At 53.5% G+C, this 122917-nt stretch overlaps 3 protein-coding genes and 1 pseudogene across 10 annotated transcripts; 1 reads left to right on the top strand and 3 right to left on the bottom strand.

Annotated features, from left to right (window-relative positions):
- Positions 1–10333: 10333 nt before the first annotated feature.
- Positions 10334–11206, bottom strand: LOC133100967 (succinate dehydrogenase [ubiquinone] cytochrome b small subunit, mitochondrial-like; annotated as a pseudogene).
- Positions 11207–16028: 4822 nt separating this feature from the next.
- Positions 16029–25531, top strand: MAFF (MAF bZIP transcription factor F). The gene is made up of 3 exons (XM_061205855.1): positions 16029–16246; positions 23059–23124; positions 23706–25531. The coding sequence occupies exons 2-3, from the start codon at positions 23089–23091 to the stop codon at positions 24162–24164; spliced, it is 495 nt and encodes a 164-aa protein (XP_061061838.1). The 5' UTR covers positions 16029–16246; positions 23059–23088; the 3' UTR covers positions 24165–25531.
- Positions 25532–28163: 2632 nt separating this feature from the next.
- TMEM184B (transmembrane protein 184B) lies at positions 28164–76650 on the bottom strand. Of its 5 annotated transcripts, none has more exons than XM_061205115.1 (10): positions 76540–76650; positions 59887–60049; positions 51277–51526; positions 49590–49755; positions 37903–37993; positions 37308–37383; positions 34448–34539; positions 33414–33583; positions 32749–32943; positions 28164–29665 (listed from the first exon to the last, which is right to left on the bottom strand). In XM_061205115.1, the coding sequence occupies exons 3-10, from the start codon at positions 51466–51468 to the stop codon at positions 29424–29426; spliced, it is 1224 nt and encodes a 407-aa protein (XP_061061098.1). In that variant the 5' UTR covers positions 51469–51526; positions 59887–60049; positions 76540–76650; the 3' UTR covers positions 28164–29423. The 5 variants fall into 5 exon arrangements, with proteins under 5 accessions (XP_061061098.1, XP_061061097.1, XP_061061096.1 ...); XM_061205114.1 differs by lacking the exon at positions 76540–76650 and adding an exon at positions 62435–62482; XM_061205113.1 differs by lacking the exon at positions 59887–60049.
- Positions 76651–89489: 12839 nt separating this feature from the next.
- CSNK1E (casein kinase 1 epsilon) lies at positions 89490–113900 on the bottom strand. 4 transcript variants are annotated; one of them, XM_061205966.1, is made up of 11 exons: positions 113682–113900; positions 110133–110220; positions 101636–101746; positions 101347–101495; positions 99801–100029; positions 98593–98763; positions 97133–97281; positions 92802–92994; positions 92563–92702; positions 91899–91964; positions 89490–91004 (listed from the first exon to the last, which is right to left on the bottom strand). In XM_061205966.1, exons 2-10 carry the CDS (start codon positions 110206–110208, stop codon positions 91932–91934), a joined length of 1251 nt encoding a protein of 416 aa, XP_061061949.1. In that variant the 5' UTR covers positions 110209–110220; positions 113682–113900; the 3' UTR covers positions 89490–91004; positions 91899–91931. The 4 variants fall into 4 exon arrangements, with proteins under 4 accessions (XP_061061949.1, XP_061061950.1, XP_061061951.1 ...); XM_061205967.1 differs by having other exon boundaries at positions 89491–90841; XM_061205968.1 differs by lacking the exons at positions 89490–91004; positions 91899–91964; positions 92563–92702; positions 92802–92994 and adding exons at positions 94617–96332; positions 96431–96534.
- Positions 113901–122917: the final 9017 nt, after the last annotated feature.

The raw sequence follows: 122917 nt of genomic DNA, 5'->3' as shown, positions 1-122917 counted from the left end.
AGAGGCCTGAAGTCTGAACCTGACTTTTACTACGGCTCGTAAAGACAAAAACAAAACCAACAAAGATGTGTTAGGGCATAACACGCAGGAACCTGCTTTGATTTTGCCGGGTACCTCCAAGCTAAGGTTGCCAGATTTAGCAAATCAAAATACGGGATTAAATTTCGATTTCAGCTGACCAACCAATGATTTTTTAGTATAAGCAAAAAATACTTAGTTATGGTAAAAAAAAATTATTCCTTGGTTTCTGGCAGCCCTTCCCCAAGCCGATCTCAGGAAATATTTCAGCACTTTTAGTAGAAACTTGGGCAAATGACTTGGTCTCTGTGAACTCCTCATCTGAGAGTGAGCACAGTAATACTTCACAGGGTTGTTATGATGACTGGAGATAAATTAGTCCCCCTGCCTGCACATAGTGGGATTTCAATAAATGACAGTTGTGGGACTTCCTTGGTGGTTGGTCCAGTGGTTAAGACTCAGCTCTCCCTATGCAGGGGGCCTGGGTTGCATCCCTGATCAGGGATCTAGATCTCACATGCCGCAACTAAGAGTTCGCATGCCGCAACTAAGAGTTCGCATGCTGCAACTAAAGATCTCGCGTGCTGCAACAAAGATCCCGTGTGCCACAACAAAGACCGGAGACAGGCAAATAAATAAATAAAAATACTAAAACATAAATGACAGTTGTTATCATTAGTAATGCTGAGAATGCGTTAAATAGAAGGGAGGAGGCTGGGTTTTAGTCACAAATCTGCTCCTGACTGAACAGATCATGTCCCCTGTCCAGCCTGCCAGGCTTGGTTGGACACATTTTCTTCCCCCTAATCATTCCCCAACCCTAGACCTAGATAAATTATCCAGACTGCTCTCTGTTGTCATGGGAAGGGTAGTTTCTGTTTGTTATTCCTGTGAATAGAAGAATATTTCTGCCTGTCTGTCCCAAGATATTAGTGCCCAGGCTGGGGGCAGCCAATGTAACTGGGGCAAGATTTAGTTAAGAATCTAGACAAGTTAATAAAACTAACCACAGTAACTACTATTTGTACAGAGCTTTGCCAGTTACAAAGTAACTTGACTTCACATCCACCATCTGGGGATTGTAGTTACTCTTGTTCATATTTTACGGGTGAAGAAACTGTTCCTTTAAACTAAGATTAAAATTTTGTTCGGAGTTTCAGCTTTGAGTTGAGAGAATGGGAAGAAGACTCAGAATTCTCAGTGAAATGTATCTTGCCCTCCGCACCCCAAACAATTAAGGTTAGGGTGATGGTTATCAGGGAATTTGCAAAAGGTCGGGTATTCCACCCACTGCTGAGCAATCTGACCTGGGAAACCTCAGAGGTTCAACAAGATGAGTCCCGTTCTTCAGCAAATACTCTCCAGTATTCAAGGTGAGTCTACAAGGCAGGTTTGGCAACACAGACACACAACTGAATCTGAAATGCAGAAAAGGCCAAGGAAGAGAGATCAATCATCTGGATCAATGTTTAGAAACACTAAAAGATCCATAGAGGAAATTAATAAAATAGAGTAGAAAGAAAGTAATAAATAGAAGAAAATAATACAATAGACTCAAGGCCTGATGAAGTTGAGTGCCCCTCCCTTGGGTGTTTCTGGTGAAAACTATTAAATGAGTGGGTAAAGCAAGAGATGAAGAATCCGGAGTTAGTAGGTAGCACTGAATGAGCAAGCAGTGGAAAGGGAGGGGGCAAGTAAGCACCGGGAAGGTACTCCTTTCAGTTTCTGCTGGATTTTGCTTTGGAGCAGTTCAAGTCAAAGAGCTTCTCTTGAGGGGCTGTGCTAGACCCTGCAGCTACAATCATCCCAGAGCCCAAAGTCGACCCAAGTCCCCTCCTCAAAGAGACAGATGGAAATTAACGAACATGCTCGTGGTGAATTTTACACTTTTACCTTGTTTGATCCTCACGACAATCCTGAGAAGTAGTACTATTATCTCCACCTTATAGATGGAGAAACCAAGATTCTGTCAGGGGAAATGATTCACAGAGTCACATGTCAATGAGAGGCAGAACCAGAATCAAGACCTGTCTTGACTTTTCTTTCCCTACACTGCAGGAGGACCTACTATGTGTCAAGCAGTGTTCTTGGTGCTGAGGAAACCACAGCGAAGAAAATAGACAAAATCCTTGCCCTAACAGTGTTCACAGTCTTGTTGGGAAAGACGGACAATAACCAAGACAGAGAGGTCAGACATAGAGTGTGTTTTGCTAAAGTCTTTGGGTGAAGTGTCATGATATTACCATCTTACTTTCAAAAAACCTAGTGTGTTGAATCTGGGGTTGTGTACATGAGTGCCTTTGTACTCATCCTTCCATTTTCTGTGTGTTTGAACATTTTTATAATTAAAAAGTTGGGAAAAAATACAGCATGTTAGAAGGTGATAAATGCTATGGGGTAAAAGCAGGGAGGGGAGACAGGGGAGGATTGCAGCTTTAAAAGAGTGGCCCGGGGGACTTCCCTGGTGCTCCAGTGAGTAGGACTCCACGCTCCCAATGCAGGGGGCCCGGGTTCCATCCCTGGTCTGGGAACTAGATCCTGCATGCATGCCACAGTGAAGAGTCCTCATGCCACAACTAAAGATCCCACGTGCTGCAACAAAGACCCGGCACAGCCAAAATAAATAAAATTAAAAAAAAAAAAAAAAAAAAGAGTGGTCAGGGAAGGCCTGATTGAGAAGGGAGACTTTTTTTTTTTAACATCTTTATTGGAGTATAATTGCTTTACAATGGTGTGTTAGTTTCTGCTTTATAACAAAGTGAATCAGCTCTACATATACATATATCCGCATATCTCCTCGAGAAGGGAGACATTCAAATAAAAACCTGAGGGAGACGAGGGAGCCAGCCCTGTGATAACCCAGGAAAGTGTTCCAAATGGAGGGAACAGCAAGAGCAAAGGCCCTGAGACAGGAGTCTCCTTGACCTGTTTCAAGAAAAACAAAGAGGCTATTAAGGCTGGAGTAGAGTGAGAGGGAGTGTAGTTGGCAATGAGGCTGAAGGGAAATCAGGGCCTGTAGGACACTGTGGACAGTTTTTAAACTTTAGCTTTCACTCTGAGGGAAATGGGGAGCCACGGGAAATTTTTGAGTACAGGAGTGACCTGTCAGACTTACATTTTAGCAAACTGTGTCTGTTCTGTAGGAATAGACTGTGAGGGCAAGGCAGAGGCTGGGAGACCAGTGAGGAGGCTCTTGCAGCAACCCAGGTGAGAGACGATGGTGTGACCACCATCCCATTTAATCATCACAACTGTAGAATCATTACAATCAGGGTTTGTATTATGATAAAATGCGTAAGGTACAGAGGGCTTTGCGAGAAGGCATGGTTGAACTCTGTCTTCTGGGAAGATTTGTGAGATGACTCTTGAACAGGGGTGGGCAAACTATCCCACCTGCCACCTGTTCCAGGAAATAAAATTTTATTGGAACACAGCACCATTCGCTTATGTATGAATATGCTTTCTACAGTGGCAGAGTTGAGTCATCATGACAGAAACTGTATGGCCCACAAAGCCTGAAATATTTCTATTTGGACCTTTACAGAAAAAAAAAAAAATTTACCAACCCTTGATCTTAAGTTGGGTTTCAAAGGTTGAATAGGAGTTTGCCAGCTGGATTAGGAAAGTAAGAAAGACAGGTGGAAAGAGCCATATGGGCAAAGGTCAACATCATGAGATTGTGTGGATCGTTTGGGGAACGGCAAGATGTCAAGTGTTGCTGGAACCTGGTACGTGAACAGGTAAATGGGCAGGTGAGCCCCAGAGGCAAGGCACGAAGGGTCACGAGTGCCAGGCTGAGGATGAGGGCCTTGCCCTGCAGGCAATGGGAGCCCCGGAATGGTCACAGGCAGGGAATTGACTAGAAAAAAAAATTATTCTGCTGCAGTGGAAGAGGTGACTGAAGGGCACAGAGGCCACAAGGCAGCTGTGTAATGATTACACTAATGAGGTGGCTCTGATTTGAGGAGGGGGCCATCGGGGCTTGTGCCCTCCTCAGGGAGGAAACAAGTTCAGGTGACCTTGAGTTGTGAGGCTGCAGCCACGTGTGCTCCCAGCCTAAGGGGGACAGCCAGTCCTGGCCAACAAAGGCAGGATTTCCCCACTTGGGGGGTCCCTCAGCCCAGCTCAGGGGCTCACAGGACAGACTGTGGGCTGAGGGGAGGCTGGTTCTCGGGGCCAGGGGGCCAGGGATGCTTGGCCAAGAAGCTGGCCTGAACCTGGGTCCTGAAGGACGGGGAGGGTTTGGAGAGGCTGCTGAGCAGGCGGCATTTCAGACAAAGATGCAGGCCATGTGCTGGTGATCGTGCAGGATATGGCTTCTCAGGATGGGGTCCAACGGTGGGTTCATGAGGGTCAGAGTGTGCAAAGCCTTCATCCCTTTCTTCTTTCTCCTGGGCTTCTCATCCTCACTTAAGTTTCTTCAGTCAGCAATTATGATTTATTCCCCACTGCGCCATGCAGCGTGCAGGATCTTCCCCGACCAGGGATTGAACCCGTGTCCCCTGCAGGGGAAGCGCGGAGTCTTAACCACTGTACCACCAGGGAAATCCTCAGCCAGCAATTATGAAGTGCCTACTACTGTCTGCATGGCCTCACTCCTGGTGGTGTGGGGTCGCACGAAAGATATCCATTCCTGTCCTTAAAGTTCACAATTGAATAAAAAGTTGCCTCAAATACAGAGATAATTGTTTGTTGTGAAAAAGCACTGGAATAAAGGCAAATACGGTCTTCCTGAAGAAATCATGAAATGACAGTGGATGATGTTCCAGACTCTGTCAGGCAGGATAGGCTAGGGAACGCTGCAGTAACGAACAACCCCACAGTCTCGTTGGCTTAACAGGAGTTAACATCTTTGTTCACACTGAACGTCTGATGTGGGAGGGTGGGGGTGGGGCGTTCTGTTTAATCAAAGTCACTCGGGAACCCAGGCTGAGGGGGCGCCTGCTCCACACGGGGCTGGGGATGCGGTGAATCAGGCCCTGGGTCTTAAAGCCGCCGCTCAGAAGTGACACGTGAGTCTTCTGCTCACATTTCACTGGCCGAAGCACATCACATGGCCATACCCAACCTCAGGGGAGCTGGGAAATGCAGTCCTACCAGGCGGCCAGAAGAAGAGGAACCAGGATAGTTGCAAATATCCCAAATAACTACACTGATTGACAAGGCAACGAGGTTCTGTTTTTGTTTGTGATGACAGAAACCTCCCTGCTTAATCAACTGTAAATCATATTCCCAGTCAGTCTTCAGCCTAAAGTTTTCTAAAATGTATATAAATTAATTTAATATGGCAATACCACCATAATTTTAGAGCTTTCTGGAAGAGAGGACTGAGTAAGAGGGACAGGGTTCTATGGGATTAAGAAGAAAGAGACCAGAATGAGTCAGGACTCTCTTGATGGTAAGCCACAGAAACCCGACTCAAATTAGCACAGGGAAACAGGCAAAAAGACTGGAAAGTAACCAGAGAATCTCCCAGAATCCAAGAAAGAGGTGACCAGCCAAATGCTGGAGGGACCTCACGGTGAGCCTTAAGCAGGCCCTCCACGGCCTCTGTCTTTCAGCACATCCATCTCACTCTCTTCTCTGGCTTCTTCTGCCCAGGAGTGAGGAACGTACCCCCTCACCACCTACAGCTCTCAGCACTGGGAATGGCCTGAGCTTCTTCCCTTAGTTCCTGGAAACGACTCTCACTGAGTCAGCTTGGGCTGTGTGCCCACCCTCGAGCTCATCAGCTCTGGCAGCTCCCACCCTAGCTGGGCATGCACAGAGTTATCAGGAGAAAAGAGGGTGCTGGGCACACAGCATCCTACAGAGGCCGTTTCAGCCCTCAAGGAGGTGATTCCAGGATAGAGAAGACCACCAGAGGCCAAGAGCAGAGAGGGGGTCTGAAGCCTTGGGTGATGACAGGGGCCAGGCACGTTGAGTGAGGTGGCAGGGAGAGGAGGTGAGGTCCCGAAGAAAGAACATGGGCAGAACCCAGTGGACAACCAAGCGTGTTTGAATTATCCTGGATAATCTACATTCTGTCCTGGTGGTCCTCGTTTATGCCCCAGGGGCTCCCGAAACTCTGCTGCAAATCACACGTTTGTGAGCAGGCTGAATCGAATAGTCTCTGGGACGCAGTAGTCATCAAGGGGAATGGCAGGGACTCCCTGAGGATCCTGCCATTGGTGGTCAGGCAGGGCACGGCAGACAGCCAGCGAGTGGACACAGCCTCCACTATCAGGGCAGAAGGACCTTCTAGGAAATTAACCATACCCTCTCCCTCCCTCCCTCCCTCCCTCCCCTGCCCAGCCTACCCCACTGCTCCAGCCTAGGACACGGCCCAGCCGCAGCGGAGCAAGGGCAACTCCTCCATTCATCCAGCAAATAGTTACCGTGCCACAACTGCATGACGGCCGGGGCTAGGCACTGGGGACACAAAAATGAAAAGATGTAGTCCTAGCCCTTAAAGAACTTGTGGATTCAGAGGAGAAGACAGCCACAAAAACACGGAACATGAACTCGGAGGGAAAAGTGCCATCGTGCAGGGGGCCATCCCTACCGTGAGGGCAGGAGCCTGGGTCCGCCCGGGGGTTATTCGGGAAGCTCGCTGAAGAACGTGACCTGTGCGCTGGCTATTGAAGGACAAGCTGCAACTGGGGAGGGAGTTTCCGGTCGAGGGGTCTACAAGAGCCAAAGCGTGGCGGTATGGAAGAGCCCAGAGGGAGGGGTGAGAGCTGGGCAGTCAGAGGAGGCAGAGGCCAGACCTAGAAGGTCTGTGGAGAGAGTCTCAACTTCGTTCTGAAGGCAGTGGGGAGCCATGGAAGTTTCTGAGCCCAGGAGTGTCCGGGTCCAATTTAGGTTTTAGAAAGCTCTCTCTACTTTCCCCCTGGAGGCTGGATTAGAAGGTGCTGGAGGCAGGGAGACCAGGCAGGAGGCCGTTGCCATGTCCAGGAGGAGAGATGCTGTGATTTGAACTGAGACCATGGCTGAGCAAAGAGAGAGAGCATGGAGGGAAGCTAAGGAGGCCACGGGGACTTGGTGACGGGTTAGCTGTGGGATTAAGGGACGGGGGTGAGGCAAGGATGGTGGCCTGGTTTCTCTCTAGGGTGACTGAGTGGAAGGTGGTGTCACCAGCCCGTCTGAGAAGTGTGTGGGGAGCGGGGATGCAGGCTGGGAGGGTGACGCTGAGTGGCGCTGTGACTGTGGTGGATTGGACATACCGGGAGGGGGGGAGGGATGGGGGGTAGGGCAGGGGGAAATCCACACCTACTGTGCAGCTGTTTAAGAAGATCTGGCCCCTGAGACACAGAGGCGAGCAGGTGAGAGATTAGGGAGTCATCAGCATCAGATGCCGCCTGGACTCTTGAGGGGGAATAAGATTCCCCTGGGAGAAGAGACGGGGGCAAAGGCCGAAGCTCTGAGCATCACTGATCACTGAGAGGTCAAGAGGAACCAGAGACGGAGACTGAAAAAGGAGGAGGGAAACCCACGTCTTGGAACCCAGGGGCCAGGGTGTATCAAAAGGAGGAGGGGAGGGAGCAACAAGGTCCAGGGCTGTCAAAGGGCAAGACAGATTAGGACGGAACATGGACCCCGGATTTAGCAACAGAGAGGTCGCGCGGACCTCAGCAAGAGTCCCTTCAGAGGACTGTGGGGACCGGAGCGAGGCTGGGAGGGGAGGGGGCAGGGAGGGCTCAGAGGCAGTGAGTGGAGACGACTCGAGCGTCTGGCCATAAAAGGGAAGAAAAGGCAAAGGTGGGGGGCGGGTGGAGGAGTGAAATGTAGAGGGGTGGGTGTTACAGATGGCAGCCGCTTGGGGAAATTTCGGGGCTGAGAGGACAGGAGCCGGAGGGTGAGTCTGAGGGTCTAGGAGAGAAGAGAGGGAGGTAGCTTTGGGGCCGGAGGAGGGACAGCTTGTGCCGGGACCGAGAGGGAGGGGATGAACAGTGCGGGGAGCTGAGGCCGGGCCTCGCAGGTGGGGGTGAGGACCAGGCCAGCGAGAATGGGGGTTGGAGAAGGGAGGCGGTGATCAAGGACCCCGAGGGCCTGGCTGTAACTGGAGGATGACTTCGCAGTGGAGTCTTGTTGCTGTGGGTGTCGTGTTCATGGTGGTAGTTTCTCTCCGAAGCCCAGAGCAGCTGGGGGCGTTGGGGGGGGGGGGCGGAAGAAGGGCAGCAGACAAACGAGGTGCCCAAGGTTATGGGTTTACAGGCTCGGGGCACGGAACGGAGTGGCAGATTTCCAAGTATACTGAAGCTGTCAGGAGGAAAAAGGTTTTAGAGGGAAAATATGATGGAGCAGTGGGAGGAAAAAGGGCATCTGTACAGTTCTAAGTCTCAGGGCCCTAAAGTGTCAGTTTGCAGAGTACATGAATAGACAATTCACAGAGAAGAAACTCAGCTGATGAACAAAAGTATGGGAATGTATCCAAGCCTATTCATATTCAGAGAAATGTAAATTTAAACAAGACCATGTTATTTGCCTAGAAGATTAGCAGAACTTAAAAAATGGGAACAGGGACCTCCCCGGTGGTCCAGTAGTTAAGAGTCCGAGCTTCCATTGCAGGGGGCATGGGTTCGATCCCTGGTTGGGGAACTAAGATCCCACATGCCATGCGGCGTGGCCATAAAAAAAAAAAAAAGGGGAACACCCAGGGCTGATGAAGTGGCAGTGAAACACTCATATTCACACAGAGGTCGTGAGGACCTTTATTCACTGGGGTGTCCTGAGCAAATGGCATTGCCTCTCCGAGCCTCAGTTTCCTCATCTGCACAGTGGGGACAAGAAAGACACTCATTTCACAGCGTTTTGTGAGATAAAAGGTTCACAAGGGAAGTGTCTCATAAACGGGACAACAGTAGTTACTACGATTGTCTGGATTTGTTCAAACTCATTTTTCTCCCTGCTGGACAATCTCTAGCCCAGACCCAGGACCCTTGCAGACAGCAGCCCAGTGCAGGGATACCCTCTGCCAGCCCCTCCCTAGTTTGCCTTATGCTTTAAGAGTAGGAAGGAAGAAGAGGGGGAGGAGGGTACAGGATTCCGCCACGGGAGGAATGGCCCACGTGACAGGGGACATCTCTCTCCAACAAAGCCCATGGCTATGCCTGGCCCTGGGCGGTGGGAGAGAGCGTGGCCCTTGAGTCAGACCACCTGAGTTCAAGTCCTCCTCTGCTGGGGACTAGCTGTGTGATATTGGGCAAGTTTCCTCACCTCTCAGAGTCTCAATTTCCTCACCTGCAACATCTAACTCCTAAGATGTGGGAAGAAGATTAAGGGCATCAGGCACACCACACCCGGCCACAGGCGGGTACTCCCTGGACAGCTAGTGAACCCATAAATCAGTCAGAACCTCAGCTTGCCTTATTTATTTACTTTTTATTATACAGCATTTGATTTTTAAAAAACTTTACCTTCATAGAGTATATTTTCACATTAGAGATTCCCACAGTGGGAAAACAACAACTTACTACTTATAATTTTATATTTGTGGACAGATTATTTTAGGACCAGTAAAACAAACACATTTGAGGATTAAAAGTCTCAGTTTAGAATCTGTAACAATTTGAAATATCTATAAAGGGACCTCTTCCCTACATGGAACTTCTCTATATTCAGAAACTCTCCAGGCTCTTCTTCCTAGGATTTAGAAATCAGTAATGTGAAATATCAGCATTTCTAATTTTCAAATTTCCCTAGGACACATAACCATTGGTAACTGGTATCAACTGAACAGAGGGGGGATGTTTGCAAAAACTAAACACTGCCTAATTTTCTGCAAAGTCTTTACTTACGAAATAACAGTCTTTCCCTTTCTCCATCATCCTAGGACAAATATAGATGCTTGATCGGATATTGAGAGTAATAAAGCTGAATTCCCTCTAAGAGTTTGATAAATTAAAAGGCAAAAGCTCATATATAATGTTTAGTTATACTGTGAGTCTTGTGAGAAGCTGAGAGACACCCCATTAACTCCCCAGCATACAGAACTCAGTCTGACAGCTTCTTGGATACAATTCCTCTCACATCTTTCCTCAAAGATTACATTCTAAAAATAACCAGGTGGGGACTTCCCTGGTGGTCCAGTGGTTAAGAATCCGCTTTCCAATGCAGGGGATCCCACATACTGTGGGGCAACTAAGCCCTCGCACCACAACTATTGATCCCATATGCCACAACTAGAGAGAAGCCCGCGCACCGCAAGGAAAGATCCCGCGTGCGCAACTAGGACCCGCCGCAGCCAAAAAGTAAATTAATTAATTAAATATTTTAAAAATTAAAAAAATTAAAAAAAATAACCAGGTGATTAAGAGAAGAGGTTTGTCTCACCAGTGGACTTATCTGTTATTTCCTTGTTATTGTGAGTTGAATGGCATGACGGAGCAAAGGCGAGGTGGTCTACAATCAGTTCTCAAGGTATTATGTCTAAAGGGTCAGAGATTCCACAGCATAGCCACAGCTTTGCAGATGCCCACATCATGATAGTTGAAATAACAAAGCCCACCCAGCAAAGGTGAAAGCCGAGGGCACCAAAAGGCCTGCCTTGACAGCTTTCTGCCATGCATCCCCTCGAATATACAGCTGGTCCAATGCCCCGGTGACTATGAAGAGTGAGGGCTGCCACCAGGAAGTAGTGCATCGCAGAGCAAGAATTCAAATAAGCAGCTGGCGGACTTCCCTGGTGGTCCAGTGGATAAGACTCCGCTCTCCCAATGCAGGGGGCCCGGGTTCTATCCCTGGTCCGGGAACTAGATCCCACATACATGCCGCAACTAAGAGTTCGCATGCCACAACTAAGGAGCCCGCCTGCCGCACCTAAGACCCAGTGCAACCAAATAAATAAATATTAAAAATGAAACAAACAAACAAAACACAAATAAGCAGCTGGAAGTAGGACCAGGAGCAAAACACTGACAATCCTCTCACCAATCCAGTGGAGAGATGCAGCCTTGGAAGCAGAATGGTGGTTGGGTGACAGGTGAATGTGCTGTATTCCACACCATCCTGGGGTAGGTCGGTCCTGGAGAAATGCCGAGACCTGAGCCAGTCTGACCACTGGGATTTAGAGGAACAGAGCTCGCCCTCCTCCGGCACTGCAGAGGACACTCAGCCTCCAGAGAGTCCCCATGTCGCTCCTGAAGGCTCAAGGTCATCCCCAGAACGTCAGCTTTAAAATGAGGATGATCGTTTCTGCACCACCGTTCCGCCTCACTGGGGAGGGCTATGGTAAGAAGGAAAAGTTGAATTTATAAAGATATTGAAATGTGATAAAAAGTACAGATAATTTTTTTTTCGGATGATTGGTTTGTTTAGCAGTGGGAGAAAAGATACACTATGGGAAAATATATACTATGCAAACAGGTCTTAGGCATTTAGCACTGTGCCTGGCTCAAAGGAAGCATCTCATAAACGTAATAGGAATAAGTATAGTCAGAAGTAATAAGCAGTAAGAAGAAACTGATACGGGCCATGCGGTGGGTGGAAGAACTGGGACAAGATAAGGTGCCTGAAGGTGCCGAAAGGGATGCCTCTGATTATCACTCCCATCTAGTAGAGGGCCCCACAGGAAATGTGGGACCCAGCCCAGCTGATGGAGCTGCCCTGCAGAGCGGGGCAGGGAAGGCCCCAGGGTCCAGGGACAGGCATTCATGGGGGCCTGGAAATCAAATCTCAGGGCAGGAAGGGCCTCCAGAGAACACTCAACGGGGGAACCTTGAAGCCAACCCTGGTCTCCTCCATAGCAGCCCAGCTTCTAGCTGTTTTACAAGGAGGGACATTCTGCAGAGTCAACTTCCATGTGAAGAAAGTTTACTGTGGTTTGAGATTGTTTAAAAACCACTGCCCTAATTCTACACTCTCACTCTGCAGGTGGAAAACTGAGGCTCGGAGCAAGAAATGCCCCACTCTGGGGTCAGCCAGGGGTGCGATCTGAGCTGCAGATCCTGGCTTGGGTCAAGCCTGGTTACTGAGCTGCTACTATTGGGCAAGGTGCCTACTGTGCACCAGGGTCCCACAGGGACCTGCTTGGGTGCTGTTTGGTGTTTTGGACCCTCGAGCAGGTGAACAGGGACTAGCTGGGCCGGTTAGAGGTCTGCCGGACTGTGCTGGCAGAGGGTGGCTCTATCCGTAGAAACTGGCAACAAGGCCACTCCCTGTTGACAGGAGGTGGGGTCTCTGGGCAGGGTGAGGTCTTCACTGGCTTCGAGTCACTCACCTGGGGAAGACGCAGGTTCTCAGAGGGAGTGTCCTAGGTGACTCATCTCTCTCTAAGCCAATATTTATTGATCTCATTCCATACTAGGCACTGTGCTCATGCTTCTAAGTGTGAACCCAAGAAATTGTTTCACAATCTATGAAGCAGGCGTTATTAGTAAACCCAGTTTACAAAGGAGGCAGGGAGTGGTTAAGTCACTCAGCTGGTGGTGGGTGAGGCTGGGATTTGAGCCCACCGGCTAACTTGAGAGCCCCTACTTAATTTTTCTTTTTTTTTTTTTTGGCCGGGCCGAGTGTCTTGCAGGATCTTAGTTCCCCCACCAGGGATTGAACTCAGGCCCTCAGTAGTGAAACCTTGGAGTCCTAACCACTGAACCGCCAGGGAATTCCTGAGAGCCCTTACCTTAAACTAACAAACAGGGACTTCCCTGGTGGTCCAGTCGTTAGGACTCCACACTTCCACTGCAGGTGGCACAGGTTCGATAGGGGAACTAAGATCCCGCATGCCGCGTGGCACGGCCAAAAAAAGAAAAAAAGAACCAAACAAACAAAAACCTACTTCTTTATTAAACCAAAAATTGCAGGAATGATAGAGAATTTCTATATGCGCTTCACCCAGATTCCCCAATTGTAAATATTTTATCACATTTTCTCAATAATCCGCTCTCTCTCAATGGTTTTGAACCATTTGAGAGTAAATTGCAGATAGATGCCCCTTACCTCTCAGCACTTCAGTGTGTGTTCCCTAAAATCAACGACATTCTCTTCCATGACCATAGGACAATAATCGAAATCAGGAAATTAACATCGATACGATACTATTATCTAGGCTTCAGACCTTATTCAGATTTTACCAATTATCTTAATAATGTCTTTCACGACAAAAGAAAATTCTGGATCACACGTTGCATTCAATCATCTCCTTTGGCTCCTTTAATCTGGAACAGTTCCCCTTTCTTTATCTTTCATGATCCTGTCATTTTTTCTAAGCATACAGTTCCAGTTATTTTATAGAACTTCTCTCAGTTTAGGTTTGTCTGATGTTTCCTCACGAGGAGAGTGATTGTATGAATTTTCGGCAGGAACACCACAGAAGTAATGCTGTCTCCTTCTCCATGAATCATTTAGGAGCTACACATGTCAATTTGTCCCATTCCTGGTGATATTAACTTTGGTCACTTGGTGAAGAAGGTACCTGCCAGGTTTCTCCACTGTAAAGTTAACGATCATTCTATTTGTAATTAATAATTGTCTATGGAGAAATACTTTGGACCCATGTAATATGTTCCTCATCAAATTTTTGTGTCCACTGGTGATTCTTTGAGGAATCTATTATTACTTTGTGGTCTTAATTGTCATTTTCTAATTCTGTCCTTCTTTTTACTTGAAGGAGGAGTTTTCTCATTTATTTATTCATATCAGTTTGGATTCTTCTCTTATTCAGTAGGTTATAATCCATGGTTACTGTTACTTCTTTTGATGTTCAAATTGTCCCAGATTTGGCCCTTAGGAACCCCCTTCAAGCCAGAGAGCTCCCACTTTTAAATATGACATTGCACCATGTCCCTTGACCTTGACCAGAAAGGGAGACACATCCGTGGGGAGCAGTCCCGGCTGGGTGGATACTGAAGCGCTGACCCCCTAATGCAGGCAGGCAGGGGATGGGAGAGGGTTTAGGCAGCCTGGTGTCCAGGGGTGTTGTGCAGACCCACTGGGGATTCATTCACTAGTTGAGCACCTACTATGGCCTCAGCTTTTGAAAAGCTCATTGAAAATGGAGGGTAAAGAAAACAATCGCAATTATGCAGTTTCTAAAACTGAGAACCTTTTACCCCAAGAGGTAACATGAGTGGCTCTCCTTGATATGTAAATATAAGGTAAGGGGAATTGTTTGAGTGCCAGACATAACTGCTGCAATATTTGGTCACTTGGGATGCTAGTGGGCCAATCTGCATATGAAACCCAAGGCCTTTGGGAGGTAAGGGATAGATGTCACAATCCCAGGTGGACAAAGGCCCAGAGGCAAGGAAGCATAGCAAGGGCTCTGAAATCAAATTACACTACATCAAAGGAAGAGGGAGCCTTGCTGGTGACCAGGGCTCCACACAAAGACCTCCTAGTTGGGGAGGTCCTAGGCCCTACTCAGTAAGATAAGGTAGGTGCTGTGATGTCAGATTCAAAAAAAAAAAAAAAAAAAAAGACATGGCTCTTGGAGTGACAGCAGGCACTTCAGGCAATGGAAACACCATGAGCAAAGAAAAGAAGGAACTGGGACACTCTCCATTTTGCCCCCAAAGCCGCCTCTTTTGGGTGGAGCTCCAGGCCCTGAATACATCCCTACATTTATGCTGGGCCCCACCCAGTTGGGCAGAGCCCCAAACGTCTGGATCAGGAATTAGTTAGGTCTGGATTCAAACTCCAGTTCTTATACTTCCTGGCTGGGTGACTTTGGAAAGTCACTTTACCTCTCTGAGCCTTCACTCATTTATTTCCTCAACATGTGTTTATTGAGGGCTTACTATGTACAGAGCACTGCTCTAGGTACAGGACGTGAAGTGGTCAGCAAGATAGACAAGGTTCTACCTTCATGAAACTTACATTCTGGTTGAAGACAGACACTGAATAATAAGCAAATACATAAGCAAGATAATACCCTATGGGAATATTAAGGTAATATAAAAACAAATTTCAGAGGTGGGGGCTCCTTTAGCCAGGGCTGTCAGGAAAGACCTCTCTGAGGCAGGGACATCTGAGCTGACCTGAAAGATGAGAAAGAGCCAGGCAGTGAACAGAAGAGGAAACAGCAAGTGCAAAGGACCTGTGGCAGGAATGAGCTTGGTGTGTTTGAGGAACAGTAAGAAGGGCAGTGTGGCTGAAGAGTAGTGGTGAGGGGAGAGAGACGGGAGGTGAGGCTGCAGCGCTGGGTAGAGGCCAGATGGCTTAGGGCCCTGTACGCCGAAGAGAGGAGTACAGTTTATATTCTAAATGCAAAGGGAAACCTTTGAGGGCGTTAAGCCAGAGGGTGGGAGAGTGTGAAACAATCTGATCTTTGTTTCGAGAACATTGGTGTGCGAAGAAAGCCTTTAGGGGCAAAGTGAGGAAGTTATCAGGAGCCCTCGGCCATTGTCCAGGTGAGTTGATGGTCCCTGGATCAGGTGGTAGGACTGGGGTTGGCCAGAAGTGGTCAGATGCAGGGTAGTGTTGGAGGTGGAGCCAGCCTGACTCATGAAGTGAAGAGGAAGGAGAAAGGGATGGAGCAAGGCTCCTAGGTCTGGGCTTGAACAGCTGACGTGGGAGAGACTGGAGGTGTGGGTTGCTGAGGTAGGGTTGATGCTCAGGAGTTGGATTTTGGCCGTGCAGGGTATGCAGGCCCCATCTGGTACCCACATGGAGGCGTTGAGTGGGCAGTTGGATACAGTCTGAAACTCAGAGAAGCTGTTCCCTCTGGAAATACAAATTTGGAGCTCCTGAGCCTACAGATGGCATTTAAAACCACGAGACTAGATGAGATCATCAAGGGAGAGAGTGTAGGTCGAAAGGAGGCGGCCCAGGACTGTCGACTGTAAAATGAGACAAATGACACCTTCATCCGGGCGGCTCTAGTGAGGTGTCACGTGAACGCCCCTAGCCAGCGCTCTAACTGGGATTGAAAATCCCGGGGGCGGGGCCTGGGTGTGGGAGGGGTCTTCCGGGGCGGAGTTGGCAGGGGGCGGGGCTGAGGAGCTGGGAGGACTCTCCGGGGCCGGGGGGCGGCCGGGGAGGTGACGTCACCGCATGACTGAGTTTTTATGAATGAAAGGAATCCTGTGAGTGAGTAATTCCGGGAAGCTCGCCTTACAACTCCGCGCGGCCCCCTGCGCTTCCCGCCCCACAACAAAACTCGGCGCGTCGCTCCCGGGAGCCGGGCTCGGAGCGACCCGCGGTCGGGACCGGAGGGGAGACTGACCAGGGCGCGAGCCGGGACAGCAGCTCGGAAGGCAGCGGGACTCGCGAGTGCCAGGGACGCCAGGCGAAGCAGGCCGAGAGGCGGGTGAGGGTCGCTGGTCCTGGACCGGGACGGGCGCGCGGGACCCGGAGGCGGCAGGGTCTCCGGGACCCGGAGGCGGCAGGGTCTCCGCACCCCGGGAACGTGCCTGGGGCAGGGCGCCGGCGCTCACTCAGTCGGTGCTCCCGTGGATCCCTCGCCAGGACGGCTGGTTTGGGGAGTTGGGGTGGGGGGGGAAGGGCAGAGGTCCGGCGGGGCCGAGACGCGGCCGAAGCAAGCTTGGAGGGGTGCGGGGGTTATGGGCCCCATTTCGGGGGCGCGGGCCGAGAGGCGGCGAAGCCGGGCAGGAAGGGGCAGCGCGGGCTGGCGAGCGTCAGCGTCCGCCCAGGCGGGGCCGGGAGCGGTGTGTGAAAGTACGTGACTCGGTGAGAACAGTCCCTGGACCGGTGCCCGCGGGCCGTGCGTGCGCGGTTTGTTTACGTCCGAGGGCGTGCGTGCGTGTGTGTTCCCTGGCCACCTTCCTGGTTATGCCGTCAGGTGCGTGCTTGCGCCGTGTACCTTGGGGAGTGTGAGTGTGTGTGTGTGTGTGTGTGTGTGTGTGTGTGTGTGTGTCCGCGCGCTCCCAGAAGGATAAGGACCCTGGCGCCTGTGTATCAGCGGAGCGTACCTCGGAGAGAGAGTGACCACAGGAATAAACACGGAATAGGGACGCAGCTAGAGAAGCGGCCCAGTCCATAGTCACAAGGGGTCCGGGAATTCTCTCCCGGGTTGTCTGCTCTCCACCAGCCGGCGGCGTTCAGGCCCTTGCTCTCCCCGGAGTTTCCCAGGACCGCAGCCATGTGACCCGCGGTGTTTGTCCCCCGCCCAGAGCCGGCGCCTTCAGCCACAGGGTGGGGCGAAATATCAAAGATCCCACCGGGCTCGTCTGCGCGACGAGGTGAGGGGGCCACCCCTGGCCCCAGCACCCTAGTAGGTCTGGCAACAAAGTAGGCTGGCGTCCAGGTCCTTGTCCCCAGGTTTTCTGGCTAGCTGGGGGAAGACAGACTCTCCCTTCAGGACTCTCCTTCATCCCCAGGGTTGCCCAACCCTTCAGTCTCAGGAGAAACAGGAAGGGCCAGAAAAACCCACGGCAAAAGTCGGAGGTAGGAAGGGATACCAGGCTTCCCCTGGCTGGTCTGGGTTCTAGAGGTTGTACCTGCTGGGTCAGGGAGGGTGAGAACCCAGGGTTGGGGTGGAGCTGGTTTCTGCCCTCCTGGTGGTTTCAGTTCACAGGTGGGACTAGTCAGACAGACCTATGGATGACCGGACCTGAGGAGATAGTTGAGGGCCTGGGCCAGGCATGGAAAACAAGCAGTGGGACTGCTGGTCTTGGTGCATGAGCGGTTAATGCGAGAGGGGTGGGGCCCCCAACCTCGCCCCGCCCCCTCCCCCATCAGCCCCCTGCTGAGGGAGGCTGAGGGGTGGGCTGGGGGTTAGGGAGTCCTTGGTCCTATTCTGCCCTCCCTGTCCTCCCACCCACAAGGCTACAGAATCATGGGGGTTGGGAGGAAGGCATTGAGCTTGATTAGATAACCATTTTTTAAAATAAATTTACTATTTATTTATTTTTGGCTGCATTGGGTCTTCGTTGCTGCATGCGAGCTGCAGCAAGCGGGGGCTGCTCTTCGTTGCCATGCGTGGGCTTCTCATTGCGGTGGCTTCTCTTGTTGTGGAGCACAGGCTCAAGGCGCACGGGCTCAGTAGTTGTGGCTCCCAGGCTCTAGAGTGCAGGCTCAGTAGTTGTGGTGCACGGGCTTAGTTGCTCCACGGTATGTGGGATCTTCCCGGACCAGGAATCAAACCCGTGTCCCCTGCATTGGCAGGCGGATTCTTAACCACTGAGCCACCAGGGAAGTCCGATCAGATAAACTTTTAACTTTGAATCTTTGAGCAGCTACCACAGCTGGGAACTTCCGTGTCCCCATCTGCAACAGGAACTAGGTAACATCCAAGGTGGTAGGATGGGGGTAGAATGGGAGAGATATGGCAGCTTGCACACACAGCCTAATTTCCAGGGGAACTGTGGGAGAGAAAGCAGAGCCGACCGCCCCAGGCTGAGGCCAAGGGTGTCCAGAAGTATGTGGGGTCCAAGTAAGGGAGGCGGCCGCCAGGAGCACAGGAATCAAGCAGGCCCATCCTCAAAGCTGGGCAAGAAACATCCCTGCGTAGGGCTAGGGACCAGGGGGGTGGGGGGCAAGAGGGAGTGGCTGGTTGACTCAGTCATAGATGGAAAGCTAGTACTGAGAGGTTTAACCTCCCATGGAACCACCCCTGGGCCTTCAGTAGGGCCCAGGACCCAATGTCGGCTCCCTTGGACTCTGTGCCTCCCTCAGTCCTAACTCTTTTAGGCTGCATTGCCATGGAGCCCATCAAGGCCTAGATGCTGGGGATAACATGGTGAACAAATCAGATCCAAAGCCTGCCCTCTGGGAGCTTACAGTCAAGGAAGGGAGACAAAGTTGAAGGAAGAGCCACTAACCTAAATGCAAAACCACAGCTGAGATGGGTGGTATGAGGGGGAAGTCACTGTGGTTAGAAAGTATATAACAGAGCTCTGACTTAGCCAGGGCAATCAAGGAAGGCTTCCCTGAGGAGGTGACCAGTCAGCCAGGTTGTCAGATCAAGTGATGATCATCTATGAATGCCTTGAGGGCAGGGGCTTTGATTCAACTTTGGGTCTAAGGAAGCCCAGCACTGAGCCTGGCACCTACAGGGTAGGTGCTTCTTGGGTGTTTGCTGATTGAATGAATGAATGAGCACTGGGTCAGTATTCTGGTAGAACTCCACACACCTAGAGAAAAAGGCCTGGGAACCCCAGGGAAGCAAGAAGCCTGGGCATGGGCTGTAGGATTCTTGAAGCAGTTTCCCCAAAGCGAGCAGATACTTCAGGGTCCAGGTGACATCCTCCCCCCACCCCCACGCCACACACACACCCCGTGTGACCCTCTGGGAAAAGTGCAGAGATGGTAGAGTTTACTGGGTGCTCATTCATTTGTTGTCAGCCTGAGGATCCTGGAAGAGAGTAGGGAGAGAACATAGTGGAGGCCCGAAGGGCTGGAAGGGAGGCTGGCATCCTAGGGTTTTGAAATGGGCCGAACATGATCAGGTTATAGGTTTGTGTCAGTAATGCTCCCTCTGACAGCTCTTGGGGGAGGATAGATGGTGGGGTCAGAGGTGGAGGCAGGCACGACTAGAGGCCAGTGAGGAGGTGGCTTTGGTCATGGTTCAGCTGAAAGAGGAAGTGGTCCCTGGCTATGCAAGTGGAGCAGAGGGAGGGTTGAGGCTGATAGTCTGAGTTTGTGTTCTCATGCCCCTGCCCCCAGGAAGCCTTCCCTGATTTCCTTTCCCTTCCTCCAGGGCCTCTACTCTGCTGGTGGTCTTGGAGCTCCATTCTGGGCCAGAATCTGACACTCTAAACTCTGAGACTGTCAGTGCTAGGAGGTACCTTAGGCTTGGTGGTTTGGCGTCTTGGGCCCAGAGAGAGGGAGTGGCGTACCTGAAGTCACACAGCGAGTGTGAGCAGGTGGTAGAACCTGAGCTGGACCCCCAGGCTCCTACTTTCCAGCTGGGTTCTCCCAGCTTTGCTCCCCTTCCAGCAGGGAGGAGGCTCCACCAGTGCTGGCTGCCAAGGCCCAGGAAAACACATTTTTTCCCTCTGTCCTCACAGAGGAAGCAAAATGGCTCAGCAGTCAGCGAGGAGCCCATGCCAGCGGGTGGGCCATCTACTAGGGGGCCGGGGATGTGGCTGCTGACTGGGCAGGGCAGCTGTCAATCCCCCAAGAGTAAGTTCATTCTCCATGCCTCCAAGGGAATGTTAGGAACCTGAAGACCGCTGAGGTCAGCTCTGCCGGCCTCAAGAAGAAAAAGGGAAGAAGCAGGGGTGGGGGCGTGGGGGAAGTGCGGTGGCTGGCAATGAAGAAAGAGCCCTGAGCTGGGGGTCGGGACTCCTGGGTTCCAGCCCACCACTGCCACCAAACAGCTGCCCGGTTGCTTCAGTTACAGAACAAGGAGGTTGGATCAGCTGCTGTCTCAGGTCCCAGGTCTACCGGACTGGCGGAGGCAGCCTGGTGGAGGACCCCGGCCCCTTGGCTGATAGCCCAGCAGCCTCTGGCCTGAAGTTGGAGGCTGAAAGCCTGAGGTTATCAGAAAGGTCCCCCTTCTTGTGACTTCCCCTGTGATTGCCTGACTTTGCTGAGCTAGGATATTCCTGCACAAACATAGGTGCCTCAGCTGACATCCAGCACGTGCTTGAGGCTGCTGAGGCTAGGACAGGAGGAGAAAGATGAAAGGAGGGAAGAACAGGTTCAAAGCTTCCCTAGGGCCCCAAAGTACTTAGAATCACAGCCAGCAGAGGGGGTGGGGCCTTCAGCCATTAGATAGAAGAGGGGATGGCCAACAGTTTCCTCTTGGGCCTAATCTGGAGGGCTGTGTTGACGAGGGTTCTGAGGTTGTGTCCAAGCTCAGTGGAAAACTGTGCTGTGCTGAGAAAGATTCAGGGGCTGTGTCCAACCTCAGTGGGAAAAAGTGCTGTGACTGATTACTGATGTCTGTGTTAGGAGTGGAGGGAGGGGTGATGGTGAGATAAACCAACCATCTGCCACTTCTGATCTTGTCTAAGCCTCTTGTATTTTACACGCTAATACTATGATGATTGTCCCCACTTTATAAGTGAGGAAGCCAAGGTCCAGGGAGGAAAAGTGACTTATCCGAGGGGACATGCCTCCCAAGTTCTGCATCAGCCATAGCACCCAGAGCTCAGCACCTAGCAGGCTCTTAGTTAACCTATGTCAGGAGAGGCTTCCCCTCTCCCATTAGGCTCTCCGTGTAGCCCAGACTGCCTGGGTGTCACCTAACACCCCAGCTCCCTGAACAGCTGGCCAGGGGGCCTGGATATCTGTATGTCATTTGCATATCCCTAGCAGACCCAATACAAATCCTGGCACATCAGAGCTGGGCAGCCTTGGAGACTGGCGAGTCCTCCGCTTCACAGGGGTGGGGAAACAGGGCCCAGAGAGGGTGCCCTGTAAGGGCCACACTGGGAGGAGACGCTTGGCTCAATGTGGCCTCAGTCCCAGGATCCACCCCCTGTTAGCTGTGTGACCCTGGACTACTCTATTGACATCTCTGGCCTCACAGGGTTGTTGGAAGAACTGGGGTGATGATGGTGTGAAAGGGATCAGGATTCAGTCCTGGGGCCTTTACAGGTGTTCAGAATTCCTCCTGATTTGGGGGGAGGCAGCCATTCACCTGCTGTGTGACTTCAGGCAAGAGATGCCCCTCTCTTGTCTCCACCTCCCCTCGGGTGAAGTGAGGAGGCAGGGGCCAGACAGTCTCTCAGGACCTTTCCTGTGTGACTCTGGCCAGCCAGGAGCTGCCAAATCAAAGCGAGGTCCCAGGAATTGCTACAGGCCCAACCCCTCCTGGACAGACTCAGCAATTCTAATAACCACCCAGGTGCTCACTGACCTCTCCAGTTTGTACCACTTAGTTCCACCAAAACCCTGCGAGGCAGGTATTGTTTGCATCCTACAGATGGGAAAGTGGAGACCCAGAGAGGTGGAGTGGCTTGCCCACGGTCACACAGCCTGGAGAAAAGAGAGATGGGACTCAAACCCAGGCTTTACCCTTAATCCCGTGTTCCTCTCCTTGTTTCCCATACCCCACCTGGGAGCCAGTCATGAGGCTAGAATCCCTTCTGCTCCCTTCCCATCCTCCTGGCGTCTGTGTACCATCCCTGCCATGCAGAAGCCAGGAGGCAGATGGAAAGGAGGAAGAATTGGAGGTAGGGCCAGGAAGTTTGTCTCTCGATGGTATTCAGCGGGGCTTGGGCTTGGCACTTGGTTCAGACTCTGACAAGCTGGGTGATGGACAGTGTCATAGACCCATCCACACTTCACCGGTGCCTGCTCCCTGCCAGCCCCTGTGCTGGCAGCCTCAGCACCCAAAGCTGCCTGGGCCTGGCTCTTGCCTGTGGAGCTCCCTGTCTGGTAGGGAGTCAAGGAAACAGACCATTACAACATAGGGGAGAACTGCTGGGGTGGGCGGTGTTGAACAAGTCCTAGGAGCCTGGGAGGGCTTCCTGGAGGAGGAGATGTCTACGTCCAGGGCAGAAGGCTGAATAGTAGGAGTCTGCCAGATGAAGTGGGGGTGGGGGGAGAAGTGTCACAAGGTTTGGGGTGGCCCAAACGCAAGAAAGCATAGGGTGAGAGGAAGTGAAAGCAATTCTGGGACTTCCCTAGTGGTGCAGTGGTTAAGACTCCGTGCTCCCAATGCAAGGGGCCCCGTTCGATCCCTGGTCATGGAACTAGATCCCACATGCATGCCACAACTAAGGAGCCCATGTGCCGCAACTAAGGAGCCTGCCTGCCACAACTAAGACCCAGCACAACCAAATGAATAAATTAAATAAATAAATATTTAAAAAAAAAATTCCTTGTGGCTGGAGTGCAGAATGGAGGCGGGCAGTAGTGGGAAGAGTCTGGGCTGCCTGTGAGTTAGTAAATGGGGTTATGTGATATGGCACAAGGAGTGGTTTAGCTGGATAGTTAGACCTCTTTGAAGAGGTGGCACTGAGCAGAGACCTAAATGATGAGGAGTCTATGGGGAGATAACAGGGAAGAGAACAGTAAAGAGAACAGCAAAGGCCCTGAGGCTGGAATGAACCACTCAGTGAGGCCACTGTGGCTGGACCACTGGGGCAGAGGAAAGTGGTATGAGATGAGTTCTAAGACAACAGGGGCCTTGAATGCCAAGGTAGTGTGTTTGGGTTTTATTCCAAGTGGGAAAAAAAACTGACCTTGGCCTCCTGTCTCCCCTAGGTCTCAGCCCAGAGGGCACCTTCTGCAAACATGTCTGTGGATCCCTTATCCAGCAAAGCCCTGAAGGTGAGAAGGCAGCCCTTATTGTCTCTGGTCCTCCTCTCCCTCCCTGCCCCCGCTGAGCTCCCATCCCAACTTCCCCTTCAGTTCCTGGAATCCCCAAGAGTGGCTCAGCAGGCATCAGGCATCAGGCATTCATGAAGCCACTGAAAGGGCTTAGGCTGTGTGCCTAGGCTGGCCATAGGCTGTGTGCCCCGAGGCAGGTCACTTCCCTCTCTGGACCTGCTTCCCCATCGGAACAACGTCCCCTGGGCTGTAGGACTTCAAAGGTGCTTTCCTGGGTTTCCCCAGCTGAGTCCAGGCCCCGTCGCTGGGTTAGAATCCGGGCTGAGCTCTGGGGTGGCTCCTTTTGTGTTCAGATCCCGGTTTGGCCCGGTTTCCCCTTTCGGGATTACTGCTCCCCTTCCGAGTCTTGGAGCAAGTCCAGCCACCACCTCAGTGCCCCTGGCGGTGAAGGGGGAACACTAGCGGTGGAGGGGGAGCCGTCCCCAGCACCTGCTGCGCGCCAGGTCCAGAGCTCTGGGCCCGCAGGTTGGAGTGTGACCCTGGGCCTCAGTTTCCCCATGCGCCCAACCTGCTGCCCGCAGATCAAGCGCGAGCTGAGCGAGAACACGCCGCACCTGTCCGACGAGGCGCTGATGGGGCTGTCGGTGCGCGAGCTGAACCGGCACCTGCGCGGGCTCTCAGCCGAGGAGGTGACGCGGCTCAAGCAGCGGCGCCGCACACTCAAGAACCGCGGCTACGCAGCCAGCTGCCGCGTGAAGCGCGTGTGCCAGAAAGAGGAGCTGCAGAAGCAGAAGTCGGAGCTGGAGCGCGAGGTGGACAAGCTGGCGCGCGAGAACGCCGCCATGCGCTTGGAGCTCGACGCGCTGCGCGGCAAGTGCGAGGCGCTGCAGGGCTTCGCCCGCTCCGTGGCCGCCGCCCGCGGGCCCGCCGCGCTGGTGGCTCCGGCCAGCGTCATCACCATCGTCAAGTCCGCCCCGAGCCCGGGCCCCGCCCCCGGACCTGGCCCCGCCCCCGGCCCCGCCCCCGCCGCCTGCTCCTAGTGGCCGCCGAGCCCCGCTCGCTCCGCCCACGCCCATTCGCCAAACCACAGCCCCTCCGACCCCAGCTGCCTTCCCTAAGTGCCTAAGCGCAGTCTCTGTTTCCAAGTGCCATTTCTCTGCAGCCACCAGCCCCCGTGATGAACACACACGTTCCCTCCCCAGAGCCTGTCTTCCTCCTGCGGCCCCTGCAACTGGGACCTAATGGCCCTGGGAGGGGCAACGGTGATGAGATAGGAGGTAGGGTGGGGTCGGGGTCTGGGGTTTCCTCTGGTAGAAAATTCAGCCTTCTTAGTTTGGGAGGAGGGGATACAGAGCGGATTAGAGAAGGGCCATCGAGGGGAAGACGGCCACCCCTCATTTTGTAACTGCTCAGCTTGTGCCATCAGCCCCTCCCCGCCCGCCAGGGATACAGGACTAGGCTTGGCCCGGTATGGGTCTTGTGGGGCTGTCTAGCTGGGGAGCTGATGCTCCCGCCTCCGCCTTGCACCCAGATGCCTGGCCTTCCAAAGCTGGAAGACTCATTAGAAATCACCTAGTGAAGCCCACTTAACAGAGGAGAAAACAGGCCTCTATCGGACGTGCCCAAGGCCACATATGCTTAGTGGTTGAGCTGGAACCCTGTCTTCCCACTGCTGCCCTGAAATTCCAGCCATGGTTGTCAGGGGGACAGCAGCCAGGGCCTGAACAGGTGGTGAAAGGGCCTCCGTGGCCTGGGAGATGGCTCTCTGTGAGTCAGGTGAAGAGAAGTAGAGGGAGAGAGAAGGTGATGCAGATGGAAGAGAGGGAAGGAGCTGGCCAGGCTCAACCCTGGGCTCTCCCTGCAGCCAGGGAGCTGGCCAGCCAAAGAGAAAGGGAACCAAGGAGGTGACCACTGTGGCGGTGGGGAGATGAGAAGACAGATCCTATGTTTCTGCAGCCGGGGTAGGGGTCCTTAAAGGGAAGGGTCCCACCTGTCCACCCTGTGGGATGGGGGCTGACCACTGCCATTGATCGCCATTCTCCTGGGAAGCCCGGCCCGAGCCTTCCCCCGCCCCCCCCCCCAACTATACAGCTGCTCCTCCCTGCTGTTTATTTATTGCACAAACCTAAGTTATTCTCCCCAGCCAGAGCCCAGCGCCCACTGCCTGGGAAAAGTGGTGTGTGGCCCTCAGCTGGACTTTATATTTTATATCTGCAAATAAATCACATTTTATCTTATATTTAGGAGAAGCCGGATGGCAAAAACAACCAAAAAATGTTTTTTAAAAAAAATTGCCCGGCCCCCGGAATTTATTTATTTTTCTGACTTACAGTAAGCGAGTTATCCGCATTCTGTATTTTGTAGACTTTCTGAATAAAGTCAAGTTCTCTTTTTCCACAGTTTATAAGTGTATGTCCTGGTCTATGGTTTTTTTTGGGGGGGGGGTTCTGAATGAGGGGCCCAAGAGGGGGTTCTGCTTTCAACCCCAGGCAGGCCCCTCAGCTGGGTAGGAAGGTTAGCCCCAATTTGCAGATGAAGGAATTGTGCCCCATCACTAGCTCTTGCACCCAGGCTTGGTGCGGGGGTGGGTGAGGTGGAGGTGGAACCGGGCAGGGCGGTGCCCAAACATCTGTCCTTCCATCTGGTTGCCTGGGGCCAAGGAGCTTCCCTGGGGAAGGCAAAGCCAGGAGGACAATGATATGGAGGGTTAAATTCCCTGGGCATCCCTTCAGCAAATAAACAGTCCCGCCCAGGGAGGAAAATTCCCCGATTGAAGAGTAATCTTTCCAGCCTTTCACGTTGAGGTCTGATTTTCTACAGCCAAGTAAAAAACATTCTCCTCGTGTTCCAGAAGGCACAGAGAATCAGGGAGAGAAGTGGCTTCCTCAACCCCCGCCTGCGGGCCTAAAGCACAACCCGGTGTCTCATCCTAGGCCCCAAACTCCCTGTAATTCAACCCACTCTGCTAGCCCTTCTGGGACACCCAGTGGGGTGTTCTGTGGTCTGTGGGTCAGGGAAATCGAGGTGTGTTTTTCTCTAGCTGTATGACCTTTGATGACTTATTTCGCTTCTTGCAGCCTCGGTTTACCCATCTGTACAACTAAAGTACTCTAAGGGCGTAGGTGTGACAAGCACTGGGAACCTGAGGGGCTGCAAGCTTTAACACGCAGAGTGAGTTTACCCCAGCACACCTGACGGTGGTGAGGAGGATTTCTGCGTGGCTGGGTATGGAGGGATGGCGGGGCTGGGAGAAGGATGCTCCTGTCGAAGGTGCAGGATCTGAAAGCTGGGCAAGGGCCAAACCACATGGTTTGGGTTGGTCCACAGGCCTTTCTCCCATCACAGGTTGGGGCCCAGGATCCTGATCTGGAGACGCTGAGCTCAGGCCTGCAGAAGGGGCAGCAGGAAGCTGTCAGGGGGACGAGTGGAGGTTGGCTGGGCTGGGAATTGCCCCCACCCACGCTGCATTCCTGAGCGCCCCCGTCAGCCAGGCCAGGCCCCAGGAAGGCATGCAGCGGTGGTAAGAAGGTGCCAGGTGTCTGGCGCGTGCCCACTGCCCCACAGGCCCTGCTCCAGGCCTCCTTGCCCCTGGGGGAAGGCGCCTCGGGTCCCAGGTGGAGGGTGGAGGGTGGAGGGTGGAGGGTGGAGGGTGGGCCCAGGGAGGCAAGAAGATAGGCTGGGAGGCATGAGGACCGCGGGAAATCTCTTCCAACCCCTGGGAGACACCTGCAGGAATGGGGCTGCCAGAGCACGGGCCCCCTCTACCTGGCTGACCACACTGGGTACGAGGTATCAACCCACTGCGCACGCCAGCCCTGTAGGGTGTTGAGGGTGGACCCCTAGTGACCAAGGCTGCCACCATGTCCCGCTGGCCGAGGGAGGGGGAGACACTTTGTAAAACAGGGGCCTGGACCCCAACTTCAGTCTCTGGCAATGGGAATCCCCCCATCACCTACACCACGAAGGAAGGGGGTTTCCTAGGACACCCTTGTCCACAACCACTAAACCCACCCCCAAACACATACAAGGGAGCCGAGAAAGAGGAAGGAAAAAGCCTTACCCACAGGCAGAGGAGATTTCAATACAATCTATATTATCTCATATATATATTTCTTTCTCACTGTATTTGCTCACTTCTGTCACGCATTTAAAATGTCACAGAGACCAAAATAGAGTGGCTTTCTGGTGGAACTCATGGCAGTCATACACGAGATACAAAACTAGGGGACTCTGTCTTCTCATACATCATACAATTAATTTTTCAAGTATTTTTTATGTACAAAGAGCTACTCTATTGGGGAAAAAAATTAACAAAAAAATAAAAAATAAAAAGACAAGGCAGAGTACACATCCTAGGAAGGAGGGGTGGAGTGGTCGGGCACGGTTCCCAGCCCCCATCCCCCCAGGGGCTGCTAGCTCCCTGCCACGGAGCCCCGCATCCACCATGCCAGCGGGCAGGTAGCAGGGTAGGCAAAGACCAGTGGGGCAGGGAGTCAGCAGCACACTTTGGCCTGGAAGGAGAATCAGAGAAACAAGATTCATGAGAGCAGATGGTGGGGGCGGATAGAGGTCCTCCTGGGACGGCCTGCACCGACCTGCTGCCTCCTGCATAGCCTGCCACCACTGGCCAGGCCCACCAGGGGCCCGAGAGCTGGCCTCCGGTACCAGACATGCAGGCCTCTGTGCCCCCCCCCACCTGCAGGGCTGGCTTGGTCACTGAAGGAGGCCGGGGAAGACTACTGTGATGAAACCCCCCCTCCAGACCTCGGTACAGTTCAGTCCAAGAGTGGCCAGAAGGAGAGATGCCACAGCGAAGTTCTGCTCCCACAGGACATGGCCCTTCTCCCCCACTCTGCCCCCTCCTCCGGGCTGTTGCAGCCCAAACCCATGTGCTCTCTGGGTTTCAAGTGACAGAACGCTCTGCCTGTATAAGCCCTGTATAAGCGTGCATTGTGTCCCATCACAAGGCTCTTCCGAAGACAGTGGCCAGTGTAAGCCTGGCCTGCCTGGGGGCTCTGGCCCCAGGAGGCTCCATGATATGGGCATGGAGGTGGGGGAGGGGGAGGGGACTGGTGGTCCTGGCCACCCCTGAGGCCTGTCCAAGGGCACTTGGCCCAGCACTGCAGGATCCTCTGAGCGCCAGCAGCTTAACAGGGGGCCCCCAGGGAGTGTCTGGGACAGGCTGAGGGCCTAGTGAGGGGGAGCTTTCATATGTGACTAAGGCACAGAAGAGATGGGCCTTGGGGCCAGACGAGGCAGGACACCAGGTCCTGTTTGGATACGGGGCCAGAGAGAGGAGTCCCCCATCTCCTGGCTCCCCGCCACATGCCCCATCCCTCCCTCCTCCCTCCCGGAGGACTGTGCTCCTCCGGAAGCTGGAAGCTGGTCTGAAATGCGGAGACCAGACCCTCCCCAGGAAACAGGAGGGAGCAGCCCCAGGGAGAGAGACCAGGATCCAGCAGAGGTGCTGACTGCTCAGCCTGGGAAGGAGGGGTGGCAACCCCTGACCCTTTGAGTAGCTGGGAAGCAAGGGCTCTACCCAAAATGCTCTCAAGAGGAAAGACCGCAAGTGGGAGGGCAGTGTGGGCGGCTGGCTGTCTTCAGCAGGCCAGGAGGAAGGGGCACGAGGCAGGCAGAAGGTGCAGCACAGAGAGGACACTCAGGAGCCCAGATGCACCTGAGCACCCTTCTGAGGTGGGACCCGTGGCTCTTGGTGTCTGGCTCTGATCCCTGCAGTGCGCCAGTTAGGCCTGGGTCAGGAGGAAGGTCCACAGAGAGCATCCGTGTTCTCCTCCCTCCTCCTGCCCAGGGGGAGGCTAATCTAGCATCAGACAAGGGGACAGGGGAGGGAGCAGGCGGGAGGGAGAGCCCGGGTCAGAGTATTGCACGGTGTTTGGGGAAGGGGCTGTACGTCTTGTGGGGGTGGGGCCGAGAAGGCTGCAGCCGCTGGTCCACAACACAAGCGTCTGGGCCTGGGCACGGCTGGTCCCAACATGCTGCCGCCAAAGGACGAGCCGCAGGGGCATGGGAGTCGCTCCCACTGTCCTCTGCCCGTCGTCCAGGCAGTAGAGCCTCGGCCTTGTATAAATATTCCTGAAGGCTCCTGGGTGAGCCTGGGCCATCCTCTGGGCAGACAGCATCTGGCTGTTCCTCTTGAAGCGATATATGTTTCTGGTCCAATAAATTAAAGGGCACTGCCGAAGCTGAGCCAGCCTGCCTCCCAGCCTGGACGTGAGGCTGGAGGAGGGGCACGCCCTGCCCTGGCCAAGGCCCCAGCCCTTCCCCGCCAGCAGCCGCACCTAGAACTCGTCGTCAGAGCTGAGCAGGAGCGTCTTCTCGTGGTCGCGGGCGCCAGTGAGGCTGTGGGAGCGCGAGAGGCCGTGCGCGCCCCCGCGCCAGGGGGGCCCGGGCTCCAGGGTGGACTGCTGCGTGTACTGCTGGTAGGCGGGCGAGAAGTTGTGGATGGCGTCCTGCACGATGTCGTGCGGGTTCATGGTCTCCTTGAGGCTGCTGGAGATGCTCTTCATGGGGGCGCAGCGGCCTACAGGGCAGGAGGTGGGGGTGAGGGGCCCAGGCAGCGGGGGGCAAGGCAGCCTGGACCCCTGCCCCTGGTCCCGGGACCGAACCCCCTGCCCCAAGGCTGTGTCATCTAACCAACCCCTCCTGGGACAGAGAATGGGGTCCCGGACGTGAGAAGGGCCAAGCAAAGAAATGGCTCCTTTGGCGGGGTGCAGAGTGGAGCGCACCCCCGGGGAGAAGGTAAGCAGCCACTTGGGAAGGCTGGCAGGTGGAAAGGGAGCTGGGGTGGAGACTGGCGTGCTGCAGGCGTGAGCCCGAGCGCCCTGGGGAGGCCAAGACGAGCTCCGCGCCAACTGAAGACAGGGAGTGGAGGGGAGGGGGCCCAGGCTCCACGGGCGCTGGCCCATGCCCCTCTCGCCTGCGGGTGCTCCCCTTCACTCTGGGGAGTGGACCAGGGACCCGCTCCATCAGGACAGGCCGACAGGGGCCTGGACCCACAACGGAGCAGACATCTTCGCTCTGACAGGGCAGGGGCCACCTGCCTTGAGGTGCTTCCTTGTAATTCCCTAACAAATCATCCCCAAGGGCTCTGTGGGGGCAGAAATGGCCCAGGCCCCCAAACCGAGATGGAAGGGGTGAGCCCGACTCTGGTCCCAGGTTTTCAGACTCAACCTTGCATGCTCTTTTCCCCTTCACGCTCTCTGTCATGGAACAGAACTAAACTCCCCAATTCCCCACTAACAAGCACCGTGCGTGCCCCCAGACCGGAGCAGGGCATGTTCCAGAACAACGAGACCAGGACGGAAACAGGAAAGCTCTACGGAGGGCAGCCCTTGGAGGCGAGTGCTCTGGGCTCTGCCGCCCAGGGGTGCCTGGGGGGGGAGGAGGCGGGGACACAGCGAAGGAGCTTGGGAGACACATGCTGGTGACAGGGACCAGGACTGACGTGCAGGACAGACGTGCAGACTGAGAGCAGAACCTACCGTAAGGGCCGTATGTCGGCACTGCCCGCGGCCAAACCCGGGGCAAAAGCGGGGCAGGGGCAGGGGGAGAGGAGCCAGAGAAACAGAGAAGACAAGAGACAGCTGAGTGAACACCTCGTGCCCACCACCGAGGCCGGCACCGCACCACGCACCCTGCCCGCCCCGCCCCAGGCCCTGCCGGCACCCAGGCAGCCCACTGCCCCCTGGGGGCCTGGGGGGCGTGTCCACCTAGGAGACTCCTCCTTCGGGGCTCACGCTTTCTTCTGGTGGCGGACAAAGAGTGGACCCCCAGAACGCTGGTCGGAGTTCCACCTCCGCACTAAAGTAGGGACCACCCACCCCACTTCTCCGCAGGCTTGGCTAGAACTGCTGAGCCTGTGCTGCATGCTTTACAAACCTCACAACACTCCACAGACGGGACATGGAGGAGGGGGCAGGTGACGTGTACTGACCACACCGCGGCTTTGCACCCAACCCTGAAGGGCCGAGAGGGGCCGGGCGCCGCAGTTAGTGGGTGGACAACCGGCCTGGGACCAGCACAGTGGTGGACAAAGGCTCGTAGCACCTTTCCCGGGCTGGGCTGGGCTGGGCTGGGCTGGGCCGGGCTGGGCCGGGCTGGGCTGGGCTGGCATCCCCGCTAGAGCTGGATGCCTGGCCACGCTGTTTCTGGCTGGAGCTGGATGTGTCTGGGGGCAGTCGACGGGAAGACAGCCCAGGCAACTGCGGAGAGCCCCTGCAGGGCCACTAGTGCAGAAGCACCAGCTTGAACCTTGTTAAACCTTAAGGGTGTAGAAAGGGTTCTTGGCCATGGCCTCAGACTCCTGGCATAAGGATGACTTTCCCAAGGGCAGAGGGTGTCAGGACCAGGTCGAAGGGACATCGCCCTCAACACTGGGAGGGTGTCAGCCAGATCCTTCCAACTGGGGGCCTGGTGGGAAGCAGGTGGGATGCCAGCCGGCAGCGGTGAGCCCTGGCCACTACTGCGCCCAGCACTAAGTGTAGAATCCAAACCGGAAAAAGTACCTAGAGTGCCCAGGCAGCAAGTGTCAGGTGCCCAAGAGTCGCGAGGCCTGGAGGGTGATTCAGTCCACATGCTTCCAGCAGCCTCGGGTATTTTAAGGCCTCTTCCCAACCAGTGAAAGAACATGGCAGGTAGGGTGAGAGGTGGGGGCCCGAGGAGCCCTGCACAGGCCAGGCCAGTGCTTCTACACTCTGCTCAGCACGCCGCTCCCCGGGGCCTGAGGTGGGCACAAGTGGTGGGCCTGGGCAAGTGGGTCCTGCTTTCAGCCCCACAGGCAGGAAGCTGGCAGCAGCCAAATCCCTGGGTGGATGTGTTAGACCAGGAGGCTTCCTCCTCCCCTGGCCCACCCCCCCCACACACACGGGGTGAGTCAGTTCAGGCATCCCGAGCCTCCTCTTCCTCCTCCCCCCTGAGCATCCCCTCTCTGCCCAGCAGCAGCCAGAGGTAGCCCCCAGCCCCTGCTTCTCCAGCCAGCAAGTTAGAATCGCCTGGGGATCTGTCAGCACATCCTGCCAGGCCCAAACCCAGGCCAATTATGCAGAATCTCCGAGGGTGGGGCCTGGACAGCAAGGACTTTTAAGACTCTCCAGGGCATCTTAATATACAACTGGGGTTGCCAACTGCCGTTCTAACAAAGCGAAGATTAGCAGGTGTAAAAAGAAAGCTGTTAAAAGCTATTACCATCTGAGTCTGTTTCTTAGAAGGGATCAGGTTAAAAAAAAAAAAAAAAAGAGCTTTAGAGACAAGGGAATTACAGGACAAAATGAATAACAGTGTTTGATGTCAGGAACCCTTAGGAACTTGTTTATTCTAGGGTCTCTGTCCTGACCTTCCCATGGGGATATTGTGCTATATCATCTCCATACTCCAGATCTGCTGCAAGAGACAGGTGGGTGTAGCTTCCAGGACCAGTCCCTGACCCTGACACCTCGTGACAGGGGACAGGGGAGCCTGGACCTCCGTGGCCCCTTTCCTACACCTGGGATCCCTGACCTGACCCATCAACACCTGAAGGACCCTGGGAGGCAGGAGGGGCCCTGGGGCGGGGCCGGGAAGCACCCTTCCTACTGGGGGGGTCGACTCCAGGACCCTGGCTCATACCTTGTGCGTCCAGCCTCTTGTCAGCATAGACCTTGTAGGTGAAGGCGTGCCGCAGGGCCAGAGCTGCAAAGAACATCTCCACACAGATGATGAAGTCCTGGTAGCCAGCAGCCACGGTGCCCTCACCCACCGACACGCGGGCCGAGTGGATCTTGGGGATGGCCCCGCACTTCTCCAGGATGGCCAGGAGCATGCCTGGAAGGGGAGGCGTGGAAGGGGAGGCATGGGCGTCTGGCCCCAGACTGGACCCCCTTCCCCATCTCCCTTCCTCCTTACAGCCCCCCAAATGCCACACTCCCCAGAGAGGTTGGAAGCACGGTCCACGGTTACTCCTGTTGGGCAGGGATGCTGACACAAGCCAAGGCCTCAGGGAAACCACACTCCCCAGGTCCTGGCTGGACACCACCTGCATTGGATCCCCCTGTCCAGGAAGCAGTCCCACCCAAGGTCATGGCTCCTGTGAAAGGCCCCTGAGGGCCCAGACGTCACACCCCACAGGTGCTCAGTGGACAGAGGTCCCTTTGAGCTCCAGGCCAGGATCGCCTAGGGACAGCCCCATGGCCTGGGCCCTCGGGGCACTGCGGACGGTGAGCAGGAGGAAGAGGACAAGGCTTAGGGGACAGGGAGGCACAGGCCAGCCTCACAGGGGCTGGGAGGAGGCTCACCTTGCCAGAAGGAGAGGAAGATGACAGACTTGACCATGAAGAACTTGAGGACGGGGCTGTAAGGGCTGAGCAGCTCCCGGGTGGCAAAGTAGAAGAGGAAGAGGGCGTAGAGGGCCAGGCTGACGGAGATGTTGTAGATGATGGTCACGTAGAGGTAGCCACTGGTGACGCTGCGGGAACGGGGAGCATCCTCTGGCTTGAACTGACCCTTCTGTGGGACAAGGGGCCTCCTTCCCCCCTTTGCCCTGCCCACATGCCACTCTGCACAGCTCTCAGCAATGCTCCCCGAGCCATCAAAGGGAGGGGACGGGTGATCAAAGCGGTCCAAACACTGGGGGGAGTGCGAGGGTGAGCAACTGCAGGACAGGCCAGCCCTGCCACCTGCAGCTCCGGTGCCCACGCTCCTGGTGGAGGACTCCAGGTGTCCTCGGGGGCGGGGCCTCAGACTGATGGTCAGAGGGACACGAAGCTCAGCTTTGCTCTTTGCGCTTGAGCCAAGTGACGTCCCCTGTGAGCCTCTGTTTGCTCACCGGCCCTTGGGGGCTGTCGTGTAGGGTACAGGGAGTATGTCTGAAGTACGTGCAAGCTCAGGGCCACGTGGGACACGTGGTCACTTTCACTAACCCCCTGAAGTCTTGTGTGTGCGTCAATTCACACAGGAGAGGAGACTCGAGACGGGACCCTCAGGGCTCTGGCCCTCTCGCCCCCTGCCCTGGGATGGTCACTGTCCCTTCTTGCTCCCCCCGGCCCCCACCCGGCACCACTCTGCAGCCTGAAGGTGACAGATGCTGAGCGCTCACTCTGGTGCCGGAGGCGGGGCCAAGTGCGATGGCACCACTGCCAGGCTCCGGCCTTGCAATTCAGGGGTGCAGCAGGCGGGAGGAAGGCCGGGGTCACGCTTGGCCTCCACTCAGAGGATGGACACGGGGGTGAGGCAATCTGAGGCCACCCCCTTCCCTCGGCCAGGGCATGAGCCTCGGGGCAGGGCCGCCCACTCCTCCCCACACGCGCCGTGGGGGGGACCCGCTGCTTACTCAAAGTCACCGTCTCGGTACTTGCCGAAGGCCTGGAGGACCACGGTGCTGACAGCCATGAGCGGCTTCACCACACAGAACTGCAGGGTGGCCTGTTGCAGAGAGAAGGTCAAGAGTCAAGGATAAGCACAGAAACCACAGAAGAAGCACCTCCTCTAGCCAGCTGGGCCTGGGCTGGATGCCAGGGGATGGGGGCGGCCCAACCTCCTGCCCCTGGGGGAACTGCTGTCAGGAGGGGAAGGCAGAATACACGAGACAGTAACAGGGCGATGCAGCTGCGGAGAAGACAGGAGGGTGTGAAGGAAGAATGGCGGAGACGCAGGAGACAGAGATTCCACCAGAGGAGGGGCCACCATGAACGTGCCAGGGACGGGGGGACGGGCAGAGGGAGCAGCTCACGCCAGGGGCATGAGCTCGGCCCAGGGGCAGAGAGCAGACAAGTGCAAGGGGTTAAGTGCTGGTGAGGGGCGGCAGCAGGGAGGTGGCCCCAGAGAGCAGAGGCAGGTGAGGGTCTCCTTGTCTACCCCGGGTCTGCCTCCCTGCCCCATGCTCTAGGCCTGGGTCCAGGGTTTATGTCAAGCTGGGGTCTTACTGGGGATGGAGATGACCCCACAGGAGCACAAAATAGGAAGCAGCCTGAAGCCCGAGGTCCGGAGTCCCGACATGTGTCTGAATTCTGGCCTTGCCAACTACCGCTGCAGAAGCCCGAGTGGGCGGTCACTCAGCCTCCGAGTGGCTGCTTGCGGTAGATGGCTGTAACCAGCCCCGTGTTGCGCGGTCGCTGTGCGGGGACTGGGGAACGAGACCGCACGGGGTGTCCTTGGAGGTCTCCCACTTCTGAGCACTCAGCAGAGGCATCTGCCACGGAGAGAATCCCTCAGCCAGGTTTCCACAAGTCCCTACAGAGGCACCAGTAAACGCCAGAGGTACCCTCGGTGCCCAAAAAATCACTAGAAGCACCATTCTCTTGAAACCAAATAAATCTAAGCCACAAGGCCCCTTCTGTGGAGATGGGAGTCATTTAACAAGGCTAAGCTAGTGTGGCTCCAAATGGGACAAGGACCCCGGAGCAGAGAAAGTAACCTGTGGAACCCAAAGTTTCTGTCCCGAAAGAGGCTCGAGTGAAGTTTGCAGGGGAGCCCGGGGCGGCCTGAGCCGTGTGGCTGCCAGGAGGAGAGGCGCGTGTGACGGAGGCTAGAGGGGCGATGCTGCTGTCAGCAAACCCCACAAAACTCCCCTGCCCCCCAGCCCTTAGATGACGCGGGACCAGCACGCTTTGGGGAAAGGGAGGGTCAGCAGCGTGTCCCAAGCGAGCCCTGCGAGCCTGCCGATAGGCTGGTGCTGCCCCGGGTCAGCTCACTTGGTGCTCACGACAGCCCCGTGACGTAAGTACTGTCATCATCCTCAGGGTACAGATGAGGAAACTGAGGCACAGAGAAGCTGAAGTGGCAGAAGAGGCAAACTCTCCAGGAGACTCAGACCCGGGAGCCGGCACTGATGACAAAGCTGCGGTGTCCTCTCTCACGTGGGAAAGGGGGGAGGAGGCTTCTTCAGTTCTTTCCTTTTACTACCTGACCCTGCCACTTCCAGGAGCAGCAGTGGAACATCAAAGCCCACAGGGCTGGGGAATAATTTGCAACAAGGCAACCCAGCTAGTGATCTGGGGTCAAAACTTCATACACAACATCATCATCAAAGAAGGCAGTGAGTCACAGCTAGGCCGGCACTGGTAAACAATGGCTCTGACAGGCCCCACCCTGAACCCAGGACAGTTTGAACTCCTTCCCTGCAGGTCCTGTGGGGAGGTTTTGAATTTAGAAACACCCTAGGGAAGGAGGATCTGGAAGCAGAACCGGAGACTGGGCCATCCAGGCAGTGCTTTGTGGGTGCGTCTGCACTGCGGGCATGGCCCCGCCCAAAGGGGAGCAGAAAGGCCAGTCCTCCCGCAGGTCATGGTGATGGGCCGTGGGTTTTATTTCCCCTCGTGATGACGCTGCACGATGCTGGACGGGCTGACAGGCCCTGTGGAGCCCCAGAGGAGACTAAATCGAGGTCATGCCAGCTGGGCGTGGCGCCTGACTCCCTCCCGAGCAAGGGACAGCGGGCTCTGAGCCAGGGCTGTGTTAAGGGCTTTCCCTCACCTGTTCCTCAAACCATCCCTTGAGGTAAGTATCATTAAGCTCATCTCACAGAAGAGGAAACCAAGGCTCAGAGAGGTTTCGTACTTTATCCAAGGTCACACAGTCATAGGAGAGGCTGGAATTCAAACTCAGATGGTCAGACACCCAGACCCCATGCACTTACGCACAACACCACGCTGCCTCCACCCAGGCCACTCGAGGCCACGGGGGTGCAGCTCTGGAAACTGGAAGCTGCTAGACTGCCTGCCAAGTGGGAAATGGGGGAAAGGACCAGAGGCTGCTCAGACCTGTTTTGTCCTGTTCTTTAATGCAGAAACCCTCCTGGCCTCTAGCCGCAGCTGATCAGAAGTTTTCAAACTGAGATTCTAGAATCGCCATGCACTTCCTCAGACACTCACACACCACAACTTGGTCAAAGTGAGCAAGAGTCTGGGACTACTTCCTGCCCAGGGCTGCATCAGGCACTCCTGGGACACCTGTTGCTGCCGCTCTGAGCACACCCCACCAATGCAGGTGCATCCCTAACAGCTCAGGGAGTGGGTGCTGGGGCTTGGGGTGCCTCACAGGAAATGGGAACCCTGCAGATGGGCCCTATGCTCTTTGTCACTATGTCAACCAGGGGCAGCACGGCCCCTGCAGCTGCTACTCCAGGGCACAGACCCAGGCTCCTGGTGCCTGGCCTGCAACTCTTGACCAGGGCAGTTGCTAGGGGTACCCACCTGCTTGCAGAACCGCAGAAATCCGATGGAGTAAGTCTTTCCCCAGAGGCAGCATGTGCCATACATACAGCTGGACCTGGAAGAGACAAGCAGAGAAGGGGTTGGTGAGCAAAGAGCCAGACTCAGGAAGGTAGGGCTGGGGGAGGCTGCCCTCACCCTCCTGCAGATCCAGACAAGCTGGGGTAGGGCGGGGTAGGGTGAGGACGGGGCTTGGATCCTGGGCAGTCTTTGAGCACAAGGCCAAGCACAGGGAGAGACGCAGGAGAGTATCTGCATATGCAGTAGGGTATGCAGGAGCGGGGCGACACTGACCTTGGGATAACAAACCAACTTAAAAGGCACCGAATGTAAAAACTACAAGAGGGAGAAACAGGCAAACACGAAAGGACAGGAAGAGAGAGAAGGAGAAAGAGCCAAACAGGCCCTCCCAAGAGTTCCAATGAATGGCCTCGCTCAGGAAGTGTGGGAGAGGCAGAGAGGTCAAGGTCACGGGCAGAGATGGTCTGTGTGACCGGCTGACGCCAGGAGAGCTCGGAGAACGTCAGGCCCAGGAAACAGGGTGGTGTGGGGGGCTCTGGGGGGACTTCATACTCACTCGATGGGCTTCCCTCTGATCTCTGACATGATGGAACTTTCCCCCCCAAGGTATTCATAGCACAGGCTCAGGAAATTATAGATGACCAAGGCTGTGAAAACAATGTCCAGAGAAAAACCACTCAAATCAACAGGATGGATAAACAGATGGTGGAATTCTAAACAGCAACGAAAGTGAAAGAACCACAGTCACAGGCAGCAACGGGGAGGGAACCTCAGGGACATAAGAATCCGCAGTGAATATTCCATTTGTAATCAAAATCAGTCACGGCTAAATCATGCTGTTCAGGGATGCGCACACACACTGCTGGTCACACCACAAAGAAAGGCAAGAAAGTGATTACCACCAAATCCAGGACCGTGTGGGGAGCTGTGGGAGGGGAGATCGGGACAGGATGCTGGGGGCTTGAGGAGCTGGCAGTGTGCGTGTTCTGGGTCTTGGCTTTACAGTTATTTATTAGCCTTATGCGCTTTTCTGTTTGTGTGTCACAGATCACAATTTTATGACAAAGCAACAGTAAAACTTTCTCCAGAGGGATCTCAGGAGGAATTCTCGGCAAGAATGAGATAGAAGCCCTTGCGCGTTCAACAGCGTGTAGCGGCATCTTAGTGAGCACAGCGTGATAAGCTGTAACAAAACCTATGAGAGGTGCACAAAATATAGTGCAAATGTCTTAGGAAGCTGGGCCAGCTCATCCTGAATCATGACACAGCTTGACGTCACCCACAAAGATCCAAAATTTACAGCAGCAACCTAGGGCACAGTAGAAGTATGTTGTAAATGCTGCAAATACAGCACTACGTTGTAATTGGTCTCCTGGTCAGAGGACTTCCGCGGGGTCAGCAAATGCAAGCTGCTGCCTGCAGGGTGCTAGAAGCACACGGAAGTGTCGGGAGCCAGGGAGACAGGCCGTGGAGAGGAGGACGAGGAGCACAGTGGAGGACGCCACGAAGGAGAGGATGCAGGAGGCAGATCAGGGACCTAGGGCAGGGGAACAGGAGGCGCGTCCAGCGCAGGAGTGAGGCCAAGGGGAGGGTCAAGGCGGGGTCAGGGGATAATAAGATCAAGGGAGAGGCACCAGCAGCCCTGCAGCCAGCGGGCTCCTTCTCATCTGACTGGCCAACCCCCGTGTAGCAGAAGGGCCTTCAAGGCCCCCAGGTGCAGCCCCCTGGCTCAGCTCAAGATCTCTCACCAGGTGGCTTGGTCCCTGCCCACCCCTCACACTTCCTTTCCAGCAACACTAGGTGCCCCCTTCCCCTCGGCAGGGTCTTGTGCCCTCCGTGTTTCTGCCCTTGCAGATCCTACTGCCTGGACGCCCTGCCCTCTGACCTCCTAGTACCGTCAACCCGTCAGACACCACCCACCATGAGAAGTCCCCGGCCACCATCATGGGGGCTCGTGCGTCCCCACCCACGGGAACCTACTGGTTTGCGGACAGACGCTGTGCCCCCGCCCCGCCCACCCCCGGAGTGTGATTACCGACTGGGAGCTTGCTTCTCCCTCTAGCGTGGGCCCAGCCCTCGGCATATACTAACCACACCACAAACGCTTGACTGCCTGAAATTGGAACACAGGAAATCCTGGCTGTACGGTTCGAGGTAGAAGCTGGCCTTCAGCAACGTGGGAAGGAATATATTTGAGGGCTGTATGCCCCTCAGTTGCTCTAACCTAGTAAGGTTTCGCATCTGGGGCTGGGGAACAGGGGCCCAAGTGGCACCCGGCATAAACATGACCCACAGCACCTGTCACCTGTGTTGGAACCGTCCCCCTAGAGACATGCAGCAGAGGGTTTGCAGTGTGACTCTGCTGGGAGCCTCTCTGCGGCTCAGTTTCCTCATCTGTTAAAATAGGGACAGAAAGAGCCCCTCCGGAGTTAGGAGGCAGTGGGATTTCAGTGAGTATGCAAAGTGCTCAGAAGAGTGGCCAGCACTCTCAGTGTTGGCTGTCACGGCCACTATTGTTTATCTGCCCGCCTTCCTCAGGGGCCTGCTGTCCCCTGACGGGGCTGAGGGCCCTGTGAGCTGCCTGTCCGACACGGAAGCAGCTCAGGATGTTTGGTGGCTGCAGGAATCTCCACTGACTGGGCTCCAGATCACTCTCCACTGACAGAAACTTTGGGGTATCTGAAGGCAGGGGGGTGAGGGGGCGGGGGGCATCAAGCCCAATCTGATGTCAGCCTGCTAATAACCTTTGTCCAAAACCATATAAGGCCAAGTAGAGTGGATGTGTCCATTCCAATCTGGGTCCAGCTGTATTGTGGTTGATGGTATTTTCCAAAGGCAGCCACATCCCATGACAATGACACTCCTCTCAGAAGATGGGGTCTTCTTCCCTCTTTTTGCATCTGGGTGAACTGGGGTGACCACAGCGGAAGCGAAGCTTGGTGACATCTGATGCTGGGGTTAGAAAAGGCCTCTTTCTTCTGGCTCATCCTCTCTTGAGATGCTTGCCCTTGGACCCAGCCACCAGGCGGTGAGGAAGCCCATGCCGGCCCACGTGGAGAGTCCACATGGAGAGGCTCGTGTGGGGGAGGAACTGAGGCCCGCAGCTGACATCAGCATCAACTGCCAGACACGTAAGTAAACCAGACATCAGATGATCCCTCCCCTGCCTTCAGGTCTCCAGCTGAGGCCCAGGTATCATGGAGCAGGATCAAACTGTCCCCAACATGCCCTGTCCAAATTCCTGACGTGCGGTATCCATGAACACGATAAATGGCTGTTTTACACTAGTCTGTTTTGGGGTAGTTATGTACACAGCTACAGTAAGTGGAATGTACATAAAACCACTTCCGGAGTTCCCAGGACACGCCGTGATCTCTCACGCCTCCCCTTGGTGGCACATCCCGATCTCTCTGCTAAATCCCAGAGGCAGCCCCAGCTCAGATGCCACCTCGTCCTTGGCGGCCTCCCCTGTCCTGTCGCCGTGCTCACATCACACCCCACAGTCTCTCTGCTGATCTGTCTGATCCCTCCAGGACAAGAGGCAGCATAAAGCAGCCAGAAAGCCATGGATCCTGGAGCCAGACTGCCTGGGTGCGAATCATGGTTCCACTTAGGAGCTGTGTGGTCTCAGGCAAGTTTCTTAAGTGCTCTGTGCCTCGGTTTCCTCATCTCTAAGCCGGGGATAACAACAGCTTCTTCCTGGTGAGGCTGCTGTGAGGACGGGCCTTCGGGGTGGGAGTGTGATGCCTTATCTATAAGGCTGTGCTCACAATGAGCAGTCCACAGTGTTACCCACTGTCTTCTGTAAACACTGTAAACACCTTGCAGGCAGGAACCGAGGCCCACCCACAACAACTACCAAAGGGCTTGACGCTTCCATACTCAATCAACACGGAAGGAATGAACGGATGGACACAGGCCACAGCTCCAGGTGAGGCTCAGAGAGGCGGGGCAGGCGGGTATGGCCAACACTCAGTCTTGCGCTCAAGGAGCTCACCCTGTCACAGCCTGGGAAGCTGCACCTTCCCCAGGTCCCCAAAGACAAAACCCTCAGGCGAGGCCACAGGGGCCCAAGGTTCATCAGCCCCTCTGTCCAGAACCACCAAGCTAGGCTGTCCTGCAATCCACTCCTGGGAAGAGCTTGGTGCCTGAGCTCACATCCTTTCCTGTGTCACAACACACGCGGCACGCTCCTGATTACGTGGTCCGCTGTCTGTCCATGTGCAGCTCTGCATTCAACTGGGCAGATCATCAAATTTCATCCATCTCTCTCAGTTCAGGACTTTTGACCTTTTCACAGTGCTATGGGGCCAGACAGTCTGGTCAAATACCAGTTTGCTGACGGTGTCTGTTAAAGAGTCGTTAGGGAGTCAATAATGCATCTCGGAGAAGGGAGACAAGACAGAATCTCCTCGAGATGACTCAACCAGCCCACACCAAGACCCACTGACCGTCTGGACAAATCAATGCCCTTCCGAGGAAATGATGGAGCCGTGCAAAATACCACCCCCCCCACCCCAGCAGGCGTGTTTAAACTGGACAACTCAACACACACCCCAGGAACAAACGCAGAGATATGCTGGTTCTGGACATCAGAAGAGCAAAAAAGATTATGAGTGGGGTTCTCGACCAGCAGCACTGTCGCCTGACCACGCTTCTGACCACAGCTCCACTTCTGGTCCCCTGGAGAGGCCCCAGACACACAAGTGACCAAGGGGCCCACAGGGAGCATCCAGCTTGAGGGAAGGGATGGGTTCCCACCCACCCCCCCCACCCCCCCCCCGGCCTCTCTCTCTCTCGCCCTGGAAAATCAGGTACCTGGAACTTTCAGCTCCATTCTAGATACCAAATCTTAAAGGAACTAGAGACAAATGCACACAATCAGGGGCAAAGGACCAGAATGAAGATGAAAGGAGGATGGTACTGGAGATGTGAGGCCTGGAGAAAAGACATTAGGGATCATTCTCTTCATGTAAGTGATGACCACCTTCATCCAGAGGGTCAGACAGGACCCACTCATCCCAGGGGCAGATCCTAGGACTTCAGCTTAGTATAAGAAACAATTTCTGGCAGGTAGTCTTCAGAGATGAAAGGTAGTGAGCTCCCTGCCAGTGGAAGCATGCCATCAGAGGCTAGGCAGCCTCTGAGCTGAGAGATTAAGGGGGTTCCAAGCAGCTAGGATTTTACGGGTCCCTTCCGACCCTGAGAGGCAAGGCTTTCTTTCCTCACTGGCAACTTCTCCCACCAAGAGCTGCCCGGACAGGAAGCTGCAGACCAAGAGATTACTCTCCACCCAGCCTCCCATCCAGCGTCCCCCGTGGCCTGACAACTGCAGCCACACAACCCTAAGGGGCCCGAGGGGCTTCAAGAGAGGACCTGCTAAGAAGCACACTCAGCCTGTCCCTGCCAGCTGCAGGGGACTGTCCTCATGAGTCCCCCACTGCAAGTGACACTGGCTACAGGTCACTGACTATCCCAAGTTCACCTCCTCCACATACCCGCAGCACCTAAAGCCGGCCGCAGGGCCTAGCCCTCTTCGCTGCACAGAAATACTTTGGTTATTTGGAAAGATATATTTCAGAGTAACTTGTGGATGAGCCCAGAAAACTTAATTTTGACCACTTTGGACAGAAATCTCCTCTGCTCAGTAAATAGGGGCACCCAAACATTCTTTCCCGGTTTTTCTGTGACTGGTGATCACCACTGACAACAACGGATGAGACGTGCTACAGCCAGGTGGGCGGGGTCCTCCCTAAGCACCTGTCCCCAGACTCTGAGCTGCTCCGATGGCACTTTGCTCTTCCTCTCTCACAGCTTTTCTGTCCTTTGCTGTTCCTGCTCATTGATGCTTCTTGCCACCCGAAACACTGATTCTGGTCCCTCTTTCTATTGGTTTCTTCTGGATGTCTGCCTTTATTCTGATTGGTTGAGCTCTTCTGATTCCTGGCTCTCTCAGAGCCATGGCCAGCAAGGGCCACTACCAGCCCGTGAGTCCTCCTGGCAGCACACTGGCCTCTGGGTCTTTTGTGGTCCTCAGCTGTATTCATCCAGGCTGTATGCTCCCTATCTGGGAAGATGTTTTACTTGGGCCAGATTCCAGGAAGCTAAATTTGTCCCAAATCTGAAACTGGGACAGATTTCAGAAAATGAAACATCATTCTTTGCTTCTTTCATGCAAGTAAAATCTCTTCCCTTAACAAGAGTTCACACTTTTGCAGGGGAGAAACTTGTCCTGTATTCCTTCACCAAGCCTGGCACAGAGCAATTCCTGGGCCTCAGAGACCCAGGGCTGAGTCCAGCCTCTGGCAATTACTCTCTGGGTAACTTGGGCAAGTTTCTTAGCCTACATGAATTTTTTTTTCACATTTGTAAAATGGGGATGATAATATATACCCCACCAGGTAACTGAGAGGTGAGAATGAGCTAACAGTAATGAAAAATACATGGTAAACTGTGACGTGCCACACGAACATTATTAAAAAAAAACAGTGCCGCACGAAACACCTGTGGAGGGCGTCTCCCTCGTCTGAGCTCTGGCCACCCACATGTGTCTGCCCACAGAGCTCCCCAGGCTGTCTCAGAGTCATCTTTAGGGGCTACCTCTCACCCCGACCACAATCAAACACTAAATGTAGGTAAGGGGGTTGGATTCTACCCCTCCACCACCTGCCTGCCCCCTACACCCTGGTGGCACATCCTTAGGCTCTGTGAATTCCAGGTAGTAGATGCAGAGCAGGGGCACCGTGGACAAGCATTCACTTCTCCCTGGAAAATGGAAACACTACCTCCAAATTCACAGGGTGTACCTCCACTCTCCCCTGAAATGCCCCTGAAGTGAGAACGAATCGGGGGAAAGGTACAAACCTTCAAGGACAAGGACATGGCACCAGAGGCAGCAAACAAGGGATGTTGACCAAAGCTCTGGAAGATGCGGCATGGTCACTAACCCCAGGGACAGGGGGGAGCCAGTGAGAACCCCAGGAACCCGAAGACTGGGCGCACCACGCAGCTCTGATGGCTGTGGGTAGGGGTGCAAACGGAAACACCGGCCTATAAGTCTCCACGTGGAGCTCTTGGCTTTATACTTTCAAGACAGGTTGTGATGGTTCTGTCCTCACAGAACTTGGCCCAGCTGAGGACAGCAATGCGAAGACTTGCGGAAAATATAGAGAGGAAGTCTAAATACCAAGGCGAGATGTCCAAGGCCTTTCCCTGGCTGCACCCATAGCTCAGCCCCTCAGCTCCTTCCTCCCAGGCAGGAGATGAGAACATTATTCTCTGGGGAAACAGGTCCAGAATCAAAGCCTTCATTTGGTGTCTGCCCCACCACCACATGAAAATGGAAGAGGAAACACCCCACGTCCTATCACCCAACTGGGAGGAGGCCCAGCAGTTTTAAGCCCCATTCTTAAATATAAAAAATAGCCAAGGACATGAGACATTGGAGGAAAGCTTCTTACCCAAAGGTCAAAGAGCAAAGCAAACAAACAGATGGAAGGAACTCAGGAGACAGAGATAATGCAGGGAACAGAAGAAAACTGTAATTAGCATCCCCAGAGAAAGAAGAACCAATACCAAGAACAAGGCTAGGAAAAAGAGAGCAGGGACGAGCTCCTGACATTTTACAACAATGATAAAGGAAATAAAACCTCAACAGAGGGACTTCCCTGGTGGCGCAGTGGTTAAGAATCCGCCTGCCAATGCAGAGGACATGGGTTTGATCCCTGGTCTGGGAAGACCCCACATGCCGTGGAGCAACTAAGCCCATGCGCCACAACTACTGAGCCTGCACTCTAGAGCCCACGAGCCACAACTACCGAGCCCGTGTGCCACAACTACTGAAGCCCACGTGCCTAGAACCCGTGCTCCGCAACAAGAGAAGCCACCGCAATGAGAAGCCCGCACATAACAACGAAGAGTAGCCCGCTGCTCGCCACAACTAGAGAAAGCCTGCGTGGAGCAACGAAGACCCAATGCAGCCAAAAAAAAAAAAAAAGAGAGAGAGAGAGAAACTTCAACAGAAAAGCTCAAAGGTAAAGATTAAAAAACAAAACAAAAAACAAACAAACAAACAAAAAACACCTCTTGAAAAGCAGAACAAAAAAGAGATGGAAAATCCCAGGAAACTGTAAAGGAAATTTGAGGCTCAATCCAGAAGTGCAACATTCTACTTAACAGGAATTCCAGAAAGGGATAATAAAGTGGAGGGGAAGAAATTATCAAAAAAACATTCAGGAAAATTTCCCAGAACCATAGGACAGGAGTTGTTTCCACACTGAACTGAAAGGGCCCATCACGTGCCCGGCACAATGAACATCCCACCTCTTGTGAGGTTTCAGAACAATGGGGATAAAGGCAAGATCCTAAAAGCCAGGGGGAAAAAAAAAAAAAAAAAAAAAGGTCACATACAATCATTAAGGATCAGAATCCAGCAGACTTTCCAAAAACAACACTGGAAGCTAAGAGAATGTGAAAAACATGCCTTCAAAATTCAGAGGGAAAATGATTTCCAATTTAGAATCATATTCCCACTGAACACCAATCGAATAAACAATATAATAACGATATTTGCAGATAATTTTCAGATTTCAAAAAACAAAACTCCCATGCAACTTTTTTTCTCAGGAAGCTCCTAGAAGATGTGCACGAACTAAAAAGAGAGCAAACGTCAAACATGGAAAAGATGGCATCCAGGGAGCAGGTGATTCAGGACAGGAGAGGCGACAGGATTCCCGGGATGACGGTGAAGGAAAGACCCAGGACAACAGCTGAGCAGTAAGAGGCCTCAAGGGCAACCAGTCCAGACGGGAGCAAGAAGGGCAGGGCCCCAGGAGGATCACCACCCGGAAACCCTAGAGCTAGGAGATGAGCTGATGTGTCTGGCGTCACTGACAGGAGGGCTTTTTTCACTCGACTGAAGCATTTGCAGAATAAAGTAATGATAGAGACACAGAAAACAGAGCAAACCAAAAAGCAAGACAAGTAGTATAACCAGAGGAAAAATGAAGTCCAACAAGGAAATGATGTCTTGGGACACTGTCAGGCTCAGCTTTGAACAACATTTACAGACATGAAATGATGTACACGCTGAACACAGACTAAGAAAAATCATGATATGATCACATTAAAAAGATGAAGGAAAGAAAACGTGTGTGTGTGTGTGTGTGTGTGTGTGTGTGTGTGTGTGTGTGTGTAGTTGGAGGTAACATACCTAAATCAAGACCTTCCACAGCAGGAAGTCACTAGGTAACACTACATAAAATTGAAAAATCAAGAAACAACAGTATAAGCATATTTTTAGGTTATTCTAGAAAAAGAAACCAGTTTAAAGAGTTTAAAGTAGGATGACTTTGGGAGTGAGGAGGAGTTGGGGCAGTTCTGTGTTTCAAACATGTGCATGTATTACCTTAATAAAAGTAAAATTTTAGTTGTTTTAATTTTGTTAAAAAGAAAAGCAAATGTCTCTGTGATGCCCAGCAGAGAGTCTGGCTCTGACCTGGCCTGCGGGACGGGCTGGCTCCGCCTGAAGTAAGAGGCCTCCAGCCCAGTCGATTCCTATCCCACCCGGGTGTTGGGACACTGAGGAGGAAGGGTGGGAGGAGGAATGAACGGGGAGGGGGGGTTCTTTTTGAATTGTAAGGGACACACCCCATCACCAACTCTACAGGGGAAGCTCTTGCTGGCAGCTGCTGGCACCTGCAGATAAGACCACAAAGGGGGAGGGTCCGAGACAGAGCAGAGGTGCACGAACTGGCCAGGCCAGGGCCAAGCCCACTGACTCAGACACTGCAAGCTGGTGAACTCGGGGGCAGCCTGAACTTCACAGCAGCTGCTGTGCTGTTTGTAAACTCCCTCGGAGAGGCCAAGAGGATAATAGCGTTGCTAGGAGATGTGCTTCGTAGGGCAGCAGGCTTCCCGTGAGGACCTTTACGTGGCTGGGAGGAAAGTTGGGACAGGCAGGGTCTGAACAAAAGGGCTTCTGGGGTGGGGGGAGCTACCAACCATCTGCTGCTGCCTCTGAGGTCTGGAGTGAGGATGGTGCGGAGGCCCCGGCGGTGCCCCCCCTTCTGCCATGCGCCCCAGACTTCAGGGCCCAGGAGAGAAAGGAGCCTATACTTGCCCCCCATCACATAGGAGACACCCCCCACCTCCGCCCCCAGCAGGGATCAGCATTTTGCTTCTGAATAAACCAGTCAGCATCGGCTGCTCCTGGGCACCGTGCAAGGCTGGCAGCTGAACGGAAAAGGGTTCTCAGCCCCACCTTCCCCATCCCCAGCCTTTACAGCTCCCCAGGTGCCCAAAGGTCTCCCTGGGGACCCCATTGCTTCCAGGAACACCAGGCGCTAGAGCCCCAGTTATGCCCTGAGCAGGTCCCCGCCTGGCTGCAGTGTTCTCACCTGACAGAGGTGAGAGCCTGGGGATTCAATGAGGCCCCATGTGGGCAAACGCAAGGCATGCAGCAGGTGTTCAATAAAGTCCCTTATTCATTCGAAAAATACAGAAGGAGTGAGCACCCATCACGTGCCTGGCTCTGTCGCACAGGCTCTCCACCCTTTCCTGCTCTCATGGAGCTGACAGTCCACGAGGGAGACGGAGCAAACCAGGCTCGCAGGCTGGCTGAGCTTCACTGCAAACCGCGGTGAGGCCGAGAGGACTCGGACAGGGGGCTGGGAGCGGGAGCGACGGGGAAGGCCTTTCTGAGGAGATGCTGGAGTCAAGATGAAGGAGGAGGAGCTCTGCAACCACTGGGGAAACTGATGTGCCCGGGTGGGCGGGAAGAGGGGTCAATGTGACCGCAGGGGCTGGTGGGGCGCAGTCTGTGCCTGTTAGGTGCCTGCATTCCCTGGCCAAGTCCAAAGGCATTTCTTGTGCCCTGCGAGTCCTCAGGGATGCACAGGTTCAAAGCGGGACAAGAAGAGAGACTCTAGCTTCTTTGGGGATGAGCATGCTGCACCCCAATATCCACTGAGCCCAGGGCCGGGGCAAAGCCCTCTGGGGTCTGGGAAGCAAATAACCAGTCGTGGTCAGAGCTGCCGGGCCTCGGCGTAAGGAATACCAGGTCCGGTCACTCTACCCGAAACCAGCAGTGCAGGTACGGGGAGGAACAGGAAAACGCAGGACCGTGAGAGGAGGGTGGGCGTCAGAGCAGGGATCTTGAATTCAGGGGCCTCCTTCCCATCCCTGCTGGCCTGTTTGGATACAGGCCAAAGTATCGCTGGCCTGTGACCTGTCTTAGGGCCTCTGGCCACCCCCTCCTTCACCACCCACTACCTGGAGATTTTCTAAACTGCAGTTTCCAATCGCATCATATTTTTGTGTATCACCAGTAAAAAAGAAAATCTAAAATTCCCTCTATGTCCCACAAGGCTTTGTATGTCCCCGTCCCTGCTCCCAGGGCAATGCCCTCCAGCTGCTGGCCTCTCCTCTGGCCGTGGCCGGCCCCCTGCACAGCTCCCAGCACCTCCCAGCCCAGCACGCTGGGACTCCTCTCTGCCCAGAATGAATGCTCATCCACGGTACGACATGGCAGACGCGGACTCATTCTCTAAGACGCTGCCCCCTGCCCACCCCAGGCCAGGGCCACTGGGAGAGAGCGTCCCTGTCTCCTTGTGCTGACAGTTTAGGTGGCACAGACGCCCGGAGAGCAGGCGGGTTGAGGGCGGGCTTGCCCAGGGCCCAGCACAGGGCCTGGCTGGTGCTTGCAACTCGGTATAGGAGCGGGTGATGCTTTCACACCACACACGAGAACTGCCCCCTGAAAGGCAGCGAGTCACCTGTCCCAGGAGCACGGGCTCCTCCTGGGACAAAGCCCTCAGAATTAAGACACGCGGGGAGGGAGGTCCAGTCCTGCTGCCACCTTACCACGGACCCCTGGATAAGCCCCTTACCCGTCTGTACCTGGGGTTTCTACCTACAAATGGACCACTTATTTGCTGCCCACACCCCCATCAGAGATGCCGGCACTGAGAAATGAGACACAGGTGGAGGGTCCCTGCTCCCAGGTATCTGTGGAGGTGTTTGGGGGCCACATCGCAAAGCGCCTCAGCAGGTGAGACTCTGGCTACATGTGTGCTGGTACCTGGATGGAAACCGTGAAGGGGGTCAAGAAGTGACAGCTGGCCCCTCAGGGAGGAAGCTGGGAGGAGGGGCTTCTGGCTCTCAGACAAGGTGGGTGCACAGCCCCCGGCCCAGCTCTGCACCCCCCTCCCCTGGCCCTCCCGGTGCCGCTCGCGCTGTCCTCACCCTCGTAGCAGTCGCGCACGGTGCCAAAGTACACATAGTACTGGTCGTTGGTGAAGAAGAGGAGGCTGAGCCAGGAGTCGAAGGCGTAGATGGGCACGATGAAGAGGATGCGGACGATGTAGCGCTGCTCGTTGGGGCAGCTATAGCAGCGCAGGTGCATGTAGATCTGGGGGCAGAGGGGCCGGGTCAGTCAGAGCCCACGGCCCGCCTTGGCCCGCCTGCTCCACAGAAGGAGGAGACCAGCCCGTGTCTAGCTCTGTCCTCACTAGCGCTGGGACCAAGTTACTCAACCCTGAGCCTTGGCGTCCTCCTCTGTAAAGTGTGATGACACACAACTTCCATCGTGAGGCTGTGGGAGCATCCAACCACAGGGTGCGTGAAGCTTGCAGGCTGCGCGTGGTGGCGCCGGGGACACCTCACAGACACCGGCCACGAGGCCACGCCCAAGACTGTGCAAATCAGCCAGGGATGTGCCGGCATCCACAGCTGTGACAAGCTCCCTGGGGACCCGTGTGCACGGTCAGGTTTGGGAACTGGGTGCCTGGTGCAGAGGAGGCTATTAACATGCGTGTGCGTGTCCCTCCGCCGCCTGGCCTTTCTAAACACCTGGCCCCTGGGGCATGGAGCTAAAACACAGGCGTCCAGGTGATCGCCCACCCCACCCCGTCCCTTAACTAACTTATGGTGTAGAGGGCGGGAGGGACGGGACCCTCACTTTCACAGAAGGTGGGAGCACTTCCTGGCTGAATGGCTGCAGTGATGGCCTGTCTCATTTTCCCATCTGTTGAACAGGTGCAGTGCTGCCTGCCTTGCTGGGAAGTTGGGAGAATGCAATGCGGTTTTTAGAAAGCAGGAGAAAAAATAAAAGCTGCATACAAATGCCAAGAACTGCTCTAACCACGCTGCACAGTCCCAGCAGCCAGAGTCTCTTGTCTCCGCTCCCATGACTTCATGCTTGGCCCAGCCGAGCCCTGGGCTTGGGAGGAAGAGAACAAAGTATTCCTCATCTGCTGTGAGCCAACCGCCTTGGAAGCAGTCGAGTTCTAGAAGGGACGGAGAACACTGGGACCCGAACAGGCTCAGCCTCCCCTCTTCGCTTGGCAACCTTCAAACCTTCTTCCTGGGGCAGCCAAGGCACGTCCCGGCCCGTGGCAGCCTCCCCAGGGACAGCGAACACAGGGGGACGGGAGACTTGACTTCTATCCCAGCTCCGCCACCAACTTGTACGTGACTAGGCTAGTTCCCCTCCCTCCTCTCTCTCTGGGTCTCAATTTTCTCATCTGCAAAGGGGTCACTGCCATCCTGTGCTCCTGCACAGTTCCCAGGCTCCCCTACAGTTTAGGCTAGACACATGACCAGTTCTGGCCCATGGAAGTGGGCCATTTCTGGTTGAGAAAGTTAAACATCCAGAGTGCTTTCTGCACACGCCCCTCCCCACAGTTGTCAGATGGATGATGTCTTAAAAGCTGCAAGATGCTGGAGCCACAGAACGGAAACTGACCTGCACTGGGCTGAGTGAGCAAGAACCTGACTCCCCCGGGTGAAGCCCCTGAGATTTCACGCTTATTTTTTACTGCAGTGTAGCCTGGCCCGGCCTAACTAATACTCTGTTGGACAACAAACCTTTCAGGACCTCCCTAGAGGGCTGGGGCTCACTGGCTCAGGGACTCCTGCCCGGCCTGGGTACCTGGTGGCAGGTGATGAGCAGGGCCGTCCAAACGAAGAAGCCAGAGATGGCCTGAGCGGCGGTTGTCATCAGGAACACGGGCTGCTCCATGGCCGTGGGGCTGCCTTCGGGCATCACGGAGACACTGGGCGAGGCTGCTGCTGTTGTGGGCGACGCTGGATCTGGGGCCAGTGCGGCCCCCCTCACAGTCATGGTGCCCGGCAGCAGGGGGCTTCCTGAGAGAAACCCTCGGGGTAAGCGATGAGCTGGCCTAGAGAGAGGGAACCGCAATGTTAGCCTCCTTCCAGCGTCAGTGGCGGTGTTGGAAAGAACCTTCCAGGTCTCTACTTCCACCTTCAAAATGTGACCAGACCCTGACCACATCTCACTCCAGCCCCCAGCATGTCTCCCCTGGATTAATGGAACAGGCTCCTGACCAATCTCTCTGCTTCTGCCCTTGCCCGCACCATCCCCACACGGCAGCCGTGTGAACCTTCTAAGATGTTAGCCAGATTGGGTCCCTCCTCTGCTCAAAACCCTCCAACAGCTCCCATCTCTGTCGGAGTATAAGCTGCTGTCCTTACAGAGCACATGGGCCCTCCATGCTCTCTGATCTCATCACAATTTCCATCTCGATCCTTCCCTCCAGCCACACTGGCCTCCTGCTGTTTCTTGGACACGCCAAGCCTGCTCCTGCCACAGGGCCTTTGCACTGGCTGTCTCTGCCCAGCCGCACAACTCGCTCCCGCACTTCCTTTAGGCCTCTGCCCTGACCACCTGCTCAAATGTGGCAAGCCCTCCCTCACCCCAGGCGCTCCTGACCACTTTGCTTTGCTTGATGTCCCTCCAGAGCACTCATTACCATCCGACTCCGTCTGACAAACTGTACATTACTCACATGTTCATTAACTGCCTCCTGCACCAGACACAAGCTCCCTGAGGGCAGGGGCCCCGTTCTGTTCACGACTGGATCTCTGGCACTTGGAACAGTGTGGGCACACAGCAGGTGTTCAGTAATTACCTGCTGGCTCCGCCCATCTTTACACCTCCGGGTCTAGCAAGATCACTTTAGCACTGAGGCATCCCCTCTACAGGTATGTGTCTTGTCTTTGCCATTTCTCCCCAGTTTCCCTAATGGTTAACATCCATTCCTCACCATCCAGCTGTGCCGTTCTGGAGACTTTGCGGCCCTTCCCCACCAACAAACTGCTCACCTTTTAATTTAGCTCATGTATCACTCTTCCTAAAAGCCTGTCCTGTTCACTTTCCCCAGCCAGGTACTTCCATGCATTTCACCCGCCTCTGTTGTTCTACATAACACGCAGTTCTGTCATTTCCTCGCGTTTATCCTCCTAAGACTGCCTACTCTTTGAGGCAAGACCACTTTTCCATCTTTAAATCCCCAGCACCGAGCTTAGCACCAAGGCCATTTGTAACATTTATTTTATTATCTATTGATTTTCACAACTTATTTCAAAAGGAATTTGAGGTACTTCAGAGAGAAGCAAAGAACAGAGTTGAGGAAGCTGGCATAAAGGAAGATTCTGGGTGGGAGAGATGGGAGTGGGCGGGACACAGGATGGCACTCCAGGGTCCCAGGCAGTTACCCCAGGTGGGCTGTCATGTCAGCCCCGCACTTCCTGGTGGCAACAAATTAATGGTTTCATGCTGGATGGTAACCCAGATGTTATGGGAAGAGCTGTTGTTAGGGATCTCCTGGCAAGTTCACAAAAGGGACCAATGCTGGCCGGGGGCTAGAACCGCTCTCAAAAAGCAAAGCCATTCTGTCAGAAGCACCCGGAACTGCTCTTGGGAGGGCTGGCCACTCCTGCATCCGCGGGCTTCCGAGATCCACGGCCCTGACGGAAGTGCCTTTCACTGCTGCCACCTGTTGACAGGTTGGGCACACCGTCCCGGGGTCATGGAGTCTCCTGGCAACAGAGGCCCTGGAAAACTAACCTGCAATGGACCAGGGGACCAACCAACCACTGATGCAAACAGATGCAAAGGTGAGAGTAGAGAGAGCCCTGGCCGGGGCTCAAGTCTCAGCTCCACCCCAACCAGCTGTGTGCCTGCACGGGCTCACTGGCCCCAGAGGGTCCCCACTGCCTGACCCAGAAAATGGCCAAACCCCCAAACCCAACCATCTCAGCCTGAACCCTGAGGTCAGCCCAGATGACCTCTCCCAGTGCCTTCCCAGTCTGAGCTGATATTCTCAGCCAAAACATTTTGACACCAACGGGAGGTTTCCCTGGGCCTTCCTGGGGTGCACCATGACCCCGCAATGAAGAAAAGGTTCTTTGCCCACCATCTCCCCCTCCCCACCCTTCTGCCCCCATCTGAGCCATGTCTGCTCCTAGCTGTAAGTTATTACCCCAGGAGAGCCCTCTATATTGCTATTTTCCTATAAAAATAAATGATCTCTAACACACCAACCAAGAGAAGAATCTAGATTAAAAACTCAAAACTGGAGACGTCATCTATATAAAGAAACTCAAAACTGGAGAAGGTGTCTATATAAAGACTGGTGGTGCTTTGAAAAAGAGACACAGTGACAAGTCTAAGAATAGCTCCTGTAAGTATGGTTGCAAAACTGAAAACCAGTGCCAGAAATATTTCCAGAAAAAGAAGATTTGGGTTGTAAATCATCATCTTTGTCTGTCATCCCAAATTAAATGAACAAATACAAGGAAATGGGAGGGGGGGCTTCAGGAAGTACAAATACTCCCCAACCTTCTCCTTCTGAGCAAGGGCCGGGTGTGTCAAAGGCTGTTTTGTCCTCTACTAACGGCAGCGTTGAGAGGGCCCTGTACAGACTCCCCAGAGGGGAGACCGCTGACCTCTGACCCCACCTAACCCGCACCACAGGTAACCCTCCAGGGCACATATGCAGCTTGTGGGAGCTGATGAAGGCTCCGCACCGTTTCTTGCTGGGACTCTGCTTCCTCACACTCAAGTGCCCTCCTTATGTAGGTCATCTGGTTCCCAAGAAGTCCACTCAAGAGAGGGCAGGTGACTTGCCCCCAAATTAGACGCTGGACTTAAACCCAGGTCCTATAACACGTTTTAGGTGCCTACTGTCTACCAACCCGGGCCGTGGATGAGCTGCCCTCGGGCTCCAGAGCCCCCTTCCAGGACAGGGGTCACGGCCATCTCACCAGGGCCCTGACTTCTTCTTGCGGGAAGGGGAGGGAGGTACTTCCCAGGAGTGGAAGCCACAACCTGGGCGAGCACTCCGGCGGCCCGACCCACGCTGGCCACGTTTCGTACTGGGGCCCTGTGATATACAAACCATTTACTTCACTCTCGGGTGGCCCTCGCTGCTTGCAAACCATTTTCCCCAACATGATCTCATGCTTTCTCTCACAGCAATTCTGAAGTAAGTAACACTATCTACATCTTAGAAATGAGAAAAATGATGTGAAACTGGGTTTTACAGCTTCCTTGGGTAGCACAAAATGACTTGAGGGTTTTCATAATAACCCCCCAAAATACTTCAGGCAATGTTCTGACTTACAGATGCAGGGTCCCCGGCACCCAGAGAGGCAGGTGAAGGCAGCTCCTGGAAGGCTGTCTCCCAGAGCTCACCCTGTTCCCAGGACCCCAGGCAGCTCACGGCACTAGACCCCGCAAACTTCACAGAGTGTGGGTGCTGGTGGCAGAGGATGTACACTGGGGTCCCATCCTTTCACACTCAGGATGGGCACCTACCTGGAAAGGACCTCTGCCTGCCCAGGTCCCACAAGTGAGCAGGACACTAGCCCGGTGGAGCCCCGGACCTGGGAGAAGTGGGAGTTTGCTCCCCAGGGAAAAGGCCCCCCCCAACCCCCCGGCTGCCTTTCTTCAATGCGGCACACACATGCCAGAGCGGGGGATACACGGATGCAGCTCAGAACCCCAGATGCTCTGGCAGGTCCCCTGTATTTTCTTAATCGACTGAACGTTAAACTTCTGCCAGGGTCAGGCAGAGAGCCTGAGGGGAGACGCTGGAGTCATCTTTCCAACAAACACGTCCGGAGGCCTCTGGATGCTGTGCTGGGCATGGAAGACCCGGCCTCGGCCTCAAGGACTCACGGCTCCTCTACACGCCTGCTCGATGCAACAGGGGTACCCAGAGGCCTTACCCCACCGCACTGCACAAGGGTGAGTGCCGAGCACCCAGGGAACCCCGAGGAAGCACCAACTGCCTTGGCCAAGGCCGGGGAGAGGGGTGGGGAAGGCTTTGAAGTGGCAGGGACTTTGGGGCAGAGTCTCTATGGAGCGTAACCAAGCTCCAGCTGTGAAGTCACCAAGCCGAGTTCCTGCCAGACTCCACCACCTGCTGGCTTGACTTCATCTCTCAGAGCTTCAGTTGTTTCATCTATAATATTTGAGGGTAACGACGTCATTGTCGGGGGAGTGTTCCACTTTACACAAGCCCATTAGTAAATGGAAACAGAACGCGACCAAAAAATGACCATTTTGCAACTCCTAACACAAATAATGGGCATAGATACAGATCATCAGTGGATGATGAAACCACTAAGTGAGAGGCTGAAGGGGAACTTGATAAGGGATGGAACAGGCAGCACCCTCCAAACCCACAGTCAAGGTCAACATCACTAAAGAGGGGCAGCCAGAAGTGTTGAGTCCCCTAGTGAGGTGCACAGGCAGCACACAGCACCAACTAGGAAGGACCCTCACCCCAAAAGTGAACTGGAATCAAAACAAGTCGCTAGAACTAACCACCAGTATCCGGGGAAATACAGAGGGTAGCAAAACAGATGATCACCAGGAAGTAGCAGCCAAAGCCAGACCACGGGACGGTCTATAGGACAAATGACCTGGTTTCTCCCAGGAATTAGTGGCTTATAAACAAAGGTGGCTGAGGGGCTGTTATAGAACAAGAGCCAAGGAGACATTACAACTAACCGCAATGTCTACTAGACCTTGTTGGGTCCTGATGCAAACAAACCAATGATTAAAAGAAGACATCTTTGAAATACACAGCACACAGGAATTCTTGTCAATTTTGTTAGGTGCATGGTGGGTATGTAAAAATAAAAGTCCTTATCAATGGAGGAAGAATTAACTTTTCAATAAATAGTGCTGGAACAATTGGATATCCAGAAGCGAAAAAGAACCTTAACCTAAACCCTATACCATATACAAAAATTAATTCAAAATGGATCATGGATTTAAAGTAAAGTGTAAGACTACAAAACTTTTAGAAGACACAGGAGAAAATCTTTGAAACCTAGGGCTAGGCAAAGTGTTCTTAGACTTGACACCAAAAGCATGACCCTGTAAAAGGAAAAATTGACTGGACTTCACTAAAAGTAACAATTTTCATGCTGTGGCTCTGTGAAGAGGATGAAAAGACAAGCCACATAGTGGAAGAAAATATCTTCCAGCCACATATCCAACACACGACCAGCATCTAGAATACAGAGTATAGGAAGAATGCTCAAAGCTCAACAGTTAAAAAAAAAAAACAAAAAAACCCCCAAACAATCCAATCAGAAAATGCGCAAAAGACATGAACAGACATTTCACTCAAGAAGGATCGTGGCCAACACATAAATAGCCGTTCAACATTAGCAATTAGGGAAATGCAAACTAAAACCACAATGAGATATCACTACCCACATATAAATACGAAATAGTGACATCAAATGCTGGTGAAGATGCAGAGAAACTGGCTCTCACATACATTCCTGGTGGGAGTATAAAATGGCTGGGCCGCTCTAGAAGAGAGTTTGGCAGTTTCTTGTAAAACTAACATGCACCTACCATACAACCCAGTAATCACTTTTAGACATTTATCCTAGAGATATGATTGTACATTCACCCAAAAACCTATACACAAATGTTCACAGCAGCTGTGTTTGTAATCCTCAAACCATGGAAACGGTCCAAATGTCCTTCAACAGGTGAAAGGTTAAACTCTGCTACATCCAGACCATGGAATACTACCCAGAAACAAAAAGGAACAAACTATTGACACAGGCAACAGTCCAAACAGATCTCAGGGCACTACGTTTAGTGAAAATAGCCAATCTCAAAAGATCACATACTGCCCGATTCCGTTTATATAACATTCTCAAGATGACAGATCTATAAAGATGGAGAACAGATTAGTGGTTGGCGGAGGCAGCAAGGAAAGTGGGCGCACAGATGCCCAGAGGGTAACACAGGGAGTTCCCTCCAGGCGGTGAGATACTTTGTATCTTGATAGGGGTGGTGGCTACAGGGGTCTACAGGAGACAAAACTGCATAGAACTACACACACATAAGAACAGTGAAAACTGAATAAGGTCTCTTGTCTAGTTAACAGTACTGTACTAATGTCCATGTCCTGGTTTTGATACTGTCCTACAGTAATTTGAGATGTCACCATTGGGGGAAGAAAGGTACATGGGACTCTACATACTATTTTTGCCACTTCCTGTGAGCCTATAATTATTTCAAAATTTAAAAGTTTTTAAAGGGTTCTTATCAAGAAGAGATGTACAATGAACTACTTAAGGGCCAAAAAGAACACAACATCTGGGCTTTTGCTCTTTGAAAAGGGGGAGAGGGACAGATGCAACAAGATTGCCAGATGTTGCTAACTGTTGCAGCTGAGTGACTGACAGGTAGAAATGCATTCTATCAATACTATGCGCTCTACTTGTGTTAGACATTTTCCATAATAAAAAGCTTTAGACTGTAGAACAGTAGAATTTTCTACCAAATTTGTAAAGAGATGGGCAGTCACTCAGGAAATTGTATCAGAGATTTACTGGTTATCTTGTAGAAATGCAATCAGAAAGATTTGTCAAACCTAACAACTGAGCTCAACACATCTTTCTTTTACCAAAAAAAAAAAAAAATTTCCAATTCCCCATTTTTTCCTATGACCACTGGTTATCAGAGATATGCTTCCCAGGGATGTTTCAAAAACATCTTAAGGCATATTTAATATGTCCCTTCACAGGAAAGGCATGTTATCACAATGAATGAGAAAGGAACTGCTCTTCGAAAGAAACCTCAGTTAGGGCAGAGCTTTCTGGAAAAGTATATGTGAAAATGCTTCTCCTGTTGTAGGATTTTATCACCAAAAACAGTATGTCTGTAACTTATAAAAATGTTCATATCTGAGCTCCTAAAAGCCTACGTAACAGAATTTTCTAATCTGTTTAAAAATTTCCAAAGCATTTGAGTGGGTTTTGGACTCATGTGTTAAGAACTTTAAAATACCTTCCATTTAGTTCACAAGAACATCTGATTGGCATCAGGGAGGATGGAAATGTACTAGCCAAATTTCAACAAATCCTCTGCGTACACAGTGGATGGGATGGAAAAATGAGTAACCCGATTTAGAAAAAAAGCCAATGATGCATTTCCTCTGTGTGCAGCTACATGTCCTGGGCAGGGATCTTTTTCAGGGAGGGCGGCCATTAAAACCAAGTATCTAAACAAACGGCTCTTTCCCAGAGCATCAGAGGACAGTTTCCAAAAATAAGTACATGAAGTCAAAAGGTTTTTGTACCACCAACAAAACTTTTTTTTTTTAATTTTTAAAAATGATTACATCTTTAACTCATCCTTTGATTTGTTTTTGGTATAGGTTTTATGATATACATAGTATAACTAACGTAATACAAGTATAGAATAACTTCATCACTATCCATATATTGGGGGTGCATGCCCCAAAGTTCTATTACTGATAGGGATGTGTGGGTAAAGAAAGTCTAAAGAGTGGTGCTGTAAGCAGTGGGAAAAGCCAGTCGATGACATGGCTCTTAACTTTCTCTGCAGTGTCTCTGCCTCTGCCCTCCCGCCGCCCTCAGTCCCAGGCTGAATCAGACCGAAAGCCCAGTCAAGGCCCGGTCCTGCCTCTCTCTCCCAGTGGCTCCACACCCAGGCCCTCACTCACCCGCCTCCCTTGCAATCCTAGGCTCTGAGTCTCGGGGAAACTGAGCTGGAATCTCGGCGCCACCACCCAGCCGGGACTGGATGTCTCCGAATTTGTTTCCTGGGTGCATCGTGCTGTAACCAGGACCCTTGGGCCAAATGAGTTTAGGAATTCAGAGCTTTTCAGACTTTAGGAAGGATTATGGTGCTGTATATGGTGCTTAGACAGTAACACTCCCAGAGGGGTCTGGGCGGCACCCCAAAATCAAACACACAGTACTTCCACAGAGAAAGGTGAGATATTTTTAAAGACCCTAATTAGTCTCGCATCAATTCAGGTCAGATTTTTGCCACGAAATTAGCTTGCTGCAGACTTAGGAAGAACCTTTGGGATTTCGAGCGTTCTGGATTCCAGAAAGGTGGAGAAGGGACTTGGGTGTGGACCATCCTCCAGAGGTCCGGGGAGGTTGATGCTCAAGGAAGCAGGAATCCAGTGTGGTTTATTTTTTCACTTATTTTCAAACATGACCCCATCCCGCCTCCTGACCTGAAATCCTTTGAGAACATGTGAGGCTCTGAAGGTGGGATGCAGTCCTGACTCCTCTGCAGAGCCCAGGGTCCTGCCAGCTGGGTCCCAGCCTCCCTCCCTAAGTGCTGGCAATACCCGGTCCCTCCACATGTAGCTCTGGCCCCTGTGCCAACGCACCCTCCCCTCTGCCCTGATCCTCGTGGCGGGTGACAACTTTCACTCACAGGTCATCCTCAACGTCACGGCCTCACCGAGGGCCGGCCCACTCACTCCCGCCCAGCCGCACCGTGCTCGCTCCATGAGGTTTGTTCTGACAGTGTTCCCGTCTCCCCACACCTGAGTCATCTCTCTGTAGGCCTGGCACAGTGCCAGACACACAGAAGGGACCTGGAAGAGAAGAATCAATCAGATGACTGATGAATGTCCGGCATTAAGCCACGTACTGCACGCTGCCGGCTCTCCGTCACTTGGTCCCCTCCCCACCATCCAGAGCTCAGCTAAGGACCTGGACATTGGCTGGAGGGAGGGATGGGCTGGGTGAGGGCAAAGGATGGAGGCTGAGTCACACCATCTCACACACATCTTCCACTGTGGAGAGCCACACCAATGAGGGCAAAGGAACTTGCCCTAAGTGCTCCATCAGGACACAGCCCAGTCCACCGGGTGCGAGCAACAGGAAGGTGAGAATCTGCCAAGATAGACACATTTTTACCAGCTGGCACAATCTAGCAATGTTCTGCCAGAATAAGGAAGCTCCCAATCAAACAGGGCTAGAAGTCTCCTGGGGCAGGAACACTGATCAAGGAACCTCTGAAGGGTGGTCACTCGTCCCTGTCTTCTCCTCAACCAGCCTGCAAGCTTGTGGAGGTCAGAGGTCATGTCTTATGTGTAGCTCTGATCCCCGGCACCTACCTCAGAGCCTGGATGTGGTTAGCACTCAACAGGCTTTGGCTGGATAAGGGGGCAACCGAATGAATGTTTGGGCTTTGCAGCTCCTTCCAACTCTAAAACTCCATGACACCCTCCACCAGCCTTGTACCAACTCCCAGGAATGGCATGTTCTCCTGCTCCTCCCCCCCACCCCCAGATCTTTATTCCCACCTGCCTTTGTAGCTATCCCCTTCTACAGCCTATTACAGTTTGCAGGTGGCATGTCTTCCCTGGTCTTTACCATAACTGTGATTAGATTTGTTCCCTTAACATCCTGTGAGTGGGGCTCCATGAGGGCAGGGACCAAGTACTATGATGAAAAAGTACTTGCTGAATGACTGCTTTGGGGATATGCTGACAGACACTCGGCCAGGGGTGTACCCAGAGCAGGCCTGTGGCACTCTTCAGTTGACAAAGCACTCCTGACAGCCGTGTGGAGTAGGTCTTATTGCAGTCAGAACATCCCGCAGGGGTATCAAGGTCCCCGGAGAGGGTCTCGGGGAGCACCAAGCCACAAGGTTGGACAGAGTTCACCTTGTGGGTGCAGAAAGCCACTTCACCTTGTGGGTACAGAAAGGCTTCAGGGGATCAAGGGAACAGGGTCGGGCAGACCCAGCTCCCAAGAAAAGGGAGGAGTGCCAGTTTATGAATGTCCTCTCCATCTCCTATTAGCTGCCAGAAGGGCACTTGAGAGCACAGGATCGGAGTACAGGGAAGTGAGGGGTCTCGAGTAAAATTCAACCAGGCCCTGGCGAGGCCTGAAGAACCAAGCCATGCCCTAGCAAACAACTCGGAGTGATGCAAACGCTCATGTCCCCTAACACAAGCCCCACCCCGTCCTTCTCTGGGAGGGACGTCTCTGGCTGACTCCCTTTCTGAAGACACCCACCTTTTCCAGAAAAGCTACAGAGCTCTGTGTAGTCACTAGACTCAGCCACCTGCCTTGGAATTTAGGTATTTCAGAGAATCTCACCGTCTCACCCAGATTTTATTCTGCCATTTTGCTTCATGCTTGGGAGACACCTTGCTGTTTTGTGTCCCCCACGGATTTCCTGCCTGGAAGGCTGAATAATGGCCTCCCAAAGATGTGCACATCCTAAACCCCTGAACCTGTGAATATTTTACCTTAAATGGCCAAAGGAACCTTGCAGGTGTGGTTAAGTAAAGGATCTCGAGATAAAGAGATTATCCCAGATTATCTGAGTAGGCCAGATATTATCACAAGGGTTCTTATAAGAGTTGGAAAGAGAGGCTCTGAAGCTGGAGGAAGGGCCCTGAGCCAAAGAATGCACGTGGCCTCTAGAAGCTGGAAAAGGTAAGGAAACAGATTCTCCCCTTGAGCCTCCGGAAGGAACACGGCCCTGCCAGCGCCTTGATTTTAGCCCCGTGAAATACATTTTAGACTTCTGGCCTCAAAACCAGAAGATAATAAATTTGCATTTTAAGTCACTAAGTTTCTGGCAGTTTGTTACCAGCAGCAGTAGGAAACTAATACACCTAGTTTACAGATGAGGAAACAGAGGCCTGGAGGGCTGAAGTCATTAGCCCACAGAATCCTGGTAAATGGCTCCTCACGCTGCCCGTGCCGTCCTGTCAGGTGCCCAGATATCCAAGGGCTGTTGAAGAGCCATGGGCTCTGGAGTCAGACACCTGGACTTGACTTCCAGCTCTGTCACTTAATCGCTCTGCGTCTGCGGGCAAGTTATACAACCTCTCCCTGCTGCAGCTTCCTCAGCGGTGAAATGGGCTGCAGCCACACTTAGCTCCGAGGGAGCTGTAGGGAAGAAACAAGTCACTATAAGGAAAGCACTGAGAACAGGGCCCGGCACCTTATGACATTACCTGTGATGATTTACTCCCGTTTCAATCATTCCATTCTTCAGCCAGGCCGGGAGAGCACACTCCCAACGGTCTCTGAGACCCGGGCCAGTCCTGTCTCTGGTAGTTGGCTCTTTTTTTAAATCTTCTGAGGTCATAGTTTCATTCATCAGTTTCAGATCCAAAGCCTTTTGAGCTGCACCCATGAAGTGCTCGCTCGGGCAGTTGCTACACACCCATGGGCCAAACTGGGCTGGCAACACGCTTGCACGCACGTCTCCGGAATACGAACGCAGCCTGGGAGGGGTTTCGGTTCTTTTATTTAAGATACATGGAGGAATCTCCATCTTCGCAGAGCTCACTAGGCAGCACTTGAGCTGAGCACGGTTAATCTGAACTGGCCACTGCTCTCACTTCAGTTGCCTGGGGATGACGGGCCCTCCGGTCTCCGGGGGGCTGTTTGTTCTGTGGACTTCTGGGTGGCTGCCTTTTGGGGGAGGCTGACCCACATCAGAGCAGGTCAGCAACCCACAGCCTGGCCCTTCTCCAGAGGAGATTAGAGGGAAAGAGCAGCCAGGGGCTGGGCGGTGCTGCCTGGTTAACCTTTGGAAAAAGGATCACATGCCCTTACGAGGGGGCAGGGTCCCATCTCTCAGTTCCACTCCCTTTCGATCAACACGGACAAGCTGAGGCCACGCTAGTGGTTCCACATCTGTCCCTGTTCTCCTGGGGTCAAGTTCCCACGAATCTCTCAACAGGAAAGAAAAACCATCCAATCATGTATCTGTCCTTCACTTGGTGTTGGGGGCAGGGGGTAGGTGCAGAAATAAAAGAGAACAACAAAGTAATCCAAAATCCTTCAGCAAAGACTTACTTAATTCAGCCTTGTAATTAAGTCTTTTTTTTTTCAGTACATACCAGGCCAAATTTTGATCCTTACAGTTTTCTCTCAAACTGAGAACGGATGGGCCAGTGCTCGGTCTCTCTAGCTAGACTCTGTGTCCCTCTAATGAGACCACCTTTTCATCCAGCTAAACCCCACCCAGCCCTAAGCAAACGGGTCCCCTTTGGATGCGGAACCCTGAACAGTCCCGCTGGCCCTTGCGTGCAGCCTGTCTAAACTGAGACCCCTGAACCTGCCCTGACCCCTGGGACCCCTTTGGCAAGAAGCCCAGCTCCAAGGGCAGAAATAGAGACACAGATGTAGAGAACAAACGTATGGACACCAAGGGGGGAAGTGGCGGGGGGGTGGGGGTGGTGTGATGAATTGGGCGATTGGGATTGACATGTATACACTGATATGTATAAAATGGATAACTAATAAGAACCTGCTGTATAAAAAATAAAATAAAATTCAAAAAAAAAAAAAAGAAGAAGGGGCTTCCCTGGTGGCGCAGTGGTTGAGAATCTGCCTGCCAGTGCAGGGGACACGGGTTCGAGCCCTGGTCTGGGAAGATCCCACATGCCGGGGAGCAACTGGGCCCGTGAGCCACAATTACTGAGCCTGCGCGTCTGGAGCCTGTGCTCCGCAACAAGAGAGGCCCGCGCACCGCGATGAAGAGTGGCCCCCGCTTGCCGCAACTAGAAAAAGCCCTCGCATGGAAACGAAGACCCAACACAGCCATAAATAAATAAATAATAAATAAATAAATAAATTTAAAAAAAAAAAAAAAAAAAGAAGAAGAAGAAGCCCAGCTCCAGCCCAGTGAGAAATCCTAGCCTGAACTTCATTCATGCCAACATGTACTGAGTCGGGTGAGTCAGCGTTCCACCCCAGGTGCACACCCCACAGGAGTCCATGTGTGCCACACAGACAAGAACAAGAAACTTCATTGCAGGCCTGTTTATAACAGAAAAAGCCTGGACACAACCCAAATGCCTATCCTCAGAACGAATAGTGATGGCTGAACCTTGAACAACAATGGGTCAGGGGCGCCGACCCTCAAAAATCCACACATAACTTATAGTCAGCCCTTTGTATCCGCGGTTCCACATCCTCGGATTCAACCAACCGTGGATCATGTAGCACAGTATGTATTTATTGAAAAAAAGCCATTATAAGTGGACCCACACAGTTCAAAGCCATGCTGTTCAAGGGTCAACTGTATATTTAAACAGCATGGACTTCCATGGCACAGTGAGCAAGGACTGCTCTACACAACCTGGGTGACTCTCACTACAGGTTTTCCTATATGATTCTATTTGCAAGAAGGTCAAAAACAGTCAATAGTGATGAGGTGTGAACAGTGGTTACCTCAGAGGTTCGTGACCTGGAGGAGGCCCCAGGGAGCCCCCAGGGAGAGGCTGGGAATGTTCCGCAGCTTGATCTGGACAGTGGTTTACACGGGTATTTACAGAGGTAAAAATCCATCGCACTGTTCATCTAGTTGTGTATTTTACTGGAGTAGGTTAATAAACATACACTTTCAAGCACCTTCTATGTGCTAAGTCCAAGGGTATCTCCGGCAAGACTCTAACCGCTTAAGAGCTTACAGTCCAGTGGGGAAGAAAATACGCTCAAATAACAATATAAGACTGCCCGTGGCCAGTGGGGCAGTTAATGAGAGTGGGCCAAGGGATCAGTATTACTCATGAGTCAGGGGAAGTGGTAGAATAAACTGATCAAATGCAGGAGTTTTGGAGGCAGCCAGACCTGTGTCCAAATCTTATTTCTAACTGTGTGACCTGGACAAGATGTTTGCTCTGCTTCTTCATGCTACGGGGGAACCACAGTTGAACCACAGCACTTCATGGGTCCTTGTGAGGATGAGGGAAAGAATGCACACAAAGTACTGGGGCATAAGACTTGTTATTCCTGTTGCAGGGTGGGCCCGCCCTGTGCCAGGCACCACGGTTCACAGATGTGAAATGGGCCCCACCCCCCATGGCTCCCGATCCCACCATGAAGAGAGCAGCCACCATTCACCCACTCGGCAAACATCTAACAAAACAGGGGCTGTGATGTGGACTTTGCCCTAAAGGAGCCCGCAGCCCAGTGGGGAATCAGACACCTAGGACACAATGTAAAAGGCTTAAGTGCCAGTGGAGAGGAACAGATAAAGAAGCAGGGGAGGTCAGAGGGCCGAAAGAGTTGGAAACTGAGCTGGGCCTTGAGAGGCAGAGAGGATTTGGGCACGTGGAGACTGCTAGAGAGGGAAAGGCAAGCAGGCAGAGAGAACAGCATGAGCAAAGGCACGGAGGTGGGAAGGCGAGGAGGCACGTGGAGAAAAGAGCGACCAGTCAAGTGTGGCTCAACAAGGGACCCAGTAAACAGGGCCTGGGACAGGGTCTTTATTTATGTGTCAGTGGGGAAGCCCCTGAAGGTTTCAGGGGAAATAAGCATATCAGAGCAGGGATTTAAATGACAAGCCAGACAACAGCGGTGATTCAGAGGGGCCAGAGGGAGGTGGTTACATTTCTCCAGGGCTGGGGCCAGGGGTCGGATTTCCCCGAGAAACTCCTGGTCCCCTTCGTGAGACCCAAGCTTACATTCTTGATTAGCTGATGGTCAGGGGTCTGAATGAGGATGGCTGGTCCTTGAGGGGGTAGCCTTGACCTGCCTGCATTGGGCAAGAGGGTGAGGATACATTTCTTAAGGTTCTTATTTATTTAATTGTATTCATTTTAATTTTTTGAAAAAGTCACATATTCACATGAATCGGCACTCAAAGCGTACGAAGGGTCTCCAGTGAACAGTCTCCCGGCACCAGCCACCATCCCAGGGGCACTGCAATCACCAACTTCGTGTGAATCCTCAGAGACCCTGAGCACATACATAAGCAAATGCACTATTTCCCTTCACTTTCATGCAGATGGAGGCACACCAGACATACATCCTGCACCCGCTACCTTCACAGCAATCTATCTTGTTGATTGTTCTGTATCCGTGCTTGGAGTCTCCATCTTATTTTTTATGGCTGCACAGTAGTCCATGGTTTGGATGGACCATAATTTGTTCCTGGCCCCTGCTGATGGACTTTCAGGTTGCTTCCAACCTTTTGCTATTAAAAATGAGGCAGCCATGACTAACCTTGCACACGTGGTAACTCATCTGTAGGATAAATTCCTAGAAGTGCAACTGCTGGGTGAAAGCCTTCAAGCATCTGTAATTTTGAAAATGTTGCTAGAGAGGCAGGATACATCTTAATTGCTCATCCAAAAAATAAGCCTAATTATTGGGGAAAATACTGACAACACGTAGTTCCAAGGATGCCCAGATGAAGACACAGTAGAGACAGAGAGAGCACTGGGTCGGGAGATGGCTCCGGACCCAAATCAGCCCCAACTCTCCCAGTGTCCTGGTCCATGGACTGGCATTTCCTCACCTGTGAGAGAAGGGCCAGACCCGCTCAGCCCCTCGGCCGTTCCCAGGACAGGCTCTGGTGCCCTGGTCCCAGGGCAGGGGGAAGTGTGGAAGATGACTGGAGTCACCACGACACCCGGCCCTAATTGGTCTCCCTGGGCAAAGGCCCCAGGGGAGGAGCAGGCAGGCCACGGAGCGTGCACCAGAAGCAGGTCTGGCGGGGACAGGTGGGAGTGCAGAGCCCGAGACGGTGGGGTGCTTCCAGTCTAGCTATCCTGAACGAGTGACAAGCACCTCTGGCCACTTCCCCTGCGTGAGCTGTAGGGACACCACAGCCATGCGAGACACACTCAGGCTCCACGACACTTACTGCTGTGTCTATCACGGACCTGCTACGTAACAGCAATGGCCACCTAAACCTCACTCATCAAGCGGTGGCTGGCAGAGGATGGAGGCGGGCCTCTGGATACCTAGTGTCCTCCCTGTGAGTGAGGACAGCTGGGTAAACGCAGCGGGCAGGGCAGGGCTTCCTCCCACCCTCACGAATCTGGCTCAACTACTGAGAACTGCAAATGGAAGAAATGGTCTTCTGCCCCCAACCAAGTGGGAGACACCTCTTGGCAAAGCAAAGCCAGCATTTGAGAGGCAGAACCCTCGCCAGCCTTCCCGTTTCCCAGCCCGTGCTCTGCTCCAACAGACTGGACAGCCAGAATGCCTGTAAATCAAATCATACTTAAATGCACTGAGGTTATCGCTATTAACATCTTTCTAACCACTGCCCAGTGCATCAAGCTTTCTTTGTAAAGCAAGTATGTACTGTTCTGCTAAATCTAGATTTTCATACACCCTATTTGTTTAAAACCTACTGACAAACATGTAGAGATGTACTTCTCTTCCGGGAGGTGAGGCCTTGACGCCAACTGCTCTGGGAGAGCTCACTCCCTCCACTCCTCCACTCACCTGCCTGTACCTGTGCTCCAGGTGGTCCTGCTACCTGGAAAGCCCTCCCCTGCTTCTCCACCTGCCCACCTCCACTGTCCATCAGAGCCCCCAGCTCAACTGCCCTTCCCCCAGGGAGCCTGGGCCCCCAGCCCACCGGCAGGCAGAGCAGACTGTTGTCTCCTGGGGCCCCGACAGCTTCGACCAGATCCTCTATGAACGCTCTTTCCAAGTCTAAGCAGCAGTTCCACCTGCTGGCCTTCCCAGTGGGAATGCAGGCTCTCTGGGGGCCATGGCTGTGCTGAAGGGGTCACTCAGAGCAGCAAGGGCACAGGATTTGAAATAAAAAACCTGGGTCCTTCCTTCCACAGGATCTTAGGCAAATTCACCCCTCTGAGCCTCAGTCTACCCATCTACAAAGTAGGCGCAATAATTCCAAGGTGCCAGGGCCATTGGGAGGATTAAATGAGATGATATATGTGAAAAGCAATTTGCAAACTGCAAAGCCCTACACCAATTCCAGTGAGGATCAGTAATATTAGTACTAATCGCAGCAAGATCTTGTTTGACCCACCTCCTAGAGTAGTGAGAATAAAAACAAAAATAAATAAATGGGACCTAATGAAACTTAAAAGCTTTTGCACAGCAAAAGAAACTATAAACAAGACAAAAAGACAACCCTCAGAATGGGAGAAAATATTTGCAAACGAAGCAACTGACAAAGGATTAATCTCCAAAATATACAAACAGCTCATGCAGCTCAATATCAAAAAAAAACAAACAACCCAATCAAAAAATGGGCAAAAGACGTAGACATTTCTCTAAAGAAGATATACAGATGGCCAACAAACACATGAAAAAATGCTCAACATCACTAATTATTAGAGAAGTGCAAATCAAAACTACAATGAGACATCACCTCACACTGGTCAGAATGGCCATCATCACAAAACCTACAAACAATAAAAGCTGGAGAGAGTGTGGAGAAAAGTGAACCCTCATACATTGTTGGTGGGAATGTAAACTGATACAGCCTCTATGGAGAACAGTACAGAGGTTCCTTAAAAACCTAAAAATAGAACTAACATGTGACCCAGCAATCTCACTACTGGGCATATACCCAGAGAAAAACCATAATTCAAAAAGACATAGACCAGACAAGGACTTCCCTAGTGGCGCAATGGTTAAGAATCCGCCTGCCAATGCAGGGGACATGGGTTCGAGCCCTGGTCCGGGAAGATCCCACATGCCACGGAGCAACTAAGCCCATGTGCCACAACTACTGAGCCTGCGCTCTAGAGCCCGCGAGCCACAACTACTGAGCCCATGTGCCACAACTACTGAAGCCCGCGTGCCTAGAGCCCGAGCTCCAAAACAAGAGAAGCTACCACAATGAGAAGGCCACGCACCACAACGAAGAGAAGCCCCCACTCGCCACAACTAGAGAAAGCCTGCACGCAGCAACGAAGACCCAACACAGCCAAAAATAAATAAATTAATTAATTAAAAAAAAAAAAAGGACATATGCATCCCAATGTTCACTGCAGCACTATTTACAATAGCCAGGACATGGAAGCAACCTAAATGTCCATCAACTGAGGAATGGATAAAGAAGATGTGGTACATATACAATGGAATCTCACTCAGCCATAAAAAGGAACGAAATTGGGTCATTTGTAGAGACGTGGATGGACGGAGAGACTGTCATACAGAGTGAAGTAAGTCAGAAAGAGAAAAACAAATATCATATATTAATGCATATACGTGGAATCTGAAAAAACTGGTACAGATAGTCTTATTTACAAAGCAGAGGACTTCCCTGGTGGCACAGTGGTTAAGAATCCATTTGCCAATGCAGGGAACATGGGTTCAACTCCTGGTTCGGGAAGATCCCACATGCCGCAGAGCAACTAAGCCTGTGGGCCACAACTACTGAGCCTGCGCTCTAGAGCCCGTGAGCCACAACTACTGAGCCCGCGCGCCTAGAGCCCGGGCTCCACAACAAGAGAAGCCACCGCAATGAGAAGCCCGCGTACTGCAAGGAAGAGTAGCCCCCGCTCGCCGCAACTAGAGAAAGCCCGTGCGCAGCAACGAAGACGCAACAGAGCCAAAAATAAATAAAATAAATAAAATTTAAAAAACAAAAAACAAAGCATAAATAGAGACACAGACGTAGAGAACAAATGTATGGATACCAAGGGGGAAGGGGTGGGGTGGGGTGGGATGAATTGGGAGATTAGGATTGACGTATATACACTATTGATACTATGTATAAAATAGATAACTAATGAGAACCTACTGTATAGCACAGGAAACTCTACTCAATGCTCTGTGGTGACCTAAATGGGAAGGAAATCCAAAAAACAGGGGATATATGTATACGTATGGCTGATTCACTTTGCTGTACAGTAGAAACTAACACAACATTGTAAAGCGACTATACTCCAATAAAAATTTTTAAAAACTAGATTAAAAACAAGAAAAAAAAAGTAACATTAGTACTAAATAGTATGTTAACATTAATTAATATTAATTTCCTCACACACATCCGTTCACCAACACCTATTGTTGTGCCTGCAGGCACCCGAAATGACTGCTGATGGAGAATCCCAGGTTCTCTGTTCATTCCAGACAGAACTAAAAACACGGCTGCTAGAGATGGAGACCAGGAGCCTCTGCCAGTGGCTACAGCAGCAGCAGCCATGGGGTTAGCTATTTTTCCCCTGGAGCTTTCCTGTAAGAGATAACCCAGGGGGCTTTGGGAAACAGCCCCAACCAGCAGAGTGGAGGTGCTCAGCCGCCTGCCAACAGGACAGGGCCTCCCTGGGTGCAGGTTGCCCACAGGGGTTGTAGCAGGAGAAAAATAAAGGCACCAAACTCCACACACTTCTCCCAGGGTGGGGAGGCTGTCTTATCTGAAAATCACTTTCAGGGCGGCAGATGTAGTAACTTCCAGAGGTCTCATTCCACCCACTTCGTTGAGGTGAGGGCTGGGGACAGCCATCCTGGGACCACCCGTGGCCTGAAGGTACAGGGCCCTCAGATCGTGGCTCCCGAACAAGGATACTGAAGTCTTCAGGGGGATCACAAAACAGACTGCAGGTTGGAAAACAAGACACACACACACACACACACACACACACACACACACACACACACACACACACACACACACACCCCTTCTCTATCCATCTTCACGTGACGGTGAAGACCAGCTCTCCCTCCAAGACAGAAACCAGGCCCTCCTCTTGGGGGCGGGGTGGATTTCAAGGTTTTCTAACCTGGGACCTCATCGGAGCCCTGTGGCAGCCAGGAGGTGGGCAGAGGAAGATGAACAACCCCACCGGAGGGCAACTGACTGGCCCAAGGTCATCACCAGGTTCTCTGACTCTGTGCAGTGCTCTGCCTGCTCCTCACACCACGGTGCCATCCAGCAGAAAGGGTGGAGACCTCGTCTTTCCTACAGACCTTGAAATAAAGCACCAAGGGGCTCTGTTTTAGAACTTCTCTGATTCTTTCATAGCTACGGCTAACTTTCATGTCATGGGTAAACGCTTGCAACTCGGTGTTATGTGAACAATGAGCTAATGCAGGATGATGCCTAGAAGGAAAATATGCCCACTCTTCAGCAGTGATTATTTCTTGGTTATTAGAAATTTGGGGTGATTTTTATTCTTATCCTCCAATCTTTTCTGGGTTCCAAATTTACTATAATCAACAAGTACTATTTTCAAAAGCAGAGAACCCCACTGTTTTTCACAGGCTGACACACTGCAAACCTTCCATGAAATACTCATTTTGTTGTGTGTGACTTTTTAAAATCATGGTAGAACTGGAAGTGATGCAGGTTAGGAACAAAAGTTTTCTGGGTGGGATCTTCCCTCTCTGGTTTCCGCCCCAGAGGAGAAGGAAAAGGAGGTGACTGTGGGGCTTCCTGCCTCTCAGCCCAGGCCTGAGACCTCCAGACCATTGGACGGAGCCTGTCCTTGAACACATCCAAGGCTGTTTAATGTACCTGTCAGCTCCTGATATAAGCTCAGTTCTAATAAACAATCCTGTTCTGACCTATCACTTCTTAAGAATAATTCCAGCTTTATCCTGTGTGGCAATGATACTAACCCATCCAACTGTTGGTTTGTTAGTCAAAGCGATTTCAGCACCTACTCTGTGCAAGGCATCGTGCCGGACACTGAGCCACCATTAACCCAGGACTGGAAAAACAACCAACCAGACAGAGGCCCCATGTCATCCTTCTAAGTTCTGCCCAAGCATAGGGTTTCAGATGCACTAAAACAGCAGCAAACAGGAATGTGAACAAACACAGCCTAATTCCAGCGCCGCCCCTCCGAGGACTTTGACAAAGCAGGGGCCTAGCACGCGTCCCTGATGAGTACACTGGCAGCTTAGCAGCACTGCATTAAGGTACCTGCACCACATGCCACTCGGCAGAGGTAGACAAAATGGGTAGGGAACATGAGACAACCCGAAACTTGGGGACCATCCAAATCTTCTCTCCAGGGCCCCTCACACTTTACTTCTTCCCCTTCCTGTCCTCTTTGAGGCCAAGAAGATCACATTCAATTAACATTTACTGAGGGCCTACTACGTGCTGAGCCCCAATGCCAAACAATTTTGCAGACAAAGAACTCAGACCTTTGCTTTGCACATGCTGTTCCCTCTGCCTGGAACCTGCTTCCTTATACATGGTGACAGCGTAAATGTCACCTGGTCAGAGAAGTGCCTGCCCAGGCGGGAATGCCTCAATGTTCCCTCAGAGAGAGCACCCATGACAACTGGAATGGCTCTCCCCAGCTGGACTCAGCTCCCTGCACTGGCACACAGGCGTGCAACACCTCTTTCTTGAATAAATTAAACAGCCTGTAAGGTAACAATAAAAGCCAGTGTTTACTGAGCACGTACCATGTACAGCCAAATGCTGTGCTGAGCTCCATGCAGACATCAGAGCGTTACAGCCATATGATGGCTGCACTGTTATTACTCCTCTTTTACAAATGAAGGAAATTGCATCATCTCCTGCTATTCTTAAGGAATGGGAATCAGAACCTGGTAAGCAACTTGTCCAAGGCCACAGAGCTAATAAGAGAGCTGCAGCTCCCAATTCTTTCTCCAGAAGGCTCAGCTTACCTCCCTCTCTCCCCGGTGCCCAAAGGGGTGCTTCTTTCTCCTGTGCTCCCAGTGACCATTTTTGTCCCCTTCCTGAATTCTCAGCCTCCTCTCCCCAGGCACCCAATTCAGAAGTTTTCCCCGATTCCTCCCCTCACGTCCTACACCCATGGGCTCCCACAGCCAAAGTGGACCCCCCTCAGCTGTGCTTCAGCAGCCATCCTGTGCGAAGACCCCTAGTCTTTCAGCCCTGTAGGGAGGGACAAACTGGGGTGCTCAGCTGGCCACTCAACACCCAGCAAAGCAGGCGGGGAGGGCAGGCATCCCCTCAGTGAACCCACACATGAGATCTGGCAGTTAAGCCTGGCTCTCCGCGCCCCACTTCCCACTATGTCCCCACCCCCCTTTACCTGTATTTATAGCACTGATGAGCATGGGGGCCTGGAGGATGGAAGACGGGGGAAAGGAGCCGCCCACTCGGTCCAGATCCACAGTGTGAGAGGTCAGCGAGGACCTGCCAGACCCGGGAGAGCCAGGAAGAACCCGGTTCCAGTTCAGGGAGCCACCCCACCGCCAGCCACGGAGGCCAGGGTAGAGCCACCATTACAGCAGTGAGCTCCAGAGGCCTGTCCTGAGTCACACAGGGCCGTCAGGACCAGAAGCTGCTGGAAGAATAGAAGCGAAAGGCAGCAGGGACCAAAAAGGATGCCAGTGACCCGAGGGAAAGCAAAGGAGGGAAAGGCCCAGTCTCCTTGGAGTTACCTGCAGGAATGAAGGAAGAAGGAGACACGGGCATACTGTCCTGGAACACGCGGCTGAGGCTGTCGCTTCCTTTTTGAAAACTTCAGGGCTCCCTGTTGACCACACTGGGGTCAAGCTCAAACTCCTTAGTGGGGCCTTCAAAGGTCTTCACGCTATGGGCCCACCGTAGCCATGTCTGGGTGAGGTATTTCAGGCCTCCGCACCTCTGCCCAGGGGGGCTTCCTCTGCCTAGAATGCCCTTTCCCTCCACAGGCAGAGCACTCCCCGTCCGTCCTTCAAGGTGCAGGAGGTTTCGCTTCTACGACGATGCCGGGCACACCCCAGGGTTAGTGGGGGAAGAGCGTGGGCTCCAAGGTCAGCTCCACCGCCCAGCGCGGCTTTACCCTCCTAGGCTGCCTCCTCTGCAAAACGTGAAGGTAACTGTTCCCACCTCACTGTGGTGGGAGGATGAAACTCAGTCGTTCATGAAAGCACTTTGAACTGTGCCTGCCACACAGTAAGTGCTTAATAAATGAGCTGTTGTTCCTATTGTCCTCTGGCCCCACTAGGGCCCTCTCTTTCCACCACAAGCAGAGCACTCTCTGTCGCATATCTGTTACACGGTGGACAGCCTCAGCCAACCACAGCCTCTTAAAAGACACAATCCACGACTCAGCACGGTGCTGGGCACACAGTAGATCTTCAGCAAGTGCTCACTGCCTGTGAAGGTCCGGTGGTAGACCCCCCCACCCCTCCAGAGTTCTCCCAGGGCCCGGCAGCTGGCCTTCCACAACTCACACGCCAAATCCCCAGTCTCAAGGCCCAGCATGGTTTCAAAACAATAAAGGACCGTACTCTGCCTTCCCACTCCAGGGAATTCACAGGGAGAAATGAGCACAGGAGGGACTGGAAATAGCATGGAGCCCCTCTTGGGGAAGAGAGCTCGGCCGGCCCGCCAGAAACCAGGAGCAAAACCTCAAAGGCAGAGGAGGAGAAAACAGCCTCCAGACAGAAGCCCGAGCTCTACGGAACTCGGCCAACACCAGTGAACTAGGACAAGATCACTTGCACCCATTCTGCCCTGAAGCTCTTCTTCCCACCCACTTGGAGGCCTTTAGAAGGGGTCCCTGGTGTAACCCACTACCACGTGGGAGCAACTTAAAACACATCCAGAATCCCAAAGGCTGCACAAAGGAGCCAGGTTGCCTGTGGCCAATTCTTGGGGGGAATTGATGGTGACTTCTCCATGCACACTGGCTATGGGGGTCCTGTGTCTGGATTGGGGTCACTGTCTATGTCCATCTCCCCAGCATACTGGAAGCCCTTAGAGGCCGGGCACCAGGTCCCATTCATCTTTAGACCCCTGTGCCCCTAGCATAGTGCCTGGCATGTAGTAGATGCTCATAAGTTACAAGGCAGCAACACCTGGCAGCAAGAGAGGTCCTGGTTCATGGACGACTCCATCCAGGCCTGCCACATACATGGACAAGGAGTCATGCGCTCCCTCTGGGTCTCAGTTTTCTCATTTGTAAAGAGGGATAACAAACAGTTCTGTACACGCACAGCCTCCGAGAGAATTAACTGGGGAAATATACGTGGAAAGCACCAAAGCATCAGAGGAATGCTAGTCATCCTTCCAGTTTCAGCTCAGCTCCCTTCGCCCCCTCCACCCCATGTTGGAACCTTTTCTGCTGGCCACGTTCCCCCTCCCCCAGCACTGAACCCACTCTGCATTCCCTCTATTGTTTTATATTTTTCACATCATTGTGACTACTTGATTCTAAGTTTGATTCCCCGACCGACCTGAGAGGTCCTGGATCCCAGGGGCATCATGTGTTTCTGTTCAAAGCCTGACAAAATGGGCACACAGACCTAACCGCTGGGGCCTTCCCACCCCACGGTCCCAGCTCTGATACACACGGCACCCTCCGGCAAGAGGTCCCGATGTGCAGAGCCTAGGGGGCCCACCAAGCACGCTGAAAAGGAAGGGAGATAGGAAGGGACGCTGCACACATAACCTGTGCAAGAGTCACACCTCTGAGACCTGCGCCGCCTCTGCAGGTGCGTGAGCTTGTTTGCCTGGCTGCCTCCACAGCACAAGGGCCTCCAGGGCACAGATTGCTGCTTCTTTCGTTACATAAAGCACTCGGCAGTCAGATAAATAATACATGACGTTCTCCTCACACGCAGGTATCAGACGTGCAAACACCTGCTTTGCCCCACAGTGCCCTGGGTGTGGGTGTGTGCGTGTGTGTGGGTGTGTAATGTCTGGCCTTGCACAACCCCAGAGGGGATATGGGTTGGGAACAGATACGCCCACCTCTCAACCCCATCTCCTTGCCTTGGCCTGGAGTCAACTAGCACTAGACCGAAGCAGTGTGCCCAGAGAGGAAATGTCTGGGATGGATGCACACACCCTAAACCAGTCTCTGTGGTCCTTTTCCAAGCACATATCCTTGGAGTCCCAGGTTCCTGCCGGTGCCCCTCCAAACTGCTGACCTGTATGCAACGCGTGTACACCTTCATGCACGCATCCCCAGAGGCCTCGCCAGGCTAGCCACCAGCCCAGATCACAGCTACCCGCACAGGGCAAGGCTGACTCCCCCACTCACTCGGCTGTGCCAGGCACCAGCACACCCACCGGACGCACACCATCCCACTTGCAAAGGGCCTGTCCATCCGCCTCCCCTCTCTCCCGGCCACCCCCACGGGCAGGTCCGATTACACTCCAGGCGCGGGCCCCGCCACGCTGGCGAGGAGGGGGCAGCGCACACCCACGGGCGGCCCGCGACCTCGCAAGGCGGGGAGAGAGCGCAGGGCGAGACGGGCGGGGCCGCAGACGCCCCCTTCCTCCCCGCCAGGCCGGCCACCTTCGTCCGCTCCCCGCCCGGGGACCCGCGGCCAATGCGACCCGCGGGGCGCCCCCCGATCGGGCCTCTCCAGACGGGGCAGCCCCGCCGCCCCCGGAAGCCCTCGGCCGCCCCCCTCGGGGCCTCCAGCGCAGGGCCGGTGGGTAGGGTACCTCAGGAGCCCATGGCGGCGCGTGTGCGGGCGACGCGCGGCAGCCGGACTGTGAGAGAGAGGCAGGCTGACGGCCCCGCAGCCCTACTATCTCGCCGCCGCCGGCTCGTCCCGGGCCCAGCGGAGTGCCGCCGCGGCGCGCCTGCGCACCGAGCGCGCCGCCGGGGAGGGCGGGGCGGCGAACGCGAGGCTGAGATCACCCGCCCGGCCTTAAAGGAGCCGCCGTCCCAAACCCCCGGTGGTGGGAGCGATCCCGGCTTTCCCGCCGATCGTAAACCAGTCAGGAGTCGCCTCCCCAGCCTCCATCCCACCCCCAACCCTGCCCACCAGTGAGCTTCTTGGGGTGCAGGGACAGAGTCTTGGGCTCCAAGCTCTGTCCCTGGCACTCGCTGGCTGTATGGAGCTTCACCTCTTTCCTTCCATTTGGGCCTGTTTGAAGATGAAACAATGTCTAACGGCTATTTGTCGAGTGAAGGATGCATGTGGAATTGTGGAATGAATGTATACTGAGGTGCTGTGTGCAATAACGCGAAATGAAATTGCAAAACAGAGAAAGAGGTTTTCTTCCCACTCCATCTAGCAGCGCTTCCTTCCTGCCCCACCTCGCTCTAGGTGGCCTAACTAGCAAAATTCTTCAGATATCATTCAAACCGCCTAGCCCATTTCTGTTTGCCAGGTTCACACCCAACTCAGTTTAACTAAAAAACATAAAATCCAATCAAGTTCTGGCTTTGGTGTGTTCAAGATCCCCAGATGTATTTCTATCCCCAGCCCAGGCTCCTCCCCTGAACTGTGTACTCACCCCCTCATACCTGAGGTTCCAATAGGATCTCAAAGTCAACATGCCCACAACAGAACCATTTCCTCTCAAACGCAGAGACCTGCGCTCTCACAGCCTCCCCACAAGAACGGTTAGCAGCTCCATCCTTCCAGCCCCTAGCCCAGAACTCCTGGAATCATCCTTGAATCCCTCCTCTCACCCCTTTACCCACTGGAGCAGGAAATTATGTTGGCTGTACCTGCAAAATATATCTAGACTCTGACCTCTTCCACCTCATCTCCACTGCCACCACCCCATCCACTTTCTGTCCAGGATTATTGCAATATTCTTGTTATGGACGGAATGTATTTATCCCCCCAAAATTCATATGCTGAAATCCTAACCCCCAATGTGATGGTATTAGGAGCTGGGGCCTTGGGAGGTGATTAGGTCATATGGGTGGAGCCTTCATGAATGGTATTAATACCCTTAAAAAAGAGACCCCAGAGAACTTTCTAGCCTTCTTTCTGCCATGTGAGAATACAGTAAGAAGTTAGCAGTCTATAACCCAGAAGAGGGCCCTCACCAGAACCTATCACACTAGCAGGCACCCTGATCTTGGACTTCCAGCCTCCAGAACTATGAGAAATAAATGTCTGTTGTTGATAAGCCACCCAATCTATGGTAATTTGTCATAGCAGCCCAAGCTGATCAGGGTTATTGCAACATTTTCCTAACCTGTTTCCCTGTTTCCAGACCTGCCCCGTGTCCCAGTCTATTTCATTGCAGGAGCCAGAGGGATTCTTTTAAAACCTAAGTCAGAACACGGCACTTCTTTGCCAGAAGCCTGCCATTGGCTGTGCATTTCACTCTGAATAAAAGCCAAAGTCCTTACAAATCCCTGCAGAGCTTTGCTTCATCTAACATTCCATCCACCCAGCGGTGTCTGACCTCATCTCCTCCTCTTGCTTCCCTCCACACTGACCCCTTGCTGTTCCTAGAACAAATGAAGCACGCTTGGCCTCAAATCCTTGGCATTGGCTGTTCCCTCTGCTGGGATTGCTGTTCCCTCAAACACTTGAATGCTCCCCCCTTCACTTTCTTCAAGGGTTTGCTCACGTGTTCCCCACTCAGTAAGGCCTGCCCTAACCACCTTAGTAAACTTGCCAAACCCCTTACATGCAGTCCCGATTCCGCCTTTCCACGCTCTAGTTTTTCCCACATCACTTAATTTCTATCATGACATAGTTTGCCTGTTTTACTGTTTGTCTTCCACCAGTAAAAGGTAAGCGCTACAAGGACAAAGATTTTTGTCCTTTTTGTTTCCTGATATAATCCCAGTACTTAGTACAAGGGTTGGTATAGAGAACATGCTTAAAAACTTTCTGTAGCATGAAGAGTCCTCTAGGAAAAGTCCTTCCCAGCCCCCAGGTAGGAAGTTGCTCAGGGCTTTCCAGCACACAAACAAGGCTTATCATCAATTGCATCATCATCATTTGTTCATGACTTCCCGGCTCTCCCTCCCTACACATGAAAACTCCCCCAGGGCAAAGTCCTTGTCTTAATTTTCACCATATCTTATGCTTAGCATAGAAACCGGACACGATTTGACAGCCAGAGCGTCAGGCCAAACCACACCCTAATTCAAGTTGTTAGCCCCTGTTCATTAAGGGCACTCTGGGTCTCAATTTACAGAGGCCCCAGGCTGACAGGGGCAGGGGCAGGTGGTGGGTATTTTTAGGCTTGGGTTGCCAGAAAGGGGCTCAAAGACAGAAAGTCACCTGGCCTGAGTGACATGGAAGGTCAGCAGCAGGTGGCACTGTGAGCCCTAGTTTGTTGCTACCTGTCTTTCCTCATCCTCTCCCCAGGCTGTCTAATTTAGAAGTAAAAATTTACCCCCTCTGTCACCACCCCACTCCATGCAAATGCCCATTCACCCTGGCTCAAAGATGCCACTCACATCGGCCCCTCTCCCTTCCATGCCTGGGGCCACTGTCCTGGTTCAGGTCCCCTTACTTCTGGACAATTCCCCAACCCACTAATCACCTTTACCCCTGCTCACTGGCTACTGAAGGAGCCTTTCTCCACCTCCAGCAACCAACTACTCTTCCTTCAAAGGCCAAATCCGATGTCATCTTTTGGTTCTTTCTTGATTCCCACCTCCCTCACTCTCCCCTCCTCCATTCCGGTCTAATTAGTTTCTCCCCAACAAAAAAAATCGCAAATAAACTGAAATTCATCAAAGAATAGTTAAGTAAATTATGGTAGATCCATACAATGGTATATTGTGTAGATACTAAAACAGCCACTTTACACATTGCAAATAATAAGGGGAAATGATTAGGAATAATACTGACTGGAAAAGGTAGTAATAAATTTGCATGATAGCCTGATCTGAAGTGTTTAAAAAAAATTTTTTTTTTTAGGCTTAGAAGAAAGATTGGAAGGAAATATAACAAAATGTTAACAGTGGGTTCTCCTAAGTGGCAGAATTATGAATATTGGTTACCTTCTCTCTCTCTCTCCCTTATTTAATTTTTGTTTCCCTGTATTTTCCAAAATGTTTGCAAAAATCATGCAATCTCTTCAAAATAAGAAAAAAGGTTATTTAAAGAAATGGTCTGGGACTTCCCTGGTGGTGCAGTGGTTAAGAATCTGCCCGCCAATGCAGGCGACACAGATTCAATCCCTGGTTCGGGAAGAACCCACATGCTGCGGAGCAACTGAGTCCGTGCACCACAACTACTGAGCCTGCGCTCTAGAACCTGCGAGCCACAACTACGGAAGCCCGCACGCCTAGAGCCCGTGCTCCGCAACAAGAGAAGCCACCACACCACAAGGAAGAGTAGCCCCGGCTTACCGCAACTAGAGAAAGCCCGTGCGCAGCAACGAAGCCCCAACACAGCCAAAAATAAATTTCTAAAAAAAAAAAAAAGAAGAAGAAGAAGAAATGGTGTGTTGTTCCCTTCTGTTTTCTTCTCTCTGTGCATCATAATTCATCTGAATGCATCTGTCTCCCCCACCAGACTAAGGGCCTCTCAAGGGTAATAGGGATCAGGTTGGATTATCTCTGCATCCAAAATCCACTCCTAGCATCTGTAGGGGAGTGCAGAGGAAAGAGCCAGGGCCTCAGCGGTGCTGGTGAAACCGTGCACCTCAGATTCGGACTTGAACCCACGTGGCTGGGACTCGAACCCGGCCAAAACCCAGTCTTCCAACTGAGATAACACACCTGGTTTCTCGACTTTATGAAGCTCAGGTTCTTGATGTCTCATCGCAGAAAGAGTTCAGTGAGAGACAAAGTGATGGGTAAGAAGTGGATTTATTTAGGGAGAAACACACTCCACAGGGTGTGGGCCATCTCAGAATATGAGAAAGGCACCAGGGTATGGGGTTGTCAGTTTTTATAGGGGTGGGTAATTTTGTAGGCTAATGATTGGGAGGAGTATTCCAGCTATTTTAGGAAGGGTCAGGGATTTCCAGGAATTGGGCCACCATCCACCTTTGATCCTTATGGCCTGTCTTGGAACTGTCATGGTGTCTGTGGGTGTGTCATTTAGCTTGCTGATGTGAGCGTATACTGAGGCTCAAGGTCTAGTGGAAGTCGACTTGTCTGCCATAGTGAACCCATTTGGTTCTAATTAGTTTATGTCATGTCCTCAGGCTATGTCATTCTTTCAAAGGTTGTGCCCTGACCCCTTCCCTCCAGTTTCACTGGTGCTAGCTAATGAGTGGCCCAGAGCCCAGAGCACTCTGAATCCATTTACCTGCAGTCTCTGCGTCTCCCACGTTTCCCCAAGGATGCTGTGGGAGCCCTGGCCAGGTGCCCTGGAGAGGCAGTGTGGTGTGGAGGGCAGAGCACAGGGCCAGCTCCATTTACTTCCTAGCAGTATGATCTTAGGCATGCGTCTTTGCCTCTCTGAGGCTCCGTTTCCCCATCAATATGTATGAAAATGTCGACACGGTATTTTGCACACAGCTGACAATCATGCTGCAGTATATAGCATGGGGCTGCTGAAGGCCCAGCTAACTTTTTACCTGAATCAGACCCTTTTGGTTGCAACGGACTAAAACCCAATTCAAACTAAGTGAAACAAAGGAAGGGAATTTAAGGGCTCACTTAATTAGGAAGTGCCAGGCAGAGCTGGATTTGAGGCCTCACACACCGTCATTAGGACACTATTTCTGTCATTCTATTGGGTGTGCGCGTGTGTGTGTGTGTGTGTGTGTGTGTGTGTCTCGGCCTCATTCCCAGGTGGTCTTTGCCCCGCAAAGGCACAGAGAATATGTCTTTCCTAAGAATTCCGAAAGTTCTGTTCCATACTTGCCTCGGATTGGCCCATCTTGGGTCACTTTCCCATCTCTGAGCCAATCACTGTAGCCAGGAGCTGCAGTGCTCCAATTGGCCAGGCCTAGGTCAATGGCTCCGCCCCTGGAGCCAGTGGGAGGAGTCAGTTCCTACTGAACCAAAAGCACTGAGAGGGAGGGTGGGCCCCTTAAGGAAAACGGGATGCCGTGACCAAAAGAACCAAGAAAGAGTGCTGGGGAGGAAAAAACCTCAGATGTTCAGCAGCTCAGGGAGTTTAAGTGGCTCTCCCAGGTCACCCAGAAAGGAAGATCAGGGACAGGGCAGAAGTGTAACCTCAACCAGAGCAGAGATGGAGGGAACCATGAGAGCCATCTGGATGGGGTGGCTTTTTGGAGGCCTTTAGCCTGTATGGTGACCAGACTGCCTGGTTCAGATCCGACTCCACCACTGACAGTCTGTGAGACTTTGGGCAAATCACTAAGCTTCTCTGAGCCTCTGTTTCTTCATCTGTAAAATGGGGTTAATAACCATACCATCATTTCAGGGCTGATGTGAAGATGAAATAACACAAGTAAGGCTGTTAGCACAGGGCCTGGCATGCTATAAGTACTCAGGAAGTGCTGGGGGCGGTTTTGTTTTGTTTTTTGGTTTTTTGGCCTCACCGCGTGGCATGTGGGACCTTAGTTCTCTGACCAGGGATCGAACCCACACCCCCTGCATTGGAATTGTGGAGTCTTAACCACTGGACCACCAAGGAAGTCCTGGAAGTGCTGTTTTTAATATATATAAACAGTAAGAAGGCCTTTTCTGAAATTCCTGTTTGCAACTGAAAACATAAACAGGCCCAACTGAGACGATTTTGATGAACTTGCCTCAAACTCTGCCGTCAGTGAGTCTATCCCCAGCAGCCACCTTGTGCCTGGTGTCAGGGTCTTGCTGCTGCTCTTCCCATCACCTGGAACACATTTCTTCTCACACCCTTTCCTTGCCCTAGTTAATTCCTGCCCCTCCCTCAGGTCCCTGATAAAACGCTGGTTCCCCCAGGTATGTCATTAAGTGGAAAAAAGAAAATATCATACAGAACAGTAAGTATTAGATGTATCATTTATGGAAATATATGTGTGTATGTCTATTTGTGTGTGTGTGTGTGTGAGTGTGTGTGTGTATGATTTAAAATGCATAGTAGGGAGGACTTCCCTGGTGGTCCAGTGGTTAAGACTCCATGCTCCCAATGCAGGTGGCCTGCGTTCGATCCCTGGTCAGGGAACTAGATCCCGCAAGCCGCAAATAAGACCCAGTGCAGCCAAATAAATAAATAAATAAGGACTTCCCTGGTGGCACAGTGGTTAAGACTCCACCTGCCAATGCAGGAGACACGGGTTCGATCCCTGGTCCAGGAGGATCCCACATGCCGCGGAGCAACTAAGCCCATGTGCCACAACTACTGAGCCTGCGCTTTAGAGCCTGTGAGCCACAACTACTGATGCCTGCGCGCCTAGAGCCTGTGCTCCGCAACAAGAGAAGCCACCACAATGAGAAGCACACGCACCACAACAAAGAGTCCCCTGCTCACTGCAACTAGAGAAAGCCCGCGTGCAGCAACGAAGACCCAACGCAGCCAAAAATTTTTTAAAAATTTAATTAAAATAAAAATAAATAAATAAATATTTTTAAAAATAATAAATAAAATGCATAGTAGGGAATTCCCTAGCAGTCCAGTGGTTTGGACCCTGTACTTTCACTGTGAGGGTGTGGGTTCAATCCCTGGTCGGGGAACTAAGATCCCACAAGCTGTGCAGTGTGGCCAAAAAATTTTAAAAATTAAAAAAAAAAAATGCATAGTAATTTTCTGGAATTCATGAGAATGCACCCTCACATGAACAGAGGGCAAACAAAGGCCAGGTCTTAGTCATCTTTGCTCAGAACCTGACGCACAGGGTCATCATCTTCATCACAACTACTTTTCTTTGAGCAGTTGCTATGTGGCAGGCAATGTACTAAGCTCTTCATTATCTCAACAAGCAGCAGTGACAGCCATTTGGCAGATGAGGAAACTGAGGCACAGATCTTGGCATCATTACTTGGCCAAGGTCACACCTGAGCAACCCGGCACACAGGGAGCCCTTGTGGATGTTTGTTAAATGAACCCGGAACCCACACTAGCCCCCACAGGGAACTAAGAAAATCAGCCAGTGAGAGAAAATGCTTCTGACTTCACAAAGCCTTTCCTCTTAGGGTGGTGATCTTCAGGGCATCAGTGGCCATCAGCAAGCAGAACAAGGCCATTCCTGGGGGACACCATCTAGGTCGTGTGTATGTGTGTGTGTGAATCAGGGATGTGGCTGGGGATGATTTACAGGTTGCTGTGAAAAGACCCTGAGTTGGAGACACAGAGAGAAGGAACTTCCTCTTTCTGCCTGTCAGTCATACACACACAAACATACACACCTGTACCTCCAACAGAGGTGAGGTGAGTCCCACTTCAAATTCACCTAGCCAAAACAAGCAAAAGAAAACAGGCCAAAGAGAAGGATTTACTGCCAGTTTCCTTGGAATCACTAGGAACTTGTTTCAGATTCTCTACAAAATCCCAGGTTGCAGCCAACTATCCTGAGCACTGCCATCAGGAAAGGGAGGTCCTCCCACAGGTCAGGGATGTGCAGGAGCTGAGGAAGCTCAGTCCAGGGTTTCCTGAGAAAGCCTTTAATAAGAGGGAGGAGAGGAGAGGAGGAGCAAGAGGCCTGGTGTCCCAGTCTCAGAGCTGCAGTGACCTGGAGGGCATGACTTCAGAGGGGCTGCACCTTAACCATAGATGCTTTGAAGATGTTGGGATGAAAGACTTTGGGAGGCATAATTACCTGAGATGTTATTCTCCCAGGGGCCTGCAGGAGCCCAAGTTACTATCTGCAGAGATCTGTTGTAGAGGTCCCCAGTGGGGCCTTCTTAAACGGGCAGTACCCCAGGACTTGGCCCTCTGCTCCCCTCACCCTGGCTGCTGGCTGGACTGCTCTCCCATCCCATCAGTGTCTCCTGCATGGGTAGCGCAGCCTCAGTGAAGCCAGGCTCCAGATGTGCAGCTTCCTGAACCTCAATAGGCTACGGGACATGGCCTCACATGGGACAGTTGGGAGGACAGGGAGATGCTGTTGGTGCCTCAAGGCTAGGGTGAAAGGAAGGATGGCAGGGAGCAGGCCAGAGGAAGAGGAGGAAGGTGGCTCTGTGTCACCATGGCAACATTTATCCTGTTCACCAGACCCCTTCTCCCTCACCAACTCACGTGCAGCCAGGAAAGCAGGCCCCAGAGAAGTGTGGCTTGAGCGAGAGTAGATGTTTGGTGATTGGGCAGCTTGAGGTTGGAGCTTGGAATGGGTTTACTCCTTGGAAGGATTAGATGGGTTCCTGCGGGAACCTGTGTTGCAGGCTCTGGGAAAGAGGATGTGACATGGGGGCTCAGCATTTTAGCTATAACTATTCCTGTATCTGTTTCTGAAATAGAGTGTGGATGGGGGAGGGGGAGGTAAGGGAAGGAGACAGAACACAGGAGTGGAAGGCTCTCCCCTTTGCTAAAGCTACGCTGGAGTGACCCCGTCCCCCGACTGGAGCTGACGGCAGGGGTCTGTCCCATCCACTCCTCCATGGGAGGCCCTGGCTTGCGGGGGGAGGGGGAAGGCATCAAAAGGTAGGTAGGAAAGGAGAGGGGATGCCACCACCTAGGAGGCAGCAGCCGCGGGGCGCGGATGGCTCGTGTTTTACGGGGGCGGGGGGGGGAGTGAATGAACCAAGTTTAGAGGAAGCCTAGTCCCTCCTTTTGTCCCAGACCCAGTTCTCCCGGTGTCTCCTCCCCTCCTTCCTCCTCCAAACCTTCTGCCATCCAGTTGTCAATCCCCCTCCTCAAGGGTTCTTTGGCCTCCAAACAAGAGCAGACCTCTTGGATTCTCAAAACCACCTCCTTCCACACCTCACCCTCAGCTGCCTCTTCCCCCGACTTCCCACCCACCCCAGTCGAAAGGTCACCTGCTGATTTTTAGAAGAGTGGTCACCTGTGTGTCTGTGAGGGGGAATACTGCACGGGAAGGGGCATGGGCGAACTTGCTGGGGTATTGACAATCGCCCACATCTGCATCAGGTGGTGATTACACGGGTATATAGAAACAGGTAAAAAGCTATGGATCCGTGTACACTTAAGATGTGTGCGCTTTTCGTACATGAATTATACTTCAATTTTAAAAAAAAGAAAAGAAAAAGAAAAAGAACTAGGGGGAAATGATCAGTAGGAAGCTTGTTTTTTTGCCAGCCTCCCTTTCCTCTGCCCGGTGGCTTTGAGCCCGCTGACCACACCCTCCTCCTTCTTGCCCCGCCCCCAGCCCTGCTCCTCCCTCCCTGGCCGCGCCCCCTTAGTTTCCAGCTGAGAATGCACGTCCCCCATCGGTGTTCTAGTTTTCTATCAGTGGTCCTGCTGTGCTCCCAGGCTCCCAGGCAGGTAACCTCAGAGCCTCCGACTCCCTCTCTCAGCTGGCTAAGAACACCGCGTTCTGAAACGGTTCAGTCATCCTTGCCTTCTGGATGCCTCCTGCCTGGATTGTGACCATAGCTCCCTAACAACTCTCCTTGTCCCCTTTCTCCATCCTCCAATCTCCCTATCCACTGTTCCCAGATTCATATTCCTCAAGTTCACATCCATGGTGTCCTCTTCTCTAATCAGCGGTCCCCCACAGTGCAGGTGCTGGCGGATGGAAATCAGGCCATTGGGATCTGGCCTCTGCCTCTTCCAGCCTTGGCTGCTGTAGATCTTCTTCCCCCTCTGAGCTTGGAAACTCTGTATCAAGCTGGTCCTTTGCACATGCTGTTTCCTTGGTTGGTAATGACTGTCTCCACCTCACCACTTTCCCCAAACCCGGCCGCCACCACCCAGTAAACTCACATTTCAAGGCTCAGGTCAAGTATCTTTTTTTAAAAAAAAAAATTTATTTATTTGGTTGTGCCAGGTCTTAGTTGCAGCAGGCGGACTCCTTAGTTGTGGCAGGCAGGCTCCTTAGTTGTGGCTCACCGGCTCCTTAGTTGTGGCATGCGAACTCTTAGTTGCGGCATGCATGCGGGATCTAGTTCCCTGACCAGGGATCAAACCCGGGCCCCCTGCATTGGGAGCGCAAAGTCCTATCCACTGGGCTACCAGGGAAGTTCCCAGGTCAAGCATCTTTGAAACACCTTCCTGATGACATCAGACACATTCCTCCCTCTTTTGTCCCTAGTTCACACTGGGTATCTCACACTGGATTTTGGATTGGGATGAACCACTTGCTAACCTGAGTCTTTCCCCTTTGGCCCCTGGAAGCCAAAGTCACAGCTTGTGTTTGAAATGTGTAGTTACCATTACTGAGCACTTAAGAGGTGCCTGACTGTAGTGAAGGTTAAGAGGATGGGGCACTGCGCCTCAGTGTCCTCATCCATAAAACAGGCATCATAGTACACCAACCGCATAGGATTGTTATGAGCAGAGGGTGGGAACAGGGCCTGGCACAAGGAGCCTCCTCAGCCCTTACGTGCATCTGTGGTTTTATTTAATCCTATAACCTCTGAAGTAGGTTGTAAGTACCACCTCCACTTCACAGAGAAAACCGAGACCCAGACAGTGCCCAAGATCACAGAGAGATGGAGTCAGCCCTCTGGATTCCAACCCTGTGCTCTCCACCCCTCCTCACCCCTGCACTCCACTCCACCTCAGCCCAGCACCTGGCATCCACAAGCCCAATGTTTGTTGCATGAATAAAAATGATTCACCAAGTGGCATGTTTGCCCCCTCCAGTCTGGGCAAAATTTCTGGGCAATTGTTTGGCATACTTGATAAAAATAGTTTGCATGGTTGACGCATCCTGGTCACTCCTCTGGCCTCAGCTTAAATATCACTTCCTCAGAGGCTGTCAGCCACCACCCCCTCTCTTATACATTAGCTCCCTGAATAAGAAACACAGGAAGGAGAAACCAGAAACCAGTGAGGATCGTGGGTAGGAACACAGTGGAGGGGGCAGGGATGGGAGTGATTCTAATTGTTACTTGACTTTTATATAGCTTGACGTTCATATATGTAATACCTCCAAAAAAACAGAATTAAACCAAAAGGGGAGGGACACACTAACTCATTATTTATAATTTTTGTGTGTGTGTGTGTGGCTGCGTTGGGTCTTTCTAGTTGCGGCACCCGGGCTTTCTCTAGTTGCGGCGAACAGGGGCTACTCTTCGTTGCGGTGCGCGGGCTTCTCATCGCGGTGGCTTCTCTTGTTGCAGAGCATGGGCTCTAGGCACGTGGGCTCAGTAGTTGTGGCGCACGGGCTTAGCTGCTCCACGGCATGTGGGATCTTCCCAGACCAGGGCTCAAACCCGCGTCCCCTGCATTGGCAGGTGGGTTCTTAATGACTGCGCCACCAGGGAAGCCCACTCATTTTTTTTCTTTTTAATTAAATTTATTTATTTATTTATTTTATTTTTGGCTGCGTTGGGTCTTTGTTGCTGTGTGCAGACTTTCTTTAGTTGCGGTGAGCTGGGCTACTCTTCATTGCGGTGCGCAGGCTTCTCATTGCAGTGGCTTCTCTTGTTGCGGAGCACAGCCTCTAGCCACATAGGCTTCAGTAGTTGCAGCACGCAGGCTCAGTAGTTGTGGTGCACGGGCTTAGCTGCTCTGCGGCACGTGGGATCTTCCTGGATCAGGGCTCAAACCCGTGTCCCCTGCCTTGGCAGGCGGATTCTTAACCACTGTGCCACCAGGGAAGCCCCACCCACTCATTATTTAAATTAATAAAATAACCGCACAGAGCACAGAGAAAAGAGTAGTTTCAAGTTACTTCTGGGCACTATACTCTGACAGTATTTCCTTAGATACATTCTAAGGAGGAAAAAAAAATCTGTAAAAAACTTTTTACTCCATAGGTATACTTTTTTTGTTGTTGTTTGTTTTTGGCCACAAGGCTTGTGGGATCTTAGTTCCCTGACCAGGGACTGAACCTGGGCCCTCAGCAGTGAGAGCTTGGGGTCCTAACCACTGGACAGCCAGGGCTGTCTGTCAACAGATACCCTATTCCCATCCATAGGTATACTTTTAGTAGTAACATTAAAATTGTAATTTTGAAACTTACGTATATTATAGGATACAGCAAATAACCACATTAGTATTAATAGGATCTAAGATTTTTACTACAAAAGATATATAAATTAAAATTTTTTTTAAAAAGAAGATTAACTCCTTGTATTTCCCCTTAGGGCCCACAGTTGGTAACATCACACTGTTTGATGTCAGATGGGAGGGGCTGGGAATCACCAACTATACTGTCACCTTGCTCCAAGGCAGGTCTCCCTGTGGTTCACTGCCTACAATGCAGGGCCCTCTAGCATCTCCTGGTGGTTAAGAATAAGGACCCACCTTTGCCTCAGCCTCACACGGAGGGCCAGAAGGAGACCCTTTACCAGGCCTGAGCCAGGCTGTGGGGTCATAGGGTCTTCGAATGCCAGCACTGGAAGGGACCTGAATTATGAGGGTTTTGAGCGATGCCCAGGACTTACAAGCGGTCTCTCAGAGCCCTCCACCCCCTCCCCAGGCTGAGCTCTTGCCTGTGAGTGGAGATCGTGGCAACAGCGGCTTTTGGGTTAATGAATGAGAAGTATGAAAGTAATGTGTGCTGGATAAACATGGACTGCTAGACAAATTCTTGTATAAGCTGGCCAGACAAAGGCAGCCAAGGCTGAGGGCTGTTCCTTTATCAAAGCTTGGCTGAAGGAACTGCCCAGGCTCATCTGTGGCACAGGTGCCATTGGACCCAGGAGAGCTGTGGTCTTGGGCAAGTTATTTTACCTTCACACTGTTTCTTCATCTGAAGGCAGGGAGATTAACACCTAACTCAGAATTAATGGCTAAGATAACTCAGAATTGTGGATAACGTGAAGAGCGTTTTGAACTTTCCTATTCAGTGTGGTCCTGGGCTGTGGGCATCACCTGGAACTTGTTCGGATGCAGACTCTCAGGCCCCACTCCAGCCCTCCTGAGTCAGAAGCTGCATTTTAACGAGGTCCCCAGGTGGTTTGTGTGTGGTCTTTGAAGCACAGGGTTAAAACAGTCCCAGGGAGGTACCAAGTACTCTCCGAGTGTCCTCAGCCATCCCCGGCTCCCAGGTCTGCTGGAGAGAAGCCCCCAGAGCAAAGAGGTGGGTGGACCAAGGGCTGCCCATGTCACTTTATCCTTTTCTACTTTATTACTTCAAATTAACAACCACAATAAAGCTCAAAAAAGTCCAATATTTACACAGGAAAAAAGTACAAAATTCCCCCCAAAGTTCTTCAGTATTTTTTTTCAGTTTTTTAAATTACAAAGTAATAAAAAGTTTTGCTCTTTAATTAAAAAAAAAGAAAAAGAAAAAAAAGGGGAAACAGAGGTAAATAAATTAGGAAATACACACACAGAAAAAAACAAACAAAAATAAAGTAAAAACGAGTGTTAACTAGGCAGGATGGATAAATCCAGTGCCCAGGCCTGACCCCAGGTGAGTGTCAGGACCAGGGAATTAATTTATAACCCAGGAGCCAGATGCCTTCTGGAAGTAGTCTCCACGGATTCTGCCCTAAGACCAGAAAAGGGGGACCACAGGCTGATGACAGTCTCAGGGGTCGGTGGTGTCAAAGACCCTCTGTGCCCTTCTTGAGGGACATGGAGGTCACTGCCCACCCCCATGTCCTTGTCAGGGGGATGAGAACACAAAGTCGGCCTGGCAGGTGGGCGGGACACCCGCTGTCCTGGGAGATACAGGTCAGATACATACACACACGCCCACAAGGACTCCTGGCCCCCCTGCCTCACCACCCCCTCCTCAAGGTCTCTGTGGACAGGCAAAGAAGGGACCCAAATGCTGAGGGGGGCACTGGCAAAAGCCCAACACAGAAAGTCGGCGGCCGTCATCTCAGGGGGGTGGGGCTGCATACGTCTCCTGTGGTCCCAAGGCTCATGGACACCCAGTGGGACCTGCCTCTGACCAACCAATCCATTCCCCCAGCTCCTCAGGCCACCTCCTGAGGGCCCGTGAGGACCTGCTGCAACTCCAGTGCAGAAGTGTCCCCCTCCCAGCCATGTCAGGTGGCGGCCGTGGCGTCCGCCAAGTGTAACCTGATGTCTGGGAGCGTTTGGCAGCCTGAAGGCTGTGGGCAGCGGGAAGTGTGAAGGGACGAGGATCCTCTATGCCGAGGGCATCCCATCTTCTTGCCATTGGCAAAAAAAGAAAAAAAAAAAAAAAGAAAAAAAAAAGAATCGAAATAGAATCCATCGTTGGTTTTGTGCTGGGTTTTGTTTCTCTTTTTGTTCAAGTGGTTTTTTTTTCCCCATCTTTTTGTTGTTTTTTTAAAAGAAAATACAGTGAAGACACTAGAAAGGGGGAGAGAGAAGACAGATCAGGTGCACATCTGCCTCTGGCTACCCATCTGCCAGCGGCCTTCAGCTCCTGTCTTCCTGCCCCCGAGGCTTTGAGCTGGTCCCTCTCTGGGGCACACAGTAGGTGCTCCATTTTCACAGAAAAGACACAGAACCTCTCTCCCTCTTTTTGGTGAGCAGCCACCCCCCAGCCATACATCTGTCTCACCCTGCCACGGACGGACTGGTTCTTGGGCCTGAGGTCTGACGAAGGTAAACCCCGATTTATGCCCCAGAGCTACCTGTGGAATACATTTCCACAAAGCAGATCGTACTCAGGATGTTCTGGTGTGAGGTCAAGCCTGTGAAATGTAAGCTGCTGCCAGCCATGTACATATTCCCCAGGGAGCTCCGACATCCCCCTACATACCACCAAAGGAGCCCCAAGCGGGTTCCCAAGCGGGGGCCCGAGTGCAGAGCTGCGACACCCCACCTCAAGGCCTCAGGCAGCCACAAGTTCCATGGAGGCTCACATTAGCCAGAGGGCCTCTCCTGGGCTTGTGGAGGCCACCAAGGGCCTTCTTTGATGGCAGATAAACTCCTAAGCACAGGGCCCTGTCTTACGTGCTCTGCATGAATGAAGCGTTTAACAGCCCAGAGGCTGAGACAAGGCTAAAGCCCTGGGGAAGGTCGGGGTGTGGGGCCCCGGGCTCAGTCCCTACTACCAACCTTCCAGAATAGTTAAGGCAAAGCGGGGACGGCGGACTGCCCCAGGCAAGAGGGAGTTTTCCAGCAGAAGTTAGCTGGCGTGGGCCGGGCCCACTCAGAGCACACACACTGGGCTCCTCCAGGGGGCCGTGGGTGTTTCCAGACCCGACGGGGCTACGTCTGCAGCAGACATCGGCTCACCTAAGCAAATACTGGTCCGATGGTGGCTCCTCCTCACTTCCCGAGGTGGTCAAATGGCACGCTTGTCTTTGGGAAGGGAGGCAGAAAGGTGGGAGGGATGAGCTGCTGGCCCCGGCACTTCGGCAAGTCTCTCCCCACCGTGGAGCCCCACCCCCAACCCAAGCCCCTCAAGCCAAGGGCAGGGGTACATGACCTCAAGGACCCAGCATGTCTCTGTTTTGTAAGACAAGAACCCTGCCCCCAGCGGCAAAACGGCTGCTCAAGGCCACACGTGAATGGAGCCGCTGGACTCCCAGCTCGTGGCCTGTCCTGCTGAGACTCCTCCAACATAGGCAGGAGGCCCAGAGCAGGTCTCCTGCCCACCTCTGCTGGACCCCTTCCCTGGGCAGCCCCGGATTCTCCCTTCCCAACTTTCCTAGCCCAAACATGGCCCCTAAGTGGGGCCAGCCGACGGGGTCCACCCATCCCTCCATCCTGTGCTGACCGGGATGGCGGGGGCTCGCTGATGGCAGGGACCACGAGCCCCTCCTCTGTGAGCGCCCCGCCGCCCACGCAGGCTGGGCCCCTGGCAGAGGGCTGGGTTCCAGCTCTATCGCCTGCTGGGGCGGTTACTTCTCCTGGCTCAGCTGTGAGGCACAGAAGCGCTGGAGTGAGGGCAGCTCACCTGTGAGGCTGAAATCCGGGAGACCTCTTGCCGCCCAGTGAGGTCGGAGGACGAGACGTTGGCGGGTGCGCCCCTGTGTAGCCTCATGCTCACCTTCCTCTCTCTGTCGACCCGGGAGATCGCTCTGGGGGAAGTATTGCCTGGAGGGCGAAGCGGGGGGAAGCTGCCCTCAGCATCTGGGGCCCTGGCCGCCCCGCGGCCCCCTCGGGCCCCTCGCGCTGCCCAAGGTGTCTGCTCACCAGCTTGCTGGATGCGGGAGGCAGGGGTGGAAGCTACAGGCTCGGCCGCACTGCGGAGCCGACTGGCGGTGGCCCCGGTGGGCGGGCCAGGGGGCAGAGCCCGGGTCGCGGACCCCCGGAGCTGCCCCATCCTCTCCTCACGCTCGTGCTCTCGCCGCTCCCGGTCCACGTCCTCGGGGTTCCGGGCTGCACCCTGTGGGTGTGAGATGAGACCTGGTCAGCCCTGCGAGGTCAGCGTGCTCCGGGATCTGGCACTCCCTCGGGGTCAGAGCAGGGGGAGGCAGGCCAGGTGGGCGTCTTGGGGAAGTGGCATCTCAGAAACCCTCTGGTCCAACCTTCTCCCCACAAAGCAGGAAGCCCAAGAGACCTGGAAATGACCCATGATCACACCGCACAGAGAAACAAAGCCACACAACTGCCCGGAAGGAGGAAGCTGGACCCGAGGGGCAGAGGGAGGTCGCATGCCCCAGGACAACCAAGGGTACTCTGTGGCCCTCCCAACCTGGGTCCCCTCCGTGTACAGAGGGCCCCCAGCTCCTCAAGGTTTCCAAATACAGCAGGGCAAGTGTTCAGAGGCCCAGAGAGAGAGTTACAAGGCTAGCTGAAGGCGGGGCCAGGACTCAAAGCAGGCTTCCCAGTGCCTAGCCAGGGAATCTTTTCAAAGGGCTGTTCTTCCCCTGCCCCTGGACCTGGCAATGGCTTCTGGCAGGTGCTGTGGGGACCACAACCAAGAGGCCCGGGGGACCCACACAGATGCTGCCTGCCTTGGGATGGGAGCTGGAGAAGGAATGGGCTAGATGCCCCATGGAAGAAAAAGAGGCCCAGCAGGCAGGCTGTGGCAGAAGGGGTGCGTGAGCCCCTGGGGGCTCTGCCTTCCAGCCACTGCCACCCCCAGTGCAGGAGGAAAGGAGGAAGGCCCAGAGAGGAGTGCGGCATGGGAGCGGCGCCTGGCCGCGTTACCTAGTTGGTCCTGGGGTCGTCCACAGGGAAGGGCGGGGGCTGGCATGAGGGGGGCCGCATCTGTGAAGGAGAGAGCTGCAGGCTGAGTTGGGGGCCTGCTAATGGGCCACGGGGTGCGGGTTCCTGCAACTCCCTCTCTCCCAGAGAACTGGCGGAGAAGGCCCTGCTGTCCTTGGGAGATGGGGTGGGGGTGGCCCTTGACTTTAAGCAATTCCGGGAGATAGCGGCTGGGGATCAGAATGATCCCTGAATCCTACTGAAGAACCAAGGCCCAGAGAGGCCTCCAGACCCTCCTGGGGCCACACAGCTCAGAGCAGAGCCGGGGTGTGAACCCAGGCTTCTGCCACCCAGTCCCGCTCTGCTCTCCGCACTCCCAGAGGACTTAGCAGAACATTCTAGGGGTGCACATTCCCAGTCCTCCCACCCACAAGCCTGTCCAGGCGGGCCTGGAAGCACCAGGGCACCATCTCCCAACCTCCAGTCCTCACCCCGGGTTCCCACCCACTCCATTACAGATTGGCAAAGACAATGACTCAGCCAGAAGCACAGCAAAACCTATGATATGAGCTGCAGCACCCACTCATTAAACATCCCATGGGCAGAGGGCACATCAACCCTACAAGGCAGGTATGAACTCACTCCCTGGTTGGAGAAACTGAGGCTCAGTGAAGCCAAGTGATTCACTCAGAGGTGCACAGCCCAGGGGCTATGGCTGAGCGGAGGGCTGGAGCCCCTTGCCCTTTGTGACCTCAGGAGGCTCAGGCCAACGGCAGGCTCAGGCCTGCGGCAGGCTGAGGTGAGCTACTCTCCCCGTTTCCAACCAACCCAAGTGATGCCTCAAGAAACGCACACCAGGGAGGTCTCTTGGCTTTTATTTGCCCATGTGAAAACACAAAAAGGTCAACATCAAAGTCACACAAGCATTCACCAGTGTTGTATGGACCCCTGTCCTTGGCTGTGTCGAGTTTCCACCTGGCCAGCTAGTTGGACCTCGGAACACAGTGGCTCTGTGTGCTGAGAGCAACATCCCAGGCTCCAGGTATCCGGGGATTCCAGCGCCCTGATGTCGAACGATACGAGGTGGCCACTCCAAGGAGGGAAGTTCTCAGTCAAGGGCAGGATCCTTCCCATGGAAGAGTCTGCGGCCCACGGCGTCCAGCGTGGTGTCCAGTCTGCTGGTAGGTGCTGATGAAGGTTTCTTGCAGGGGGGAAGGGGTGATGTGGGAGGGGCTTGGTCTCGAGGTGAAAGTGTGGAAGGTCTCCATCGTGTGTCTGCAGATACTTCTGCCAGGGGCTGCGGGAGGCGGTTGAGCTCACTACAGTGGTGATGTGGTCAAAGGTGCCCAACTATCCAGTATGATGGCCCTCAAGTCAGAGATCGGGGCAGGATAAGGCTGTTGGCACCTTTGCTCAGCTTCTGAGTCCAGGGTCTGTCTCTAAGGGAATCCCAGGAAGGGGTCAGGGTGCCAGCAATGGGTGGAGAGCATGCTCCCGGCCTGGCTTGAGGCGAGATCTTGTCAGCTGGATGGTCCCATGAGAAGCTCTGTGAGGAGCCATCTGGAGTAGCAGGTCCCACAGAACTTTCGGTGATGATGGATATGTTCACATCCGCCTTGCTGAGTAGGGCAGCCACTAGCCAGCCGCTTGTGGCTCCTGAGAACTTTAAATGTGCCAAATGCAACTGAGGAAGTACGTTTTCAGCTTTAATTAATTTTTATTAAAAATTAGCCACATGTAGCCAGTGGCTACCACATTGGAGGGCACAGGCCTAGACGATGCAAAATCCATTCCTGGAGCTATACAGAGAAAAGGGCCAAACTCAGCCCAGAACCAGACTCAGGAATGACTTTCTACATGGATGAGCGGGTGCCCAGTGCCCTGAGCAGTGCCCTGGGGCAAGAAGAGCTGGCCCCGGGCCCTCAGCTGTGCTCCCAGCCGGAAGGTCTGGGGTGAAAGGTGCCCCACTGCCCATCTCTCACCCCTGGGGCCCTTCGGCCTGTGGGACCCCCATCCTCTGCCCCACTCCTTAGGGAACAGTACCAGGCCACTGTTTGAGAGCCAGAGAGAGGAGGGGCACAAGACCAAGTGCCGATCCCAGCGTCCTGGAGAACAAGGCCTCGGGCCTGAGCATCTGGTGGAGCAGGCCGAGGGCACCCACCAAGAGGCACGCCACGATGAAACGCAGTACAGGTAGGGGCATTTAATGAGTTCAGGTTCAATACAGAGGGGCCACCGACAGGGTCTGGTTGAGGCTGCTCCTGGTGCCCATTGCCACCAGGCCCCTCCAGGGTAGTGAACATCGTCCCTCCTTCAGGCTCTGTTCATCAGGCAGCCGATTTGTCCCCAAGAATCTCGGAGCAGGGCCTTCTCCGTCATGCCTCTCCACTGTACTCCCACCATGCCAAGGGATGTCTCCTTGGGCCTGGCCCCGATGGGCTCAGGCACACCTGGGGATGTCAGAACTGGGGCCCTGAGGTCCAGACCACAGGCCAGTAGTTTGCGGGGGGCAGCTCCTCCATCTCCTCCATGGGCCTATCTGGAGGGTCCTGGGTGCCCAGGGGTGCCGGGCACCTGGAAGGGACAGAGAGAGCACAGCAGGGGCTCAGCCTCTTGTGCTCACCCCGCCAAGTGGTAAGTCTTGGAGAGGCCAGGTCTCGGAGGGTCCTTACCAGTACGTGGGTGGGTACATGGACCCGGCACAGGCATAGGGGCGGGGCCTGGGCAGTGCAATAGCGTCGCTGTCACGGGGCTGAGCCTGGCTTGAGGAAGCCCCCTTTTCCAGAAGAGACGGGAAACAAGACATAGCATTTCACAGATTCCGGAGCTCTAGGCCTAGCTGACCAACACTTCTCCCCACCCCACCCCCAAGACTCTTGAGAGAGAGAGAGAGAGAGAGAGAGAGAGAGAGAGGAGGCGCCTAGAAAGACCCAGGGTCCCATGACCAGGAAGAAGGAAACCACAACGAAGGGGTCCAGGCTGCCCAAGGGGGCCTCAGTGAAGGCCGCCACCTGGGATGTGCAGAGCGACAAGAGCAGGATGGTGGAGGCCACGATCCAGACAGCAGGGCGGCCCACCAGCGCCATCCAGGCCCCACCCATCCAGGCGCCTAGGACGGACTCGAGGCCCAAACAGGCCCTCTCGGGTCTGGTGGGAGGTGGTGCCCCGCTTGGGCCCCGCTGACCACAGCAGCACGTGCCGTCAGCACAGATGACGCTGGAGTGGGAGGAGCACGGGGGCTCCGGGACCCCGGTGAGGTCACTTGCACTGTCCAGCTCATAGCTCCCATCTTCCGGGAGCCCCGCCCGCTACGGGGTCACGTTGGCTTTCCCAGTTCAGTCCCCCAAGCCCGCCTCGGCCTCCAGGTGACTCACGAATTTGAGCATGTTCCAGTCGAAGACATAGTCATAGGAGAAGCCCTGACGGTGGAAGAGGTTGCGGAAGAGCTGGCGCAGGTAGGAGTAGTCGGGCTTGTCGTCGAACCGCAGCGAACGGCAGAAGTTGAGGTATGTTGAGAACTCAGCTGGTGGAGGGGGACAGAAGGCGCCACCATGAGGCCCATGCTCCCAGGGCCCCCAACAGCCGGCGCTGTCCCACCCAGCCACCGTCCCTACAGATACTTCTGATCTAAGAGGGGTCAAGATGAGGTCCAAGAGGCCGTCCTCCCTACAACAATCCATGAACTGATCAGGCTGTCAAGAGCCCGACGGCAACTCTAAGCCACAGGAGGAAAACTTCCATTTCCTCCTCTGAAAATCAGAGGCAAGAGAGGGCCCTTGTGAGACAATAGGAAATATATATGTTGGTTCCTGCCCCTGGGCTCCTAAAGCCCTTGTACCTGCCTAAGTGGTCAGAGCACTAGGAGCATCTTTTGCTCTAAGGAGGAGACTCTGGGTGGGCTCCTGGATGCGGGCAGGTCAGCAGAAAGACCAATCCATGATTAGAAGCTTGGAATTTCCAGCCCCTGGCCCTACCCACTTCTCTAGAGAAGGAAGAGGGGCTGGAAATGGAGTTAATGATCACCCGTGCCGACATGATGAAGCCTCCATAAATATCCCAATAGCATGGGGTTTGGAGAGCTTCCCAGTTGGTGAACTCATCCACATCAGGAGGGTGACACACCCCAACTCCAGGCAGATAGAAGCTCCTGCTTTCGGGACCCTCCCAAACCTCACCCTATGTATCTCTTCAACCGGCTGTTCATCTGTATCCTTTACCACATCCTTTAATAAACTGGTAAACATAAGTAAGTACTTCCCTGACTTTTGTGAGCCAAATTAATCAAACCCAAGGAGGGAGTCATGGGAACCTCAGATTTATTTATAGCCAATCAGTCAGACGCACAGGTGGCAACCTGGACTCGTGACTGGCATCTGAAGTGTGGTGAGAACAGCCTTGTGGGACTGAGCCCTTACCCTGTGGGATCTGACACTACCTCCAGGGAGATAGTGCCAGAACTGAGTTAAACTCTAGGACACCCGGCTGGTGTCAGAGCATTGCTTGGTGAGGGGAAAAAAACCCCAGACCTTTGGTGACCAGAAGTGTCAGAAGTGAAGTGTTCCGTGAGAGTAGTGAAGGAGACTCCCAGGAAGAGGAGGGTCTGGAGTTTTTCCTGACATTCAGCCCTTACGAGGTGAGGCCGGAGTGTGGGTTGGGGACACTCGGTATTTACCAGCCAGGCCTCCTAGCTGTGCCTGAACAGTGGCAGAGCCCGTGATTGATGTTCTGGTGCCAGGCAGTGGTAGCCCAGGACAGGCTCTGTGTGGTCTCGTCTGCCCCTCAGAAGGGGCCTCAGGGGTCCCAGGCTAACCACCTGCCCCACTGGCCTACTCACAGGGGTAGCCTTTGCAGAGGACTTCAATGGGCGTCGACATCTTCTTCTCGCTGATCCGCTCGTACTTCTGGCGCTTGGTGGCCGCTTTGAGGCCCTGCCAGGGCAGGGAGCCCAGGTTGAAGTACATGAGCACGTAGCCCAGACTCTCCAGGTCATCTCGACGGCTTTGCTCTGCAGAGTCAAGGACGAGGTGAGGGGCAGGGTCCACTTGGGCTCCCGGCTGATGGGAGCCAGGACCCCTTTCTCCAGGGCATGCTCCTCGATTGAGGGGCACAACCCCCCCTGTGCACCCAGCACGAGCCCCCCCCTTGTCACATGCTGGCTTGCTGCAGCCCCACTACAAACAGGCACTGTTATCACCCCCTTCTACAGAGAAGGGGCCTGAGGCTGAGCTTTTCCAACACAACCGAGGCCTAGTTTTTCCAGCTCAGGCTCTCATTCATTCAGCAACTATGCAGTAGGCACCCCGGGGCCTCCTTGCCTGGCCCACCCTGCGGATAAGGCTCAAGCAGTGGCATCAGACAGGGCTGGGGTCAGATCTGACTTTGGCACTTGCTAAGCTGTATGACCTTAAGCAACCTGTGTCACACGGTGAGCCAGCATTTCCCATCCGTAAAAATGGGGAAACAGGGCTTCCTGGTGGCGCAGTGGTTAAGAATCTGCCTGCCAATGCAGGGGACACGGGTTCGAGCCCTGGTCCGGGAAGATCCCACATGCCGCGGAGCAACTAAGCCCTTGCGCCACAACTACTGAGCCTGTGCTCTAGAGCCTGCGAGCCACAACTACTGAGCCCTCATGCCACAACTACTGAAGCCCGCGCACCTAGAGCCCGTGCTCTGCAACAAGAGAAGCCACCGCAATGAGAAGCCTGCGCACCGCAACGAAGAGTAGCCCCCGCTCGCCGCAACTAGAGAGGGGCTGTGTGCAGCAACAAAGACCCAAGGCAGCCAAAAGTAAATAAATAAAATAAATAAATTTATAAAAAAAAAAAAAAAAAAAAATGGGGAAACAGCCTCGCGCACCAAGGCTGCTGCGGGGATGAGTAAGGCACAAGAGGGCGGGTGCTCGTCACCCCACAGCTCTTCTTGTGAAAGAGAAGACCTGCCTGTGCGGCCAGCCAGGGAAGTAAACCCAGGCTGCAGAAGGAAAGCCAGAGTCCTGGCCAGCAGCCCATGGGTGTACCCTGCTCCCGGGCCTCGCTCACTCACCGATGCCCAGGTGGGTGTTGATGGAGGCGTAGCGGGCAGTGCCAGTCAGGTTCTTGTTTTCCCGGTAGGGGATGTGCTGGTGGGTGCGGGCGTCCCGGTACTTCTTGGCCAGGCCGAAGTCAATGATGTACACCAGGTTGCCCTTCTTCCCCAGCCCCATGAGGAAGTTGTCGGGCTTGACGTCCCGGTGTATGAAGTTCTTGGAGTGGATGTACTCGATGCGGCTGATCTGGGGGAGGGGAGAGCAAGTCGTTCAGCACATGTTCCACAGAGGGGCTGGGGCTGTACAGATGGAAAACACATCCGTGGTCCCTGCCACGGGTGGGGGGGGGGGCCAGATCAGTCTGCAATCACCATGTATGATGATTTCAAGGGTCAGGTCACGGAAGGCTTCCTGGAGGAAGTGACAGTAGAGAGGAACTCTGAAGGAAGAGTTCATCAAGTTCGCTGTGACAAAGGAAAGAGAGCAAGGCAGGAAAGCGAATGGCAAGATCTAGAAATGAAGCCCAGAAAGGCATTCAGGCCTCACCTGCCTGGCTCTACACCCACAGAGGACATGAGAGGCCCTCAAGGGACCAAAGAGGCATTTCGAAGGCTGTTCTGGCAACCAGACTGGGGGGAACAGGAGCACCAGTGAACCCTAAACTTGGCAGGGGTGACAGAGATGGAGCACACAGACAGGATCTGTCCCCTGGCTTCCAGAGGACACCAAAGTAAGGTGGACACACAGGCCCTTGTCTTCCTTTAAACAATGTGTTAGAAACTTAAATTAACATATATGCACACAATAGGTCCTCTGGCAGGTTGGTCCCCTCCCTGGGCCTCAGGCTTCTGAGTATTTCCTAAACCCTTTTTGAGTCTCCCGTCCTATGAGAACCTGACAACCCTCCTCTGCACACACACATCTAGCCTAAAACTGGAGGATGTTTGCAGACGTTCTGGAGGTCAGCCACAGCTACAGACCCCTATGTAACAAGATCTCCATGTATCATTTCAGGGCTAGAATTCTATGCTTTTTTCATTTTCTTTTTCTAAAATTTTCCTCCCTTGAACTTATAAAGGGATTGAGGACCTAAGCATTGCTTGTCCGTGGGCTCCTGCTCTGGTCCAGGCACCGTGTGGCATCCCAGGTGACCGCAAAACAACCCAGCAAAGGGAAGACGCTCCTGAGGAGACTGAAGCCCCCCAGCTCACCTACAGTCACCCCACAGCGACAGGACCCAGGTCTGTGTGACCACAGGCTTTACACTCACCTGAGGGCAGAGTCCCAGGCCTTCCCCGGAAGCCCAACCGAGTAGGTCTGGGGTGGAAACTGGGAGCCTGCATTTTAATACCCCCTCCTTACCTACCCCCCAACCATGACTGATGGTCAAGGTCCCCTGGTCCTGGTCCAGGAACCAGGCCTGTCCTACGTCGCTGTCACTGCCTCCTGCTCCAGCATCCTCCAGCTGGGTACCCAGTGCCCACTGGCACGACGGGGCAGAGGAGGTTGGAAGGAAAGCTGGGAGCCCAGTCCCCAGTCCAAGTGGGTAGGTGGGGGGCTCACCATCTGGTCGGCCAGGAGCAGCACCGTCTTGAGGCTGAACTTGCGGGAGCAGAAGTTGAAGAGGTCCTCGAGGCTGGGCCCCAGCAGCTCCATGACCATCACGTTGTAGTCACCCTCGGCTCCGCACCACTTGATGGATGGAATTCCCACTGTGGGGGACACAGGGCTGTCAGGGGCAGTCACTCCCCACCCCACCCAGCCCCAGGGCCCCTCCCACGTGCACAAGCACATGGCACATGCGCAGAGCTCCTCAGGCTCCCGCCCCCCTCCAGCCCCCTCCAGCCCTCACCTCCCCCCTGCATCATCTTGTAGAACTTGCTCTCGATGTGCAGCTGGGGGTGCTTCGTTTTCACACACTCAAGCTTGATGGCAACTTCTTCACCAGAGGCGATGTTGGCACCTGCCAGGGGCAAGGGACCGGGGTCACACTCAGCTGGGCAGGCAGCACCAGTCCAGGACCAACTAAGTGTCTGCCCCCGAGCAGCTCAGCACCCCTTGGGGGAGGCTGTGCAGAAGGCCCGGCACTGTATCCAAGGGAAGCGGAGGGACTGTGGGACACAGAGCAGGCACCTGACCCAGCCTGGGTGGGAGGGGAGAGCTAGAGCTGCAGCTTGTGCCAGGGGAAGGAGGTGAGGGCTATGGACCATTCAGAGAACCGGAGGCTGGGGCAGCAGGAAGGCTGGATGCGAGGGGGGGGTCAGGGCACAGCCGAAAAACGCTCACAGACCAGTAAGGGGAACTTCATCCTGGAGCGTGGGAGCCACTGAGGACTCCCGACCCGAAGAGAGGTGAGGTCAGTGGGGTGTGGGGCTCAGGAGGAGAGAAGGGAGGGGGGCAAGGCTGTCTCAAGAAAGACCCAAATCCCCGCTGCACCTGGCCTCAGTTTCCCCAGCTACAGTAATGGGTGGGCTGACTTGGAGGGCTGGGGGCTAGGCTGAGAGGCCGGCTCCTTCTTGGGGCCAAGCGGGACTGTAGCTGCCACAACTAAACGGTGTAGTCTTTGCACACAGACAACAGAGAAAGTCCAGAGGAGGGCACACGACTGGAAGAACTGAGGACAGGCAGGATAAAGCCGGCACCTCAAATCAGGGGACGAGATGGGGCTATGCAACAAACGTCCTTGGAATAACTGGCATCTGAGAAAAGACAGCACAGCTCATAGCACGCACCGGAAGTCCGAAGTGGAGCAAAATATAGTACGGGGGAAAAAATCGGAGTGTAAGTTGGCTCAACCACTTTGGAAACCAGGTTGGCCTCTACCTGGTAAAGCTGAACACACACAAACCCTTGGCCAAGCCAGTCCACTCCCAAGTGTATGCCCTTCAGAACCGTGAGCACTGGGAGGACACGAAAGGACCTGCACAGCAACAAAGACCACAAAGTCCAGCACCAGAAGGATGGCTACAGGGTGGTGCAAGCGCCCCGGGGATGCCACAGGCAGTGGAAGGCATACACGACGGCTAAGCGGCTGGCTCTCAGCATCTGCAACCCTGAGTGCAGAGAGCAAGGAGCAGCACCGTTTACAAGAGCCGGAAGGTGGAGACACCTGAATGTCCATCAGAAGAGGTGTGGATAGCCACTCTGCCTGTCCCTGAGAAGGAGCGGGGCTCTGACACACGCTGTGACATCAGTGAACCTTAAAAACACTATGCTCAGTGAATAAGCCACACACCAAAGGGCAAATAAATACTGTCTGATTCCATTATATGAAATGTCCAGAACAGATGAATCCATGGAGACAAAGAGTAGACTGGTGGTTGCCACAGGCTGGGGGGCAGGCGGAAATAGGATAGGCCTGCTTAATAGGTGCAGGGTTTTCTTCTGGGTGATGAAAATGTCTTGGAACTAGATAGGGATGGTGGTCGCACAACACTGGGGCTGTACTAAATACCACTAACTTGTGTACTTTTAAAATGGTTAATTTTATGTTGTGTGAATTTCACCTCAGTTTAAGGAAAAAAAAAAAAAAGAGGAAGGAAGAGACAGAAGGATGCAAGCACAGTTCTAATTGTCTCAATTTCAAAACACACAACACTGAAATATATATAGTTTAGGGATATAAACATGCGATAAAACTAACAGAAGAGAATAACTTAAAATGTCAAGATAGTGGTTACCTCTGTGTAGGGGAAGCAGAGGGCGGGACGGGGTGGGGTACCAGGGGCCTTCAAGCTGACAGGCATGTCCCCCTCCAACTGGGTGTTGGGAAGGATGCCTTATACCATGCACATGTTTTATACATTTAAAAAAAAGTAAAACAATGAGATGTTAGAAGAAAGGAGCACTGCCTTTTAATTTGGGGGTAGGCAAGGCTTTTTATCCTGACTTAAAATCCAGAAGCCATTAAAGAAAAAAAAAAGGCTCCCTTCCCTCCTCCAAAAAAGGAATCCCTCTCCACGGCAAAAACACCAGAAACAAAATCCTAAGAAACAGTGCACACTCTTATCAATAGCAAAGAGCTAACATCACACTAATATATAATGAGCGCCTACAAAGCAGTAGGAAAAGGACCAATGACTCCATAGAAAGTAGGGTAAAGGATTCAAACACACACTTCACAGAGAAAGAAAGAAATCTTTAGTATAAAAATGGCTTACGCAGGGACTTCCTGGTTGTCTAGTGGGTAAGACTCCGAGTTCCCAATGCAGGCGGCCCGGTTTCGATCCTGGTTGGGGAACCAGGTCCTACAGGCATGCTGCAACTAACCGCAACCAAGACCCAGAGCAGCCACAATAAATGAATAAATAAATATTAAAAGACCATGTCCACCCAAGCTAGCCTGCGCTCTCGGTGGGAGGGGTCACTCCTCCCCAGCGGTCCCCGTGTGAACTGGGGAAGCCTGGCTGCAAGGCCACTTGGCTCCCTCCAGCTCCCACTCCGGGGACTTTACTCCATACCCTCGCACAGTACAAAATAAGGCCTGGATGAGGCTGTCCACTTAGGCTGTTTGCAACAGTAAAAGCTTGGAAACAACCCAAATGTCCAGCAGCGGGGACTGGTTAAATAAAGAAAGGCCCATCCATAAAACGGAAAACAATGGAGAAAGAATGAGGAAGCTCTCTCGGTGCAGAAGTGGAAAGATCTCAAAGATACAGGAAGTGAAAAAGCAAAGTACAGAACAGTATGTATTATATGCTCTCCTTTCAGTGGTTAAAGAAAAAAAAAAAAAGTGGGGAAACTATGTATCTGTGTTTGTTTGTATCAACATAAAGAAACACTCAAAAGGAACATGAGAAACCAGTCAAGACTAGGCAGGGGTGGATCAGGGCTGGATTAGGGCAGGAGGGGAAAAGGACATTTCTCTGATACCATGTTACATCTTGTCATTTTTTTCAACACCTTTGTTGAGATATAATTCACATTCTACACAATTACTTCTTTAAAGTGTACAATTCAGTGGTTTTCAGTATATTCACAAGGTCATGTAACCAACACCACAATCAATTTTAGAACACTTTCACCATCCCCAAAACACCTGCATCTCTTAGTGGTCGCTCCTCATCTCCCCCAACGCCCCAGCTCTAGGCAACCACTAATCCACTTTCTGTCTCCATGCACGTGCCTACTCCTGATATTTCATATAAATAGAATCATAGAATATGTGATCTTTTGTGACTGGCTTCTTTCCCTTAGCATGTTTTTGTGTTTTGGTTTTTGGTTTTGTGTTTTCATTTCTGAACCACTTAAAACTTAAAAAAAAAAAAAAAGTGGATTCCCAAATCCAGTGAGCAATGGGGCGAAAGTGCTTTGCAAACTGTAAAGTGCTTTTGACACGTCAACACTCATCACTGGGGAGAGCATCGCACGTTTCCAGGCGACAGTGAGGATGGGGGTGGGGGGGAGCTGGGGCTCACTGCAGTCCACTGGCCATGCAGTGGGAGGAAAGGCTGCAAGGGCTCCTGCTGTGTGAGCAGGACCATCCCAGACTGTGGTCACAGCACGTGCAAAGGCCCGACAGGAGTGGGCACAGTGAACGCTGGGTGGTCTGGTGCAGCTGGAGCTCGAGGTGGCTGAAGAAGACAGTGGAAGAGGTGAGTCAGGGGGAGATGGGAAGGGGCTCAAATGCCAAGCTACGATCCTGGCCATCAGCCTGCGACGCCGGGGGCCAGGCATCGATGCCTTATTACAGGGCACTGCTGACTCTCTGCTCTGGGGCAGTCCTGTGCACCGCAGGGTGTTTACCAGCATCCCTGACTCTGCCCACTAGCTGCCAGCAGCACACCCCCACGCTGAGGTGAAACAACCAACAGTGTCTCCAGAGCTTGCCAAACGTCCCCTGTGAGACAAAATCTGGCCTCCCTCCCCTTGTTGAGACCCACTGGTGTATTAGAAAGGACCGGAGAGGACTTGAGGTGGGGGGGGTGGGGGGTGGGACCCGGAAGGAGGCTGCTGCAATTGTCCAGACGATGGCGGCCCCGTCCAGGCAGGGGGAAGAGACCAAGCGACACTGGATGATGCAGGGCCTTCAGCACTTATGACTCAGCAGATTGCGCAGGGAGCAGAGGTGCCGGGAGAACGCCCCTCCCCGAAATGGGGAGGTGGAGGGAAAGAGCCCTTTGTCCCCTTGAGCTCTTACACCATCCTGCCAGTACTACTGTTTGTATCATATGAGGAAACGGAGACACCAAAGGTCAATGACCAAATGCCACACAACTTCCCTGAACAGGGACCTAAGCTGTTAGGCAAAGGCTTCTGACCCCAACCGACTGCTGGAAAGCTGTCACAGCTGCCTATGGGTCCCACCACCACCAGACCCCTGCACTGCCTCTGAACTCTACCAGGAAGCTGCCAGTCTTCTCTCTGACCTCCCTCATTTCTCACAACCACTGACCTGAGGCTCAGAGAGGATACGTAACTGGCCTGAGGTCACACGGAACTGGCTGGGGCAGAGCCAGGATCTGAAACTTAGTCTCTAGAGCCCCTGCTTTTTTCTCTACTCCAATTCCCTAGCATCTCATTCATTCAATCACCAGACACATACTGAGCCCTGGGCCACCTGAGGCAGCCCTGCCCTGGAGGAGCTCAGCTCACCTTCCGTGGGAACAACAAAGGGTAACTCTGATTAAGTGAAAAGTGCCAGGCAAGGTGGCAGAGGTGGCCCCTAGGAGAACAAGCAGCCCTGTGGGGGGACAAGCCAGTGTGGAAAACAATCTTGGACATAGAGAAAGGCTCGGACCTGGCCAGCCCTAGAGAGTCCGGGACCTTGGCAAGTGCTAGGTGGGGAGGGGGATGATCAAGCTCAAGTGGGGGCTCACTCAGACACTCACAGACAGGTACAATCAGGGACTGGGCCAGACTGAAGGTGGGAAGTACCCACACCATCACCCGCTGGGGTACACCGTTCCCTCCCCCATCTGGAACTGAGGACCAGACACTAAGAGATCTAGAGAGCTCCTGAGGCACATGGCCAGCGGTTGGTAGAGTGGGTGGCACAGGCTTGGCCACTTCCGGACCCCATGCAGCCAAGGTGAGGCCCTATCAGAGCTGGCCCCGCATGATGCCGAGGGGAGAGGGAGGAGGGGCTGGAAGAGGAGTACAGGCCTTGCGGCCACATCCACAAATGTGCTCGCCTTCAGTCGATCCTGGAAAGCAGGGCCTGGAGGCCGCGCCCAGCCCCACCTGCAGAGGCCATCTGGAGTCAGGCCCTGGCACTGGCACCAGTGACAAGAATGTGGCCAGAGCTTCGAAAAAAGGGAGCCAGTGAGGCCAGCCGGGGAGGCTCTACAATCACTACCATCCCCACACCAGCGAGAGGGGCCCAGGAGGAGCTGGCAGGACACTGCATCAGGCCAGGGTCCCCGAGGCCTGTGCAGCCAGTGAAGGCTGGACAGTCAGCGGAGAACCAGCTCCCTACCCCCCACTCAGGCCCAAAAGGACCCAGCTCCTGACAGTAGCAAATCCTAACCAAGACTGAGGGTTGGGGGACACAACATAAAAGCACCACTGCAGGGCCGAGCATGTGCAGAGTTTTTGCATGCTGTGATCTCACTACTTCTCACCACCCTGGAGGCCTCACAACTCCATTTTACAGATGGGGAAGCCAAGGCTGGCAGAGGTCATCACTTGCTCAAGGGCATACAGTGAGGAAAAGAAACGCCAGTACCTAAACCCTGGTAGAATTTACTCCAAAGCCTGTACAAAGAGGAGTAAACCCGGACTTAGTTTTTAAAATGAACTAGATGGGGGCTTCCCTGGTGGCGCAGTGGTTAAGAATCCGCCTGCCAATGTAGGGGACACGGGTTCAAGCCCTGGTCCGGGAAGGCCCCACACGCCGCAGAGCAACTAAGCCCGTGCGCCACAGCTACTAAGCCTGCGCTCTAGAGCCCGCGTGCCACAACTACTGAGCCCTTGTGCCACAACTACTGAGCCCTTGTGCCACAACTACTGAAGCCTGCACGCCTAGAGCCCGTGCTCCGCAACAAGAGAAGCCACCACAATGAGAAGCCTGCGCACCTCAATGAAGAGTAGCCCCCGCTCGCCGCAACTAGTGAAAGCACGCGCGCAGCAATGAAGACCCAATGCAGCCAAAAATAAATAAATAAATATATTTTTTAAAAAAATGAACTAGATGATTACTGGATAAACAGGAAGTACTACCCCCAGCAAGGTCCCACCACATGGACCAGGGACAATGACAATGACTGAATGACCTTGGGTTGCCCCTCCATCTATGGGCCTCAGTTTCCCTTCTGCAAAGACAAGGCCTGGGGCTGGGTGTTGTCTAGGAGCAGGTATGCATCAGCCAAAAGCTGCCTCTCCCTGCCCTTTGCCCTCAAGCCAGTGGCTCCAGGCTTCAGTCCTGAGCCCAAAGCCTCCATGATAAGAGGGTCTTTTATACCCACCCCAATTTCACAAACAGTAAGGAGATGGGCACCCCCTTTTACAGATGAGAATGCTGAGGCTCAGAGAGAGAAAGTGACTTATCCCAGATCACACAGCACATGAGAAATAGACTGGGGACCTGAACTTGCCCCCATATCCCCACCTTCTTCTCTCCTGCCATAAGTGAGGCCGCTTCACAGGCCTCTGCACATCACAGCCCCCATTTCCTCATTCGTTCATTTGAAAGGCCTTCACTGAGCCCCCACGTGCTGGGTGCTGGGGCGAGAAGGTGGACACAACCCAACGCCTCCCCGCCTCCCCCCAGAGGAGCTCAGAGTCACAGAGCAAACCTTTCAAACAGCTCCAGCCTGCACTGTTCCTTCCCTCTGTTCTGAGCTCTGCAGTGCTTACAGGAGGGTGATCTACTAGGTGTCTGACAATGACCTGCACACCTGGCTGGTACTTTACAGTTTACAAGATGCTTTCCTACGCGCCCATTTCACTTGTGCCTCATGAAAGTCCTTAGTCGGCCAGGCATCAGTATCACACAAACTTCACCAACCGCACAAAGCCAGGTCTGATGGCTCTCTCCCACGTTTTGTCCTCTACACTCTCACTCCTGTGGAGGGCTGTGGGTAGAAAGTTTGCCTTTTCTAGTTTGTTTGTTTGTTTTCTTTTCTTTTTTGGCCACGCCACACGGCTTGCGGGATCTTAGTTCCCCGACCAGGGATCAAACCCACACCCTTGGCAGTGAAAGTGCGGAGTCCTAACCACTGGACCACCAGGGAATTCCCTGTCTTTTCTAGTTTTGGAGAGAAGCCTCGGTGGCCAACTTGATCGTGCTGCCCGTCTCAATGTGTGAAGCAGGGACACAGCTCGGCACCATCTCTAGAGGCTGTTGTGAGGGAAGACTGCATTCGAACAGGGCCCAGCCCAGCCTAAGTACTGTCCAGAGAATGTGGGCATACATGTCCCCCTCCCCTCTGATGGGGAAGGGGCAGCTCACTGAGAAGCAAATTTCTTACCCTAAGAGGGCAGGGACCCAGATCACTGAGTAAGAGAAACCCCCCGAGTTCTGAAGCAACAAGCACGGCACACTGACCTGTCAGTTTCCTCTGCCCAGGACAGAACTGACTTATTGTTCTTTTCCCAGGAGGGAAACAGAGGCACAGATGCTTCCAAGGGCACAGGGACAGGAACGGGGAGAAACCCCAGGGGCTGCCACCTTGCTCTAACAACTCCAATTCACGATTACCAACACAATCTCTCCCCTCCAGACCAACAGCTGCCAAGGAAGGGCTGCGCCCCCTGACTGTGCCCCGCACCCCCAGGGCAGCTGAGAAAGGGGCATTCTCCTGGGTCAAGGACAGGGGTGATAGAGTGATTTGTTTAATCAACAACACGAGAGCAAACTCAGACTTTCAACAGGAAGCACATCCAGGGAGAGAGATCCTAAAAGCTAAGACCGCCCCCCGCCCCAGCCCTGAGGTTACGGGGGAGCCTGCGTCATTCCGAAGCCTTCCTGGGCTGAATTCCAAGAGGCCAGACCACAGGGAGGGGGCCTAGCTGGGAGCAATCAGCTTGCTCAAGCCTCTTCTGTCCACCAGCATCCTTCCCCCAGGAGACAAGAGACAGGGGTGCTAACCCAGCCTGGGTTTTCCCACGCCCAGCTGGAGACCCAGCTCATCTGTAGCTAGAAACCAGAGTTAAAAATACCCTCCTTTGCCCGGACTGCAGCAAGTGGGAACCCCATCCTGCCCTGACTGAGGAGCCCCTCGGCCTGCCTCACCCCCAGCCTGCTGCTTCCCTCCCCACCTGGGATGGCTCTGGGGACAAAATGACCAAAACATGCCACCAGAGCCATGTTCTGACTTCAGAGCATGAAATGTTGGCATCTTTCCTCCTAGTCCCCAGGGCTGTCCCAGGGGCTCCAGAGCCACTGAGCTGGAGCCAGAAACACTCACCTAGGTAGATATCTCCGAAGGACCCGCTCCCGATCTTCCGGCCCAGGCGGTACTTGTTCCCCACACGTAGCTCCATGGTTCACTCTTGCTGCAAAAGTAAGCAGAAACACGGGGTCAGAGAAGAGGGGAGCTGGGAAGGGGGCCTAGCCCCCCGAGCCCACTCCTCCCCCACCAAAGGTCAGGCAAAGCCACGAGAAACTTGGGACACCACCATCCTCCCTCCCACCGGCCAGGAAGGGATTTGGCCTTGCTTTGCCTAAGAGCAACCAGGTGTCAGGTAGCCCAATAGCCTCCACCTGTGGTGAGGCTATTAGAACAGGTGTCAGTGTAGCCAGGCAGAAGGGGGACTAGAGACAAGGCCCAGGAGGAAAGAGCAAAGCAAGCATCTCCTCGGGGGATACTCATTCAGGGACCCTCCGATAGGAGCCTCTCAGGGGCAGGCCAGTCACAATGGGCAAAGGCTCTGAAAGGAAAATCAAGGACAAAGGGGGTGATAGGGAGGTGGGATGCAGGAGCTGATCACCCTGGGGGTGCGGCCATGGCAACCACCAGCAAATTGCAACCTCCAGGGATAGGAGGACAGCTTGAACTGTCCCCAAAGGAGTTCTTCAGCCCCATCAGGACTGACAGGATCCCCGTGCCCCCATCCTTACCCCAGGCCTCCAGCTTCCAGCACCAAGAATTGGAGGCCAGGTCTCCACAGCCTGGGCTGGTCTTCCCAGAGGCAGACCTTGCAAGTCTGCAGTGTGCCCTGCCAGAGGTCTCCTCCCCAACTCACCAGGAAGGCAAGAAAGGGGCCCCCAGAACACCCACCTTCTGGTCCTCTCCCTCTCAACACCAAGAACCTCACAAAGGACTCTGCAAGGATCTCTTTGGATGAACAGTTTGGGGCTGGTTTTCTTCAAGATTAGGAGGGTCTCCTAAGAGGGCCCAGCAGAGCAACTGAGGGGACCAAAGCCAGGTTTTGAGCTGAAGGACCAGCTTCTGTGGTGTGCGAGGAGGTCTGGGGGGAAAGCGCTGATTTGAGCACTTCCCTCCTTCCTGTGCCCCACCCAGGGTGTCCGAGCTCACGGAACATCAGGGGCCACCCTGGTAGGGATGCCTCTGCTCTGGCCTGGGGCAAAGGTCTGGGCAGCAAAGGAGGAAACTCAAAGGCCAGGAGGAGGTGGTTTTTGCTCTGGGGGATGGGGAGGGTTGGCCGATGAAATAAGGAGAGGGATGGGGGATCCCTAAGATCTCAGAGGGTCTACGAGAGGGCAAGTGCAGAAAACTATAAAGAGGTGCCGCTCCCTGCAGACAGGGAACTGAGGCCCAGGGAGGACACGCCACCTGCTCCCCACCCCACCCCAGCAGCAAGTTAGTGACAGTTTCCTCCCCTAAGACCCAGACAGGGTTCCTGCTGCCCTACCTGGCAGCCTCCACCCTCTCAAACAGGACCTATTTCATGCCAGGGCCAGGAGGCAAACAAAACAGGAAGATGGAAAAGCAGCTGTGTGCGGCACAGAGGCTCTGCCCCTTCCCCATGCCAAGTACTACCCCAAAAGCCAGACCCACCCGGGAGGGGAGACGGGAGAGCTCTATTCCACAGTTGGTCAGGCTGGAGCTCTCCACCCCAGCGGAGGCAAGGAGCCAATAGCTCCTGCCCAGGAGAGACATCCAGCCCCAGCACTAGTTCCCAGGGAGCCGCCACTAGCCCTTCACCAATGGTCACAAGGAAGGAGCTCCACCCCGCGCCAGCCAAACTCTGGGCTCTCCACCAAGGGCCTCTGCCCACAAGCCCGGCCAGTCCCAGCGGAGGTGCCAGGGCTGCCAGCAGAACACGCTCCACATATGCGGGAAACTCACATGCCACACACCTCACATACACACCGTCCTGTGTGTACACTCCAAAGGAAGAAAGAAACGCAGACATACACTGTGAGCCCTGCTTGGGGAAGGGGGTGGGGGGCGGGCGGGTGTGTACACACACAAACAACCCCCCCCCCCAAGTCCGTCTTCCGCCAATGCCAATTCAGAGACCACACATGGCAGCCGGGAAAGCCGCAGGTTAGGAAAGGAACATAAATACACCCGCATCCTATATTACATAAATACCCACGCCGGGTTATATAAATACCCGTGCCCTCCGTCTGGGTGTCTTACATAAATACACCGCACATGACCCCCCAGCCCCTCCCCACTCACCGGGCTGTCGGCAGAGAAGAGAGGGTGCAAACAATCAGCCCTGCAGGCAACCACCACTTTTCTGGGCTACCACCCAGACCCGCCAGCGTTCCTCCTACACCCGGGGGGCCAGGGCCCCAAGGACAGCCTAGACTGTCCCAGCACTGTCTCCCCAAAAGCCTCCCAGAGGAGAGGAGAGAGGCTCGAGTCAGGAATGGAAGAGGCTTTCCAGTTCTTTGCTGCTTCTCTCCTTTGGGGGGCGGGGTGGGGGGTTGGCGTTGGAATAAACGAAGAAAAAAAAAAAAAAAAAAAAAAGCGGACATGAAGATTCCGGAGTTTCAACTGGTTACAAAAAATTAGACAAACTAACAAGCAGAACGGCACATGGGCAGTTTTCTTACTCCCTGCCCACCCCCCTCCCCAGCCAGGGCCCTTGTCCCTGGACCATTAAAATAAAAAGTGGAGGGACATCTCAGACACCCAGGGAAAGGAGCCCCAAACAGGCATTTATTGGGTGCAACTTAGACACTCAGGATCCCCTTCCCCTGTTCCCAAATCTTTCTCCCTGATGAAGGCTGATCCAAAAAGAAAATATGCAAGAAAACTAAGGGAAAAAGTTGGGGAGGGGGCTCACCCCACTTTGAGTTTGGGCGTGAAGAGCTTGGGAATCCTCTCTCTAAGGACACCCGGGCACAAACATAGTTTTATGTTCCACAGAGACTTGCAAAACATGGATTTCTCACACGCAGAAACGGGAGAATCCGATCTGATAAATAACCCCCACCCCTTTCTTTCTCTCCACAAAGGAAAACAGAATCGGTGGCTGGGTGACCACACACCCCATCACCCCAGGGCCCCCAAGCGCCCCCAGCCAACATGCGGGAGCAGCCTTGCTGACCCCCAGGTCTGGAGCACCCAGGCCAGGAGCGAAGGGGTTGGGGGCTCTGCTAATGCTCTGGTGAACCCTACCGAAGCCCAGGGTTTGGGAGAGAATTCCGAATCAACAGCATCGGGTGCCCACCAGCACCCCAGTCCCGGACCCCCTCCCTCAGCGTCCCCAAATCGCAGCCCGGGGTGGCCGCCCCGGCTGGCTGGGGCCTTGTACGGTCCAGCTGGGGGAGGGGGAGGCGGGCCGGACTGGGGGGGCCTCCCCCGGGCAAGCCTGCAAAATAATAGTCACCCTCCTCCTCCTCGTCCCCAGTCGCGCCTTTGTCCTCGCCGGGCCGAGCGGGCGGCGCCCGGGCAGCCCCCCCATACCCGAGTGCGAACGCGCGTGTGTCCGCCCTCTCCTCCCCTCCCTCTCGCGCAAAAACAAAGAGGCGGAGGGAGCCCCGTTTCCCCCCAGGTTTGCGCCCCTCCGCGGGCCCGCGGCCCCCCAATATTTACCCCGCCGGGAAGGCGCCGGTGCCGGGCCGCTGCTCGGGGAGCTGCCGCGGGCGGGGGCGGCCCGCCTGGGCGGATGCTGGAGGATTCGCAGAGCCGCCCGGCGCGCCAGCCTCTCCTGGCCCAGCCGCCGCCACCGCCGCCGCCGCCGCCGCGCTCCGCTCCGCTTGTCCCGGCCGGGCTCAGGCTCTAGGATCTCAGCGCAGCCGCCGCCGCCTCCCTCCTCCCGGCCCTCCTGCCCGACCGCCCCCGCCGCCGGCTCGCGCGCTCCCGCCCGCCGCGCGCCCGCCGGCTCCCATTGAGCCCCGGGCCCGCCCGCTGATGTCATCCCCGGCCAGCCGCCGCCGCCCTGGAGGATTTAAAGTGCCCGCGCCCTCCGCTCCCGGGGAAGCTGGGGGGCCCCGGAGCCGGGAAACACGGCCCCCCAGGCTCGCGAGGAGCACCTTGCAGGAACGGGGCCTTACGTGTGGGGCCGAGGAGCGCACACAGACACTGACACCCTGATCCAGTGGGGGCACAGGTGGAAAAACCTAGGAGGGGGTGGGGAGGAGGAAGGCACAAAAAGCTGGGTTCTTCTAGACCCAAACACTCCTCTCCCCTCTGCTCGGTTCTCTCTCCTCTCACACCCTAGTAGTGGGCCCCTCTGAAGGCCGGTGTTTGCAAAAGGAGAATGTTTACAGATTTGGGGGGCTCACTCCGCCTCCGGGCTCTGAGTGCTGCAGAGCACACAGGCCAGGTTGACTCAGGGGCCAGCGATTTGACCGGACAGCAAGAGATGGAGGGATATTGACAAACGGCCCAGAGGTAGCTGGGGCTATGCTGCGCTCTCCCCCCATGGAAAAATCAAATGCAAAGACCTTTTTCTTCTCCCTTCTTCCTCTTCCGGCAGCTCAAACTGATGGGCACGGAGCTGACCTCAAACCCAATCCTGTCCTCACTCGTTTAATGAGGGACCCCACACACTGCCATGGAGCCAACACTTGAGCGAGGGTCCCCCAAGTGATGCACATTTAGCCAAGTCCCCTCCCAGCTCTGGGCTGGGGTTTCCTTATCTGCAAATCGGGAAGGAGCACCCGTCCCTCCCCAGGTCACCGAGAATTAATTAAGGCTTCCTACTGGCTTCCAGAGCAGGCGATGAAAGATTCCAGGGCAGAGTTATTAAAATGATATTTACACTGTACCATGCAAAGCTCCAAATTATGACACACATCCATTCACGCACACAACTGTGGCTGTGGACACACAAAATGCTGGAGTGCACTGCATCCCGTCCCAGAAGCATGGTTCCTGGGAAGAGTCACTTCAAGAACAATCACACCTTCCTTCGAGCCTGAGGGACTTAGTCACACACTCTCCAAACTGTCAGGAGCCCCACAGACTGGGTTCTTCTTTCAGAGCCCAGGAAACTGCAGCCCAGAGACGGGAAGGTGTTGGCCTGGGACCATACAGCACAAGATGGCTCTGTTCTCTCATCGGTCCCTGGGAAAATGAGTCTATCATGATCTCACTTCCAAGAGCAGGAGAGTGAGGACAAGCCTCCCAGGAGAGGTCTGGGGCAGTCAGCTGGGGACCTGCCCTCAAAGCCACTTTTGCCAGAGAAGAGGGTCACCAGCAAAAGTGGTGGGCTTTGCTTGGCTTGCGTGGTGTTTTTTGTTATTTCTTTTGTTCTGTTAACTCATTCCCAGTGTTTTAAAATGGGAAGATTTCATATGACAGGTCTGTATTCCCTACTTCTCTCCAAGCACTGGGAGAACTGCCACTCTGGGCCCAAACGCACCCTGGGCCCTGACCATACTCAGCAGGCCTGGGCGGCAGCCACCCACATTTATCAAAGCCCAAGGGCCCCCACTTGTTTCCTCACGTCAGCTTGTTTTACCTATTTTTATGACTCCCTCATCTCCTGGAGGTCCCCAAATGTGACCTGTCCTAGAGGCCAGCCACCAGGCTCGGCTACCAATGCCCTTCCCTTCGTCATCTGTTTCCATCCTAATCTCACCGACCCTGAATCCCGCTTCCAGTGTCCAGGGAAGCCGGCCCTCCCTGTGGCTGCAGGTTCTTCTATGTGAGACAAGGTGCCAGGCCTGGGGCCCCAGGCAGAGGGCCCCCCAGCACTACTGAGCAGGGTGGATACACCACTGTGTCCTCTGTCTTCACCACCCCAACCTTCCAACCTGGCCCTGCTTCCCGGCCCTCTCTCTCCAGGAAGGGACTGATACTCCTCCAGCATCTACTAAGTACCTGGCACTGGGAAAGGTGTTATCTCATGTAATCCTCTCAACAAAGATGAAATCCTACTCTGTCCTTTCCCAGGTTCAGAGAGGAATCTGAGGCTCCTCACCTCTGCCTCAGGGTACACATTAACAGTCAGATGTCCCAGCTTCCCCTCCCAATCTTGTCACGTGTCCCCTCCCATTCCAGAACTTGTAACTGACCCCCCTCTGCACCACTATTGAAGATCCTGGTCAGCCAGTCTTGAGACCCACTCTTCCCCTCAAGGCCTGCGCCCAGCCTCTCCACACACACACACCCCCACCCCATCCCCCCCCAGTCTCTGCCTTGGAAGAATGCTCCCCACACCCTCTCCCTGATTAGCTGTTCTGTGGACCCAAGTTCTCCTCCTCCCTACTCCCCTCTGAGACCACCCATGGGTCCTTCTGAAGAACTTTGCAGCTCAACTCTCAGGAGAAACTGAGGGGACACAAAACCCAGCCAAGGAGGGGAGACTATTCCAAAGGGAAAGAAAACTTACAACAGAGTTCTAGCAGCCTCTGGGCCTGACTTCTCTCTCCAGACTGGATTCTCAATGACTCCTCCTGGGACTTAACTCCCAACTCTAAAGCCCAAGGGTGTGTCTGGCTGGAGTTCCCCTAGCCCCCCCTCCTTACATCCCACCCACCCACCCAGAAGAGGCAATTGGGCCTGGGACAATAGGTGTCAGTGAAGAGCTGATCACTGGGTCCCACCCTGGGTTTTAGCTTCTCTGCACTGGTCAGGGGGAGCCGCTCCTGACAGTTTGTTCCCATTTCCCTGGCACCCCAGAGCACTGGGCTGGGGATCTTGTGGTGCCCGATGATGGGGAGAAAGATTTCAGCACCACCCCCAAGGGACCTGCAACCTGAGTCTTGGGGGTGGGGTGTGGGGAGGAGGAGGTCACCATGGATTTACCATGCAGCAGGGGAGGGTCCTTAAAATGACCCTACACAATCTGTCCCCTGAGGCTGTTCTGCAGCCTCAGGACCTCAGGCCTGGCTCTCCCGCTGCCTGGGGCACTTTTCCCTCAGCTATGTACCTCACCTCCCTCAGGTCAGGACTCTCAAGTCCCTTTCACAGGGAGGCCTTCCAATCCTGATTTAAGATCTGCCTCTCCTTCTCTGCTTCATTTTGTTTCCTGGCACTTACCACTACCTAACTTATTCTATATGGTACTTATTTGACTTTTTTTTTTCTTGGTCTGCTTCCCCCACTGGAATATTGGGAGTTGCAGGAAGGCAGGGAGTTAAAGATCTTTGGGGGCTTCCCTGGTGGCGCAGTGGTTGAGAATCTGCCTGCCAATGCAGGGGACACGGGTTCGAGCCCTGGTCTGGGAAGATCCCACATGCCGCGGAGCAACTCGTTCCGTGAGCCACAATTACTGAGCCTGCGCGTCTGGAGCCTGTGCTTGGCAACGAGAGGCCGCGATAGTGAGAGGCCCGCGCACCGCGATGAAGAGTGGCCCCCGCTTGCCACAACTAGAGAAAGCCCTCGCACAGAAACGAAGACCCAACACAGCCATACATACATACATACATACATAAAAAGAATGTAAGCAGACAAGAATAGCAATAAAAAAATAAAAAATAAAAAAAAAAAATTAAAAAAAAAAAAAGATCTTTGGGGGCATCACTGCGTCACCAGTATCAAGACTGGTGTCTGGCACACTGGAGGGATTTAACAAATATTTGCTGAAGGAGTGAATGGTTGGATTGTGAAGGGACAGCCTCTACTCTCTCTGAGAACACATGAAGAGCTATCACTTATTGAGCACCTACTGTGTGCCAGGCCCTCTCTGAGACCTGATACCTGCATTCGATCCTCACATCTATCCTCAGCAGATATAGTGGCCTGGCAGAGCCCACTCTCTTAACCACCTCGCCCAGGCTGGTGGAGAACACAGCTCTGGGACAGGGCCCTGGCTCCCTCCATCAGACCCCTGAGCTCCTTTACTGGAGAAGCAACTCTGGGCCCCAGTTGAGAGCCACAGGGCCTAGTGGGGCTCATTTATGCCAACTCCATCATTTCACAGGCAGAGACTCAGGGAGCCTTGCTCAAGGTCACAGAGGGAATCCGAGACAGTAGCCCACGGTGGTTAAGAAGCTGCCTTCAAATGCTGACTCTGCCACTTTTTAACTGTGTGACCCTAGGAAAGTTCCTTAAACTCTCTGAGCCTCATTTGTAAAATAGGGATAATGCAGATGATCATGCACAGAAACACCCTGGTCCAGAAGAAGCCCTGAGTAAGAGGAAGATGTTGACCCTATTACTGTTGTAAGGAGTGGACACGGAGTGAATGCAGGCTGCCTGTCTTGGATTCTCTCTAGCAGTGCAGGCTACATCTCCAGCTTCCTTACCTTACCTCCCCCTGGAGGGTCTGCCACCAGCCCCTTCGAGGTGGGCGTGGGTTGGAGGTATGCAGTCCTAGCTGGGCCCGGTGAGCCACTGGCCTTGCCCACTCTCTGTCTATGCCTGTAGTCTTGGTTCTAGGAAGCCCCTGCAAGAAGTTTCTCTGGGGTCTTCCTACTTGGGTCTCTCCCAAGACCCTCAAGGGTCAGTGGCCCACACAGGCTCTGCTCTAAGAGGTCCTCCTCAGGCATGCCAGCCTGAAAATGCTGCCTTACTCCATTCACCTCGGCTCCTTGCCCCCAGAGCCTTCCAGGGTGCCCTCCCCCAAACTTTGGCTGCTCCCACGGCAGTGTCCTGACGCCTCGGCCTGCCCTCTCCAGTCTCCACTGCTTTTCGATGCTTCTCCTGGGTGACCTCACCACATCGTCATGATTAGTCAGGTCATTCCCGGAAGTGGTTCCTCCCTCCTCTGCCCTCTTCAGCTGAGAGGCAGCAGGGCGGGCTAGCAACAGGCCTGGACCAGGGCCCAGGAGGCCTGGGTTCGAGTGCCAGCTCAGCCACTGAATTTCAGGGGGACCTTGGAGAATTCACAGCCCCTCTCGAGGCGGCTGGACAAGGAGACCTCTAAGGCTCTTTCTTCAGTCTCCCTGTCTGTAAACTTAAGGCTGGACCAGATGGGGAATGGCCTACACACTCCACATCTGGCACTCTGTTGAGAGAGATCCTGAGGTCCCACACATCTGGCTCAGTGGGAAAGGGTTCTCTTCCCACCATCACCCCCATATTCAAAACACGTGCACTTCCTGTCAGCTCTGTCTCCCAACTACATGCTGAACCCAGCTTGGATTACTTGGATACCACACTGGTCTGTTAATGGTGAGATCATGTACCTCTGCTACTGAAAATACATTAATGGCTCCTTCTGTCGGCGTGAAATCCATGCTCTCTCCCAGGTCTGCTATGATCTGGCCCCAATCTGCCTTTCAGATCTCACCTTGAACCTTTCTCCCCCTGGTCTTTTGTTTTGTCACATCTCAGGGCCTTTGCACTGGCCGTTCCTTCTGCCTAGAATGATCTCCCCCCAGGTCTTCAATGGCTGCCTCCATCTCATGATTCAAACCGCAACTCAAAAGTTACCTCCTCACAGAGGTGTTCCTTGACCACACAATCTGAAGTGGGCCCCCTTGCCCTCCGTCCCTCTTTGCTGGATCACCCTGACTTATTGTCTTTATGGAACTTACTAGAGGCTGAAAACATTAGCTTGTTTATTTTTAATGCCCGTGAACATAAGCTCCAAGAGAAAGAAACCCTCCTGTAGCTGCTCCGTGGGTGCTCAGTTGGTAATGGGTGCCCCATAAATACTTGTGCAATGAGCGAACTCTGCCACGAACTCTGCCACGGGTATGTGGTCCCTGGGGTGGAGGCAGGGCCTGGCACTTCCCATCCCTGGGTCAGATGTTGCCTGACAGCCTTCCCTCAGGGACAGGCCTGTGGTTTCTCCCCATCCCCTCCCAGCCTTCTTGGCCTTCTTGTGGTGGGCTGTCGGCCCGCCCCCTCAGCTGTACACAGCCTCTCTCAGCAATCCCTGGGCTGCTGTCTTCTTAAGGGAAATCAACTCCCAGTGGAGTTAGGAATGCCTGCCACGTGTCCAAAGGCACAGTGAGCACTAACAATAACCCAGCATCACCAAAGGACCACATCACCCAGCCTCCAGCCCACCCCGCCCCCCCAATGCCTCCATCCACTTCCTTCCTTCAACTCAGCCTGTCACCTGGCTGCCCCTCTGGGCTCACCTGACCTCTCTGCTCCACACAATCTCCCTCGTTCGCACTGCTGTCGATCCTCTCCAAAACTTGCTCCTTCCATCCTCTGGGAATCCAAGGAAGCCCATCCCCAGGACACACAACCACTCATTAGCCGGGCCGCGGGAATTACGATGATTGCCAAGGCTAATAATCCCAATTCCCACAACAACACTTCTCAACTCAGCATAGTTGCTGCGACTCATCGTCTCCTCAGCATGTCACATGTCTGTCCACAAACATTTCCTGATGCCAACTCCTTGCAGGGCCTCAGAGATCCACACTGGACCCTGTTCACCAGGAGTTGACAATCTGCCTGGGGAGGCTGGGTATACCCAAGAAAAAGACAGACTAACAATGCCGGAGAGGGACTTCCCTGGCAGTCTAGTGGTTAAGACTCTGAGCTTCCATTGCAGGGGGCACGTGTTCGATCCCTGGTCGGGGAACTAAGATCCTGCATGCTGCGTGGGGAAAAAAAAAACAGTGCTGGAGAGAACATGCCAGCAGTGAGTGCAGGAGGACAGATCCACGGGGCCTGGGATCAGCGGAGGCACCAAAGTGTGGTGAGCTGCCCCCTCACCCTCCACTGGGGCATTCTATGAGATACACGACCTGGGTTTTCTTAACTTCATGTGAAACCTGCTGTTTCCTCTTCAGCTTCCTCTCCTTCAGATCCCTCCAAAGCCTACGTTTTCAGTACAACGTGACTATAACCAAGAGATATGGTAGGAGATTGGGGAGCAACCAGTACCTCCACAGACCCAGGACCCGCTCCGTTCTTTGACCAGGCTCTCCTCTGCGTCCAGTGAGGACTCCCACCCCGGACCCTCCTCCCAGCCCCCAGTCGGAGCTCCTGCTGACGCTTACCTGACAGTCGCGTGTTGGCCTCCGAGATGGGAGATGCGCACACCTGTCTCTCCAGGTGAGGATTCAGCTAGGGCGCAGCGCGCAGGAAGGAGGGAGCCGGCCTGGGGCGGGGCTGTGACGTCACCGTTTCCGCCCCGCCCCCGGCTTCTCGGCCCCGTCCCCGGCTTCCCGGCCCGCGGGGATTCGTGGTTCTCATGCTTCCGGGGTGAGGTGATGGGGACACTTCCCCCGACACGCACGCCTCATTCGGACCGGGCCCCCAGCCGTCAGCTGTGCCTCCAAGTGAGACCCTCGGGGGTGGGCGGACTGAGAGGGGAGGTTCCACTCTTCCAGAGTGAGGGACCCCTTGAGAAACCGAGAAAGAGCTGGGATTCCCACCACCCCACATCCACCCCCTTCCCCCGCTTACACAGAACAGTTGGGTCCTCGGATTCCAGGTTCAAATCACCTGGAGTAAGGAATGATCTCCGGAGGGACAGGGGGAGCCTCTGATTCCTCGAGTGTTTTCTTCAATTCATACCCCACTCTCTGAACTTCCCTCCAACCCTATATATATATAGGGTTGATATATCTTTTAAATCTCTCTCTCTGTCTTTCATTGAGATATAATTCACGTAACATAAAATTCACCGTTTAAAAAAGTATACGACTTGGTGGCTTTTAGTAGATTCACAGGGTTTTGCAACCATTACCTCTATCTAACTCCCTAACATTTTTATCACCCAGAAGAAGAAACCCCATACCCACCAGCAGTCACTCCCCATTTCTGCCCTCCTCCAGCCCCTGGTGACCAGTAATTTACTTTTGTCTTTTGCCTATTCTTGTTATTTCATATAAATGGATCACATGATGTGCAACCTTTTGCATCTGGCTTCACTTGGCATCTTGCTGTCAAGGTTCCACCACGTGGTCACATGTATCAGTACTTCAGGGATGCAGTACTTTTTCTGGCTGAATAGTATTCCAGATCGAGTTTCCCACAGTCTAGAATTGGTTGACTGCATCCCTGCGGTGTCTCTTAACATGCTCCACTATCCCCCGTATTTCCTATAAACTGGTAATTAGATGTAGATTCTAAAGGCTGGCAGCTTGATTTGATTTGGATTCAACGATTTTCTCAAGAATATTTCACGGATGATGTTGTGCCCCTCCCAGTGCATCAGAGCAGGAGCCATAGAGTATTGGGTTGTTCCACCATTTAGCGATGCTGAGATTGATCAGTGGCTTTAGGTGTTGTTAACCTCATCCTTCTGTTATAAAGTTCCCCATCAAACTTTTACCCAGGGATTTTAGCATCCATTGATGATCATGGACTAGGTCTGCTATTTTATCCTACAGTTTACAGATAAGGAAACTGAGGCTAGGAGAAGAGAAGTGGTTGGCCCAAATCACAGGGTTAGTGATAACCAATATCTACCACATACTGGCCCCTCACTGTGTGCCTGGCACTGTGCTAAGCATTTTACATGAACTGACTCATTTAATCCTCTCAACAATCCTCTGTCATTGGCTTTATTTATTTATGTATTTTTAATATTTATTTATTTATTTGGCTGCATCAGGTCTTAGTCGCGGGATCTTCCGTTGCGGCGCACAGGCTCTTTGTTGCGGCACTGCAGTGCGCGGGCTTCTCTCTAGTTGTGGCACGCGGGCTCCAGAGCGTTGCAGACTTAGTTGCCCCACAGCATGTGGGATCTTAGTTCCCCAACTAGGGATCGAACCCACGTCCCCTTCATTGGAAGGCAGATTCTTAACCACTGGACCATCAGGGAAATCCCTGTCATTGGCTTTATATTCTCATCTTGTTTTCAAATCAGGAAACTAAGGCCCCAAATGGTGAAGGGACTTGCCTTTGATGAATCATTTGGTACTTCATCTCAGGAGATACTAGAGGACAGAGAAATGGGGGGGAAAAAAAACTGTGTTTTTTCTTGCTCTGGTAAATATAGACATAGGCAAAGTGATCAGAAC

Source organism: Eubalaena glacialis, chromosome 11 (assembly GCF_028564815.1).
Source record: "Eubalaena glacialis isolate mEubGla1 chromosome 11, mEubGla1.1.hap2.+ XY, whole genome shotgun sequence".
NCBI classification, from domain to species: Eukaryota; Metazoa; Chordata; class Mammalia; order Artiodactyla; family Balaenidae; genus Eubalaena; species Eubalaena glacialis.
The sequence above is the reverse complement of the archived record's forward strand: the minus strand, read 5'-3'. Positions and strand labels throughout refer to the sequence as shown.

Coding starts and splice junctions, on each gene's coding strand:
- TMEM184B (XM_061205115.1), bottom strand. CDS start 51,468: ATGACTGTGAGGGGGGCCGCACTGGCCCCAGATCCAGCGTCGCCCACA. Junction 37,994..49,589: donor CGTGCGCGACTGCTACGAGG/GTGAGGACAGCG, acceptor TTGTTTTCACAG/CCTTGGTCATCTATAATTTC. Junction 34,540..37,307: donor TTCTGCGGTTCTGCAAGCAG/GTGGGTACCCCT, acceptor TCTCTGCAACAG/GCCACCCTGCAGTTCTGTGT.
- CSNK1E (XM_061205966.1), bottom strand. CDS start 110,208: ATGGAGCTACGTGTGGGGAACAAGTACCGCCTGGGCCGGAAGATCGGG. Junction 92,995..97,132: donor ACTGGAACATGCTCAAATTC/GTGAGTCACCTG, acceptor TCACACCCACAG/GGTGCAGCCCGGAACCCCGA. Junction 92,703..92,801: donor CTCCCGCATCCAGCAAGCTG/GTGAGCAGACAC, acceptor TTCGCCCTCCAG/GCAATACTTCCCCCAGAGCG.
- MAFF (XM_061205855.1), top strand. CDS start 23,089: ATGTCTGTGGATCCCTTATCCAGCAAAGCCCTGAAG. Junction 23,125..23,705: donor TATCCAGCAAAGCCCTGAAG/GTGAGAAGGCAG, acceptor TGCTGCCCGCAG/ATCAAGCGCGAGCTGAGCGA.